The sequence below is a fragment of the Trachemys scripta genome, chromosome 2 (genome assembly GCF_013100865.1).
Source record: "Trachemys scripta elegans isolate TJP31775 chromosome 2, CAS_Tse_1.0, whole genome shotgun sequence".
NCBI lineage: Eukaryota > Metazoa > Chordata > Testudines > Emydidae > Trachemys > Trachemys scripta.
In genome coordinates, this window is record NC_048299.1 from 119673298 (window position 1) to 119814150 (window position 140853).

Sequence of the window (140853 nt, forward strand, 5' to 3'; positions counted from 1 at the left end):
TATATGACCTCCTGGGAGAGAATAAGCAAAGTGGAGCAGTGAGACCCTAGATGAGTGGCAAATGCAGATATGATCCTAAAAGAGTAATTAGTGCTAGGGCTCTGGGATGACTCCATCTGCCATGAAATGAAAAGGAAGTTTAAAGAAGAGGCCAGTAAGAAGTTCCATGAACTCATGCAAGCTGCCATTATGTGGTCTGAAGGAGAGAGAGATGACCACACACAATACCCAATTTGTACAGCTAATGGCAGTTAATGGATAGTGGGAGGTCTTGAAGCTGATGTAGGGTACATGGGCCAAATAATCCTAGGGCAGTGGGCTCCAACCTTTTTACGTACAAGACCACTTTTTGAATTTAAGTGCAACCCAGGATCTACCCTACTCCTTTCCTGAGGCCCCGCCCCACTCCATCCCCCCTCCCTCTGTCGCTCACTCTCCCCCATCCTCACTCACTTTCACCAGGCTGGGGCAGGAGGGGGGTGCGGGCTCTGGCTGGGGCCGAGGGGTTTGGAGTGAGGGAGGGGGTAGGGGTGCAGGAGGGGATGAGGGGTGCAAGCTCTGGGAGGGAGTTTGGGTGCAGGAAGGAGTGCGGGCTCTGGGAGGGAGTTTTTTGCAGGAAGTGGCTCCAGGCTGGGGCAGAGTTGGGGGGTAGGAGGGAGTATGAGGTTCTGGCTCTGGGAGGGGGCTCACTGCTGGGGGTTGGGGTTCCGCAAGCAGAGACTCCTGTCCCCCCACCCGAGGGGCGCAGGGGCATGCTGGCCGGTTCCAGGAGTGGTGTGGGGCTGAGGCAGGCAGGGAACCTGCCTTAGCCCTGCTGCAGTACCAGATTTTTAGTGGCCGAAAATCACGATCAACTGTCAGAAGCTCCAGGATCGACCAGTTGATCACAATCTACCGGTTGGTGACCACTGTCCTAGGGAAATGCATCTTTATCCTCAAAGACACAGCTCTAGAGAAGACTCTAATAGTGAATAGGGTACCGAGAATTCTAAGAATGAGTATTATAAAACAGCTGAAAGAATTACTACTGGTAGGAGAAGGAATGCAGGAGATGAACTGTCATGTGCAACCTAAGAAGGATGCTACACTGAAGCAGGCACTGGTCCACTGGTCCAAGCAGATAAACAGGGTCATATCCTGGGTCCCATTGGAGAAGTCGGCTATGTTAAAGTGGCAGAAAGATAGAAGATGGTTATAACTCCCTGGAGTGAGATTATTGACGGATGCTGCCAGATACCAGGAAACACTGTCGGGTACCGACTACTTGTAGAGACGACACCTGGAGCCAGACTCCCTAAGGGGCTCTTCATTGCAAATGTACTCACTAATGCTCCCAAAGGAAAAGTGCCACTAGGGCTGCTACACTCAAGTGTGAAGGCCGTAAAGGTGTGCCCTCAAACCAAAATTCCAGAGATAGAGTGACCTGAAGGAGGGTGGCACTGGAAGATGGGGATGAACTAAAGGTGGAAAAGGAAGCACAGTTTATCCCTTTGCTAGTGACACAGGGCAGAATGCTACCAGTTCCGGTCCAAATAGATATCCAAGTGTTAACCCCTACAAAGGTTGGCCATTTGTGGGCACCACTAGAGAAACATCAAGAGGTCTTCTCCAGGGCTGAGTGAGACTTTGGTTACACCACCACAGTGACAAACCAAATACTCACTGGAAATGCTGTCCCAATAAAGCAGAGGATCTCACTGCAAGTGTTACAAGAGGTAAAAAGACACATCAAGGACCTAATGGCTCAAAGTGTCCTTAAGGAAAGCCACAGCCTGCATTTATTATAATCAAAAAGGATGGTGGGGTGCAATTCTGCTGTGACTACAGGAAACTGAGTTGATTTTAAGGATGCCTACCCTCTACCCCGGGTGGAAGAATCACTGGATGTGTTAGGAAGTGTGAGATTGTTTTCAACTCTCAGTCTGATATCTGGTTACTGCCAGGTTGCGGTGGAAGACCAAGACCAGGTAAGCACAGCTGTAACAATTCCTTTTGGGCTATTTAAATGGACCCATGTGCCAATTGGCTTGTGCAATGTGCCCCTTACATTCGAGAAACTAATGTAGGAGGGTGTTGGACATCTTCCTGATAGACATCTTGCTGATATAACTGGATATAACTGGATAATGTTATTGTGCTTTCCAAAGATTTTCAGAGTCATATGGACTTCCAAGGACTTCACTTAACCTTGGAAATTTTCCACAGAGGTACTTGAAAGCTGCTTGTGTTTTCTCAATGGCCTTGACAAAGTTCTTCATCAGACCCAACGTGATGTGTAAGGGTGGTAACAAAATCTTCCTTGATTCCACAAGTGGTGGATGCTGAACACTTTTCCTCCCAGGCTCCAATGACTGTCGCAGTGGCCAGTCTTTCTTGATGTAGTGGGAATCTCTTGCACGACTATTCCATTCGCAGAGAAAACAGCAGTACTTTGTGTATCCAATCTGCAGACCAAGCAAGAGAGCAACAACCTTCAAATCGCCACAAAGCTGCCACTGATGTTGGTCATAGTTTATGCACCTCCAAAATTGTTTCATGTTGTCATAGGTTTCCTTCATATGGACTGCATGACCAACTGGAATTGATGGCAAAACATTGCCATTATGCAGTAAAACAGCTTTAAGACTCATCTTCGATGAATCAATGAACAGTCTCCACTCATCTGGATCGTGAACGATGTTGAGGGCTGCCATCACACCATTGATGTTGTTGCAGGCTACAAGATCACCTTCCATGAAGAAGAATGGGACAAGATCCTTTTGACGGTCACGGAACATGGAAACCCTAACATCACCTGCCAAGAGATTCCACTGCTGTAATCTGGAGCCCAACAGCTCTGCCTTACTCTTGGGTAGTTCCAAATCCCTGACAAGGTCATTCAGTTCACCTTGTTTTATGAGGTGTGGTTCAGAGGAGGAGCATGGGAGAAAATGTGGGTCCTGTGACATTGATAGTTCAGGACCAGAAGTTTCATCCTCTTCCTCTTCCTCGTCTGACTCAAGTAAGAATGATTCTGGTGCATCAGGAACCGGCAGTCCTTCTCCGTGGGTACTGAGCGTATAGCTGATGGAATGTTTGGATAATGCACAATCCACTTTTTCTTCTTTGACACACCTTTCCCAACTGGAGGCACCATGCAGAAGTAACAATTGCTGGTATGATCTGTTGACTCTCTCCAAATCATTGGGACTGCAAAAGGCATAGATTTCCTTTTCCTGTTCAATCACTGGCGAAGATTTGTTGCACAAGTGTTGCAGCATATGTGTGGGGCCCACCTCTTGTCCTGATCTCCAATTTTGCAGCCAAAATAAAGGTGATAGGCTTTCTTAACCATCGTGGTTATACTGCACTTTTGTGATGCAAAAGTCACTTCACCACAAACATAGCAGAAGTTATCTATACTGTTCACACAAGTACGAGGCATCTCTGCTCACTTTGGCTAAACAGAAATGTGTCCCTTTGCAAAATCAAACACTGACAAATAAGAGAGCACGACACTGTATGATTTCTAGAGCTGATATAGGGCAATTTGTTCAGCAGAGTGATGTAAGCTTTGTTATGATTGCATCATCCATGACTTCTAGGAATAACATGATGCAATTCATATCATGTATGACGTAATATCAGCTTCAGATTGCATCAGTCATTGTTTTGCCTAAAAAGCAAGAACTGTCCAAACCCAGTCATAGATTTATTCATAGATCCAGTCAAAGATGTATTTTAGTCATTTCTGGTTTAAATTGAGATCCCTCCCCTTTATAACTCACTTATCCTCCGCCATTCCCAAGTCAAGGGTCGTATATACTGACCCAACAGCATATCTTGAAAACTAGAGCCAATCAACAATTTTAAGCATCATTTTTGTTCTCAGTGACCCAGAATTAGTAAAGTTTGACTACATTTATTTCAGAAGCATTTTGGCTGTAGAGCAGTGTTATCTTTTGTTTTAGCTTGTGAATTTTCCCTATGCTAAGAGGTGATTTTATTCCTGTTTTGTAACTAGAAAGCGGAGTCAGAGGGGAATCCTCTGTGTTTTAAATCTTTTTATTTACCCTGTAAAGTTGCCTTCCATCCTGATTTTGCAGGTGTGATTCTTTTACTTTTTTTTTTTTTTTAAATAAAATTCTTCTTTTAAGAACCTGATTGATTTTCAGTGTCCTAAAAACCAAGGGGTTTGGTCTGTACTCACATTGTATATTATTCTCAAGCCTCCCCAGGAAAGGGGGCGAAGGGGCTTGGGGGAATATTTTGGGGAAACAGGGACTCCAAGTGGCCCTTTTTCCTGAATTTTTGTCTAAATCACTTGGTGGTCAGGGCCGCCCAGAGGATTCAGGGGACCTGGGGCAAAGCAATTTTGTGGGCCCCTTCCATAAAAAAAAGTTGCAATACTATAGAATACTGTATTCCCGTGGGGGCCCCTGTGGGACCCGGGGAAAATTGCTCCACTTGCTCCCCACCCCCCGGGCGGTCCTGGGAAAAATAAACATTTAAAAACCTTCCGCATCTCAGCACAAACCCAGTTTTGAGAAAATTTCTTTTCAAGTCACCTTTACAAGGTATCACTGGTTCTCAGTATCAGCTAGTGCTAAAAGGCACTAAAGCTCATTAAAAGGGTTGGACAAATATTTTCCGTCAAAACTTTTTTTGGATCGAAAACTAGGGGTTTTTAAAAAGCAGAAAAAATCTCGGACAATATCTGCTTTCCTTCAAAATTTGTTGTTTTTTTTTCTATTGAAAAGCTGAAATAAGTCTGCCAAAACCTGAACATGATTTGGGGTTTCAGAAGTGTGTGGCCAAATATTTGCTGCTTGCTGTATTTGATTGTTTAAAGAAACAATAAAAAAAATTCTGCTTAAAAAAAATCCAAAGCTTTTGAATTTTAATGGAGTTAGATGGCTTGCCTCCTTGATCTTTTCCAGCAAAAGCACACACAACAACAGACAAAGACTTTCCTCCCTCCCAGATTTAAAAGTATCTTGTCTCCTTATTGGTCCTGTTGGTCAGGTGTCAGCTAGGTTATGTGAGCTTCTTAACCCTTTACAGGTAAAAGAGGAATTAACCCTTAACTGTATGTTTATGACACACTCTAAAAGCTTATCAGATGTCACCGCTCAATCTGATGGGGGCCCTAGTAAGTCAAAGTCCTTCCAGCCCTTCTGGAAGGGTTGCCTCTTCGGTCAGAAGGACTTGTCTGCTTGCTGAATCAAAAGAAGGCCCTGAGTCAGTTTAAATGCAGACTTTTTATGCCAAACATACTTTCTTAGTCTGTTGGTCTCTGGAAAACCTAGTTTGAACCGGTTTATGCAAGCGTCCCCAGGCATGGTACCTCTCTGGAGGTCTTTACAACCTGAGTGATTCACCTTAAATCACCATCCACTGCTTTTAGTTCCTGGAGGAGCTGTGGTATCATTCCCCCTCACTCTCCTCCACTGCCCCAAGTTGCATACAGTTTCTGGCCCACAGTGATACCTAAACCATTCATAAGCTTAATACAGTATGTATCCCCAGAGATACTGCACAAGGTTGCATCATATGGCATAACAACCTAGTATGATATTAGTCTCTTTTGTAGCTGCATCATATTGTTGACACATTCTCTTTGTAATTCACTATAATCCCCAGATCCTTTCCAGCAGTACTATTGCCTAGCTAGTTATTCCCCATTTTGTAGTTATGCATTTGATTTTTCATTCCTAAGTGTAGTACTTTGCACTTGGTTTTTATTGAATTTCATCTGCTGATTTCAGATCAATCCTCCAATTTATCAAGGGCATTTCAAATTCTAATCCTGTCCTCCAAAGTGCTTTCAACCCCTCCCAGCCTGGTGTCATCTGCAAATTGCATAAGTGAACTTTCAATTCCATTATCCAATTGATTTATGAAAATATTGAATAGTACTGGACCCCTGTGAGACCCTGCTGGACACATTTCCCCAGTTTGAAAGTGTATCATTGATAACCATTCCTTGATTACTGTCCTTCAACCAGTTTTTCACCCACCTGCACATGACTGAGCCATAGAAGGCAGGCCAAGCACATACTTGGCTAAAATAATGTAGAAATATCTTGTGGTTAATCTGAAGAGCAGAAATACACTATTTTTCTTCTTTGACCAAGGAGTGACTCAGTTATAGGTCAGAAGGAGGAATGTGCTCATGCCATCCAGCAAAAGTAAGTTTCAGCCAGATATCTAGGCACTGGGACAGAGGCTGGGTGAGAAGCTGAGAGTTAAGGTAAGCAAGCTATATTTAGCAGGTGCCCCCTATGAGACTGAACTCAGGCCAGTGGGCCATTCAGGTTAGGCATAAGGAGCATACAAAAGCCTGTGCGGTTACAACTAAAGCTGGGTGATTTTTTTGCTCAATCAAAACAACATTTAAGAAAAAATGAGTAGAAAAATGTTGTTTCATTCAACTTTTGTTTTCCACTTAAATTAAAGTATTTAAAAATGGTTTTCATTGAGCTTTTCCTCTCTTGGGCTTTCCTTCTCCTTTCCTTCTTTTCCCTCTTGGGGTAGGGAGAAAAAAAGGTAAAGAGGGAGAGAAAGGAGGCAGGGTAGAGGGGTAACAACAAATTGAAAACCTTGGAGGCTTTTTTGGTTCTTGTTTCACCAAGAAGCAGAAAAACAAAAACAAACAAACAAATAAAAACCCTTCTAAACATTTCAAATGAAATGAGAATATTTTAGAATCCCTGACCCATCCTGCTCCTTGTCCCCTGACTACCCCCCGTTCTGTGCCAAGAAGTGACCCGCACGCAGACTGTTTGCGCTGCTTGGGAGAAACCCATATCAGCTAAAGGTGCAAGATTTGCAAGTCGTTTAAGTCTCGGACCAAAAGAGAAAGGGACATTAAGCTCCAGGCCATCCTGATGGAGTCGGCGCTGACCCCGACCCTGGCACGCCGCTCCAAACCGGTACCCGGCACCGCTCCCTATCCACGGGGCACGCCAAGAGGGCCAAGAAGATTCCCTCTTCGCAGTGGCACCGAGGGAAATCTGGGACAGAGGCTAGGCCCATGTTGGGCAGTCCTTGATCCCCAGCAGGCCCCAGGCCTCCAACTCAACTTGAGCGGAGTAGCCCGGCCCCTTCGGAACAGGCCTCTCCAAATGTCCAGATACCTTCCACGCCTGAAGCCCTCCAGGTGGCCTGGGACGTCATGTCCATGCCGATGCCCGGAGCGCCGCCGATGTCAGCCCCGCGCTGCAGAGGCAAGCCGCCGCTGGGGTATCCGCTGTCGCCTCCGGCCCAGTTCCGGTCTCAAGAATGTTCCCGACGCTCATCACCGCCTGGTAACTGCTCGGGACAGAGTCCAGGTGGATTGCCTTCAACGCTACCCAGACTGTCTGTCTGGGTTCCGGTCGGCCGGGACTCGTGGCACCGATCGTCCTCAAGGAGCGAATATTGATGGGACCACAGTGGGCGTCGCCGTCGGTCCTTGTCTCAGAGAGGGTACCACAGTCGGTCACGGCACGGTCATCGACACTGTTCCCGCTCGGACTCCCACTCCAAGTCTCCGCCAAGTCATCGCAGCCCCGGGCGTCGATCACCGTCTCGCCCTCGCGGGTCCACTCTTCGAGGCCGTTTGCGGAGCAGCTATTACCGTCAGTACCGGTCCTCCATGTTGAGATCGCGCTCCTGTGGCCATCATAGATCCCAGCACCGCTGCTCCTCCTGGTCCAGGGACAGCAGCAGATCTTACGCCAGCTCAGTCTCCATCCATAGCCGTCCTTCGATGGGCCAGGCCAGCCAACCTGGACAGCCGGCCCCACCGGTGCCACATCAGGTGCAGTGGCACCAAGTGTCGTGGTCAGTCGAATGATACCAGTGGGCACTGTGCCCTCCGGTGCAGCCCCCGGTAGGAGCTCGCTCGGTGCCCAGAACTTCGGAAGCACCATCGGCCTCCCTCTCCAGACTCCCGAGAAAGGAGTCGGTGGGACGTACGTCCTCGGCATCGTGCCTGGAGTCCAACCAGATGGTGGACTCTCCGGTGCCAGCTGACACCCAGAGCACCGCACCAGCCTCTTTGCCCCGGCCGGTGGAGGCGATTGCGGCCCCTCCCTCCTCCATCCCGCAGGAGGACTCTAGGGCCCACCAAGAACTCTTAAAGAGGGTGGCAGCAAGCCTACAACTCCAGGCAGAGGAGATGGAGGAGCCCTCAGACTCTCTATTTAACGTGTTGTCCCCATCGGCACGGGTAGGTGGCCTTGCCTCTCCATGAAGGGGTGGCTAAGATTTCAAATGCCCTATGGCAAACACCGGCCTCGTTGGCCCCCATCTCTAAAAAGACGGAACGCAAGAACTTTGTACTCACTAAGGGGCATGAGTACTTGTATACTCACCCGGCGCCCAACTCCTTGGTGGTCGAGTCGGTCAACCATAGGGAACAGCAGGATCAGCCAGCCCCAGCCCCAAAGAACAAAGACTCTCAGAGACTGGAGTCTTTCAGAAGGAAAATTTATTAATCTTCGAGCTTCCAGTTATGAATGGCGAACCTTCAGGCTCTCCTGGGCCGGAACGAATTCAATCTGTGGGGCTCCCTGCCTAAGTTTGAGGACTCCCTCCAGGAGCGCTCTAGGAAGGAGTTTAAGGCGCTAGTGGAGGAAGGGACAGCGGCCGCTAGGGCATCCCTGCAGGCAGCCTCCACGGTGTCCATGACATGGGCGTCATGGCTCCTGCTCTCTGGGCTGTCCAGCGAGGCGCAGTTTTCCATGCAGGATCTCCAGTTTGATGGAAAGCTGTTTGCGGAGGAAAGAGATACAAGGCTGCATGGCATGAAAGACTCCCGCATGACCCTCCAGACTCTGGGCCTCTATGTCCTGGATCCGGCAAAACCTAAATTCAAGCCACAGCAGACTCCTGCCCAGGCTGCCCTCCCAAAGTATGAGGCCACCCATAAGAAGCAGCGGGACTATAAGAGACGCTCTCAGAGGCAGTCTCAACCTGCCCCCCAGCCTGGGTCCTCCAAAGGCAAGCAGGTGGGGAAAAGGCGTTTTTGATGGGATGCTATGGGGCACCCCGCCAGTCCTCATCAGGGATCCATCCCCAATAAAGCTTCCCTTCTCCAACCGGTTGTGTGCTTTCCTCCCAGAATGGTCACAGCTAACCTCAGACCAATGGGTCTTCAACACCATTTCCCGGGGTTACACCCTCCAGTTTACTTCCTCTCTGCCCAACCACCTCCATCCCCCATTCCTCTTGGGGGACCCCTCTCACGAAGTTCTGCTCGAGCAGGAGGTGGGGCGGCTCCTAGGACTAGGAGCGATAGAGGCGGTGCCAGAGGAGTTCATGGGCAAGGGGTATTAGGAGGGGGGGAGGGATAGGGGGGAGGGATAGCTCAGTGGTTTGAGCATTGGCCTGCTAAACCCAGGGTTGTGAGTTCAATCCTTGAGGGGGCCACTTGGGGATCTGGGGCAAAATCAGTACTTGGTCCTGCTAGTGAAGGCAGGGGGCTGGACTCGATGACCTTTCAAGGTCCCTTCCAGTTCTAGGAGATGGGATATCTCCAAATTACTCCCGTTATTTCCTTATCCCACAGGCCAAAGGGGGGCTCAGGCCCATCCTGGACCTCCAAGGTCTGAACCAGTACATGGTGAAGCTCTCCCTGGCCTCCATCATCCCCTCCCTGGATCCCGGGGACTGGTACGCTGCCCTTGATCTACAGGAGGCATACTTCCACATTCACATATTTGAGGGGCACAGACGCTTCCTCCGTTTCGTGGTGGGACAGAATCATTACCAATTCACAGTCCTCCCGTCAGGTCTATCCACTGACCCCAGGGTGTTTACAAAATGCCTGCCGGTGGTAGCAGCCTACCTCGGATGGCAGGGGGTCCAGATATTCCCCTATCTGGACGATTGGCTTGTCAAGGGCACCTCAGTCACAAGGTTCCCGGTGACAGCAGCCAGGGTTTGCCTGCAACTCTTGGGTCACATGTCAGCATGCACGTACGTGGTCCGTCACACCACACTCAGGATGAGGTCCCTCCAGCTCTGGTTGGCCTTGAAGTTCTTCCAGGCCACGGACAGGATGGACAAAGTCTTCATCATGCCGGACTCTGTGATCACCTCCCTACAGTGGTGGTCCGCCCCAAACAACATGCTCCAAGGGGTCCCGTTCTGGGACAGGGCCCCGTCATTGGAGCTGGTGTCCGACGCGTCGGACCTGGGTTGGGGGGCCCATGTGGGGAACTTTCAGACCCAAGGTCTGTGGTCAGCTCAAGACCTGACCCTACATATAAATGTCAAGGAGCTCAGGGCGGTGCGGCTGGTGCGTATGGCCTTCCGCTCGCACCTGGAGAGCAAGGTAGTCAGGGTCCTCACGGACAACACAGCCTTGATGTTCTATATCAACAGGCAAGACAGGGCCCGATCCTCTGTCCTCTGCCGCGAAGCCCTCACGCTGTGGAACTTCTATATAGCCCACGACATCACCTGAAGGCCTTCCACCTACCGGGCGCCCAGAACAAGATAACTTGAGCAGGGACTTTTCCTCGCAACATGAGTGGTCCCTCCACCCGGAAGTGGCCCATCAGCTCTTCCAAAGGTGGGGAACTCCCCAGGTGGACCTATTCGTGACTTGGCAGAACTGGCGATGCCCCTGGTTCTGCTCCGGGGGGGCCTGGGGAGGGGCGCTATCTCTGAATGCCTTTCTCCTGTCCTGGTCAGGCCGGCTTCTCTACACCTTTCCCTAATCAGCAGGGTCCTGGAGAAGATAAAGTCCTCCTGATTGCCCCGGCGTGGCCCAGGCAGCATTGATACGGGACCCTGACGGGCCTGGCGGTAGCTCCACCCTGGCTGTTCCCGCTCCACCCAGACCTGCTCTCTCAGGACCAGGGCTGCCTCCTCCATCCCAGCCTAGCGGCTCTTCACCTCACAGTGTGGCTGCTCAGTGGTTAGGTGGAGAGGAAAGGACATGCTCGAACCAGGTTCAGCACATCCTCAAAAGTAGACGGCCCTCCACTCGCCGCGCTTATTTGGTGAAGTGGTCCCGGTTTTCTAGGTGGGCGGCAGACCAGGGTGTCTCCCCAGTGACAGTCCCAATCCAGCTTATCCTTGATTACCTCCTCCACCTGAGGACCCAGGGCCTGGCGCCCTCGTCGATCAGGGTGCACCCAACAGCCATATCGGCCTTCCATCCACTGGTGCAAGGGCACACAGTATTTTCCCATGCTATGATTGACCAGTTCCTTAAGGGTTTGGACCATCTTTTTCCGTATTCTAGACCCCCGGTCCCGCAGTGGGACCTAAACCTGGTATTGGCTCATCTCACAGGGTCTCTGTTTGAACCACTAGCCACGTGCTCCTGGTCTCACCTCTCCTGGAAGGTGGCCTTCCTGATTGCAATCACATTGGCCAGGCGAGTCTTGGAGCTCAGGGCCCTGGCCTCCATACATCGTCTTTCATAAGGACAAGGTCCAGCTCCGCCCACACCCTGCGTTCCTCCTGAAGGTGGTCTCCGCTTATCACATGGGTCAGGACATTTTTCTGCTGGTCCTCTGCCCCAAGCCTCACGCATCCAGTGAGGAGCGCCGTCTCCACACGCTTGATGTGCGGTGGGCTCTGGCTTTCTACCTCGAGCGGACTAAGCTGTTCAGAAAATCCTCACAACTATTGGTCGCCTTGGCTGAGCGCATGAGGGGCCAGCCGATTTCCACTTAGCAGCTTTCCAGTTGGATCATTTCATGCATCCGTTCCTGTTATGAATTGGCGGGTGTTCCTCCGCCACCCATTGTGAGGGCACACTCGACTCGGGCACAGGCCTTGTCGGCTGCCCTTGTGGCCCACGTCCCCATCCAGGACATTTGGATGGCTGCCACGTGGTCTTCGGTTCACACGTTAGCCTCGCACTATGCGATTATCCCCCAGACCAGGGATGACGCCGGGTTCAGCAGGGCTGTCCTCCAACAGATATAGCTTGGAATCACCTATTGTGGAATACACATGAGCAATCACTCGAAGAACACCACTTACGGAAAAGGTAACTGTCTTTTTGTCGGAGTTGTCTGGCAAGAAGGAACTGAGCGTGGGGGGGAGTGCGCAGCTCCCCTTATACCGCGCCAGGCAGGCACTACTCCAGGGGTCGCGGGGGTGCTCCCCCCCACAGGTACTGCTAGGGGGAAAGCTTCTGGCACTGGTGCACGTGGCAAGCACGCACACCTACTGTGGATCAGACATGAGCAACACATCTCGAAGAACACCACTTACGGAAAAGGTAACTGTCTTTTTGGTTGAACAGGAGCAGTTCCTGACTATGACCAATGATGATGTAAAACAGTGTTTATGGGATAAGAAAATGGACTCAGCAGAAAGTCTTGCTGCTTATGCTGATCAATATGAGCAGTCCCAGACCGTCACAGAGGCGGGGCAAATCGGAACAAAATGGGTGGAGGTAGCAAGAGAGGAACAACCCTGGTCGCAGTTTGGGTGGATACCAGAAGGACACCCCGAGACCACACTATGCCACCGGGGGCAGCCCAAGGACCCACCTACATTCCAAGGAAAACCCCAGACACATTATCATTCCACCACACTATTCTCCAGCAACCCACCTTGCCCCCGTGATCAGTCAGCTGGGCAATGTTTTAAATGTAACGAGTTGGGGCATGTAAAGTCTAACTGCCCCAAGAACCCCAACAGATTACAGTTTATTGCACCGGGGTCACACCAAAAGATCCTCGGGCCCACATGCCTCCCAGATACCTTCAGAGCGAAGGGAAACTGTGAGTGTGGGCAGGAAGAAGGTTATCGCGTGGAGGGACACTGGAGCACAGGTGTCAGCTATCCACCAATCGTTAGTGGACCCCAAATTCATCAACCCAGAGGCCCAAGTGATGATTCAACCCTTCAAGTCAAACTCTTTTGATTTGCCTACAGACAAGTTGCCTATCCAGTACAAGGGCTGGTAAGGAATGTGGACTTTTGCAGTATATGATGATTATCCCATTCCCATGCTGCTAGGGGAAGACTTAGCCAACCATGTGAAGCTAGCCAAGAGGGTGGGAATGGTCACCTGCAGCCAGGCTAAGCAAGCCTTCACACCTATCCCTGTCCCTGAGCTTTCTACAAGGGTCCCGTCTGTGTTACCAGCAACCCAGACTGAGGTGGTGGAACCGGACCCCATGCCAACATCTGCAACAGCAGTAGTGGATCCCGTTGCAGAGACCCAGTCAGAACCAGTCCCAGAACCGGAACTGGCGGACCAACCAACATCAAAACCATTGCCAGCACTGAATCCAGCGCTTGCAACCCTGTCTCCAACTCCAATGCCAAAGGGCACCACTGTGCCTGCATTGGCAGCAGCAGCTAAACCTACATGTAGTGAGGTGGTGTGGCTCCCCGCCGCCCCGGAGGGGGAAGAGCCCATCCAGAGGCCGGAGTGGGTGGAGCTAGGGAGCTCTGAGCCCGCCCCTCAGAGGGTCAGGCGGCGACCTGGAAGGATAAAAGCTCACCCTCACAGCTCAGTCAGGCCCCAGCCGCCAAAGAGACCAGACGTCTCCAGCCTAGCTCATGGGTGGGAAGACCCCGCGCCCAAGGCGGCCGCCAGGACTGGCCGGGCCCGGCCTGCGCCCGCTATCCAGAGGAGCCGCCGGGCCTGCCCTGCGCCCGCTATCTGGAGGAGCCGCCGGACCTGCCCTGCGCCCGCTATCTGGAGGAGCTGCCTGCTGATCAATCCCTGTCCTGATGAACCCATGATCCTGGATCCCCCAGAGACCGACACCAGGACCCAGGACCTGAGGGAGAGTGTGGAAGTAGCCCGGGGGCAGCCGACCCCAGTCTGGCTGCAGCACTGCCAGAGCCTATGTCAGTGTGTTGCGGCCAGAATCCCCACTGACAGCAGCGGGTCTTCTGCCACTGCTAGGGCCCCAGGCTGGGACGCAGTGGAGTGGGTGGCAGTCTCCCCCTCTCCCAGGCCTTTTGAGGCTTGGGCCTACTATTGTTGCTCAGCCCTGACTGAGGGCCTGAGCTTCTGGCTCAGCGTTTGTTGCCCCGCCCTGACCTAGGGCCTGGGCTTAATACTTTGTACTACTGTTACTCAGCCCTGACTGAGGGCCTGAGCCCCTGACGTAGCATTGTTGCCCCGCCCTGAGCCAGGGTCGGGCTTACTGTGTCTTCTAGGACCACAAAGGCTGCCGAGGGAGACCCTGCAGCCGGACGAAGTACCCAAGAACCAGTGTGTAGTGAGCCGGTGTGGCTCCCCACCGCCCCGGAGAGGGTCGAGCTCCGGCAAACCCGTGTACACATGGTACCAGAAGTGGGGAGTGATCCCTTGGCCCCTGTGAGAAGAGGCTTGAGGGGGAAAGACTCCCCAGGAGAACAATGGAGATGGAGCAACTGTTTAAGCTGCTGGCCAAGAGTCAAGAGCGATAGCAGGCCGCCCACGTACAGCAGCAGCAGGCCGCTGCCCAGCTCCAACATCAACAACAGCAGGCCGCCGCTCAACTCCAGCAGCAGCAGCAGCTCATTCAGCAGCTGGGAGACCGGCTGCAACAACTCGTGACAGCGCTGCCGCGCCCCATAGACCTGCGGGGCTGGGTCACCCCGCAGCGCCGTCCCGGTGCGACTAACCAAGATGGGTCCCGACAATGACCCCGAGGCGTTCTTAGTAACGTTCAAACGGGTGGCGCTGGTCACGGGGTGGCCCAGGACCAATGGGCCACCCTTTTGGCCCCCTACTTAACAGGGACTGCCCAGATGGCATACAGGGAGCTGGCTACGGAAGAGGCAAGGGATTATAGCCAGGTGAAGGCCGCAATCTTGGATGCCTTAGATGTCAGTCCCGAGACTTTTCAGTGGCGGTTCCGAAGCCAGACGTACCCCATGGGCACCAGACCCAGGCTGGCGGCCCAAGCTCTGAAGGAGGTGCGTAGGCAGTGGCTACAGCCGGAAACGAGGACGGCGGAGGAGTTTACGGAATAAGTCATCCTCGAACAGTTTGTGCACATCCTCCCAACGCGAGAACGGGCCTGGGTGCTCCGCCACCGGCCAGCAACATTAGCTGCGGCCGTCGCGCTGATGGAAGACTTCCTCGCGGCCGAAACGCCAGTGGGGCCCATCCTCCGAGCTCAAAACCCCGTGCTGGAACTCCCGAACACTGAAAGAAAAGGGGACGCCCCGACCGGACCGCAGAACCTGGCCCACAGGCAAGAGGCCCACCCAGGACCTCGGCTCAGATGCCCGAAACCTCCCCCTCGGCCCGGACTGTTCAACCCCATGCCGAGTGTCATGAGGGTTTCCCGGAGTCCGAGGGGAGCCCCCCAACGTGGCAGTCGCCCTGAACTCAGGTCCTGCTTCCGTTGTGGGAAGTCGGGACACTTGCAACGGGACTGCACGGAAATGGACTGCAGCTTCGGTCAGGTCTGTGCAGGGGACACCAGGGCCCGGCTACCACAGGCTCCCAAGATCACGGTCCCAGTAGTTGTCGGTGACCACCCCACCAAGGCCTTGATCGACTCCAGCTGCAGCCAGACACTGGTTCGCCAGGCGGACCCCCACTTGGGAATAATTCACCTGCAGTGCATCCATGGGGATGTCCGGCCTTACCCTAGTGCCTGGGTCCGGTTAACAGTGACTGGCGTAACCCAACGAATTGTTGTTGGCTTAGCCCCTCGACTTGCGTACTCGGTGATCCGGTCAACCCAGGCCTTGGAAGGACAGTCCCAGGGGGCCCTACCGGAAGAGGAGCACGGGACCCCAGAACCCGAGGCAGGAACTGGAGAAGCCGACAATCCCCTGCCGGGGCCTGCGGTCGAGCTCCTCCTCCATACCGATTTCTGCCGTGACTAGAGAGCTGACCCTACCCTTAGCGGGGCCTATGAACAGCTAGCGGCAGTCGATGGGACCATCATCGATCCCCAACGCGCAACCCAGTGGCCCCACTTCGAACTACGCTGGGACCATCTTTACCAGATCGTCCGTGACTCCCGAACTAAGGAGCCCCAAACCCAACTGCTGGTACCGCGGTGTCACCGGTGTGACGTGATGAAGCTGGCACGACATCCCGCTGCTGGGCATCTGGGCCAGGAGAAGACCCTCGCCCGGATTCTAACGCAGTTCTTCTGGCCTGGTGTTCACCAGGAGGTGAGGGACTATTGTAGCTCCTGCCCGGAGTGCCAGTTAGCCGCTCTGCAATGAGTACCCAAGGCACCCCTGGTCCTCATGCCTATAATAGAAACACCATTTGAACGAGTGGCCATGGACCTGGTGGCCCCCTCCCAAAAAGTGCGTCGGGGTTCCAGTATGTCCTGGTTATTGTGGACTATGCCATCCGTTTCCCAGAGGCCATTCCGTTGCGGAGCACCACCGCCCGGAGCATCGCTGGGGAACTGGTGAAGGTCTTCGCTCGGGTGGGCTTGCCCCAAGAAATCCTAACAGATCAAGGCACTAATTTCACCTCTCGATTGTTACAGCAGGTCTGCAAGCTCCTGGGGGTCAAACAGTTATGGACTCCCGTCTACCACCCGCAGACGGACGGGCTGGGGGAATGATTCAACCAGACCCTCAAGGAGATGCTGTGGAAGTTCCCCCTGGAGCAGCTACACCAGTGGGACCAGTTGCTCCCTCCCCTGCTGTTAGCCATCCACGAGGTACCCCAGTCCTTGACCAAGTTCTCCCCATTTGAACTGTTGAATGGGCGCCGTCCACGGGGCCTGTTGGACCTAATGCGAGAAACTTGGGAGCAGTCTCCCTCTCCAACCCAGGGCCTCCTGAAGTATGTCCTCCAGATGCAGGAGTACTTTGCTCAGGCTGGGGCCCTGGCTCGTGAAAACTTAAAGGCCGCCCAGAACAGGCAGGAACAGACTTATAACCAGGGGACGCAGGTGCGTGACTTTGAACCTGGGGATCGGGTCCTGCTCCTCCTGCCCTCGAGCGAATCGAAGCTACTGGCCCGTTGGCAGGGACCCTACGAGGTAGCTCGGAAGGTTGGGCCCGTCACCTACGAGATCCGCCAGCCCAACCGGCGCAAAAAGACTCAGCGGTACCATGTGAATTTGTTGAAACCGTGGCGGGAGCGGGAGGGCCTGCTGATTACTCCTTACCCGCCAGAGCCTGAGTTCGGTCCCCACGCATACCGGACTGAAGACCCTGCTGCTCCCCTGCTCGGCGACACTCTCACGGAGGAGCAGCACAAGCAGGCCAAATGTTTCCTGCAGGCTTTCCCGGGGAACTTTCACGGCCCTACCCGGGTACACGACCCTGGTCTATCACTCTGTCCAGACCGAGCCAGGGAAGGTAATCCAAGAAACGACCAGACCACTGCCGTACTGGATGTGCCAGGAGGTGGAGGAATTAGTACAGGCCATGCTGGCCTTGGGAGTCATCGAGCAGAGTGAGTGGCGTAGCCCGGTGGTCCTGGTACCAAGCCCAAAGGCACCCGACACTTTTGTATACACTTCCGACGGGTGAATGCCATCTCACGGTTCAACGCCTATCCGATGCCCCATGTGGACGAGTTGCTGGGTCGCCTAGGCGAGGCCCGGTTCATCACCACCCTCGACCTCAGTAAGGGGTATTGGCAGATCCCACTCGATGACCCCTCTAAGGAAAAGACGGCGTTCGCCACTCCTACAGGACTTTACCAGTTCACCAGGATGCCTTTTGGCCTCCATGGGGCCCCGGCGACGTTCCAGCGGCTAATGGATCGCCTTCTACGGCCCCATCAAGACTATGTGGCAGCCTACCTGGATGATGTCGTGATCTATAGCCGCCACTGGGAAGACCACCTGGAATGGGTGGCGGCGGTCCTGAGATCCCTGTGGCAGGCGGGACTGACAGCCAACACAAAAAAGTGCCGCAACGGATGGCAGGAGACCACGTACCTGGGATACACTATAGGGGGAGGACGAGTGGAGCCCCTCGTCAGAAAAGTGCAAGCCCTGGCAGCCTGCCCGACCCCCACCACGAAGCGCCAAGTCCGACAGTTCCTGGGGCTCGTCGGATACTATCGGTGGTTCATCCCCCAGTTTGCATCCATCACAGCACCCTTAACAGGATTGCTGACAAAGGACAGCCCCTGGCAGGTGCGGTGGTCCCCTGACTGTGAAGATGCCTTCCGGACACTCCAGATGTGCCTCTGCCAGGAGCCGGTCCTTTACAGCCCGGACTTCAACCGGGGGTTCATCCTCCAGACAGATGCCTCAGAGGTGGGGCTGGGAGCCGTCCTGTCCCAAGAAGTTGATGGAGAAGATCACCCGGTTCTATACCTTAGCCGGAAACTATTTCCCCGGGAGAAGAACTATGCCGTGGTTGAGAAAGAGGTACTTGCCATGAAGTGGGCCTGTGACGCCCTACGGTATTACCTCCTTGTGGCTCCGTTCACGCTACTCACGGACCATGCCCTCCTCCGATGGTTGATGAGGATGAAAAATAATAATGACCGTGTCATAACTATAAAGGGAAGGGTAATAGCTGTCCTGTGTACAGTACTATAAATCCCTCCTGGCCAGAGACTCCAAAATCCTTTTCCCTGTAAAGGGTTAAGAAGCTCAGGTAACCTGGCTGGCATCTGACCTAAAGGACCAATAAGAGGACAAGATACTTTCAAATCTTGGGGGGGAAGGCTTTTGTTTGTGTTCTTTGTTTGGGTGTGTGTTCGTTCTCGGGACTGAGAGGGACCAGACATCAATCCAGGTTCTCCACATCTTTCTAAGCAAGTCTCTCCTATTTCAAACTTGTAAGTAAATAGCCAGGCAAGGCGTGTTAGTTTTCCTTTGTTTTCTCAACTTGTAAATGTACCTTTTACTAGAGTGTTTATCTTTGTTTGCTGTACTTTGAACCTGAGACTAGAGGGGAGTCCTCTGAGCTCTTTAAGTTTGATTACCCTGTAAGGTTAATTTCCATACTGATTTTACAGAGATGATTTTTACCTTTTTCTTTAATTAAAAGCCTTCTTTTTAAGAACCTGATTGATTTTTCCTTGTTTTAAGATCCAAGGGTTTTGGATCTTGATTTACCAGGAGTTGGTGGGAGGAAGGAGGGGGGATGGTTAATTTCTCCCTGTTGTAGATCCCAGGGGGGTTGGAACTTGATTCACCAGGAGTTGGTGGGAGGAAGGAGGGGGAATGGTTAATTTCTCCTTGTTTTAAGATCCAAGGGGTTTGGATTTGTTTTCACCAAGGATTTGGTGAAGGTTTTTCAAGGCTTCCCAGGAAGGGAATCCATTGAAATGGTGGCAGCCGAACCAGAGCTAAGCTGGTAGTTAAGCTTAGAAGTTTTTCATGCAGGCCCCTACATTTGTACCCTAAAGTTCAAAGTGGGGATCCAGCCTTGACAGTTGATGAGGATGAAAAATAATAATGACCGTTTACTGCACTGGTATCTGGCCTTACAGCCCTATGCTTTCACCATCCAGCATAGGGCTGGCAAGGAGCATGCAAACACAGACTTCCTGTCCCGCCTAGAAGGGATGGAAGGGCTTGGCCCCGACGAGCGGGAGCCAGACTTGAGGGGGGGGTGTAGTGAGGTGGTGTGGCTCCCCGCCGCCCCAGAGGGGGAAGAGCCCATCCGGAGGCTACAGTGGGCGGAGCTAGGGAGCTCTGAGCCCACTCCTCAGAGGGTCAGGCGGCGTCCCGGAAGGATAAAAGCTCGCCCTCACAGCTCAGTCAGGCTCCAGCCGCCAGCGAGACCAGACATCTCCAGCCTAGCTCATGGCTGGGAAGACACCGCGGCCCAATGTGCCCGCCAGGACTGGCCGGACCTGCCCTGCGCCCACTATCCAGAGGAGCCGCCGGACCTGCCCTGCGCCCGTTATCCGGAGGAGCCGCCGGACCTGCCCTGCGCCCGCTATCCGAAGGAGCCGCCGGACCTGCCCTGCGCCTGCTATCCGGAGGAGCTGCCGGACCTGCTGATCAATCCCTGCCCTGACGAACCCATGATCCTGGATCCCCCAGAGACCGACACCAGGTCCCAGGTAGGCCCCGAGGGGGAGTGTGGAAGTAGCCCGGGGGCAGCCGACCCCAGTCTGGCTGCAGCACTGCCAGAGCCTATGTCAGTGTGTTGCGGCCAGGATCCCCACTGACAGCAACGGGTCTTCTGCCACTGCTAGGGCCCCGGCTGGGACGCAGTGGAGAGGGAGGGCCTGTGTCCCCCTGCCACCCAACCCGTGGGTGGCAGTCTCCCCCTCTCCAAGGCCTTTTGAGGCTTGGGCCTACTATTGTTGCTCAGCCCTGACTGAGGGCCTGAGCTCCTGACTCAGCGTTTGTTGCCCTGCCCTGACCTAGGGTCTGGGCTAAATACTCCTGCCTGTTGCTCAGCCCTGACTGAGGGCCTGAGCCCCTCACGTAGCTTTGGTGCCCCGCCCTGAGCCAGGGTCGGGCTTACTGTGTCTTCCAGGACCGCAAGGGCTGCCGAGGGAGACCCTGCAGCCGGACGAAGTACCCAAGCACCAGTGTGTAGTGAGCCAATGTGGCTTCCCACCGCTCCGGAGAGGGTCGAGCCCTGGCAAACCCGTGTACACTACACAAGAGGCTCAGCCGGAGCCTGAAATATAACCTGGTGCACCTGCGAAAAGCGGGTCACAGACAACGGAAATGACCCCATCGTCTACATTGCTGTCAGAGGGACCAAGTCCAAGTTCACTATCCAGTGGGGAACTTGATGTCTCCAGCATCAAGGGAACAGTTCCAGGCCAAGCAAGAAGCAGATGACAGTCTCCAGGGAGCTTGGATGGCAGCACAGAGCAATCCACTCATCTCTTCTAATCGATCCTGGTTTGTTATAGAAAGAGGACTTTTATACAAGGAAACTCTTTCTGGTGGGCACCAGGAGAACTGGCATCCTCAAAGACAGTTGGTAGTTCCAACTAAGTACTGGGTAAAGCTCTTAAGCTTAGCCCACGATCATCCTAGTGGCCATGCTGGGGTGAACAGAACCAAAGACTGTTTGGGGAAGTCCTTCCACTGGGAAGTAATGGACAAGGATGTTTCTACCTATGTGAGGTCTTGTGAGGTGTGCCAGAGTGTGGGAAAACCCCAAGACCAGGTCAGAGCCCCTCTCCAGCCACTCCCCATAACTGAGGTTCCATTTCATCGAATAGCTGTGGATATTCTGGGTCCTTTCCCAAAAAAGACACCCAGAGGAAAGGAATACATACTGACTTTCATGGATTTTGCCACCCAATGACCGGAAGCAGTAGCTCTAAGCAACACCAGAACTAAAAGTGTGCCAGGCATTAACAGACATTTTTGCCAGGGTAGGTTGGCCCTCTGACATCCTTACAGATTCGGGAACTAATTTCCTGGCAGGGACCATGAAAAGCCTGTGGGAAACACATGGGGTGAACCACTTGGTTGCCACCCCTTACCACCATCAAACAAATGTCCTGGTGGAGAAGTTTAATGGAACTTTGGGGGCCATGATACGTAAATTCATAAATGAGCATTCCAATGATTGGGACCTAGTGTTGCAGCAGTTGCTCTTTGTCTACAGGGCTGTACCACATCCCAGTTTGGGCTTTTCACCATTTGAACTTGTGTATGGCTGTGAGATTAAGGGGCCATTACAGTTAGTGAAGCAGCAATGGGAGGGGTTTACGCCTTCTCCAGGAACTAACATTCTAGACTTTGTAAACAACCTACAAAACACCCTCCGAAACTCTTTAGCCCTTGCTAGAGAAAACCTAAAAGATGCTCAGGAAGAACAAAAGGCCTGGTATGATAAACATGCCAGAGAGCATTCCTTCAAAATAGGGGACCAGGTCATGGTCTTGAAGGCGCTCCAGTCCCATAAGATGAAAGCATCATGGGAGGGGCCATTTACGGTCCAAGAGCACCCGGGAGCTGTTAACTATCTCATAGCATCCACCACCTCAAACCTAAAGCCTAAAGTGTACCATGTTAATTCTCTAAAGCCCTTTTATTCCAGAGAATTAAAGGTTTGTCAGTTTACGGCCCAGGGAGGAGATGACGCCAAGTGGCCTGAAGGTATCTACTATGGAGGAAAAAGTGATAGTGGCGTGGAGGAGGTGAACCTCTCCATGACCCTCAGACGTATGCAGCGACAGCAGATCAAGGAGCTGTGCACTAGCTTCATGCCGATATTCTCAGCCACCCCAGGATGGACCAAACGGGCATACCACTCCACTAACACAGGTAATGCTCACCCAATTAGAGCCCAACCTTACCGGGTGGCCCCTCAAGCCAAAACTGCTATAGAATGGGAGATCCAGGATATGCTACAGGTGGGTGTAATCTGCCCATCTAAAAGTGCATGGGCATCTCGTGGTTCTAGTTCCCAAACCAGATAGGGAAATACGCTTTTGCGTGGACTACCATAAGCTAAATGCTGTGACTCACCCAGACAACTATCCAATGTCACGCACATATGAGCTATTGACAAAACTGGGATGTGCCCAGTTCATCTCTACCTTAGACTTAACCAAGGGGTACTGGCAAGTACTGCTAGATGAATCTGCCAAGGAAAGGTCAGCCTTCATCACCCATGTAGGGCTGTATGAATTTAATGTGCTCCCTTTGGAGCTGCAAAATGCACCTGCCACCTTCCAGAAACTTGTAGATAGTCTCCTAGCGGGATTGGGAAAATCTGCAGTCGCCTATGTTCACAATGTGGCCATCTTTTCTGATTCATGGGCAGAACACTTGGAACATCTATGAAAAGTCTTGGAGCGCATAAGGGAGGCAGGACTAACTGTTACGGCTAAAAAGTGTCAAATAGGCCTAAACAGAGTGACTTACCTTGGACACCAGGTGGGTCAAGGAACTATCAACCCCCTACAGGCCAAAGTGAATGGTATCCAAAAGTGGCCTGTCCCAAAGACCAAGAAACAGGTCCAATCCTTCTCAGGCTTGGACGGACATTACAGGCGATTTGTACCGCACTACAGCCAAATTACCACTCCACTGACAGACCTAACCAAAAAGAAACAGCCAAATGCAGTTCAGTGGACTAAAGAGTATCAGAAGGCCTTTAACCAGCTTAAAGTGACACTCATGTCTTACCCTGTGCTAAGGGCCCCAGTAACCCAGATGCAGCCGAATGTGTTGTGGGAGCAGTTTTAATGCAGGAAGAACCAGATCAAGAATTCCATCCTATTATGTTTCTCAGCAAAAAAATGCCTGAGAGAGAAAGTCACTGGTCAATCACCAAAAAGGAATGTTACGCCATTATGTACGCTCTGGAAAAGCTACGCCCATAAGTTTGGGGACGGCATTTCCACCTGCAAACCGACTATGCTGCGCTGAAGTGGTTTCATACCGTCAAGGAAAATAACAAAAAACTTCTTCGGTGGAGTTTAGCTCTCCAAGATTTTGATTTTGAAATACAACACATTTCAGGGGCTTCTAACAAAGTGGCTGATACACTCTCCCGTGAAAGTTTCCCAGAATCAGCTGATTAAAATAGTCCTTGAAATGTGAAAAATAGTTAGTTTTTATATAATTAGTAGTATGTCTAGAGGTGCATGTGTCTTATTAACTCTGTTTTCTCCTAGAGCTCCAGGAAGAAATCACAGCCAGTGTGGAACAGGCTGTCCAGCACCGTCTATGATTTGGGGGGGCGTGTCATAAATATACACAGGGCAGCTGTACTGAATTGCCTTACCTGTAAGGGGTTAATCAGTTCAATTAACTTAGTTGGCAGCTGACCAGAAGAACCAATGGGGAAAGAAGATACTTTCAAATCGGGGGGCAGGGGGGGAGGTTTTGTTTGTGCTCTCTTTGTTTGTTCCTTCTCTGGACGGAGAGAGGGTCCAGGCAGAAAAAACATCTCCTGGAAACATACCTGAAATGAGCATCTAAGATTACAAAAATTGTAAGTAAGGCAAGGAAATGTGTTAGATTATCTTTTGTTTTAGCTTGTGAATTTTCCCTATGCTAAGAGGTGATTTTATTCCTGTTTTGTAACTAGAAAGCAGAGTCAGAGGGGAATCCTCTGTGTTTTAAATCTTTTTATTTACCTTGTAAAGTTACCTTCCATCCCGATTTTGCAGGTGTGATTCTTTTACGTTTTCTTTTTTTAAATGAAATTCTTCTTTTAAGAACCTGATTGATTTTCAGTGTCCTAAAAACCCAGGGGTTTGGTCTGTGTATTATTCTCAAGCCTCCCTAGGAAAGGGGGTGAAGGAGCTTGGGGGAATATTCTGGGGAAACAGGAACTTCAAGTGGCCCTTTTTCCTGAATTTTTGTCTAAATCACTTAGTGGTGGCAGCAATACCATCCAAGGACAAGGAAAGGATTTGTGCCTTGGGGAAGTTTTAACCTAAGCTGGTAGAAATAAGTTTAGGGGGTCTTTCATAAGGGTCCCCACATCTGTACCCCAGAGCTCAGAGTGGGGATGGAACCCTGACAACTCCCTCAGTTGCCTGCCTCCCCTGTGAATCTGGCTGACTTGGAGTGCTGGCCTCTCCCAACTGGCCATGGGGCTGTGTCAGTCTCAGGATCCTAACTCCTCTTCAGCCCTTCCCCTTTCTCCTGGTGTTAGGAGAGCACCAACCAAAAAACCCCACCAAGTTTCAGTAAGAGTCCAATAGCCCCCTGACATTCCCCCTTGCTAAAATTCTTCCCCCACTAGAATGTTCAGACCAGCACTTCCAGGTCCTATATTAACAATAACACTTAGAAGCATCATATTATATATGAAAAGCATTAACAATTAACAAAAGAACATTTATTTAATATTCTATTTTCACTTCTTTATATTGTACATTGTAAGATTAATTAAAACAATGCATAGAACCAATAACATAATCATCTCTAAGATTAACAGGTGGTACACACTGATTAATTCTCTTGTACCTTCTTAACGCTGGTGGTTCTATTCCCCTGTCCTGGGGTAACACCAGGTCAGTTTGAGGGATCTGACCATTTTCATCACGGTTTGGGTTTGCCACACCCTGTTCTCTTCAGTACTCAGTTTGTGGGATTAGAATCATACCCCATTGGTTTCAGTCTCTCCCAGGCATATGCCTCTGTGCATCCTATGGTCCCTGACTGGAGTAAAAATACAATGTTTTAGCTGGTCCCTATATACTGCTCTCTCAGGAACTCCTTGTCCAGGCCGAATAGTATACATTGGAAGCTCAGGATTGTTGTGAGCAACTACAATGTGTGGATTTGACTCCCACTTGTCCTGTATTTTATTACATCCCTGGTGTGTATGGTTATGAACTAGTACACAGTCACCAGGTCTGATGAGAGCCCCAATGAACTTGCGATCATAAGTCTTCTTCCTACTTTGGGCTGTGTCTAGAGCTGTAGAGCAACTTCACAGGCTGTCTTCAGCTTTTCATGGTAACCTTTGACCCAGTTGTCCAAATTGGTCACCATATCCTCCTCGTGGCCCTCTCTCTCCAGGATATCTAATGACAACCTGGGATCTCTCCCAAACATGAGATAAAAAGTGACATAACTCACAGATGAATGGACATGGCTGTTGTAGGCCAGCACCAACTCAGGGAGATGTTCCTGCCAGGCTCACTTCTTTTCAGGCAGGAGTGTCCTTAGCGTGTCATGCATTGTCCGATTAAATTTCTTGGACTGAAGATTGTCTTGCAGCTGATAGTGTTTTTCAGCTTTCGACTATACCATACAGTTTGCACAGCCTCTGACTCAAAATTCCACCCCTGTTCTGAGTGCAACTTTACTAGACAAGAAGAAGTGACTCACCTTGTGCAGTAACAATGGTTCTTCAAGATGTGTGTTCCTACGGGTGCACCACTGTAGTTTTGACAGTCCTTCTTGATGGGTAGGGGAACCACTCTTCCTGCCTGGGTACACAAGTTCAGAGCAGGCATTTTTACAGTTATAAAGCAAAATTTACATATTACCTTATAGCATGGAACACAGACATTACAAGAAAAATTAATGCATACAGCAACTTACAAGCATTTTATAGAGTCTAAACACGTTTTTACAAGTCTAACCCCTATCTTGGAACAATAACAACATACAGGTGAGCTGGTCTGATTTCCGGCTATGAGTTTGTCAGTGCTCAGCTGATGTATACAGCGTTGGCAAGTGCTAGCACATGGTTTACCGGTGTCACAGGATATCCTGCAGAAGAATCCACTTCAAAGATTCAATGGACTATAAAGAAAGGGGCAGAGAACCTTTCACCTAAGAGGACAAAGGCACCAGCACCTTTGGGCATCTGGAAGAGATCTTATGCACATTTAACATGCGCAATTTCAGCTTTATGCGGTCGGGGGCGGGAGGAAAAGTGTGGGCAATTCCACCAGTGTGAGACGCGAATCTGCTGTTCCCACTAAAATATTTTTGGGGTGGGACTTGACAGCAACAGCATGTCTTTAGGCCTGTGATAAGGTTCTCCCCTATAATAACCCTGGAGGGTTGGCAAAAAAAAAAAAAAAAAAAAAAAAGTTTAAATAGTGTGTATGCCCCGGAGTGAGTGGGAGAGAGTGGGAGACGCAAATCTGCTGTTCCCACTACAGTACTCAGTCCCCCTGTGCCTCTCATACTGTGCGCATCTCACCGCGCTGAGATTCTACTGTACCTGTACTGTTTAAAGATACAGTATGTATTTTTCGTATAACATGGCCCCCAAACACAAGCCACCTACTTCATCTGGTGCTCAACTGAAGAAACAGCGATCTGTTCAACAATGCTGGAGGAAAAACTGGCTGTGTTGGACTTATTGAGAGACAGTATGTCCATCACCAACGTGGCGCGTAAGTACGGCCGCAACAAATCTAGATTTGAGAGAGAGAAATTCGTCAAGCCATGGCATCAAGTGCTCCAGTAACTGCTAAGGTGACGAGCCAAGTGCGTGATAAGACTTTAGTGAAGACTGAAAAAGTATTAAACTTATGGCTGGAAGACATGAACCATAAACGTGTGCCTATCAATGGCAACATGTTGCGAGAAAAGGCTCTTAGCATCTATGCGCTGTTCAAATCTCCTGCCGAAGAGGGACAGCCTTCTGATAAGAAGAAATTCAAAGCCAGCCAAGGTTGGCTTAACAGTTTTAGAAACTGCTTCAACCTCAAAAACGTGCAGACTACTGGTGAAGCTGCATCTGCCAATGAGGAGGCAGCAAAAGCCTACCCCAAACAATTAAAGAAAATCATAGAGGAAAGGGGCTATCTTCCAGAACAAGTTTTTAATGCTGACGAGACTGGACTCTTCTGGAAAAAAATGCGCACCCGCACTGACGTTTCAAAATCAGAAAGACAAGCCCCTGGCTTCAAAGCAGCTAAAGACCGTGTGACTGTGTTGCTTTGTGGCAATGCGGCTGGGCATTTAATAAAGCCGGGCTTTCTCCACAGGGCTACAAATCCCCGTGCCCTAAAAGGCAAGAACAAAAATCTCCTGCCTGTGTTCTGGCAATCAAATAAAAAGGCTTGGGTGACAGCAGCATTATTTCTGGATTGGTTCCACAAGTGTTTCATTTTGGAGGTCAAGCAGTACCTTGAAGAGAAAGGACTTGACTTTAAAGTGTTGCAGATCGTAGACAATGCTTCTGGCCACCCTGTGGCACTCCGGTTTGCGCATAACCACGTTGAAGTCGTCTTTCTCCGCCCCCCCCCATACCACCTCTATTCTCCAACCTCTCGACCAAGGCGTCATTAGCTGTTTCAAGGCCACGTACACGAGGCTTAAATTCTCATGGATCCTTACTGCTATGGATGCTGATCCCAATGTTAATGTGATGGAGTGTTGGAAGTCCTTCAACATTGCTGATTGCATCACTTATATTAAACAGGCAATGGATGCAATCAAGCCTGAAACAGTCAATTCATGTTGGTGAAACCTATGGGAATACTGTGTGAATGATTTTAAGGGTTTCCCAACCATTGACAAAGAAGTGAAACTCATTGTTCAGGTGGCCAGGCAAGTGGGTGGTAATGGCTTCATCGACATCCTCAAGGAATTAATTGAGGGCCATAGAGAAACATTGACTAACAAAGAGTTAAAGGAACTGATAAAATCGTCTACAGAACACGAAGATGATGACAAACAGGAAGAGCCAGCAACTTGGAATCTTCATACATTTTCTGAAGTGTTCTAAGCAGCGAAACACTTGAATGATTTAATTTCTGAATATGCTCCTTCTATGGAGCGAAGCCTCAAAATCACACGTAGTATTACAGATGATTTGAGACCGTACCAAGAAATGTTTGAGGAGCTCAAGAGACAACAGCGACAGTTACCAGTCACCATGTTTTTAAAGAAAAAACAACCAGCAGCAGCAGAGCCTACATAATCAACTTCTCGAGCTGAACCAGAGCCAACCACTTCGTCTACGACTCGCTCTCCGTCACCCAAGCCTGGCCCATCGTCTCCTGGATCGACATCAAGCCCTGATGACTCAATGATAGTGGTGTCAGGGGAAGACTAATCATTGGAGTGTGTACAGTACAAGACTAGCAAGAATACCCAGAATGACTGGTGACTGTTCTGTACTGTACTGTTTTCATTTTTTATTCTTTCATTCTTCCGTCTCTCTGTTATGTTATTTAAAATATGTAAAATTATATTTTGCATATGTAGTCTTTATTATATACTTTACTGTACATTGCTGTATACAATACATAATACTGGACAGGGTTGTATACACAAAACTGTACTTTATGGGTGATTTTAAGGGATTTTCAAGGGTCATTTTGACTATACGCAATTTTCGCTTTACGTGCTGACTGCGGAACGTAACCCCAGCGTAAGATGCGACAGATCTGTAGCAGAAGCTTTTAGGGCACTGAGGTTAAAACACAAGTGGTGACACAACCTGTCACTGGTCTGAATTGCATCCCAGAATGTGTCAAACTGTTACATCTTCAATGACAAGATTCAACTTTTGAAGGATAACTATTCTTGGTAGCTCCCAAGTCCTCCCAGTCCCCAGATACATGCAGATGTCCCAACACAGCAGCATATTCTGCTCACAGCTGCTGCAACAGCTCTTAAAGAAGTACCATCGTAGCCTGGCTGCCTATGCCCTGGCCCTGATACTTCTGCCCACCTCCAGGCAAGTGCATGTTTAGGTGTAGCTCTCTGTCTGCATGGAGCCAGCCTGGTCAGCTGCTTACAAAGGCAGGCAAGTAGGTGTGCTCACCACAGTGGACAAGGCAAGACTGGGGTTTTAAAGAGTGTATCTGGGACCCCTGTGCATAGGTGACATGTCAGGGGGCATGCAAGGTCAAGTGCTGCCCCAGATTTCTGCTCGGCCTGCTGAGAGGGGTCTGTCCTCCTGCTGTACCTGCCCCCTGGCACATATGGCCCCTCTCCCTGGCAGCTGGGCCTGGGAGGGGAGCAGAAAGGGCAGGACTGAGCCGTTTTTCATGCTGACTGAGGGTGGCTGCTCAGGGGTGCTGCTCTGTGCAGTGTGGAGGCTGCCTGCCAGAACCCGGTTGGGAGGTGGAGGCAGCCCACCTCCTCCACTGTCCACCCGGGCCCGACTGTTGGGGGCCGAGCAAACCAGAGCTCCTCTCCCCCCACCCCCCCATCACATTTCTGGCTCGCTCAGACCCCATCTCCAGCAGCCAGGCCCAGGTGGGTAGCAGAGGGGCTGGGCCACCGCCATCTCCCCAGCTGGACTTGCTTTCAGGTAGCTGCTGCGCTGCACGGATGCAGTGACCTGGAGCAGCCACCCTCAGCTGGCGTGAGCAGCGGCTCCATCCTGCTCCCTGCCTGGGCCTGGCTGTCAGGGGGTGAAATGTGCCGGGGGGCTCTATCCTCTATCCAGCAGGAGGATAGAGCCCCCACTCCATAGGTAAATCTGGTGGGGTGTGGAGATCACAGTGGTCTCCGGGTTTGGGTGCAGGGTTGCTGGGGAAGGCGCCAGGAGCAGGCTCCTTGGCCTCTGCTCAGCTGGAAGTAGGGGCATTGCCTGTGCCCCATGTCTCCCCTGATGAGGTATCTGCGAACGCCGGAGAGACACTGGTGCTGTGAGACTCCGTGGCCAGGACTGGCCGCAGCTGGGCCCAGAGACACATGCTCCCTGCTCCTGTGGCCCCAGCTGTGGGGTGGTCTCATGGCCTCCCCTTTAAATTTTCCCCTCCCCCCCATCCCCAGTATCAGGGGGCACAAGTCGTCTATGCACCTGGCCAATGGAGTTCAAAAATTGGGCCTGGAGCAAACAATGTTGTGGGTACAGGAGCATCTGCTGGAGGACCGTTAGGGTCAACAAAGCTAATGCAGTGTTTAGACTTGTATTGTGTGGACAGAAGTAGGTTGACTTTCACTCTGCATCATTGGGGAGGTGGTATTATTATGTTGATTAAATGGGGTGTTTATGTTGATAGGAAACTAATTTAGGTGCGGACACATACAAAACTATGTCAAAAAATGTGGATTTAGGATGATCCAACTTTGTAGTGTGGGAGGCTGCATGTGAGCACAAAGAGTGGAAGAATCTATCTGCATAAACTCTGAGTTTGTGAGACCAATAACTAAACTTGATATCATTTTTGTAATAATTCGTCTGTAACATATCTTTTCAATGTTACATCCAACCAACTCCAAAATTTCAGGGAACATTTTAGGTATCAATGGCCAAAATTCTAACGATTTTTGGGGAAAATGGGGAGACACAGAAGCCCCCTATCTGTTTAGTTCAGCAACAACTACAAACATTTTTGCAATTGTTTATAGATCAAACAACTGATTGACAGGTCCCATTAATACCTTCCAGCATAAAACAATACCCTGCCCATCCTCCCTTCTCTCAGATAAATGATAATAGTGAGGGGGAAGGGTGGAAGACAGTGTGAACACACCCCTTTACATGGGGGAAAGGGAAAATGTGGGAAAGTGGGGACCCTGCTATGGGAGAGGGGGCACACAAAGCCCCTAGCTCAGGGGGCAAACCATCTGCCATGGCGTGGGAATGGGGGATCTTGGTGTAGGGGAAGGGAGGATGAACCTTTGGCAGGGGGAAACTGGAAGACCCTCATAGTGGGGAGGATGCACACAGAGCCCCTAATAGGAGCTGGAGATGGGAACGGGGGACAGACAGAGCTCCTGGCATCAAGTGAAGTGAGGGAATGGTGGAGACAGGAGGACACATATAATTGATGACATAGGGGAGTGAATGGGAGACTCTAGTACAGGAGCAGGGGGAAATGCTTGGATGCAGAGAAGCCCGGGTAAGGGGGCAATTAGAGAGCGATGCAAGGAGGCCTCCCACTACAGGTGACTGGGTACAGGAGCATTGTGAGAAAGCTGCATAGGAGGCTGCCTAGCTGTCATGAGTTAATGACCTGGGGCCTCCCCCGACTGGTGGTAACTAGACTTTTGATGTCAGGTCAATATAGCTGACTGGCCACTAGACAAGTCCCCTTTTGATCAGACTTTCCAGACAAAAACCAGGCACCTGGCAAGCCCAGCTGCACAGGGGGTGACTGATCGGGCGCCAGGGCCCAGGCACATAGCGGCCAGCGGGCAAATGCGTGGCGGGGACTGGGCTCGCAGGGAGGGGGCCCTGAAAAGTCTCTGCCCGCCCTGCAGACTTTGGTCTGGTCGCGCTGCCGCCAGAGCGGCAGCAGCGGGACCCAGCATGGCACTGTGCGAGGCCCCGCCGCTGCTCCGCGAGCTCGCTGGGCGACGGGGCGGGTGGAACGGGGCCCGTCAGCAGTAGTTGGGGGGTGGGATCGATGCTGGTGGGGGCGGGGCTGTCCTCCCAGCAGGAACCAGTTACCTTTCCTGGAGGCGTCTTGCGGGGAGAGGCAGGTCACGTGTTTCCGCTGTCTCTCGGAAGTCGCGACGCGCGAGGAGGGGCTGGGCGGTGCCGGGCGCCGAGGATGCCGGCGTTCTGTGGCCAGGGGCGGCTCGGGTGACCCCGGCGGCGGTTGCGCGGACGGTGGCGGCGGGGCCATGCTGAGTCGCAGCTCGTTCACCAGCCTGGTGGTGGGGGTGTTCGCGGTATACGTGGCGCACACGTGCTGGGTGATGTACGGGATCGTCTGTACGCGGCCCTGCCCCGCCCTGGGCCCGGCCAAGGAGGAGCGGGCGGGAGGCGCGGCAGGCTGCATCTGGCCCTACCTGGCCCGCCGGCCCAAGCTGCAGGTGAGACGCGGGCTGGGCTCTCCCTCACTTTCCCTTGCCCGAGGGGCTGGCTGCAGCTCCCCGGCCCTTCGCCTGCCCCCGGGTCGCCGCTTCGCTGGCCACAGATGGTTACCTTCTTGGTCGGCCGGTCTGCGGGCTCCGGCGGGGGTGAACGCGTTGGCTGTGAGCAGCTTAAGGGCTCTGCCGGCGTGTACTTGACGGGCACCAGCTCTGCAGCAGTTAACGGGGTCTGGCCGTACGTCTATCAGGCTAGAGTCTTTTTTGTTTGTAGTTTATAATCTGTGCTTCCAGCGTTGTTGTGGGGCGCGGGGGGGGAGAGAAATGAGACTAGGGGACATCGACGTGGTATAGAAAAGAATAAGGAGCAAGTGGAATATAAAATACCATGGAAAAGAGAGTGGCTCAGTAATGAGGCTAATATGTAAGAATCTAAGAATAAGGGAGATCTTGTGTTTTGAAGGAAAATGGGATTATGAAAGAGCAATTGAGGAATAAAATAATATGTAGTTGAAGAGAATGAGTGGGAATAAGGAAAGAAGAACAAATAAAGAAATAGAGTAGGTGACCCAGACAGGCACAATTTCATTAAACTAGAAGAACTTTATTCCTATATTTTGTATTTCCCAAACATCTTCCAGTATTGCCAAGGCTAGGAGAAAGAGAGCAAATATTCCAAGTACTTATACAGAATTATGTACCAAAAAGCATTTACACTTAAATAATAGTTGTAATAATAATGACAGGTTTCAGAGTAGCAGCCGTGTTAGTCTGTATCCGCAAAAAGAACAGGAGTACTTGTGGCACCTTAGAGACTAACAAATTTATTAGAGCATAAGCTTTCATGGACTACAGCCCACTTCTTCGGATGTAATAATAATAGTTGTGAAGTCAAGCCCCCAGAAGATAGTCATTAATTACATAATCATACACTTTGTTTTCTAGGACCTCTGTGTCATACACTAGACTGTATGGTCGGTACTCAGTGGCTTATCTATTCATATGTTGTGTTCAATATTCCCCTATTTAATGTGGTCTTAGGCCTTCATTATTACACACAGGTTAAACCTTGAACTGAATACGGAATTATTAATGTACTCATGGGCTTTTCTGTAATGATCTGAGCATACTGAGTGCTTCACAAACATTAATGAATTTAGCTTCAAAACATTCTAATGAGGTGGTGGCATAGTAGATTCCTCTTATTAGCAATCCCTTTGATTGCCAGCAAAAAATTGCCATTATTCTGTGGTTACTAATAAGTGGAAGACAGTTTGGCAGCCAGGAAAGAAAGCACTTCAATATGCCATCCCTGTCTGCATGCCTCCAAATGTGCCTATGGGCAGGGTAGCAGCAGAGTAGGAGGTTGCAGCCTAGATGGTGTGGCTTTTTTACCAGGCACTGGGGCCCACAGACATACCTCTACCTCTCTCCAGGAGTCCTGGCTGAACACATCCCAGCACTTCCTTCCTTGACTGCAGCACCCCAGCAGAACACAAGTGGATAGAGCCCTGCAAATCCACGGGTATCCATCCATTTCATATCTGCAAAAAGAACGAGGAGTACTTGTGGCACATTAGAGACTAACACATTTATTTGGGCATAAGCTTTCATGGGTTCATCGGATTCATGCAGTGGAAAATACAGTAGGAAGATATATATCTGTGGACCATTTCTGCAGATACCAGTACGGATGCAGATACAAATTTTGTATCCACGCAGGGCTCTGACGGTAAGAGCAGGCGGTTGCGGATCCTCCACCTGCCCTGGGCGGAGGGCTTGGGGGTCAGGGGTTGGGAGCTGCTTGGGCCCCATGCCCAGGGCAGGTGGAGGGTCCACTGTGGCTCCCCACAGCTGCCCATCCGGCTCTTACCGTGGCCGGGCTGTGGTTCTGAGCCGCCCCCCTCCCTGACCAGAGCCTGGTTGGGGAGAGCCACGCTGGCAGCTGTGGGGAGCCTGGGTCCCTCCACCTGCCCTGGGTGGGGGGCTGCTTGGATCACCCCCTCCCCCCAGGGTAGGTGGAGGGTCCGTCATGACTCTCTCTCTGACCAAGCTTGGAGCCTCAGTCCAGACCCCGGTATAGAGCCCTGCAAATCCACAGATATCTGCAGATAATTTCTGCGGATCATAGATCGGATGAGGATAATGTGCAGCTCCTGCATCTGGGCTGCAACCCCCCCCCCCTTTCCCACTAATGCCCTGCCCATAGCAGCCTGGCCTGCAGCCCCTTAGCTCATGTAGGCAGGTTTGTGGAGCTGCAGCCTTAGAAGGAAGCACTGGGACATGCCGAATGCTGACCCCTGGCTGTACATCTTAGTGCTTCCTTTCCCGGTTGCAGCCATACAAACCTGCCTGCATCTGGGATCTTTCTTCCAAACTGCATTCTTAATAAGTAGCATGCCTGGTGCCAGAATCCAAATCCCATTAGCCTTAAAGTCAGTGGGACAGGATTGGTTCCCAGGAAAACACTTCTGTCAATGGGAAGTTGTTAATGTCTAAGCAGAATGTACTCTCTCCATTGTGCTGATGCACAGAGACATTAGGGCCAAAATTGTCAGAAGTACAGTAGAACCCTGTTTAACCGAGTCTCTATTTCCAGCTCTCCATATTAACTGAACCACCAGCTATCTGCGTCTGATAGCAGCTGGGTCTCCTGCTATTAGCAAAAACAACAAGGAGTCTGGTGGCACCTTAAAGACTAACAGATTTATTTGGGCATAAGCTTTTGTGGGTAAAAACCTCACTTCTTTGGCTGCAAGTGAGGTTTTTACCCACGAAAGCTTATGCCCAAATAAATCTTAGTCTTTAAGGTGCCACCAGACTCCTTGTTGTTTTTGTAGATACAGACTAACACGGCTACCTGCTGATACTTGCTATTAGCAAGAGCCCTGTCGCCCGGGGCTGACAGCTGGAGCCCCACCGCCCATTCTCCGGTTTATCTGGATTTTGGTTATCTGATCTGGCCCAATTAGATTGGATAATTGGGGTTCCACTGTATCAACTAATTTGGAGTTCCTCATCTGAGACACCAAGATCTTGATTTTTCAGAGTAATTAACATTTGTACTTGATATGTTCAAAGTACCATTCCAGTTGACTTGTTTTGCAGTTGAGTGCTCAGCACTTCTGCAAATCTGTATGATTCAAGTTGGGCACTCAGAAATGAGGGGCACACAGTTAGCTAAATTTGGTTAAATAACTTGCCCTGTATTGCATAGACAGACGTCTAGAATCTAGCTGCCTCAGTCATGAGACCATACTTTGTCTGTTCATCTTTCAAGTTCTTTAACAAATAGATTCAGAGATGCCAAGGCCAGAAGGGACCATTGTGATGATCTATTCTGACGTGTATAGCATACTCCCTAGTACTTCCCTAAAATAATTCCCAGAGCATAGCTTTTAGAAAAACATCCAATTTTGATGTAAAAATTATCACTGATAGAGACTCTCTGATGATCTTTGGTAAATTGTTCCAATGGTTAGTTGCTCTCACTGTTAAAAATTTACACCTTATTTCTATTCTGAATTTGTCTAGCTTTCAGTGAAACAGAGGCTGTACAGATGATAACTTCATTCACTACAAAGCCCTCATTCATTCCTTGAGCGTGGTCCAACCTGTGTACAGAATGAGAAAAGGGTTCTGGGGAGTCAATGTGGCCTTGTGGCTAGAGCACTAGACTTGTACTCAGGGAACCTGTGTTCTCTTCCTTACTCTGCACTTGGCTTGTTGGGTGACCTTGGACAAGTCACTTCTCCTCTCTGTGGCTCAGTTTCCCCATCAGTAAAATGTGGATAATGTTACTGGCATCCTTTGTAAAGTGCTTTGAGAGATATCTCAAAAGTTAATATATTAGAGCAAGGTATTCTTCTTCTTCTATAGAAAAAGTAGCATGTGATTTAAGATTGTATCATAATGCATACATAAGCACAGGGGGACTGAATTAAAGATGCACAGGCAACATTAATTCTGGCATTTCTAAATTTTGGGTGTTTAAAAGGTTGCAACTTCGTTTTCGTTTTGTTGTTTCCCAATTTTTTAAAAAAGCAATCTAGAAAAATAAATCAGATGGAACCATGGAGCCCAGAAGGGTTGGAACCTTTAGATCTACAGCACAGGCCTCTAACAGTTGACTAATGGAGTAACTGTTAGCTGTAGTAGGCTCTATATTTCACCTATAGCAGCAGAGAGTGGTGCACAGCCTGATAATTCACCTGATTTAATGTGAAATGTCTTTCAATTTGGGGGAGAAGGCATCTTTCTGATCCTCCCAGAGGACTGCCCCATGGCCAGTGGTTTTCAAACTACGGGTCTCAACCCAGTACTGGGTAGTGAATGTAACGCACTGGGTCGCGGCAGCTCTGGTCACCACCGCCAACTGGGCCTTTAAAAGTCCCATCGGCGGTGCTGCCCGTCTAAGGCAGGCTAGTCCCTACCTTTTCCAACACCACGCTCCGCCCTGGAAGCGGTCAGCAGCAGTTCTGGCACCGAGGTAGGGGGGCAGTACTTGCGTGCGAGAGCCTCCACCTAGGAGCCGGACCTGCTGCTGGCAGTTTTCAGGGTGCAGCATGGTCCGCGGTGCCAGGACAGGCAGGAAGCCTGCCTTAGCACCACCACTGACCAGGAGTCGTCCAAGGGGCACCCAAATCCCCTTCCCCACCCCTGGGCCCCCCCCCCCCCCCAAACCCTGAGTTGTTAATGTTTTATTTTAGGGTCTGTATTCAATTTCTAGCCTCTCTTCCCCACAAATATTCTGTTGATATTCTTGTATTATTCCTGTAATGATCAGTGGTGGTCAAGTCATATGTATTTTTATTTGGAAATGTTTTATAATTTATTTTTCTCTGTGGATCATATGTCTTCTCTTCTTTATTTTCCTGTGATGATGATTATGCCACCTGATATGGGCAAACTTAGAACAGCTTTGTTAGGGATATGGAATGTGCCCTTGCTAGCATGGAACAAACAGTTCTTTGTCCATGCACTGACTGTTTTATCCTTTTTTATTTTAGTTAAGTGTATACACTACCACACGGTCAAACATTGGTGCTGAGAATAATATAGATCTGATTTTGAATGTGGAGGATTTTGATATTGAGTCCAGATTTGAAAGGTAAAGTATTATTATTATAAAGTTCTTTAGTGTTTCTTCAGAATGATTGTATCTAATAGATAATAGTTATGTGATGCATGTTAGTGCCAGTGAATTAAGGTAGATCTGCCATGCACCACAGTGTTTTCACGTTGAAATAGTGATTTGTTGTTATTAACTCTGCTTGGTGGATTTTCCACCATCAAAGTTAATGCAATATACAGCATATGGAAATTCAGGCTTTATTTAAAAGAAAATAATAGTGAATAAAAGTTTTAATGTTAAGTCTGTCAAAATGTCAGGCCTTATTGCAAATTTAGTCTAAAGTTGAGAATGAAGTGCTGTTTTACTTTTGATTGCTGTACTGGAAATACATGTACTTCAAACAATGTTGTATCAATGGCAGTTTGAAACTCATCTTGTTTTTGACTGTATACTAGTTTTTCATTTTCTAATTCTTTAATATTTTATAATCTCTTGACTTCTCCAATTCATTTAAAAATAAAGGGAAACAAAGAAGGGAAAATGTAGTTGTTAAGAAGAAATATAATCCACTCTGGCCCCACTGATGGGCTTCATGTATTTTTGCCTTTATTACAGTCCAGGAACCTTGAAGCTTAGTCGCCTGCTCTGGACCTAAAGTTTTACCAACTTTAATGTCCCTTTATTGTGCAGATTCAATGGTATATAATGTGCCAAATGTTTAAAGTACTTGGATAGTTTGGATTGTGCAGCCAGTATTTAAAACAACTGTTTTCAGCAACTTAAGTAAATATTTTACAAATGCTAATCAAGATGCCTTAAAGTATAGCTCTGCGCTGAATAGTGACTAAAATTGACATGGAAATCCAGGTTTGTCCTTCAATAACTTCTATAACATATCTGCTCAGTTTACATGTCAGGTGACTTTTTGCAACTTTGCCTAGAATCTGAAAGTCAAGCTATGTTTTTAGCTTGCACATCACCAACTCACTTTTCCATGTCTGTGTTAGTTCTACATTTCTAACAGAGTAATATAAACTAATTCTTTGTTGCTGAAGTAAACAGTTAAGACTCTGTATACTTATGAAGGAACGTCAATTGGACTAGGAAGATGTCCTTTTTATTTCAGAGTAGAATCATACTTTTATGACTTAAAATGTTATGAATTTTTTATATTTAATTTTTCTAGAACTATGTCAATATTCCACTTCAAATCATCAGTTTAAAGAGAAACTATTTCACTTTTTAATTAAAAAAAAAAAAAACTAAAAACACCCTGCCATTTTGCTTTTGGGTTGTCTATATCAGATTCTGCTGTGTTTTTCAATTTTTTTTTTCTTGTAACTCCACTAATTGGAAAGCCTAACCGCTGGTCATATTATGCTTCAGCTCAGATGGGTAGTAAATATGTTTCTTTTACTGTGATGTAATTTGGTTCTGTGATCCATGGAAGCGTTCAGTGAAGTGTTCAGTGCAGTGCTAGTCTCTGGTAGAATTAACAGAAATACAGTTGGGGCTATGTAATCCAAGATAAAGCAAGAATAGCTTTTCTGCATTTAAACACACTGATATTACTATTACTCTGAGTTGAAAGTTTCATTGTCTGACACTGACAAAGTTACAGAAATATTTAAAATTTGTCCTGGGGAATCTGAAGAAGTGAGATGGAATAGCTTAACAATACATTGAATTGTTTAGAACTTCAAATTAGTTCGTAATTTGCTGTCATGTTTTATAATGATTACGTTGTGTGGAACTTTAATCCATGCAACTTCAGTAGTAATTGGAAGTAATTTTAAACCAAAGCTTGTCAAAGAAAAGAAAAATTAAGCATTCACAGCTAGTACAAAATGAAAACATGCTGTTTCTTGCTACACTCTTTCCAGAGTTCTGTGTTTGTAATTTACCATGGCTGAAGAGGAATTTCATTGTCACTAAGTACTTGCCAAAGATAAGTTAGTGATTTATACTGAATACATTTTGCTGAAGATTTGTTTGTTACATGATGATGAAATTGATTTTTTTGGTTCACCCTTTCTAAATATTTTTTAAAGCAAGTTCTAATATAGCATTTAAAAGTAGCAAGAATTCTGTATTTATTATTGACTTCACTATACTATTTTATAATGTATTTTGTATTTTAGAACAGTCAATGTCTCTGTACCAAAGAAAACTCGAAATAATGGCACACTGTATGCATACATATTTCTTCACCATTCTGGCATTTTACCTTGGCACGATGGCAAACAGGTGCATATAGTAAGTCCTCTGACCACATACATGGTCCCTAAACCAGAAGAAGTTAATCTTATCACTGGAGAATCCACCACCCAGGTAGGCTTTTTTCCTTGGTGGTAAAAATGTATAAAAAGAGCAACTGAAAACATCTTTCTTATCATGTCAAGATAGACATAAAGTAGGTTTCTTAAACAGAAAAAAAAAAACCTTAATAAAATATCAAATGACTTTTTGAAATAGTAAGGGCAGGTGCGGGGTAACATGTAGGAACTAGAAAATATTATTTAGGTGTGTCAGAGAGGAGTGGGCGGAAGAAGGAGGGCTGATCAGAGCAGAAGGGACTCAAAAGGGAGAAGGATGGATGTAGTTGATGTCAGCAATACAGCTAACACCTTTGGATATTATTAATCAGCTTGACCTCTGCGGGCATGGGGAGTCACAAAAAGCAATTTGGGATTGTAAGACTTTGAAAATTGTAGTACAGTCTAAAAGCAAAGAAAATCTCGCTCACTCACACATCCTTACCTTTCAAGATAAAGTATTTTTTGAAAGTTTGACAGTGTTCAAATTATATAGGCTTATTCTTATCATTGGATTTTTTTTAATTTTGTAGTAAATGTAAGGGGTGATTGTGCAAATTTGACTGTGAATAAGGGGTCGCCAATGTGAAAAGTTTGAGAAACACTGCAGATGAGAGGTCTCAACTTGGTGGTTGCAAATAGTTTGGTGGTGATTGTAATCACCTTTCTTTTCTCTGTGAATGGGGACAGGGGAGTCCTGAAACTTTTTATTGTAACATGAGGTCACAGTATGGATAAGGTTAAGAACCACTGCTTTAGCAGAAGGAACTGGAACTGAGGAGCAGAACATTGCTGATCATCTTTTTGAATGTCAGTGCTCTGATTAGAAATGTGTGGGGACGGGAGAGATTGGGTCTGGGTGTTTCAGCTACAGTCAAGTAGTTCAAAGGCAGTTATTTTTGCCAGAAAGCAAGTAACAGTTGAATTTTCAAAGTAAGCTGTACAGCAACATTTAAAATATTTATTGTAAATTTAACAACATCTGTTTCTGTATATCGCATCTTATTTTGAGGGGGATACTGAAATTTGCATAGGCAAGTGAGTTTAATTTGCTGGCAAAGCCACACTATACTTTGTAGGAGATTCAAAAGTTTGACACTTAGCTTAATCCTGATTATATGATCAGTAAACATCAATTTGAATTTTAAAGTTTTGAATAGTTTGCAGGCTGGAAAGAGCCTTTTAATCTTAAATCAAACTGAACTGAAATGTTATAGAGGCACTTACAAGATCTGTAAGGAAGAGTCTCAGAAAGCTAGGTTTATTATTGTGCTTGCTTGCAGACCCATGAATGACTTGGTGTAAATCAGATTTGTGAGGTGTTGGAAATATCATTCTCTTTAATATGGAAGATGTGGAGTCTGGTACAGTGGGTGACATCACACAGAAAATAAAAAATACCTTCAGAAGTTGTGCGGATTAAGGCTGAATTCATCAAGTTAGAACTGGCTGGCCTGATTGTAGATGGTTTAGCAGTGAATATGTGTACAGGCTTACTTTAGGCAAGATACTCCCCATGTTGTTGTGAACCTTGCCAGCTACAACCAAGGAGAACATCACTGTAATTTTGAAAAATATTTTCAAATTTTACTGGTTAAATCCACAAAACAAGTTCTTACTGACACCTTTCAAGCTATTTGGACACATGCAGCATATGAGAGGGAGCCTGCCTTAGCCCCGGGCCCCTACTGCGCTGCCAACCTGACTTTTAATGGCCCGGTTGGCGGTGCTGACCGGAGCCGCCAGGGTCCCTTTTTGACCGAGCATTCCGGTCAAAAACCGGACACCTGGCAACCCTAGCCACTACCTCCATGGGCAGCTTCTCGGGCTTGGCTGTACTTCCCCCAGCCATACCCACTGGGGTTGGTACCAGGCTTACCAGCAGCTGTCCCTGATCGAACTAATGTGTGCAAGCAGCTCGCACACCTCTGGGCAAGAGATGCAGAGCGCTGCATGGAAGGGACTCCTGTCCGAGAGTGTGCGAGCCGCTTGCACACACTAGTGCAACCAGGGACAACTGCCGGGGGAGAGCGGAGCTTTGAGCAGTACAGCCATGCCCAGGGAGCTGCTGGCATGGGGTGCTGGTTCCTGGGAGCAATGACCTGTGATGCGGCTGCTTTCGCCGCCATGATTCCCAGTAGAGCTCTTCAGCTCCGTGATTTATCTCTGTGCAGAGCTCTACTCTTCGCCCCCTACCCCAAAGCCCTCCCCTGCCTGCCACTAGCGCCTCTTTGCCCCTTCACCCAAGGGTGGCCCCCTGTCGTTCACACTGGAGAGGCGTGAGCGGCAGGTGGGGAGGGACTTCAGGGAAGAGGCAGAGTGAGGGCAGTACCTGAGGGAAGAGGTGGAGTGGGGGTGGGAAGAGGAGCAGTGCAGGTGGAGCCACGGCCCAATCACCTTTCCGCAGCAGCACTGTAAAGGTGGCAGGCCAATGCGCCTCCAAAGGGAGGAGCGCAATATCCTGTTTGGGGAGGCTTAATCTCCTCTGGCCTATTGTACCTGCCACCCATGTTCGACAGCCTGAGTTATCCTTGTTCTTAAAGAAAAAGGACAGGCAGATTTTGTGGGCACAGTGTGTTTCATGATGGACTTAAAATGCACTTGTGATTCAAGTCCTTTTTGAAGAGGGATTCTTTGCAAAAACTAAAATATACTGTACTGAAACTTACAGCATGAAAGACAATCCTGGCCTTTATGTTAAAAAACGTATGCTTGGTGATGGTATGTTTGAACTTCTGGGTCAGGCCAGAAAGCAATACGTCTTTTAAGGATATATTGATTTTGGTGGAAATTTGTTTTGTCCTGTAGCAAAGCAAAATCCAGAACTTGATTCAGATGTTAGCGACTGGCCAAAGTGTAGACTCTTTCCAGCTCTATTAGTCTGCTGTTTATTTGCTTGAAAGCAGACCAAGAAGAAAACAAATCGTAGCAAGTATTCAACATCAAATAAAGAAAGCATTAATGGAGGAAAGACTGAGAGTCTTGCATAATGATCCAAAGCAAAACAAACGGAATGGCAACTGTATCTCTTTAATTTACTTGAGAGAATGAAAAAACAGCCGGACTATTGGTGGGGTTTTTGTTTTTTGTTTTTTTTGTTTTTTTTGACACCCAGTTCTGAAGTCTTAGTTGCTTGATAACAAGTGATCAGATTTTTTTTCTTTCCTAATGGAAGCTGAGATCTTTTTACAAATGTCACATGAAAGTGGTGTTGAGACAGCACAAACTCAGTGCAAGTAGTGTTATCCCCATGCTCCCACATCCTTATACAGAGCAAGCAGATGTCAGTGTTCTGGCTGTTTCAAAATAGGCATGGAGAGTAATCAGAAAATCAGTGTTTTTTTAATTAACTTTTTTCTGAACTGGCTTCAGATTTTTAAAAGTTTAAGTCTTGAACCAGAGAAGTATAATATTTCCTCTTTTCTAAGCGTATGTTTTTCAGTTTTAGTTTCAAATAGCAATGGGCATAGGATTCCTTCCAGCACAGTTAGAAAAATATTGCTATGATGTCTGGTCCAAGCTGTAATAGTGCTAATTTTCCACATGTTCATGTTTCTGGTGTAGCTAATTGTAATCCAGGGTTTAAGTGACTTATTGTTTATTTTTTCTAAAATTTGCATTTAATGTGTACAGCTTGTTTCCTTTTTATTTAAAAGCAAATTGAAGCAGAAAAGAAACAGACCAATGCCTTAGATGAACCTGTCTCACATTGGAGGTCAAGGTTAACTCTAAATGTTATGGTGGAAGATTTTATTTTTGATGGATCCTCTCTCCCTGCTGATGTTCACCGATACATGAAGATGTAAGTTTACAAAGATTTTATTTTGTTAGACTTAAAGCTATTCAGTTTATAGGGCTAATTTCTCCTTTTAAATAACCTCTTAGTGAAATATTAAAGTTGTACAGTTAAAATCACAGAACTCATTGTTGGGGAAAAGGGTATTTTAACATCAGACTTAAACTTCATCAATCACAATGAGCAATATTTAATAGTAGTAGCCCTTACACTATGACCCAAGATTGCACCACATCTTAATTGTGGCCTGCTTGTGCTTATGTATGATGATGTATTCTTTAACTGCATGATCACATCTGGTTTCCATAGAAACCCATCTCATTCAGTGCATAGATTAGACAATTGTGGTGGTTTCCAGGGGTACCCAGGACTGTGAGTCACTTTGTTACCCCCAACCTCCAACAAGAAAGAGTCTTGCGTATGGTGGTGGGGTGTTCCAAAGATGTCTTCTCAGTGAATGGAGACAGAGTGCTTTCCTCCCCATACTCTCTGTTATTCTGAAGTAATCTCTTGTTTTTATTCTATTCTGACTGTTGTAATGTTCCTTTTTTATCTCCAAGTGATTTTGATTGTTTGCATTTGTCTCGGATGGTTTTCTATTGAAAGTCTTGCGTTGGAGCAAGGCTAGACCATTGATCCTTGTATCACATCACCAGCTAAGCAGGACAGGAGGACTATGAACTCCCTCCTGTTTGAATGGGCCATTACAAAGGAACATCCCCTGGTCACTCACTTCTATTCGAAGTCCATAAAGCATACTTTTAACATAATTATACTATTCCTTATTTGTTACCCGTACGTACATATTGCAATGATTATGCATCTTTGCAAGTTATGAGCTTTCTGTAGCTTTCTTATATGCTGTTCTTCATGGATAAATATCCTGCAAGATATCTTTAGTGTACTGAGTGAGTCAAGTTTTAGGTCAGTTGTTTGCCACGAAGTTTCTGTGTCACAACAATACACAGGGCATGAGTCAGGAATGTTAGCATGTGATTGTATAGTTAAAATTGGATCATAATTCCTACAAAGGGTCAGAATTAAGGTTGCACAGAAACATTTGGCATTTAATGCCCTGAAAGCTTAACATTCTCAATGTAATTTTTTACTTATACAGCTCATTTAAAAAAAAAAAAATTTTTTTTTAAATAATAATAAAATGTCTCATATGGTAATTTTTTTATGCTTCGGCATTTTCACTGCCCTTCTCTGAACCTTTATGCTATATCTGTTTTGAGATGGGAAGATAATAAATGAGTGTTCCTTAAAAGTGCCGTTGATTTATGTTTGTAATATGCTGCTGGAGATATCCAGAGCTGAGAGCACTATATAACCTCTCTGCCTCAGCAAGAGTTAGTTTTGCTAGCAACAAGACTGGTCAGCTGCCTGCCACAGCAATCAATCTTCCTCACGAGCAAACTTCTCAAGGCTCTCCTAGCCCAGACCATCAGGTTGCCAGGTGTCCAGTTTTTGACCAGACTGTCCAGTCAGATGTATTGACCTGACCACAAAAGTCTGGTTACTATGCATGGGTGGGGTGGGAGCGTCATCAACCTGCACCAGCCCCTGCTCAGCTGGGGCCACCTCCTATCTGCATCTTGTGGCCAGGCAGGCAGCAGGCTCTGCATCAAGCTGCAGCTCATGTCCCAGCCCCAGAGCAGAGGGAGTCCATCTTAGGGGGAAGGGGGAGGGAGGTGGAGAGGATCGAGTGATGGGGGGGGGGAACGAGTAGGGAATAGGGCCTCGAGGGAAAAGGCAGGACAGGTATGGTATCTTTGGGGGAAGAGGCGGAGCAGAAGAAGGCAACTATGTCCTTGATCTTACAGATGCTTAAATCTAGATAAATTGCAAGTGCAGGATAGTTCTTCATAGGGGATCAGCAGCACCAATTCAATGTACTAGAGAGTCAAGATGGTCTTGGGGTTAGGTCAATAGATGGGGACTCCAGAGTTTTAGATTCTATTCAGAACTCTGCCTTTGGCTTCCTGTGTGACTTGGGGTACGTCACTTGGGCCTGGTTCTGTCGCCCATACTTTGAATAGTGCTCTATTCTGCAAGTACTCCCACTGTGTTCAGTGTAGCTGTATTTACTCTGGCAAAGTTTGGACACTCATGGGTGCACTTCTACAGTTCTACCGGCAATTGTAGAAGCTGTAGTCTTGACATGGCACTGGGTTTTTTACCACCATGTCATCTAGACCACCTCTGTTTAGATGACCTGGTAGTAAATAGGCCTGTGCCTTGTGTATGGTTTGTCTCCCACCATTACTTATGCCAGTGGAGCTGCCCCAGCGACTAATTATACATGCAGTTTTTCCTAGTGTTTACAAGGCATAGGGACTTCACTAATATTTGTGATTTATAGTGTAGTTGTAGCCGTGTTGGTCCCAGGATATTAGAGAGACAAGGTAGGCAATATCTTTTATTGTACCCACTTCTGTTGATGAAGGAGACATGGTTTTGAGCTACACAGAGCTCTTATTTTGACCTAAAGAAGAGCTCTGTGTAGCTCAAAACTTTCTCTTTCACCAACAGAGGTGGGTCCAATAAAAGATATTGCCTCATCCACCTTTTCTCTCTAATGTTTGAGGTATTCAAATTCTGTGGTGAGTGCTGTGAAAAACTCTTTAAGCTGCACTGGTTTCATAGACTAACTTATTTTTACAATCAAGTAAATTTTAAATATGGGTAATCCCCAGTCTCTCATTACTGGGATACAGTTTCTTGTCTTCACCAGACATTGTAATGTCTGCTCCCACTTCTGCATGCTGTAGATACCTCACTACCAACTTCAAATGATAGTTTTATCCATCTTTTGTTTCTTTCGTTCTCTATCCTTTATATTGCATGTGTATCTGGAACTCTTCACTTATCCTGTCCTTCTGTATTGTTAACCTTGAAGTTGAAACTGCAAAAAGTGAACTGAAAAGGATGAATTCTCATTTGCACCAAATATACTACTCTGATAGGGTAAAGAGGTCCAGTATGGAAATTTTCATGGCACACATTAAAGTTAAATATGTGTGAAACTATGTATAATTGATTCCAGACATTTATTTTTTTGTGCACTAATATGATTAGAAAAAGTTTTCTTTCTGGAGTAACGTAATCATAAAAATCCATGTTTGAACATCATAGGGTTCAGTTGGGGAAGACTGTGCATTACCTTCCAATATTATTTATTGATCAGCTAAGCAACAGAGTGAAAGATTTAATGGTGAGTAACAAAATGCCTTTTCACTAAATTTTGAGTTACAGTTTTACGGAAATCTCTAGTACTGCTGTAATTAAGGCTTTGTCCTTGTTTCCATTACAGCAGCCCACCTCACAGAAATTCAGTGGACACAGCTAATACGTTGCTAATCTAATCTTCAGATTAGATGTTGATTAAATGCCCCCAAAATTTGTTAATGCAGAATTAAGGGTGTTCTTTCAGAATGTGGAAATTGGCTAAACCAGAAAAACTCCAAGTTAAGATACACACTGATTGCCAGGCTGGCTGCATCTCCTGCTTTGAGCAGGGGGTTGGATTAGATGATCTCCTGAGGTCTCTTCCAGCCCTAATCTTCTAGGATTCTTGGTCTCTTTGAGCACCCTCAGTAGGTCTCAAGCCTGTAGCTGGTGCCTCTGATTTAGGGTGGAATTATATGGCCCTTCCATTCTCAGGCCAGGCCCTTGGTTGCAGTCACCTGGTACTAACCATGGTTACCTTAGTAGGTCTAACTTAGCCTCAGACCCTGTTGTTCTGTTTTATCCAGAAGCAGCGACAGTGGTAATCAGTGACCAAACCGCCTCCTTAGAGAAGATTTATTTAGAACAAAAGCATTTCAGGGAAAAACAGATCTGAAAACAACATAGACTAGACATCTGTCTATTTTGCCAGGTAACTAATTATATTCCAGGTGAGGATCCAGGCAGATCTGTAGACCTCAGAGACCTCTAGGGTCTGACTGGAATAGTCCATTCCCTTAACTCACAAACTGTTTCTCTCCTTTGCTTCAGTGAGAGTCCTCTTTTAAAAGCTGTTCAGTCTTTTTATTCTCCAAGTTCCTAGCCTGGCAAAACAATCTTGCTTCTTCCTTGGAGACCTTAAATCTGCTGGCTTTTCACATTCTTTCAAGTGTCCACAGGGCTGTTCTTATCAGGGGCCATTATCATTTTCCTGTTCTTTACACAGCTCCCTATTAAGTTACATCAGTGTGTTCATAGAGGAAAGTCTTAACACAGTAACTTCCTCTCATTAACCTGGTCATGTATGGTATTCATAAAATTATTACATCTCTGCATTCTTAGATTACATAGCAATTCCACAAATGCTGTAACTTTGTCCACTGTTCACATTTCTGGAAAAGCATGAGGCAACTCTGGGCAAGTTTAACTCTGCACTAACAAATTCTTGGGCATTTAATTTCTCTTTTTTTTTTTTTTTAATAACTTTTCATCATCTCATGTACCACAGCCCAGCCCTTCCATTCACTTTCTCTGACTCCTTGCAGTGATTACCTTGTACACAGAATGTGTTGCCCCTACATCATCTCTTTGTCCTCCCATTTCTGTGCCTGTTTTGCGCACCTGATTCTTCCTCCTCCCAACGTTGGCAGGGATCCCAAAGGTTGAAAAGCTGAGGAGCAAATGCAGGAACTAAAATGGAATCAGTGGGGAAGCTTTTAGAAGAGGGGACCAACATGATGGATGTGGATGATGATGGGGAGTCTTTGTCTCTGTCCCCCCCCAAAAAAAACAGCTTTTCAACTCTGATCCCTTCCTTCCCACCCTGCTATTCCCTGCACTGTTCTAATACACTCTCAGATAGCCCCTCACTGCTCCTACTCCCCAAATTTCCTCCAATTGCTCAGACCCCCACCACTGTCTCAACATCTCGTCCATGCTTTCTGTCATGTCCCTGGCTCCAACCCCCCGCATTACCCCTGCTGCTCTGAGCTACCACACACCAGCTCCACCTTCTTCATTGCCACTCCATGCCCCTGGTAAGCTTGGAGAGGCCCTGAGGAGGTAGGAAGGTAGCACTGGTGGAACTGTAAGGAATGCATTCATCAGCAGGAGGCAAGGAGGGGCAGGAGAGTGGAGATAGGTCCTTCCCAAATCTCTACGTGTCTAATGTTCGGGGAAGAGGCTCTATACATTCTTCTGCAGTATAGCACACTCAAGAGATATGAAGGGGCCCAGATGTTCTTAAATGAATGAGAACACCCCATGGAGATGAATACAGCCTGAAATGATAGTTCTGAGAGGTGTGAATTGCTTCATTAATCTCAGTGGGTTGTCATGTCTCCTCCACCGCGGGTGCTTAATATCACAACTAGCAGATGGGGTGGGGGAAGAGGCTCAGGATCCTCTGGATGATGGTTCACATGGGGAGTTAGGGAGAGGGTCACAGGACCTCCAGATCACAGCACAGACATGGGACATGGAGAAGGCCTCAGACTTGATTCCATACAGGGGCGGGGGACCCAGATCTACGCTTACATATGGGAATCCTTAGTTCGTGGGGGTAGGATTGCTGCTGCCCCATTCCCCTCTCTCCCCACTTTGTGAGACACATTCCTTCTCAACCATAGCCCAGAGAGATGGGGTTGTGTGTGGGAGTCATGTCCCTCTATCTGGCCAGGACCAGAGAAGTGGGAAATGGGCAGCAACTTCAAATGGTAGGGGAGAATGTGGGGGAGGGACCTTGTTAGCTTCAAATTGCCCATTCCTAACCCCATAGTTGACACTGAATTATTATACAGAAGACATCATAACCCAGTCACTGTGTTAGATTATTACCTCACTAAGGCAATAGTTTCAGGGCTTGTCTACACTACCGTGCGGGGTTGATCTAAGATACGCAACTTCAGCTATGTGAATAGCATAGCTGAAGTTGACATACTTAGATCTACTTACCATGGTGTCTTCACTGCGGTAAGTCAACAGCTGATGCTCTCCTGATGTTGACTCCGCTTGCGCTTCTCGTTCTAGTGGAGTACCGGGAGTCGACAGGAGAGCACTCGGCGGTTAGTTTATCCCATCTATACTAGACGCAATAAATGGATCCCCTCTGGATTGGTCGCTGCCCGCCAATCTGGCAGGTAGTGTAGACAAACCCTTAAGATCAGAGATCTGCCTGCTCCCAGGCAACAAGACAGACCCACATATGCATAAGGAAGTAAGATGGAGACCCTTCCAAAACAAACACAACATTGCATACCCAGTCGCCCCTCTTGAGGTGATGAGAGAATGAGTCATGTGGGAAATGTTAGTTATGTTGCTTAATGCATTTATCAGAGGTGCTTAGATGCTTCAGAATGAGGGTTGTATAAGAATCTCAATAGAACAAACTACACATTTAGTATATTAACACATGGTGTTTTAAATACTGCTTTATTGATTTTTTTTATGAAAATTAAACAACCCCTAAGTATTAGCTGTTGTTTCCATTTGCATTCCCATTTGTATGTATATTAACTTTGTTGTTAAGACTATTTTCTGTCCAAATGCAGATAATAAACCGTTCAACGACAGAGCTACCTCTTACAGTGTCATACGATAAAATATCTCTTGGAAAGCTCCGATTTTGGATCCACATGCAAGATGCAGTGTTCTCCCTGCAGCAGTTTGGTATGTTTACTTTTTCACAGCAGAAGGTCAGGTTCTTAACTTCTAATTTATAAACTATATATTGACTGCATTTACAGTACTGTAAAATGGTGTAGTTCTTTTGTCTTGTTTGACACACTATCAGAAAAATCTGTGGGTTTCTGCAATATACATCTTGAGTTTGTACATATAGTATGTTGTGGTTAAAATTAAGCAATAAAATCAGATGAGACTAATATTGCAAGGGAGCAGTGATCCTTCCACTAGTTGTTAGGGGCTTTTGCATGTGAAAGTCCGTAAGTGCTGCTTTTAAAAAAAAGTCACTATTTGGAGTATACTTTTAAAAAATGTTTTATCTTGAATTCCCGAAAAATAAAATCTTAAATAAAAATGGCACTTCATTATATTCACTTAGCTAAAAATAAAGTATACATAAAAGAAATGCCCTATTGCTAACAGACTGATAAACTATGGGAGGTAGTTCATGCTTCTATAGCCTACTTTAATTCAAATTACCTCAGTTCTCAAGTAGTTAACTTGATACACAGATCCTAATCTTAAGAAATACCTCCGTTCTCCAAATGACTTCATTTGGAGTTGCGTACCTAAGACCTGAATTTAAGCTGCTAGGGATGGATATCCAGAATGAGTAGAAATTTTAGAAATCAAACATTTAACCTCCAGATAGACTGGTCATTGGCAGGCCAATCATGTCTTCTCCATTCCCTTGACTCTGCCCTGTCTGTGGTGTATTTTGCTCACCAGTAATTTTTCTGCCTCACTACAGCAGTGCAGCCAACCAGCTTCAGGAACTGTACACTGCCTGCCATTCTACTCAGGATTTCTTTTGCAGAGTTTTCAAAATTGTGTCTTTGTTATAACATAAATTCAATAAAATATTTTCATTAAAAATAATACATGAGGTTTTTGTTTTAATGAATAACACTGATAAGAAACTTTCTGTGTTTTGTATCTTCAGACGGTCAGATTCAAAAGTCAGTACTGTAAATCTCTTTAAAGTAACACAATTTAGGCAGGTAAAAAAGAAAGGGAGAGCCATTCTGGACAAAGAAATAGAAAGTAAAGGGCAGCTGAGTAAATTAACCAGCTTCCCCAGGTTATCTCTTAAGTGAACATTCCAGTTGAGACAATTTTTTTATTAAAATAATTTGTGAAAAAAGCATCTAAACTTGCATGCTTTCTCAAAGAGTAGCTGTGCAAATTTGTACAGAGTCACAAAATTCCAGGCATGCTAAATCTATGCTTTTGTGAAAGGGAGCGTCAGAGAGTTAGATAATGTTTTCACCTCTCAGCTCTATTACACTATCTTCTAAAGGCGCTGCACAAAACTCGCATCTCTGGGAGAGGAAGAACTAAAGTACATTTAAGCTACCTTCTCACATTCCTGGTTCTGGGCTGCAATTGTGGTCCCCAGAGTCTCTTAAGTAGCCTGTCCCCAGCTGCATATGGGTGGAAGTTCCTCTTCATGCCTCCTATCCTGGGACTTGTGGCAGAGGCATAATAGGCAGCATAAATTGCCCTGTGCAAATCCTGCAGCAGGCAGGACTTTCCCAAGCCAGATCTGGGCTGTAAAGAGTCTTCTGCACTACAACAGCAGCATAAAAGGGCCAACAGTGAAGGAGTGAATTCTTCTCAAGGTTTTTTCTGTCTCTTAAAAATAATAGAAAAAGTATCCAAAACCAAAACCTGAATCAGTATCTGATGCATTCTTTATAGTTCAGAGATCTCAAGATAACAAAATTTAGGAGTTTGTTTTCACTGATGCCCAGTACTACTATTATGATCTTATATTTCAACTCCAATAGATTTGTTGAAACAGGACAAATATGTATGAAACATTTTAAAATCCCATACACCTATCTTGAGAGGATTTGATGGCTCTTTCCCATTTAATAACTAACTTTAATGGGTATAGAAGACACAGAAATTTCCCTGTACAATCGTCCCACAACATTCTGAGTTGCCTTATTTAAAAAGAAAATTTGCTCATTAAGAAAGGGCTCTCTAATACTGGGAACTTTAAATTCTGTTCAGTAAGAAAACCCCTTTCCTGAAAATATAGGATAAAGGAAAGGCATGGATTAAGGTCAGAAAGGAAAATTATGATCTAGGCTAATCTGTATAACACAAAGCATAGAATTTCATCAAGTAATTTCTGCATCTAGCTCAGTAATTAAGACTGGATGTAGTTTAATCTTTCTGAATACATCCAGTCTTAATTTAAAGACTGAATGATGGAGAATTTACCACAAACCTTGGTAATCTGTTGATTATCCTCACAGTTAAAAATGTGCATTTTATTTTCAGTTTGAACTTCGTTGACTTCAGCTTCTTGCCATTGGATCTCTGTCTTTTTCTGCTGGGTTAAAGAACCTTCTAGTATCAGTGTCTTGTCCCTGTGTTGGTATTTATATACTGTCATCTCTTAACCTTTTGAATAAACTAGATCAATTGACCTTCTTAAAATCTCTTTCTGTAAGCCCTGTTTCTCAGATTCTCGATCATTCTTGTGGCTTTCCTCTGAACTCTTTCCAGTTTTTCATCATCCCATTTAAAATGCTGATAGATGCAATAGTTTCACAAGAGCCATATGCTGGGATGATATCATGTCCCTCCTCAGTATTCCTGTTTGTCTGATTGTTAGCCCTTCTAGCTAGAGCTGGGAATATATGTTCAGTTGGTTATCCACCATCGTTTCTTAAGTCCTTTTCAGAGTCACTTTTGAGGATTATAGTCCACTATCTTGTAGGTATAACCTACATTGCTTATTCTTTGAGTGGTTGCAGATGGGTATTTCACTCAGGTGCATTTGTGCTGAGGGTATCAGAGTTGGAGACTTTCCCCACCATGGTACCTATTGGAACGGCGCGCCCACCCTGTGTTGCCTTTGGCCCCTTCTGAAACAATATAAGGGTGATGCTACCCTAATCCCCCTCAGTCCCTTCATACCGCCAGTATCCTTAGTCGGAGCTCCCCCTGTGCGAGTCTTCTCATGGCTTTTTTTCTCTGCATCACACTTGTCACTGGGACTTCTCTTGTAAAGAATTTTTAATCGTATCTGTAGTGTAGTATAGTTTGTAGCTAATTTAGTTTGTCCTTATAGTAATTTCTGGTGCTCAGCACTATAGGGCATGCAGCGTTGTCCAGGCCTTCAAACGTTGCTTGTTAGGTGGACTTTCTATTCCCAACAGTTGACTCCTACACTTACTGCGTGTAGGTGAAAGTCACATTAAGGAGAATGTATCATTTGTTGGGAGAACACAGATTGCAAGAGACCTTCACCTGAAGCAGCTTTTGTTGGAACAGGCTATGAGTTGCACTAGCGCCAAGACCCTCTTCCGCTAGCAGGACTGGCAGTCCTCAGCCAGCCACCTTCCGCATCAACGCTGGTAGACAGACCCCTGGACTCTGACTCTTCCCCACGAAGAGAAAGGGGTCGATATGTGTTCCCAGAAGAGACCTACAAAACAGATCAGGGATGTTCAAAATTGAGGAGAGAGTCGTCCTATCTTTATCAAAGATAGTTACTCAACATTCAAAAGATCCAGGGTACAGCCAAGCTATCAATTCACCTCAAGGCTGGAGATTCCCAGTACTGTACCACTGACTCAAGGCTCACCTGGTGGACAACCATTGAGTCTGGTACCTATGGTGTCACTGCTTTTTGGTATCAACAATCCCACAAGCCTATATGGTAGTAACAGACTTATTCTGCCTGTCTGTACCAGCCTCCCTGCTTACTCAGGAGGCGGGTGTACTATCAGCACTGCCAGCTGTTTCAGGCCCCTCAAATTCTACAGACTCAGGGTTGAGGCCGCTACTGTTGATGCCCTCGGTACCAGTGAAACCACAGGCACCTTCCTCGGTGTAGATGCCTGTGGGGCAGCACCTTTGTCCTTGGTGCCATCTCTGTCCTCTGTTTAGTCACCATTAATTTCAGTTAACACAGGTGCCCTTTGAAACCCCCAATTCTGTTGTGCTCTTTGGTACTGTCATGGAAGATTTTCTCATACTGACAACAGTCCCATCCCTGATACCAACTTTGCCCTTCTCTCATTGGACTGTGGATAAATTGGGCTATTCTGTGGTCCTGCCGGAGTGGCCACCAAGAGTGCCCAAGGACCTCTGTTACTCTAATATGGAGTCATCCAGTTGGTCTTTGCCTTGGCGAAAAGTCCCAAAGATCTTGCAATGGGCAGCAAAGGGAAAGTGTCTGCACCAAGAGCACAGCTGTTCTAACAGTAAGGGCAGATCCTTGGCATCCTCAATGTATTGAGCCCCTATGCCATACTCTCTCACACAGTGATCACCTTGGGACCTGTGGGGTACTCCCTGCTTGAAGAGGTCTAAATTTCTACTCCAGTCCAGAGAGCGAGTCCCTTGATCCTGAGATGGACCAGCCCCAAGAGTGGCCTCTGTTACAGATGCAAGAGGAGGTCTGTCCTCTTGAGACACCTCTTTTTGGGGCAGCCTTTGCCAAAGGAGCAACCTCTACCCCAAGTAATGCCAGCAGTCCCATCCTCTCCTTTCCCGGACAACTCTGTAATCCCAGATTCCTTGTCTTCCCTCCCAGAGGATTTTAAATCTTACCAGGACTTACTTTGGGCAGGTCTACACTAGGATTCTCCATCAGTGACAATTTATAATCAAGATTGGATGTTTTTCTAAAAGCTATGTTTTAGGAATTATTTTGGGGAAGTTCTGTGGCCTGTGTTATACAAGAGGTCAGACTAGATGAGCACAATGGTCCCTTCTGCCTTGGAATCTCTGAATATTCTTCAGGCAGCAATTCTGGGAAGGGTTGCCTTCCTGATTAATGACACCTTATTACAGTCAGCAAAAGCTTTGTGGCATATAGGTGTATAAAATGTTAGTTGCCAAGCTTCCCCTTTCCTTATTCATTTTGGAGCTGATTTTAAAGACTAGACAAACTCTTGTAGGACCAAATTTAGTGACTGGTCAAGATCAATATCTTATAAATTACTAGCTCAAAATGTTTTTAGGTAAAACGTACAAAAATTGATTTTTTGTCAGCAAAGCTAGCATCTGGTTTTTATTATTTATCAGTTTTTTATTATTTTTTATTATTATTATTAAAACTTGTGTCACTTAAAAAGGGTGTCCTTTATACTTGAATCTACTATACTAATATCTAGAACACTAATTTTTTGGTACTTTCACATTTTACCTACTCTTTCTTCCAGGCTTTTCAGAAAAGGATGCAGATGAAGTAAAAGGAATTTTTGTGGATACTAACCTATACTTTTTGGCTTTGACATTCTTTGTAGCAGCATTCCATGTAAGTGGATCACTTGCTGTTTTTAAACAGTATACACTTAAGTATAAGTAAATAATAAAAGTAAAGGTACTTTGAGAATTGACACTCTCATTTCTCTAAATACCAATAATTGTTTTTGGAAATGTGTGTGTGTGTGTGTGTGTGTATATATATATATATATATATAATATGCTATGCCAATTTTTCCTTCATAAATACAAATAGAAAATTCAATAGCAAAATGTCATGTTCTGCAAGGGAACATCTATGCAATATGTTTTTAAATTTAGGCCAGAAAAACTGATTTCTACTCCCAAATCCAATTTCAAAATTAGGGGTTAAACCCACCCTGTCCAGTCCTTCCCAGAAAGAGAATTTCTACATTTCCTTGTGTGTCTGGCTATCCTCTTACCTGGGCTGTTTGTGGATCACACTTCACCAGTGGATAATGAAAGGTTAATGACTTCAATGGACAGTGGAATTCTTATTTGCAAGCTGGCTGGCAGCCAGCACTGAAAATTGATCACCCATCCTCATAACAAAACAGCAACTTGATCTGCTGTTGAATATACATATTGGTTTAAAAATTAATGTAGACTGTAATTAGAAATCAGTGAAGGGTTAAAGATACAATTGATATTTGTCTGATTGTTAGAAATAAAAATTTTATCTCCTGGAAAGAATTATTAGTTTATAAATTATCAACTTTTCTATAAAATTCTTAATTGACATGTAAAAATATTTAACTCTTAAGTGAAATAATGTAGTGTCAATTTCTTTATTTAACCTGAGTTAAATTAAAACCTGAAAATCATTGCATATGAATGCTGACTCAGATTTTCTGCTCTGAGATTTTCTTTACTGTTTCATGGCTCAGCAACAAACCTTACAAATTCATAAAACTGTCATTAGGCCTTCACCAGGTGGTCATGCTTTCTTTCTTCCTCTGAAACACTGTTCTATCTCTCATGTGACTGTCTGAACTCATTCTCCAATAGTAAAATTCTTTCTGCACCTATCCATTTAACAGTATGGGCCAACTATTCTACTATTCCATTTTGATGTAGTGACCAGTCATCTGAGATCATTACCCTACCCATGAAGCACCTGCACCTTGTTGCTTCCAGCAAGATGCTTATTTCCAAGCAGATGACTTTAATTCTTAATGGAGCAAAACATTGAAGAAAAATATCTTTATTATTCATTTGCCCATATTCCTTCAGCAGCAGAAATGTGCAGTGAGGGTGCTCCTCATATTGCCTGTCCTCGTGGGACTGACCAGAGTCAACTCAGGCTATTGTTATACTTCCAGTCTTGGGGCAATGGCTCCGACAACATGCAGGTCTCCAGCAGCACTCTGGAAGAATCTCCACCTCACCTTCCCAAGCTTTTGGTGGCTAGTTTGTCCACTCTATATAACCTGGTATATAGATGGCCAAACTTCTGCATGGCATTTCAGGCTACCACACTGCTGCTATTCCTCCCTAAGCTACTCAGCAGCTGCTGAAGAAAGTGGCCTATCAGGGTTTGTCTGCACTGCAATGTAAGCCCAGAGTTAGTGGGACTCAAGTCAGTGAACCCTAGGTTAGAGAACCCAGGGTTTAAGCCATCTACATTGATTATCAACCCTAAGTAAAGAATTTTCTAACCTGGGTTTGAACCCAGGGCTCTGGCGTCCACACTGTATCATGCAGACCAGATTCCAACCAACCACATCCCAGACTTAATAGCGCCTTTGCAAAACATGGCCTCTGTAGCTCTTTGACTGTGATGCAGTCTGGGATCCACCCTGCACGTTACAGGAAGTTTGACCATCCTGCAAACATCTTGCCAAGCCATTGTTTTGTCTGTGTGCTCTCAGCAACCAGAGCCAGCAATATCAAGGAGGTGCCACTTGAAGAATTTCTCTTGCTGTTTCAAGAAATGGGCAGAAATTCTGTGAGACGGTGGACATTTCAGCAGCATTTTCTGACCAATCAAAGGTGCCTGAGAGAACTTCTGATGGAGCAGGAGGAGCAGGATACAGACATGGCAGACTTGAACTGGATGCTGCTGCTCATGAGTCTCGGGATAGCCATGGATACCCCCTACTGGCACTTCTAGAGCAGGGCCACAAGCTCAGATTGGTGAGTCCAAAACATTTTGCAGATCTGGGATGACCAGTAGTAGGTCCAGAACTTTCACATGAAGAAAGATACAGCCTCTCCTGACCCTCCCTAAAGACACGTGCATGAGGGTGGCCATGCCAGTCGGTTCCTATAACCCTCTGGAAGCTGGCTACCCCACACTGCTGTAGGTCCATTGCCAACTAGTCTGGGATTGGAAAGTAGACTGTGGGAACAGTGGGGATGTAGGCTTCTGAGGCATTCAGGTGTGTGTGGTTTTACCCTGAGGGGACAAGTATAAAAGATATTCTTGAAGTTGCTGGCTTTTAGAGAATGTATTTCCAAAATGCACGAGGGCCATTAATGGGACTAGTGCCTATAGTTTGCCCTCCTCAAAGGGCACATGAGTACGTAAACTGCAGTATTCCATTGTTAGTCAATGCCTCGTGGACCACAGAGGTCGATTTATGAATGTCAATGTAGATTACTTTGGGAAAATTCTTTTGAGTGCTTGCTCATGTTGATTCCATTCTAGGTGTGTGTGCGCCCACGTGCATGGTCGTCGGAGATTTTTGCCTTAGTGGTATCCGTAGGGCCAGCTCTGGCGCCCTCTGGAGTGCCGTGCTCATGCGGCACTATATCAGCCGCTGCCAGCCCCATGTCCTCTCAGTTCGTTCTTAGTGGTTAGTTGGAGCACCTTTTCTTGTCTAGCAAAGGCTAGCATTTTTTCCTCTTGCGAACTTTGTGATGTAGGGCCTTTTGTAAATAATTTGTGCATAGTGTTAACTACTTAATTAAGTGTAGTTGTTAGTAGTAGTTAGGGTCCCAGTGGGGACATCACCCCAGGCGGGGCATGCCCCGATCTCCCGAGTTAAAGCCCTGCTCAGATTGCAACAGGCCTATACCTATTAGCATCCCCTATAACAGCTGTCTTAAGTGCTTGGAGGAATCACATGTTAAGGATCGGTGCCGGATCTGTAAGAACTTTCATCCCCAAACTCAAAAGGAGCGGGATATTTGTCTCAGGGCCCTCCTGATGGAGTCCTCCCTTCGCCCAGCTTCCAAGCCATGCAGACAGTTCACACCGAGCGCTTCGGCCTCTGTGCGCAGCATTCCGCCGGCACCAGTCACCATTGCTGGTGCCAAAAAAGAAAGCAAAAAGACACAGCTCCCCGGCTCTGAATAAGAAGGCCCAAGAGTCATCGGCCAAGGGACCTGTGCCTGGCCGCCAGCTTACTCCGGAGCCATGTCGTCCTGCCTCCCTGGGTGGAGCCTCTAGCGCCCTCAACAGTCCGTCACCGACTTCTGGGAAAGGTATAGGTTCCATGCCCCTGCCAGCACCGTTGTCCTCCCAAGCACAGAGAGAGCACAGTCTCCACATACTCCCATGACAACTCTGGTGTCGCAGGACTCTGTTAAGGCTCCCCAAGAGAGCAAACCAGCCGCCAAGACCCCTCAAGGATTGGGGGAAAACTGATGGTCACTGGAGAGGGGGTGACGTTCCTCTCCACCGCGCCGAGGATCCCAGGACAGGTCTGAGACTCGTCAGTGGTTGCCCAGACTAGCGTCCAGATCCCCTCAGCATCACTCACCTGATACTCTCTATGCTATTCCCGGCACCGGTCATCCTCTTGTTTGTCGTCCTCTCGACGTCAGTCCCAATCACCGGCACAGTGTGTTCCCCATCTCGGCACCAGTCTTCCTAGCACCAACACTGGTCTTCCCGCATCTGGTCATCAGTAGCCATGACCAGTAAACAAACCCAGGTGTCAACGGCCCCTTCCTGGTCACTGGAAAGTGATTCCGCTGGCCCGGAGGGACAGTTCAGCCCATCGCACAGGCCCCACTGGTGGGATTGGGCACTGGAACCCACGCTGTCGGTGGTGGCACTGCAGTGGCAGCACGGCCAGTGGCCAGCGTAGTGGCCTCATTAGAGCACATGGGGCGTACCGGTCATGAGACTGCCCCCTTCACAGCGTTGTTTGGTCAGCGCATCGGAACACTCGTCGGTGGCACCGGGCTCAGTGCCGGGGGCGCATTCAGAGGTTGCAGTGGAAGAGCCTGTGCCCATCCCTAAGCCTCCCTCTCTGGCGGTAGTGAGGAGCAGAAGAGCCTCGATCTGGTGCATTCCACCTGCTGCGACCTGGTCCTGATGTGTTAACATGGACTTTTCTGTGTTTATCAAGTTCAATGCATAGAGTTTATTGGAGCGGTTCTTGACTCCACACAAGCCAGGGCCTTCCTCCTGGAAGCACGTTTTCAGGCTATGTTGGACCTGATCTCCCATGTAAGGAGCCATCTGCTCACCATGGCCCACACCTGCCTGCGACTGATTGGCCACATGGTTGCATGCACGTACGTGGTCAGCCATGCTTGACTTCATCTATGGCCTCTGCAAGCATGGCTGTCCTCAGTCTATATCTCCAGCAGGCACACCCTGGACCGAGTGGTCATGGTGCTGAACCACATCCTTTTGTCCCTGAATTGGTGGCTGGATCCCAAGTCAGTGCTGCAAGGAGTTCCCTTCGCAACCCCGTGCCCTTCGCTTACCCTGCTTTCAGATGCATCGGATCTGGGCTGTGGAGCCCTCCTGGGTGAGCTCAGCAGCCAGAGTTATTAGTTTCAACACAACTTAGCCCTTCTAAGGTGCTGGCCTTCTACATAAATAGAACGAAGCTGTCCCGTAAGTCAATGCCGTTGTTCGTTGCTGTTGCAGACAGGATGAAGGTGTGACGGGTTCCCCCCACGGTGCCACTTGGAATTGAGATACCACTGAGCCCACCTGTCCCATCAGCCGGGGTTCCCCTTACTCTGTGCTGCTGTAATAGTCTCTCAAGCCCCCTTCCAGCACACACACAGGTAGAGAGACACCCAGCTGCAGCTATATTCACACAGATGTTGAGATCAGCTCTGCATGGGAGAGCTCAGCTAAGGAATTGCCCAGCATTCAAGTGCACTCCCCCTCTGGAGAGTAAACCCAAAGTTGTATTGTCTTGCACTGCACAGAGAACTGTACAGCGTAAGCTAATTGAAATTCACCCTCTCCCTCAAAGCTTTCCCGTTCTTCCCCACACACGCACACGGCAGTTATTAATTTCACAAACTGGGTTTAAAACAAAAACAAGTTTATTAAGTACAAGAGGTAGATTGTAAGTCAGGGGTCGGCAACCTACGGCACACGTGCCAAACTCGGCACGCAAGCCGATTTTGAGTGGCACGCTGCTGCCTGCCCGGTGAGAGGGAAAGGAGGGGCAGGAAAGCACCACAATGGGGGAAGAAGTGGGGGAGGGGGGAAGCTTGGCTGCCGCAAGACCAAGCTTCTGTCTCCTGCCCCCGCGGGGGAGAGCGGTGTGGAGGAGGGGCACCAGCCCTCAGCCCCACCGCTCTCCACTGCGGGGTCAGGAGGCACAAGCTTGGTACTGCAGCACTCAAGCTTTCCCCCTCCCCTGCTTCTTCCCCCAGCGTGGTACTTTCCTGCCCCTCCTCCTCTCCTTTGCTGTGCCTTGCGAGGGGGAGGGGGACGAGTGGCAGCGTGTTCCCTGCTCCGTAGAGGAGGCAGAGAAGAGGTAGGGACGGGGGCTTGGGGAAGGGAGTGGAACAGGGCATATCCCTTCCATCCCCCTGCCCTGAGCCACTCAGGGCAGGGGGCTGGGAGCACACCCACAAGCCGAGCACCCAAGCCTTCTGCCCTGAACGCCCCCCAAACCCAGCCTTCTGCCCTGCACCCCCACCCCAGCCCTCTGCCCTGACCCCTGAATGCCCCACACCCCCACTGTCCTCTGCCCTGACTCCTGAACCACCCCCGCCTTCTGCTCTGAACCCCCCCACATCCCTACTGCCCTCTGCCCTGAACCCCCTACACCCCCAGCCTTCTGCCCTGCACCCCCACACACACCCAGCCTTCTGCCCTGAACCGCCCCACATTCCCCCACACACAGCCTTCTGCCCTGCACCCCCCACACACACCCAGCTCTCTGCCCTGACCCCTGAAAACTCCCCCAGGTCTGGGGTCCCAGGCTGGAAGCGGGCTGGCGGCGTAAGATCAGCATTTTAATTTAATTTTAAATGAAGCTTAAACATTTTGAAAACCTTGTTTACTTTACATACAACAATAGTTTAGTTATATAATATAGACTTAGAGAGAGAGACCTTTTAAACGTTAAAATGTATTACCGGCACGCAAAACCTTAAATTAAAGTGAATAAATGAAGACTTGGCACACGACTTCTGAAAGGTTGCCTACCCCTGTTTTAAGTGATTATAAGGGATAGCCAACAGATCAAAGCAGATTACCATAGTAAATAAACAACTCACAAACTGAGCTTAACACACTAGATAAGTAGGATTTAAATTAGCAAATTCTCACCCTGAGTGATAAACAGGCTGGCAGGGGCTTATGGCACAAGTTGCCAGGGCTTTCCCAGATTTTCATACATAGGCTAAAGATCCATCACTTCCCACAGTTCAATCTTTGTTCCTCAGGTGTTTCCAGGTGTGGTGGTGTAGGGAGAGTGGGTTGCCCCCATGATGTCATTTTTCCCCTCTTATATCTTCTCCCCACTTGCTGGAAAACTCATTTGCTGTGACCTGGGTCAAACAGTTCCCATTGTGTAGTGCTGTGTCTCAGAGGTTTCTGTGGTACACAGTTCCCGGGGTAACCCTTGTGCTTGCAAGCATTTCCACAAAAAGCCATTAGCATTGTTTGGCCTTTTTAGTGTCATACCTAAAAAGCTGCTTGTGGGTGTTTTCAACCTCACAACATGTTTCAGTAACACATACATAGCCAAACTTCATAACTTCACATACGACCATAGCACATACAATCCAATGAGATATTACTATCTAGCACAGGGGTAGGCAACCTATGGCACATGTGCCCAGGGTGGCATGCAAGCTGATTTTCAGTGGCACTCACACTGCCCGAGTCCTGGCCACCGGTCCAGGGGGCTCTGCATTTTAATTTAATTTTAAATGAACTTCTTAAACATTTTAAAAACCTTATTTGCTTTACATAGAACAATAGTTTAATTATATATTATAGACTTATAGAAAGAGACCTTCTCAAAACATTAAAATGTATTACCGGCATGCGAAACCTTAAATTAGAGTGAATAAATGAAGACTCAGCACCACTTCTGAAAGGTTGCTGACCCCTGATCTAGCAGATCAAGACTTTTAGAATGACACCTCATAAGGTATACTTTGTATAAGGTTGTGATGGGTTTGGACCCCCTCCCCTCCCCCCATCTGGGATGCCATCTGATGTGCTGGAGTCCCACTGGTTCCACCTATTCCACCAGCCTGGGTTTCCTCACCCTGTCCTAGCTGTACCAGGCCCTCAAGCCTTCTCTAGCACACACACAGGTAAGGCCTCACCCAGTGGCAGATACAGACTGAAATCACTCTGTGTGGGAAGATTCAGCTCGGGAATTTACTCAGCACTCATGTGCACACCTCCTTTTGAGTGTAAACCCAAAATAATAATGTCTTGTGCTGCATAGAGAGATCTGCACAGCACAAGCTCATAAAAATTTGCCCTCTCAATGTGGAGAGAGATGCTTCCTCCCACCCAGCCACTCCCATATGAATTGTACAAACTGGGATTTGTAATAAAAAATAAGTTTAACAACTACCAAATGTAAATGTTAAGTGATTATAAGGGATAGCAAATAAAACAAAACACACAAACTAAGCTTAATACACTCAAGAAACAGGTTACAAAATGTAATTTATCATCCTAAATGTTGTTGTAGGCAGGTTGCAGAGTTTCTGTAGCTTAGAGTTCCAGTTATTTCTCTTTACAGACTGGACTCAGCCCCTGCCATTCCCTTCAGGTGTTTTTAGCAATCTTCCTTCTTGGAGGGGGAGGCAATGGACAAGAGTCCTGATTGACTTCCCAGCCTTAAATAGAATTTACATAGAGCAGGAATCTTTTGTTTCCCAGTCTGAATGGAAAAACACTGAAACCCCAATATGGGGGTCTAGTACAAAGTGACCCTATCGTGTCAAAGCAGCAACCCTAGAAGCTTCTCAGGAAGGCGGGAGATTAGTATCTTCCAAGTCTTACTGTTTTTCCTAATGGCCCATTGATGCTGATTGCCTACTGAGTGGTGGGCATTCCCCCAAGCACGCACACAGTTATAAGTGTTACAATGTCAATATTCCTAACTTCAGCTACAGAAATGATACATCCATACTAATTGGATAAACACATTCAGTAGATCATAACATTTTCAGTGATATCTCACATACCCATATTGCATAAAAGAAATCTTAGTTATGCCATATTCATATCATAACATTTCTATGAAGAATATGGGGTGTAATGTCACAAAGGCCTATCCTAATTATATGACAGTGATGAATATTGGGGTGTCAGGTTGTCACAGTGGGTTGCCCAATGTCTGTCCAGAGAATATCGTCGTGGATCACAGCCTGCATCCACTACTGTTATGAGTTGGCAAAGGTGCCCCCACCGGTGATGGTGATGGCTCACATGACTAGGGCGCAGGCGTCATCAGCTGCCTTCCTGGCGCAGTACCATCCACACGTTTGCATCTCATTGTGCGCTTACCCAGCAAGCTCGGGATGACACTGGCTTTGGCAGAGCAGGGATGTAAGCTGCAAGACCGTGAACTCCAAGCCCGCCTCCATTGATACTGCTTGTGAGTCACCTAGAATGGAATCGACATGAGCAAGCACTCAAAGAAAAAACTGTTACCTACCTTTCGTAACTGTTGCTCATGTCCATTCCATTACCTGCCCTTCTGCCCCTCTGTCGGAGTTGTCTGCAAGAAGGAACTGAGAAGGTATAGGGCTGGCGGCACCTGATGTAACGCCACATGAGCGCGACACTCCAGAGGGTGCCACAGCTGGCCCTACCGCTAAGGCAAAAATCTCTGATGGCATACGTGGGCGCGTGCACCTAGAATGGAATGGACATGAGCACCACATCTCACAGAACAACAATTATGAAAGTTAGGTAACAGTTTTTTCATGATGCCTGTGTTTTTCATCAAGTGCGAGTCAAGATTTATTAACAAGCTGGGACACTATTTGCACCAAATGACATTGTCATAAATGGAGTTACTGTCTCCACAGTTATTTTGGGGGACCCCGTGTACCTCCTTTTTCTTTGGCTTATGAAACCACACGGATATGAGAGGCCCTGACAAATGAAAGTGTAATTACATTCTCAGCAGGTGTTGAATGTGCTTTTGGCAGATTGAAATCCCATTAGAGATGTCTACAGAACTGTTTGGATGCCAGTGTCATCAATGCTATCTGCATTACTTGTTTCTTGCTGTGCTCTTCACAATCTCTATGACGCCAGAGGTGAGCCCTCTCCCCCCCGAATGGAAGCATGGCAGTGATGGACTGCTGAATTGGTAGTCATCCAGAAAGTGCACCCGGGCAGCAAAAGTTAGGGAAGTCAATCAGTTTCTCCGCCCTCCAAGCAATATACTTAGGAATGACCTGACCGCTTATCAGATGAGAGCAGGAGGGTGATTCATAGTATGGTGTGATTGATTGATGAATGGATTGATGTATCTAATTGTGTATGAGGAATAGTATTTGTATATAAATTGCCAGTTGTCCCTGATCATGTGTTTCCATTTATCATCAGAAATACACATGGTATGATAAACTTCCTTGATAAAATAAAAAGCTTTATTTATAAACATTTTTTTAGAAAAGTACAAAATTAACCCATTGCCCTGCACGCTAGCTGCCACTACCACACCAAAACCTTAAAAAGCAAGATAAAACAAATGCCAACAGTGAAACATGTACAAGACAGAAACTCCCTAATGTTGCATGTCCCCAGCCTCTCCATTCTCCTTTCCCTTCTTTCCATGTTTGCTGCACACTTGGCACCGGGGGAGAGGGTGAGGGGGTCAATATGGAGCACTGCATGGGCACAGCTCTGCCCAGCTGCTCTTAGGGCCCATTGCATGGGCCACCCAGCCATGGAGTTGTCCAAGCTGTTCCAGGATGGCATCACAGGGTACTTTGGAGGGGACTCAGGCCCTGGTGCATGTGCAGCAGGAGCCAGTACTCTTGCAGCTATTCGTGATAGCAGCTGCTCAAATAGTTGTTTGTGTTGAGCTCTGTCATCCTCCATTCCTGTTCCAGGAACTGCGAAGCAAGTGCCTGCTCCTGCACTGAAGCTCTGTGCTCAAGCTGTGCAGCCAGGCTGAGCCTTTCCTCTAGCTATAAGTTCCTCTGTCTTTGGTACTGGAGCTGCTTGTTAGCCCTCTCTACAACTTCAACTAAAGTTTGTCACGGAACTGCTTCATCTTGGAACAGTCTGTACATTGACACAGGCTTCTGCTGCATTGTGGGCAAGCGGTGGAGGTACTGTAGCCTGTAGAGGTTGAGGACAAGACACAGAGAGTTATTGTCTCAAATAGCTCAGTGCAGGAGCACAGGAAAAGTCCTTGTGGAATTTCAAGGACATAAAATGATACTTTTCCAAACTGAACTTCAGTATATTGTGAGAGGGATGTGACAGACCACAGAAGGTTCTTGGACACAGTCAGGTTAATTGTAGTGACAGAAGTGCAGACATAAGGGTAAGGATAAAAAAAATCCCGACTGCTTTTCCACCTCCATCTCCCAAAAAGTGCAGAACAGCTTGGGTTCGGAGGGGGGGTGGGGGTGGAGAAGTTAGTTGACCATCCCAACAAGAGGTTTCTATATCATTTCAGCCATTCCATAACAGTTCTTTTTGGTGCCTAACTGGCAAAGGGAGATGTTATTCTAAGCTGCTAGTGGGAAACCAACAGTGTGTGCAATCAAAGTATTCATATGTATGGTGACTAAACAGCACATCTACGAGTGGAGTGGGCTAATCAAATACCAAGGTGGCCCTGGAAAATGCACGTGTCGCCAAAATGTGACTACCTAGCTGGAGTTCCTGCTACAAGGAAAGTTTACAGCTATCAGCACCCTGGATTCATTCAGGATTCATGAGGGAATCAATTGGATGCTGTGTTAGCTTCCACATGGCTTACCCCGTTATACTTGCATCCAAACACCCAGCACTCAACTACCATTCTCCTTACTCCCTCCTTCTGGCACATTTCTGGACAAAATTTCAAACCTCAGTCATGTTTGGGAAAAATTATTTTGTCACCTATGACTATATTTAATTGAAATGGACTAGATTTGTAACTAGAAAATGTTTCTACCTCTTCTCTCCCCAGTTCTGTTTCCTGGTGCCTCATTACAGTGAGTGGTTATAGAACAGTGTACTTCTGGGGATGGCAATATAAAGTTATAATTTTTATGAAACAGAAATCTCTAGCCAAAATGTGCCCCTTTCCAATAAAAATTCACTTTTAAAGGCTTTTTTTACTGTTTGCATTTCCTGGTCGCCATTTTGAACTCCACATGGTGTGAGGAGGGAGGGGGTGGAGGATGTTGAGGTGCTGGCATACAGTTGCCATTAGTGGATATATGCTGCTAGTCAGGGCTTGTAATACCATTTGCATTGGTTCATAGAGGGGAAATGTGTATATTAATAAATATTCAAATGGAGCCAGAAACTTACCAAGCTCTGGGATGGCTTTTGTCCCTTCCATTTCTGGTTCTGTGGCGAGCTGTTTCTCTGAGGGGGAGAGTGTCAGAAAGTACGATCCCAGGATATACTGCAGTTGCTCTTGCAGCAAAGCCTTCTCTGGGACCAGTGTCAGCAGCACCACTTTGCTGGTCTTATTTGGCACCTGCTGCTGGCTCCCATCAGTCGCCATGCTGTATTCTGGGGCCAGCAGCTTGCCATCCCAGCTGACCAGGTCATCGTGCATCACCGTTCTTCATTGTTTGCTAATATGCACAGTCATCCCCTGGTACTCTTACTAAAATCCACTGTTTTGCTGGCCTTGCGCCAGAGATTAACTGAAATCTGGCTGTGCTTCGGTGGCCACGAAGCAACATGCTTTGTGGAGGACTTTTTCTGGTCAGTCTCCATTCCAAATTGCAGAAGGTGGTGTGCTTGCAGCTCATCAGTCAATGAAAACTGCTGCACTACAACAAGGGAAGGATTCCTTCTGGTTCCCTGGAGTCAATTGGTGATTTATGGGATAGAGGAGACAAAGGAAGTTGGCCCATGTGACTGTGGGATACTCATTGTGGGTTCCAAGGACCTGAGTCTGGGGGAGAGAGAGGGCCTGCATCTGCACTGCAAAGCAATAGTGTTTAAACCCTCCACTCCTGCAGTGTCCTAGGATTGTAGGTCCAAGCCCAAGTCAGAGATTTGTGTGTAGATGGACGTGGAGTTTGTTCTCAAGCCTGAGTCTGAGCCTGGGCTTACATTGCAGTGTAGATATATCCACAATGACCTTGGCTTTGATCATTCAGATCATCTTAATTGTGGTGACAACAGATGACAACTGAAGTAAGAGGAAAGATGCTAGAATATTAGTGGCAGAAGAATTGGAACAAAACTGGTGTATTGCAGCATAAAGACTTCTCAGATTCTCATTCCGTAGTTACGTGGGGAGGTCAAGAAAAGGGTTTTTGCTTCCATAGCATCCACAAAGCCTTGATCATATTTATTCTGGATTGTGGACAGTTTCATAAATTCTAGCTTCAAGAATATTTGTTGGGAGGAAATTGTCAGTTTTGTCAAGGAAAATTGTTCAGATTCAGCCTAAACTTTCATCATCCATGGAAACAGTATTGTCATGGCAGGAGTCTCCAGCTAGCACAGTTAGTTACACTCAAATTGTTTATCTTAAAGTGATTGAACACTGTTCAGTGTTTAAAGAGATTCTTGTATTTTTGTTGTTTTTTTCCCAAAGTTATGGCAAACAGTGAGAGTTGGCTCTCTGCCTTAATCTCTTAACTAAAATATGTTCTTGGGGCCAAATTGCTCCTATAGGTATATTAAGTATTTTGGCTGAAATTCCTGAAAGAGGATTGCCTGCTTATTTTGACTGACAACCTCTGTTCAGACTGGTGTATACAGTGGAAAAATAAACAAGTTATGTTAAAAGAACAGGAGTCTTGTGGCACCTTAGAGACTAACAAATTTATTAGAGCATAAGCTTTCGTGGGCTACTGCCCACTTCTTCGGATGCATATAGAGTGGAACATATATTGAGGAGATATATGTACACACATACAGAGAGCATGAACAGGTGGGAGTTGTCTTACCAACTCTGAGAGGCCAATTAAGTAAGAGAAAAAAATTTTTTTGAAGTGATAATCAAGCTAGCCCAGTACAGACAGTTTGATAAGAAGTGTGAGAATACTTACAAGGGGAGATAGATTCAATGTTCGTAATGGCTCAGCCATTCCCAGTCCTTATTCAATCCTGAGTTGATTGTATCTAGTTTGAATATCAATTCCAGCTCAGCAGTCTCTCGTCGGAGTCTATTTTTGAAGTTTTTCTGTTGTAAGATAGCTACCCGCAGGTCTGTCATTGAATGGCCAGACAGGTTAAAGTGTTCTCCCACTGGTTTTTGAGTATTATGATTCCTGATGTCAGATTTGTGTCCATTAATTCTTTTGCGTAGAGACTGTCCGGTTTGGCCAATGTACATGGCAGAGGGGCATTGCTGGCACATGATGGTATATATCACATTGGTAGATGTGCAGGTGAACGAGCCCCTGATGGTATGGCTGATGTGATTAGGTCCTATGATGATGTCACTTGAATAGATATGTGGACAGATATGTGGCATCGGGTTTTGTTACAAGGATAGGTTCCTGGGTCAGTGTTTTTGTTCAGTGATGTGTGGTTGCTGGTGAGTAGCGCGGCAGCGCTGTGAATCCACAAGTGTAGCCAAGGCCTAAGGTGCCACAAGTACTCCTGTTCTTTTTGCGGATACAGACTAACACAGCTGCTACTCTGAAACCTGAAGCTATGTTAAGAAAGTACCTAGACACTTCATCGATTTATCCTTCAATGGGAAGTCAACCTATAATGTTTCTATCTGTTCTGTTCAGCAGAGCGATGAAAATACATTATATTGGGGTGATAAATAATATGTCTTCATTGAAGTTTCAGCCATTGCCTCTCTGAGGTTCTAGGTATTTGGGACATTTGGGGTGGAAAGAGGTATTTCAAATTGCTGAGAGCTAAGTAATTATCTCCAAAATTACTAAAAATATCTAGAGAAACAAGAAGTGGTAGGCTCTCTCTTCCTAATTATTTCTCTTTCTGCCAATTCAGGGATGTGACTCCCACTCTTCTAGTCACAAGGGTTCTTTTATATACTTCAGAGACATCACCACTAAATCCTAGCAAAATCATCAACCATCAAATCTCTTGCATTATTAAAGGACAACATAAAACCGAATACAAATGATAAATGATTACTTCTGTTACTGTCTCTTCTGAGTGCACCTCTTTGGAAAGTTTTTAACAAATATTATATTTTTTTGTAAGTTAAGACCAAAGTATTACTTTCCAAACTGAGTCCAGTCTTAGTATATCATAGATATACTAAAACTGTTTATAGATGAGCAAAATAATTTTAGGGGCAGGTAAGTCCAGTTTGGTTTATTAAAGATAATGGTTTATGAATGGTCAATGTAAGTAGTCTTAACTAAATCCTCTGAAATCAAAGAAAGTATTTAAATCATTTTTTAAAAAAGAAGCCATTTAAGGAGTTGTCTTAAGGCCAATTAGTGATTATTAAGAATCTTAAATCCAAATTAAATCCCATTATATTTTTGTTTACCAATATTCAGCCCGTTTCCTTTCCAAGAATACATGGTCTAATGAAGTGGTGATTAATAGGAGAAGCTGCTAATATGTTACAATAAAATTTCAAAATTTCAATATTCCAATAAAATCATTTCACAAGGTTTTTTAATCTTGGCAGTTCTCTAGCTATTTTCATATTGTACTGAAGTCTTAATGATGTCAACTGGGCTAGAAGGTTGCTTTTTGCTACTGTTGTGTGGCTGCTGTTTGCCTTTTTAGCTGTCTGTAGCAGTTTGCTCTCAAAGATAAACAGGATGAGTTGTGTTGAGTGCTGTTGAAGTTGAGTAGGTAGTAGACAAGAGTGTGCTGCTTCAGGATCACATCAGAGTTTTTGTACTCTTTTCCTTTCTACTTTCATGAATTCATAGGAAAACACACTTCTTTCAATCTTGTCTAGATTTAAAATTGGATGCTCTCATCCTTTCATTGGTTCAGTGCTGTTGGAGGTTAGTTATCTTGACATCTTTGTCTTGTGAATATGCGGTCTACTTAATAAATATGCAACACTTCTAATTGCCTTTGTTTTTTTTGTGGGAAAGTCTCTGATAATATTTGAAGAGTTTAAAGTCTCTTCCATTTTCTGAGAGAGTTCTTAATTTCATCAGGGTTCAACAGGAATTGAAATTCTGATTTCAAAAAATACATACTTTTATTTTCTGTATAAAACATCTTAGTTCTTAAAGTAGTCTTTTAAAATTAAATAAGTCTTAAAGTGTTCATACAGGAATAGTTATTCAAGATTGAGAAAGGACAACTTCTTTGAAGAGGTGATTCTTGTTCTTCTGAGTTGTATGAGGAGTTGCTCAAGATGCTAAATAATTTCTAGTTAATGTAAGGATTTCATACTTAAATTGCTGCTTCTATTAGTGATCAGTTTAGCAAAGTCATTAAATTCTATTTTGATACATAAAGCATTTTACCATTGGTTGTATGAAGGAAACTGCACAGATAGTGGATTACTTGGCCTGACTGCCACACCCATGCTGCAGCACACAATAATCCCAAATACACATTTTCCCTCACTGCAGCACACACTCCTCATCTGCCCCCTGCACAGGTCCACACAACTTTCCCAGCACAACACAATCAGCGCATATAATAACCACAAACATCACTCGGAAGCTGAAAATGTCTGTGTAAGTATGAAGTGATGGAAACAGCCACAAGCACGGTTTAGTGCTTTTTATTTAGAATAACACCTGGTTCAATCATTGGGATTTGTAGTCAAATATCATGCAGTTTTTTTAGCTCTCAGCCATTTTTTATTCTAGTGAAAAGCCATTACGACAACATGGGTTTTCAACTACTAGTTGGTGCTATAAAAACCCACTCAAGTGGTAATACCTGTCCTAATTTTTTTAATACTAAGTATTATTAATCCAGCCCATTAGTGCATTTGAAGTTTTAGCCTTGTCTTCATGAGGAAAGTATTTTTTTATCTGAGTTAGCCAACACATGGTAAAATGTTAGGCTTCATCTAAACTTAAAAGTTATTTCAACATAGCTGTGTCAGTCAGGAGTGTGAATATAATGTACTGACCAACATAGCCATGCTGGCCAAACCCCCAGTGTTGATTCAGCTATGTCAATGAAAGAGTGCTTCTGTTGATGTAGATAACATCATTCAAGGAGGTGGAGGTGTAATACTAATAGAAATAACTTCTTCTATGAGCTGAATCTACAGTAGAACCCACAGAAAGTTGTTGAGGCTGAAAAATTACCAAGATTCATAAAGGGATTGGACACTTACATGGCTAACAAGAATATCCGGAGTTATACTAGATAATGCTTAACAAATTTTGGAAGGTATATTCAATCTCATGATTCAGGAGATAAGTTGGGCTGTTATTATTATAATATTATTATTATAATTGCAGTTAACTCATGCAATTAACTCAAATTATCGAGATAAAAAAATCACAATTGCACTTTTAATTGCACTGTTAAACAACTGAAATTTATTAAATATTTTTGATTTTCTGTGTTTTCATATATATTGTATTCTGTGTTTTAAATCAATGTGTATATTTTTATTGCAAATATTTGTACTGTAAAAATAATAAAAGAAATAGTATTTTTCAATTCACCTCATACAAGTACTGTAGTGCAACTCACAAATGTAGATTTTTTTTTTTTTTTTTTTTTTGATATACTATAGAACCATAGAGCATCAGGATTGAAAGGGATCTCAGGAGGTCATCTAGTCCAACCCCCTGCTCAAAGCAGGACCAATCCCCAGACAGATTTTTGCCCCGATCCCTAAATGGCCCCCTCAAGGATTGAACTCACAATCCTGGGTTTGCAGGCCAATGCTCAAAGCACTGAGCTAACCCTCACCCTGTTACATATCTGCACTCAAAAACAAAACAATGTAAAACTTCAGAGCCTGCAAGTCCACTCAGTCCTACTTCTTGTTCAGCCAATCACTAAAACAAATAAGTTTTTTGTTTACATTTACAGGAGATAATGCTGCCAGCTTCTTATTTACAATGTCATCAGAAAGTGAGAACAGGCATTTGCATGACACTTTTGTAGCTGGCGTTGCAAGGCATTTAGGTGCCAGATATGCTAAACATTCGTATGCCCCTTCATGCTTTGGCCATCATTCCAGAGGACATGCTTCCATGCTGATGACGCTCATTAAAAAAATAACATGTTAATTAAATTTGTGACTGAACTCCTTGGGGGAGAATTGTACGTCCCCTCCTCTTTTACCCGCATTCTGTCATATATTTCATGTTTAGCAGTCTCGAATGATGACCCAGCACATGATGATGTTCATTTTAAGAACACTTCCACTGTAGGTTTTACAAAACTCAAAGAAGGTACCAATGTGAGATTTCTAAAGTTAGCTGCGGCACTCGACCCAAGATTTAAGAATCTGAAGTGCCTTCCGAAATCTGAGAGGGACAGGATGTGGAGCATGCTTTCAAAAGTCTTAAAAGAACAACATTCTGATGCAGAAATTACAGAATCTGAACCACCAAAAAAGAAAATCAACCTTCTGCTGGTGGCATCTGACTCAGATAATGAAAATGAACATGTCGGTCTGCACTGCTTTGGATTGTTATTGAGCAGAACCCATCATCAGCATGGATTCATGTCTCCTGGAATGGTGATTGAAGCATGAAGGGACATATAAATCTTTAGCACATCTGGCACGTAAATATCTTGCGATGCCAGCTACAACAGTGCCATGAGAAAGCCTGTTCTCACTTTTAGGTGACGTAAACAAGAAGCGTTATGAGCATTATCTCCTGCAAATGTAAACAAACTTGTAAGAGCGATTGGTTGAACAAGAGGTAAGACTGAGTGGACTTAGTTTTATTTTTGAATGCCTTTTTTTTACATAACTCTACATTTGTAAGTTCAACTTTCATGATAAAGAGATTGCACTACAGTACTTGTATTAGGTGAAATGAAAAATATTTCTTTTGTTTTTTTACAGTGCAAATACTTGTAATCAAAAATAAATGTAAAATGAGCACTGTACACTTTGTATTCTGTTTTGTAATTGAAATCAATATATTTGAAAATGTAGAAAACATCCAAAAATATTTAAATGGTATTCGATTATTGTTTAACAGTGCGATTAATTACAATTAATTTTTTTAATCGCTTGACAGCCCTAGAGATAAGACAATCTCTAACTAGTAGAGATCAGAATGAGATGGATTAGGAGAGCACATTATCCCACTTTTACAAAGTTTTTACATTTTCCTCTCAAGCAGCTGGTATTGGATACTGTCAGAGATGAGATACTGGAGTAGATTGGCTTCAGGGCTGATCCACTATGGCAGTTCCTGTGTTTGTAATGTAAGGCTTTGGAACTCTGCAAGATTCTCAGCCCTCTTTAGTTCTTGCAGTACTGAAGAATTCATGAGCTCTGCAAGTTTCTTAGCTCCGCACATGAGCTACTGTCCTGCAGAATTCACAAGATGCATGGAGTCCCTGGCTCCCTTTGTCTTCCTGTAAGATGAAGCTTTGTAGTTCTGTCAGTCCATGGATTCCCTACTTAGTTCTTCCTTGCAATGTTTTGTGGAACTTGGGTCTTAACAACAGGGTTCACATCTCTTAGCTTTTCCTTTCTGCATCTAGACTATCTCTCTTTTATTTAATGAAATCATCAACTTACATTAAGTATGTAGTTGTAAATGCATGTTTTTATTAACTCAATTGACGTGCCGGAATTAGTGCAGGTTTCAATCAAATTAATGGTGCGTATCTTCATATTTGCAGCTTCTTTTTGATTTCCTTGCATTCAAAAATGACATCAGCTTCTGGAAGAAAAAGAAAAGCATGACTGGAATGTCTACAAAAGCAGGTATGGCATATCTGAGGTAAAGAGGGTGTGTATTGATCTTGTTTTTACTCTTGTATATTAGAACACATATGAATATCTGGCATGCTTTAGGAGATGTGGCAAAATGAAAACAGTTTTTGTAGGATCGTCATTGGAAAGTGTGCTGTGATTTAATCAGTGTTCAGTTATTTAGCAGATTATATATAATCTCTGATTATGACTTTCTTCTAAAGAGGAAAATGTGTGACCACAAGAAAACTAAGACATTACTTCAAAAGCTTAATTGGGAAAACCTCCCTATTTTTTATATAATGTTATCAAATGATTGAGTATGGGTAATGTGGTTGGTTGTTAGGAATTAAAATTGTTGTATTTGAGAAATGTAAATTGTCATTTTGTTCTTATGCAAAAATCTTTTATTCTTGGTTACAACTGGAAGTGTCCTCTCACATGTGATCTTAAATCCTGCTGATCGTAAAGGCAAAAAAGAAGCTTGCAAGAAGTGGAAGATTGGACAAATGACCAGGGAGGAGTATAAAAATATTGCTCAGGCATGCAGGAGTGAAATCAGGAAGGCCAAATCACACTTGGAGTTGCAGCTAGCAAGAGATGTTAAGAGTAACAAGAAGGGTTTCTTCAGGTATGTTAGCAACAAGAAGAAAATGAAGGAAAGTGTGGGCCCCTTACTGAATGAGGGAGGCAACCTAGTGACCGAGGATGTGGAAAAAGCTAATGTACTCGATGATTTTTTTGCCTCTGTCTTCACGAACAAGGTCAGCTCCCAGATTGCTGCACTGGGCAGTACAGTATGGGGAGAAGGTGACCAGCCTTCTGTGGAGAAAGAAGTGGTTCGGGACTATTTAGAAAAACTGGACGTGCACAAGTCCATGGGGCCGGATGCGCTGCATCCGAGGGTGCTAAAGGAGTTGGCGGATGAGATTGCAGAGCCATTAGCCATTATTTTTGAAAACTCATGGCGATTGGAGGAGGTCCCGGATGACTGGAAAAAGGCTAATGTAGTGCCCATCTTTAAAAAAGGGAAGAAGGAGGATCCGGGGAACTACAGGCCAGTCAGCCTCACCTCAGTCCCTGGAAAAATCATGGAGCAGGTCCTCAAGGAATCAATTATGAAACATTTAGAGGAGAGGAAAGTGATCAGGAACCGTCAGCATGGATTCACGAAGGGGAAGTCGTGCCTGACTAACCTAATTGCCTTCTATGATGAGATAACTGGCTCTGTGGATGAGGGGAAAGCAGTGGATATGTTATTCCTTGACTTTAGCAAAGCTTTTGATACGGTCTCCCACAGTATTCTTGCCGCCAAGTTAAAGAAGTATGGGCTGGATGAATGGACTGTAAGGTGGATAGAAAGCTGGCTAGATCATCGGGCTCAATGGGTAGTGATCAATGGCTCCATGTCTAGTTGGCAGCCAGTTTCAAGCGGAGTGTCCCAAGGGTCGGTCCTGGGGCCGGTTTTGTTTAATATCTTTATTAATGATCTGGAGGATGGTGTGGACTGCACTCTCAGCAGGTTTGCAGATGACACTAAACTAGGAGGCGTGGTAGATACACTAGAGGGTACGGATCGGATACAGAGGGACCTAGACAAATTAGAGGATTGGGCCCAAAAAAACCTGATGAGGTTCAACAAGGACAAGTGCAGAGTCCTGCACTTAGGACAGAAGAATCCCATGCACTGCTACAGACTATGGACCGAATGGCTAGGTAGCAGTTCTGCAGAAAAGGACCTAGGGGTCACAGTGGACGAGAAGCTGGATATGAGTCAACAGTGTGCTCTTGTTGCCAAGAAGGCTAACGGCATTTTGGGCTGTATAAGTAGGGGCATTGCCAGCAGATCGAGGAACGTGATCGTTCCCCTTTATTTGACATTGGTGAGGCCTCATCTGGAATACTGTGTCCAGTTTTGGGCCCCACACTACAAGAAGGATGTGGAAAAATTGGAAAGAGTCCAACGGAGGGCAACAAAAATGATTAGAGGTCTGGAGCACATGACTTATGAGGAGAGGCTGAGGGAACTGGGATTGTTTAATCTCCAGAAGAGAAGAATGAGGGGGGATTTGATAGCAGCCTTCAACTACCTGAAGGGGGGTTCCAAAGAGGATGGAGCTCAGCTGTTCTCAGTGGTGGCAGATGACAGAACAAGGAGCCATGGTCTCAAGTTGCAGTGGGGGAGGTCCAGGTTGGATATTAGGAAACACTATTTCACTAGGAGGGTGGTGAAACACTGGAATGCGTTACCTAGGGAGGTGGTGGAGTCTCCTTCCTTGGAGGTTTTTAAGGCCCGGCTTGACAAAGCCCTGGCTGGGATGATTTAGTTGGGAATTGGTCCTGCTTTGAGCAGGGGGGTGGACTAGATGACCTCTTGAGGTCCCTTCCAACCCTGATATTCTATGATTCTATGTGCACATGGTTTACTGCACTCGATTTTCAGTGATACTACACATTTACAATGATGATCCAGTGAGTTTCAAGGATTAGAGTTCTAGGTTAACATGAGAATATTTGCTAGCTGCTACCCGCATAAGTGTGTAAAACCAAAGTAGAAGGATTCTGAGGGACACTGGATAGTTTTGATTTCTTGGTACTAAAGTAATGCCGTTTTCAAAGTGTCTTCTCGGTTCCAGCATCTCTATAGTTGGGCAGAATGGTTGGGAGTTTAAAGATGTACATTTTAAATACTACTTACAGTTACACTATTTGAAGGAAATTAGAATTGGAGGACATGAGAATTCTCTTGGAAAAATCTCTTTTCCCAAGAGAAAAGAAGGAATGTCTGTGCTGTGTTTAGCATTTAAATGGGACTGCACTTATTATTTGTCACTCAAATGTTTTTGAAAAACACTCATATCTGTTTGCTTAGCATTTTTTAGTGTCCAGTTCTTGCTCTTCCTTATGCCTTTTCCCTCTTCTCTAATATAAAAATAATTGGGCAGGAAATGGTGCTATATATAATTGCAAAGTTTAACAGAACCTGAGAAATTGCATACATGCAAAGTGTCTTATTTTAATCAAATACCATCAAATGTATTTTGTTCAAGGATTTCATGGCAGTTTTCACAGGCTAAACTTTGAAATTTTCATAGCTAGAAAGTTTTATTGTCTGAGGTTTTCTTCTTAACAAGAATCACTAACATATATTTAGTAATATCTTAAAGTACTGCTGATACGTTGTTGTATTGCTACCAATATTCCATTATAGAAATACTTTTTTTATTGCAAGTTTTTTGTTGATTCAAGAATATTTCACTCCTTATGCATTTTTTTTACTTTGCTTACTCTGAATCCCACTGATCAGGTTGTTGGTTCTCAGCAAATTCTTGCTATTCAAAATCATAATTCTATTGTGACATCACTTCCTAAAATCATCTATAGTCTCACAAGAAGCTTTATCTGGGGAAGCAGCTCATATAGCCTGTTGTCATTCTTCTTTCTATCTTAATCTTATAATAGTTTAACTGTAACATTCTTTCATCAGATATCACTTATTCCTTTAATATCTAAATTATATTAACTCACATTTCTATTTACTTATTCAGTGCTTTGGCGATGCTTCAGTACCGTGGTAATATTTCTTTTCCTTTTGGATGAACAAACCAGTTTATTGGTGCTAATTCCAGCAGGTGTTGGTGCAGTGATTGAGGTGAGTTCATAAAGCTCTGAAGTCTGCTTATGTGTTATAGGTTTATTGCTGACGCTGCTGCTATTTACATCTACAGTCCTATGGGGATGATGTTAAACTGTTCATTTTATATATATATATATATATATATATATATATATATATATATATATATATATATATATATATATATGTCTATGAGTATGTGTGTGTATTTATCCATCTATCTATATATAAAAATAGTCATTGTCAGTTTAAATTTTAAGTGAACTAATTTAGAACAATTCCAGTTTAGATAGAATACACTTTAAATAACTTCTGTTTAATGTGTTCTCTTCAAGGAACTGTAATCATAAAGGGTAAACAGTAAAACTGTCCATATATAAAGTGCTGTAAAGTACACAAAGTAAACAAATTGGAAAAAAAATATTTTTACCAACTTTGCAGTTCCTGTAATTTTGGAGTATTATTTCTAATTAGAAGCACAAGATTTCAAATGTGACTTTGATTTGGAATCCCTTAAGATTGCAAAAAACACACACACAGGTTAGGGTTCTAACAAACATTAACTAGGGAGCTCACGGTACAAGCATTTAATTGTTAAAGGTTTAACTTCATTATATGGATGTGTCTATGTTCTCCAAAATTACCGCATTTACTTTTGGAATTCTGAACTAACTTTCTGAGACTGTTCAAGGAAACCCAGTAATTAGTTTTAAAATGGGTCCTTTAAGAAATTTAGCATTGGGTCCTGACTGTCATTTGTTCTCACTAGAGCTGGTCAAAATTTTCTGACTGAACAGTTTCTGTCTGCGTTGATTTTGTTAAAACATTCAACAAACGAGGCACACTGTATACGGTGGGTGTGCCAGCCTGCCTGGCTGGCAAATAGAGATGAAGTTCAAGAGAGCCTGCCATGCAGGGAGCCAGGAATTCTAGGGACCATATTTCAAAATTTCTGTCCAGCAAAAATTTTAGTTTGACTTTTTACCCTATTCAGAACGAACAAAACTGTAAAAATTCAAATATGTTCACAGGATAAAAACTGTCTTGGCTAGCTCTAGTTCTGACTCAGGATCCCATTTTCTACTAATATTTGTGTAAATATTCAATTTAAAAAAAATTGATCAGTAAAAAAGTAGGACTGCCAGAACTGACTTTCAGATTTCCTGTTTAAAAATGTATGAAGAAAAACTAAACAAAAACTACAAACAAAATTCAGAAGGCATAAAAAGTTCGACTGTTTGAAGTATCATACTGTTAGGGCACTACTTACAAAGACCATAATTTATGACCCGTTTTTAAGTATTGTCCCATGCAGTCCAAACTGGGGAATGACTTTCACAATACGTATTTACAATCCTTAGCTGAGGTTTTTATTACCTTGAAAGCTACAGTAAAAAGGCGACGAGTGCCTCTGGGTTTATTTGTACTGTTCACTTAAATGCTGATACTTTTATTCACTGATCCAATGAATTCATTTAACTCATTGACTTTAGTGGGACTACTGAAGGAGTAAGATATTGTTCAAGTGATGGTTCCTATATGTCAGGGGTGGCCAAAGTGTGGCTCTTTCACAGTTAAAGTGCTGCTCGCATTCTCCACCTACCAGCCTGTGGGGAGGGAGGAGTGTGTGGCTGCTCCATCTACCAGCCTGTGGGGGAGAAGGGAGGTTGGTTTCTCCACCTACCAGCATGTGGCAGGGTGGTGAGGCTAGGGGCTTCTGCCAGAAACAACTGGTGCCTGCTGAGAGTGGGGGGCACAGTTTACAGGTTTGCTCCCCCAACAGCTTGAATCATGCCCCTCCAAGCACACATTCCCTGTTACCCTCAGCGGCCCCTCCCTCCAACTCCCAGGTGTTAGCTCCTTATGGAGAGGCAACAACAAAGAGCTGGGAGCTGCAGGGAGGGGCTGCTGCTTTAGTTCCGTGGGGAGAAGCAGCAGCAAAAGCAGCGGCTGTCTTGCAGCTCCCTGCTCTTTGTCGTTGTCTCTCCCCACGGCCGCAGCTCCAAGCTTGCCAACTCCAGCAACTGCCATGCAGGGAGGAGCCTGGTGGCACCATGTGACTGAGTAGGGCCAACTAACCCTGGGAAAAATCGGTGGGAGGGGAGGGTGACCCCATGTGCCCCCTCCACGTGTCACCTCTGGACATTCTGCCCAGTGGGGAGGGGTGTCCTGGGGCATGCCTGCCGGGGTTCAGGGCTTCAGATCTGCAGGGTGCACCTGCCGGGGCTTGGTGCTTCAGCAGGAGCAGGACTGAAGGTGTGAGTCCTGGCAGGTGCGCCCTGACTCTTGAACTTATGAAGATTGTCGTATGCATCTCGGATGGTCAGTAAGTTTGGCCACCCCTGCTATATGTATTCCAAACGTGGGTGTGCAGGCGTGCTATGGGTTGGAGCCAGAAAATTTCTGTAGCAGTGTCCGTTGACCCGCATGAGCAATGTCCGTAGCCACATGGTCAGGCAAAGTTATATGAGGCTGTGCGGAGCGACGCCCTCTGTTTCCTTGTACCATCACATGGTTGAAGTCAGAATCCCTCTTCCTCTGCGATGGTAGTTTTGGCTAACAAAGCCCTTTCTTTCATTTGTAGTAGCCTTCTTCTGTTTTTCTCTTTAGTTTGCTGTGCGTAGTTCTGAGTGTAGTGTAGTCAGTTTTCTGTGTCCTTCCCCAGGGACTATGCCCCATGTTCCAGGGTTCAAAAACTATGCATTATGCCCTCTCTCATTCTCAGTGAGTGACAAGCACCAATGCTGTCTCTACTGTCTTGGGGAGACTCATCTTGCTGCAAGATCTGTTGCTCCTTCCATCTGTAGATTCGGAAAGCGTGCCAACTTCACCTCCACAAATTTCTTATGAAGGATGCGCTCCGGCTGCATGCACAGTCCAACCCCAGAGGGGTGGAACCATCGGTGCAGCGTCCTTCACTGGTGGTGAGTGCTCCTCCTAGCACGTCCCATGTCCCAGGTCTGGCAGCGCCAGCGGTCTAGGATAAGCCCAAGATTGAGAGCCAGAAGCTCTTGCATGGGTATCGCAGCAGGTCTCCTTTGCAGGCTGTCTCCAAGCACAGCGCTTCCTCCCTGAACTGCCCCAGGTCGGTTGAGACATTGAGCGCAGACCCCGCCACACCACCAGCTAAGCTTCCTCTCTCTGAGGGTAAGGTGAAGAAGGAGAACTCGATGGCCCCACCACCCGCCATGCCAGTTACCTGCCTGGAACTCTCCCCAGGGTGCCACCACCTGTCCCACCTGCATTTCAGCATCCGTCGGTCCGTTCACTGCACACACCACCTCGCTCTTTGACTTCTCACAGGGACATTTCCCAGACCTTGGGACAATGTGAGCCCCTTCTCCAGTCAGCACATCTCTAACTGCCCTACCCTCATTCTTCACTGCTCACTTCGCATGAACCTCCCACTCCAGCAGAGGCACCGCTACTGCTCCAGGAGGGGTGCTTCAAGCCTATGCATCCCACCAGTACCGATGGCCTCACCATTCCCAAAGGCTTATACCACTCATACTCTTGCCTCCTGACAATCAGAAGCAGTATCAGTACCTACTACAGTGGGTGGCCATGGACCTGGGTGTACCCCTGGAGGAGGTTGCAGGATCAGCACCATCAATTGGTGGACACCCGGCAACCCCAAGGGCCATCTGGGTGGCACTGTCTGTTCACAATGCTATCCTGCAACCTGTGAGAGCGGTCTGGCACACGCCAGCTTCCTGTGTCCCCACACTGAAATGGACAGGACATTGGTACTTTGTTCCAGCTAAGGGGGCAGATTTCCTCTTTTCCCATCCCCCCCTTCCCCCCAAGTCATGCGGTGACTGAATGCGTCTGCCAGCACACCCATAAATTCACTCCTCCAGAGCGGGTGGGCAAGCACCTGGACTTTTGGGGCAGGAAGGTCTACTCCTGTGCAGCATTGCAATTTCGTATTGCCAACTACCAGGCTCTGCTGGCGAAGTATGATTTCCACAATTATGCCAAGCTCGTGGAGTTCCTGGACGACCTGCCACAGGACAAGCAACAATACTTCTATGCCCTTCTGGAAGAAGACTGCCGACAACTAAGGTGAGCCTCCAAGTGGCCATGGATGCTGCAGATACATCCTCTCACTCTTTAGCAACTGGGGTCATTATATGCCGAGACTTATGGCTACAGTCCTCCTTTTTCCCCTGAGAGGTCCAGAACACCATCCAGGACCTCCCCACTCTCATTCCATGTGCCATACCTGGGACACCTCTCACTGGGATCTTTTCACTACACAAGACAATCACAAGTTCCCTCTTTACTGCTCCCAGGGAGCCCAGGGGCTCAACTCTCAAGGCAATGCTCTCGTGCCCTGGCAGGGAGAACTTTGTTACACCTTTTCCCCCGTTCCTCTCCTTCCCCAGGTCCTCTGCAAGACCTGCCAGGGCCTGGCTACGGTCATAGAATCATAGAATATTAGGGTTGGAAGAGACCTCGAGGTCATCTAGTCCAATCCCCTGCTCAGAGCAGGACCAACACCAACTAAATCATCCCAGCCAGGGCTTTGTCAAGCCAGGCCTTGAAAACCTCTAAGGATGGAGATTCCACACCTCCCTAGGGAACCCATTCCAGTGCTTCACCATCCTCCTACTGAAATAGTGTTTCCTAATATCCAACCTAGACCTCCCCCACTGCAACTTGAGACCATTGCTGCTTGTTCTGTCATCTGCCACCACTGAAAACAGCCTACCTCCATCCTCTTTGGAACCCCCCTTCAGGTAGTTGAAGGCTGCTATCAAATCTCCCTTCACTCTTCTCTTCTGCAGACTAAAAAACCTCAGTTCCCTCAGCCTCAGTTGAACCTCATCATATTTCTTTTGGCCCAATCCTAGGTCACTAGGATTTGTCTAGGTCACTCTGGACCCTATGCCTACCCTCGAGCGTATCTACCTCTCCCCCCAGCTTAGTGTCCTCTGCGAACTTGCTGAGGGTGCAATTCATCCCATCATCCAGATCATTAATAAAGACGTTGAACAAAATCGGCCCCAGGACCGACCCCTGGGGCATCCACTTGATACCGGCTGCCAACTAGACATCGAGCCATTGATCGCTACCCGTTGAGCCTGACAATCTAGCTAGCTTTCTATCCACCTTATAGTCCGTTCATCCAATCCATACTATAACTTGCTGGCAAGAATACTGTGGGAGACTGTATCAAAAGCTTTGCTAAAGTCAAGTTATATCACATCCACCTCTTTCCCCATATCCACAGAGCCAGTTATCTCATCATAGAAGGCAGTCAGGTTGGTCAGGCATGACTTGCCATTGGTGAATCCATATTGACTGTTCCTGATCACCTTCCTCTCCTCCAAGTGCTTCAAAATGGATTCCTTGAGGACCTGCTCCATGATTTTGCCAGGGACTGAAGTGAGGCTGACCAGTCTGTAGTTCGCCAGGTTCTTCCCTTTTTTAAATATGGGCACTATATTTGCCTTTTTCTAATCGTCTGGGACCTCCCCGATCGCCACAAATTTTCAAAGATAATGGCTAATGGCTCTGGAATCACATCAGCCAACTCCCTCAGCACTCCTGGATGCATTAGATCTGGGCTCATGGACTCGTGCATGTCCAGCTAATACTGATAACCCCGTTCTGGTCCTGCCAGTTTTTGTTTCTGGACCTCCTCAGGCTCTCTGCCTGCCCCTCTCCTCTCCAGTTCCACATGGTTCTGGACCATCTCACTCACGACCAAGGCAGTCTGTCATACCAGTCCTGGCTCCCTTTGCCTCATGGCCTGGTTTTTGGTTTGGGCTCCTGTGTATACAATGCTTGTTTGCCGCTGGTGCAGCACATCCTTAAACGCAGTAGCTGGACCTCCATAAGAGCTTACTATGTGGCAAAATGGAAATCTTTCACATCTTGGGCTCAGCACCACCACCTCCCCCTTGAGGCCATCTCCATCCCTACCATCTTGGAAACTTCCTGGAACTTAAGACCTCAGTCGTTAACTTCAGCTCTGTCCGGGTGCACCTGACAGCGCTGAGAGCCTTCCTTACCCCTGTGGATGGCCGCTCAGTGTTTACCCACTCCACCACCGCCCGCTTCTTCAAGGGCCCGCTTAACAGCTTTCTGCCAGTGTGCAAGCCCATACCCCCCTGGGACCTCAATCTTGTCCTCTCCAACCTCACCATACTCCGTTCCAGCCTCTGGCCACATCCTCCCTCTTCCACTACTCCATGAAAGTCATCTTCCTTGTGCCTATCACTTCTGCTCGGCGGGTCAGCGAACAGGTGGCCATGATGGTCTACCTCCTCTCCCCCCTATCTCCTCAATACAGTTTTCCATAAAGACAAGGTTTCCTTGCGCCTCCACCTCAGATTCCTCCTGAAGGTAGACTCAGAGTTTCACCTCAACCTGTCGATTCACCTTCTGGTCTTCTGTCCTAAGTGTTGGCCCTGCACGCCACTCCTGCAAACAGGACCCCGCATTTCCTAGATGTCCACTGTGTGCTGGCGTTCTACCTTGACAGAACCCACACCATTCATGGCTCCCCACATCTCTTCGTGGCCACTGTAGACAGATCCATGGGCCAAGTCCTGCCCTTCCAATGCATCTCAAAGTGAGTCTCTGCATGCATCCACATAGGTATATGCTATCCAATACCCTGCCGCCCAGCACAATTACAGTGCACTCAATGTGGGCACAGGTAGCAACATCTGTCTCCCTGGCAGACTTCTCCTCGCATGACATCTGCTGAGTGGCAACATGGCATTCTGTTCATACCTTCACTACCTATTACGCAATCAACTAGGCGGAAGCAGACGCAGCTGTGGGCCATGCTGTCCTCCAGACTGCAATGCCTCTTGCATCCTCGCACCCGCCTCTGCGCTGATCACTGCTTGATCTTACCCACATGTGGAATACATATAGGGACCATCACTTGAAGAAAAGGCGATTACTTACCTGTAACTGAAGGTTCTTCAAAATGTGTTGTCCCTATTTGTATTCCAATACTTGCCCTCCGTCCCATCTGCTGCGTGCCACGCTGCTCAGCGTTAAGATGGTGACCGAGAGGGCGTCACCCCACACAGCCTCATGTAACCTCACCTGGACCACATGGCTACATACGTGTGGGTCGATGAATACTGCTACTGGAATCTTCTGGCGCATGGCGTCCTGCGCCCCCACAGTGGAATACAGATAGGGACCACACATCTCGAAGAACCTCCGGTTACAGGTAAGTAACCTCCTCTTCAAGTCTAAGAACTAGATTTTGATATCCTTAGTCATGATGAATAAGTTGTTCTTGATATATAAGCATTGTATTTTTGTAACTTAAACTACAGCTCTGGAAAGTGAAGAAAGCACTGAAAATGACAGTTATATGGAGAGGCATGAGGCCAACAATCCAGGTACAATACCTTTGCTCTTTCATAATGACTAGAGTTATGAGCTCTCTGCTCCCTCAGAGATTAGTGAACAGCTTACTTTAAAATAAAATTCAAATAAACAAAATATGAAGATGTATAATGTCTAGAAGTATACAAATGGGGGAGGGATAGCTCAGTGGTTTGTGCATTGGCCTGCTAAACCCAGGGTTGTGAGTTCAGTCCTTGAGGGGGCTGCTTAGGGATCTGGGGCAAAATCAGTACTTGGTCCTGCTAGTGAAGGCAGGGGGCTGGACTCGATGACCTTTCGGGGTCCCTTCCAGTTCTATGAGATAGGTATATCTCCATAATGCTGCTGTGTTCATCCATTTGTATAATATGATTCAATAAAAAAGTTGCAGAATTAGCTACAGAAAACCACAGATCAGTCTTCCATTATTACTGCTGGAGGATAGAAATGTTATTTGCTACTGAACTGAGAAGATTAAGACATCTTCTGCAAAACAGATAGTTCTTCGAGTGCCCAGTCCCTGTGTGTATTCCACTGTGGGGTGTAAATGCACTTCACATGCCTGAGACCAGAGAATTCTTGCAAGCAGTGTCAATTGGTCTGTCTGCACCCTTGCTCTCCTCATACACCATGGGTATATGGGGTGCTATGGACTAACCGCCTATCCAGTTCCTTTTTACCACTGCATGGCTTAGTTTGCAACTTCCAGTATCTAGAGCCCCTCTTTCTGTCTTCTTTGTCTTCAAATCTGTAAATATTTCAAAGTTTTATAGTTATTTTTACTGTAGTGTAGTGTTAGTAATTTTAAAGTATACTTAGTAACAGGTATAATCCCCACCTCAGTGAAGTGTTTAGCTTTCCCAGTATAGGATTTAGATTATCCCTAGGATACCAGATTTCAAAAATTGTCATGTCCCTGATCCTTCTCAGTCAGTGATGCTTCCACTAGGTGCAGTATCAGTCAGTCCTTTCCCACCTGGGCCTGCAGGCACAAGAACTCTGGCTTAAGAAGCAACTCAGGAAGAAAGCAATGAGGCCTCAGTTGGATCCTGCCCCCGTACATCTGCCTGAGTTATAGACGAGCGCACCTCCTAGCACAAGATCTGACACAGAAGGGGGAAACAGTAAAGTCAGGGACCCTTCACTGGGCTTCTACCATGAGAGTAAGCGCTGTTTTCATAAGCACAAGAGCAGGGCCCCACTGACAATGCAAACTCAATGTGTTATGTGAACAAGCCAGGAGGAGCACGCTCCCTAGCTTTGTCAGCAAGAATAAAGTTTTGGCAATTGTGCATCATGGAAAACCTCATTTATACAATTGCTTACTTGCCCAGGTGCTCAGAATCACTTAGCCAGTCACCTCAGCAGAAACTTCTCTCAGAATCATGAGCGATCTCTGAAGAGCGATGTGCTGAGATCCATTTTCAAGGAAGAGGCATTCTGACAGTGGACTTATTTTCAGTGAAAGACAACAAGAAATGCAGTCAGTTTTGCTCTCAAGTGGGTCTCTGTCTAAGGCTCATTAACTGATGCTTTCCATTTGAATTGGGGATCAGTCCTCATGTATGCCTTCTCTCTCCCCCCCCCCCCCCCCCCCAATACCACTCATCCCTCAGGTGATTCTCAGACTGAAGTTGGATCAGACTAACTTAATACTCATTGTGCCAGCTTGGCCAAAAGAGTGTTGCTCCTCTGACCTTTACAGTCTGTCTATTCTACCTCCCAAATTTCTTCCTCTCGTTCCTGCCTGCTGACACAACACCATGATCAGATATGGCATGTAGCTGTGAGCAATATGCACCTAACTGAGTGGATGCTACATGGTTAGATGACCCAGAAGAGCAAGCAGTGCAACAAGTTCTACTTACTAGCAGAAAACCTTCTACTAGGTTTTTCAGTTTGGTTGTTGGCAAGGGGAGTTCAGCCAACGTTAGCAAGACATTTTGGGTTACCAGTGACTTCTCAAGTCCTCAGGTCTATCGCTCAACTCACTGATGAGGGCCCACTTAACAATTTCAGCATTTCACCCTCCAATCTAAAGGGAGACATTATTTTCCATGTCTCCATGGTGGTTAGATTTCTAAAAGGTGCTGTCTTCCTCTTTCTGTCTGTTAAAGAATTGATTCCTTTGTGAGACCTCAGTACTATACTGGCTGCCCTCATGGGTTTTCCATTTGAGTCCCCAGCCAGTTGCGCGCGCTCTCTCCTTTCCCAAAAGACAGCTTTTCTTGTTGCCATAATTTCAGCAAGGAGAACTGGTGAGCGGCAGGTCTTAATGGCAGATCCTCCATATACTCAGTTTTTCAAAGGCAAGGTAACCTTAAAGTCATACCCTTAAGTTTTTGTCTACAGTGATATCACAGTTTATCTTAACCAAACAATATACCTACCTGTATTTTTTCCTAAGCCATACTCAAATGCTGATGAGCAGCATCTTCATTCCTTGGATGTGAGATGATCAAAGTTATTCTATCTGGAAAGGACTAAACTCTTTTGGGCATCGCTTTGACTTTTTTTATCTTATGCAGATCGGATGAAGGGTCAGGATGTTTCCACACAGACAATCTCCAGGTGGATTACTTCTGCATTACTACAGCATATGCGGTAGCACAGGCCACACCTCTACAGAGACTGGTGGCTTATTCTGTGAGGGCTCAAACGGCTTTTGTCATGTTTCTCAGTGACGTTTCTATATTGCATGTTTCTAGGGATGCTACCTGGTCTTCCATATATGCTTTTCGCAAGCATTACGCTATTACGACATCTAGATCAGATGGAAACTTTGTCCAGGAAGTTCTTCAGTCATTATTTAAGTAGACTCCGAGTCCCACCTCCATTGGTTACTGCTTGTGAGTCATCTATGGGGAGCATCTGTCTGCAACCACTCGAAGAAGAAAAAAGGTTATTTACCTGTACTGTAACTGTTCTTCGAGATGTGGGTGCAAACGTATATTCCACACCCCGCCTCCTGTTCCCTCTGCATTGGAGTTTTGAGAGAACTGAGGTGGTTGGGACAGCGCTGCCCTTACTAGCATAGGAGGGGGCATAAGGGCCAGAGGAAGCAAGAGCTGCCCCAACAGGTAATGCTAAGTGAAGTTCTCTGGCTTTGAGGCATTGGGCTCATGCACACCTGAGTGAAATACACATCTGCACCCACATCTCAAAGAATATCATCTACTGTACAGGGTAAGTAACCATTTTGTCTCCATCACTTAAATTTTGAGAATAGTTAGTTTTCATTCACAGATTAAAATGAGACTGATATTTCTAGTATCCAAAAACTTCCAAATGTTCCATTAACAAATATTTGAGTATGACAAAATCAATAAAAGGATGGGAGGAAAGGAAGAAACCTGGAAAACTCACCGGATGTGGGATTGTATTTTAAAAACCCACGTTTTTCACAGTTCTTTCACTTAGCAAGCCAGTCTTGCTTGCTATGGAGCTAGCAGTGGATATGTCCTGCTGGATAATGCCATTGGCTGGCGGGGAAAAAACATTTTGGTTTCACAAACAATATTGGTTGTATTGAATTTGACCAGCAGAGAATGTTTTACAATGTGGTCTTGCTCTTCTTTATGAAGTATAAAGACTTGAAAAGTGTGTTTTATCAAACCTTTTTTTCTTGCTTATGTTCTTCATTAACAGTATAAGAAATATTAACTCTGGTCTGGGCTTCCTTTGCATTTCTGGGGGACATTATTCATGGGTCTCTGTTAACTGAAGGTAGGTGGGAGTGGAGATGTTTAACTTGTAATTGATAATTCTTTTGTCCCAAATAATTATTGGGCATTAAAATAAGACCAGGGTGTGATGCTGCTTTAAGGACCTTTACCTGTTATTTAGGTTTTTAAGTGTAGTTTTGCTTTGATTTAATCAGTTTCTGTATAGGCTATTGTACAGTCAGTGGCTGAAGGGCTCAATTTTCTGTCTGCATCATGTTGAAGAGAGTGAGGGTTGTAGCTCTGAGTGCTGTGTGCTCTATTGAAGCATTTGTAGATTTGTATTAACTTTTATATTGTATAAAGAAAATTAGGAGTAAGTTTTTCATCTTTACAAGCTTAGCTTTAATCAGTGAAACTTGAGCCAACTGCAGTATACCCTTGGGCTCGACAGATCTCTTGAACCTTTGTAGCTTTCTTCTGTCAAGAATGGTATTGAAAAATGAGTTGTCTTATGATGGTTCATGTAGTATTTAGCAAAGAAATTCCAGAGCAAACTCCTCGCCTTGGGATAGTGCTTTATATTACATCTTTTTTTTTTTTTTTTCCCAGCTTCAAAAATCCTGTTGCTAGTTGTCATCTTCCTTGTATTAGATTGCAGTTAGACCTAATATCATTGGAGTTTCCTTTGAATTTTATGATAATCCTGACCTTTTTTTTCCTAACAAAGTACTGTATTTCCCCCGTCTTCTCTTTTATTTGTCTAAACCAATTATGATTTCTTCTCTCTATTAAATCTAATACAGTTTGGTGCATACAATGAATCTGAAAAGAGAACTGAGGAATATGATACCCAGGTAAGACACAATCCTGTAATATTGTTGACATGTTGGTTATTTAATCAAATATGTAGTGGGACTTATTCTCCAACAAGCAGATTGCACCTTTCAGCCTTCTGCTGGACAGCAAAAAGATAGTGTGGAGAATTAGATCAAATATTAACTTGAGTCTTCCTTACAAAAGCAGACAGAAACAAATACAATTATTGTGTTCAGTGTCCATGGAATTCATGTATTTTTTTAGGCTAGCAGGGGCGATAACAGCCTAGTCTGACCTCTTGCACAATGCAGACCATAGATTTCCACCCAGTAGTTCCTGCATCTATCCCAGTAGCTTGTGGTTGAACTAGAGTGTATTTCTTGATTTAAAGGTTATCAGTGATCAATTTTTTTTAATGTCCCTTCATTCTACAAAAACCTGTTTTGGTATGCCGTTTTAAAATAGCATTGGTGTAGGTGGTCTTGAGAGGTAAATCTTTATCATTATAATTTTGAGGTAAATCTTGAATTTTAAGTTGCTTCAGCATGTCACTGCACTTTATTGTGGCAAACCTGAAGAAATTATTTAAGTGGTATGCTCTAAGGCTAGGGATTTTTCCAGTCTGATGCACGCCAGTTGTCTTTTTGTTTTGGGGAAACATATCCTTTGGACAGATGAAGTCTGCCGTGGTTTATCTCCCCAGGGCTGGTAGCTCATGCATCAGATCTTTTTGTTACGGCAGTCCATAAGGATGAAATCTAAAGAGCCCTCAGCTGCTGACTTGGGCACTGCACATGGTCCCCACTGGTCTTTGTCAGCCTCCAAAGATTCCTCTTTAGGGCTTCAAAAGCTGACTTTGGCACTCTCCCTCTTAACTTTTTGAAAAGACTCTAGTATGGTAGCGAAAACAAATCCTTGGTAACTCGTGATATTTTGGGAGTGGTCTGGTGCTGAAAACTACAAAGGTGCCTTGGACTTCAATTACTTCCTTTGGTTCCCAGTCTCTGCCAAAGAGCTCACTGACTATGAAGTCGAAAAAGACTTTGGTCTCCAGTGCTGAGGCACTCTGTGTACTAATGTTGAGACCTTCAAATCTCATTCCAGTTCCAAAGTCTTAGTGCTGCCTTTACCTACCCTACTGCCAGGAGGTTTGGACATGCTAGTGCCAGTTACCCACACTTGTCTCCAATGCAGACTATTCCATCTTTTCTCTCCCCTGAAATGAAAGGAGAAGAGGAAACACAGTGAAACAGTATTAGCCTCTGTTACCTAGAAGTGTGATTCCACCTCTGACCAAAGCCATATTATATGTTTTCATAGTGGTAGCATTGCCTTGTTCTTTGAATAGGGGCACTGGGAGTCAGGAGACCTGGGTTCCAAGTCATTATAAAATTGCAAATAAATTTGGCTGAATATGTGAATATCTCATCATCAATTTTATTTAAGATATGCATGTAAAATGTTTAGCTGTCCTTAATTCTTACACTAAAGCTAGCCAATTCTTTTTGAACTAATCGAAGTTGTCATTAATTTGAACAGAGAATACACTGTTTTTATGCAAATGTGCATGTTAGACCATGACTGATTGTAAATTATATCTGAGTCTTCATCAGTTATGAAGACCTAGTCTGTCTGTTTTGAATGATATCATACTGTAAGATCCCTTGGAAGCATCAGAACCTACATCTCCTTCCAGTGATTGTCCATATGCACATTCCACTTCTGATATGCAAGCACTTGAGACTTTTGGCCAGCATTATCTGTACGGCATGCCTGCACCTTGAAGCTTCTCTGGTTCTCCAGCAAGGGCATGTAAGGGCAGTGTGTGTCAACTGCCATCAGTTCCTCTCAGCTGCTTCCTGACATCGATGAGACGGAGCATTTGTGGTCGGTAACACAGACCCTGCCCCACCCCACACAATCCAGCTTGTAATTGCTAGTTGTTCCTCGTTAGCCTTTTAGTTAACATAGATGATTTTCTGCCTGTTAACCAAAAAAACCTTACAATGACTGTAAGAACTGCCCTTCATGCGAAAGAACTATGCCCATCAATGAGTACTAGAAATGCCTCTGTTGTCTTGGAGAGTCATACATCCCAAGGAAGTGTTCCACTTGCAAATCTTTTATTTCAAGGATATGTGAGGTCAGAGAGGCAAGGCTTCAGGTATTCCTTCTGAATGAATCTGAGACCTGCCTTGGATCAGGCTGTCTAGACCTCTCTCTGTGAGATCCAGCACCAAAGAGCACAAACATTGGTTCGTTTTCATATGCATATGAGCATTTCATGGGAGAGAAGCAGCATTCTGATCAATCCCAGAGTACAAGGATCTCCAAGAGCAGATCACCCACCAGCGGTTGCTTGAGAAGATCCCCCTCTGCATCAAACTGTCAAGATGCCTCAACTCAATGAGGTTTCCACAGAAGGTCACTCAGTTTAAGACACTGACTCAGAGACTAGCCATCATGAGATATCTAGCACCAATTACATCACTGACTGCTTTGGACTTAACGGCAGCACTGCAAACCATGAGCACCACAACCTACCACTTTTACATTGGCACTCTCTGGACTGACAATTTCTGTCACCAGGTGGTCCAAGCACTCCACAACTGCAGCTAGCACTGACAGGATTCATGGCATTGAGAGGTCTAGAGCTTCTACAGGAGCTAGAGTCTCCACCTCGCTCCTGTTAGCAGGATTGTACCCATGGCACTATCCACGTCTGCACCGCCACTGATAACACCAAGGCCCTCTGCACACCACCTCTGGATCTACTTTTGTAGGGTCAGAGGAGATGGATCAGCAACACACCACCTCTCCTCCAGCCTCCACTCCGCTGTTGTGTGTGTCCTGCAGGAGTACATGGGGCTGCTCCAGAGACAGACATTGGGACTCAAACTGATCCCAACCCTCCTGGTTTCTGACACCATGGCTATGTAGAACTTACCAGATCAACATATGGTCATACTGGGGCTCCTGGGCCATCCTGAGAAGCTTGCAACTAGGCGGACAGACTTTTATGTCCCCAGGACATCCCATCCACAGATACAGTCCCCCTAGCTGCACCTTCTCTTTTACCACTGCAGCCCTCCCTAGTTCCAGAGTATAAACAGTGAGAAGACACTCCTCCACAAACAGGGTTCCAGCTGGTGATGGCTCTGTTATCTTCCTCTCCAAACAAGTTGTCTCCTCATTTGGGTCTCCAACCTGATGTTCTGAAGGTGTTCCAAGGCCTTTTAAAGAGGATAGGGGAGGCACTTTAAATGCCAGGACTCAACATGTGTGTGTTGATATCCTGCAGTCTACGGCTTCTGGGAGAGTGGCTTTATTCACAGGGTATATAATGGACTCATCCAGGTGCTGTGGTATATCCCTGCAGCAGTACCCACACCTCTCAAAAGGGGGACAGAAAATAACAAGTTCTACCCAAGGGTGCTGAATATTTTTATACGCATCCTGTTCTGTCATCTCTGGTAGTTACATTGGCTAATGAGAAAGCAAGATAAAACAGGGCGACAGCAAAGGAGGGAGAACCAAAAAGATTAGGTTCATTTGGCAGAAAATCTAATCAGCAAGCATGCAGTTCTGGCTTGCTAATTATCAAGCCCTAATGTTGAGGTAAGATTTTTTTTGTATCTTTGAGAAATTCACTGTTTTTCACAAATAACAGTCTGACTGATTTCCAGAAAGAGCTTGCTTCTCTGATCACAGCAGGGCAGTTAGTGGTAAAACCAATCTCCAGGCAGCTCTGGATACAGCTGATATCACTTCCCGCTCTATGGGAAGAGTTTCAAAGGGATCTCACAAAACTGGGTGACCGGGCAATAAAATGGCAGATGAAATTCAGTGTTGATTAAATGCAAAGTTATGCACATTGGAAAACATAATCCCAACTGAACATACAAAATGATGGGGTCTAAATTAGCTATTACCACTCAAGAAAGAGATCTTGGTGTCATCGTGTATAGTTTTATGAAACTGTGCTTAATGTGCAATGGCAGTCAAAAAAAACTTAATGTTAGGAACCATTAGGAAGGGGATAGATGGATTATAAGACATGAAATATCATAATGACACTATATAAATCCATGGTATGGTGTTAGCCAAGATGGTCAGGGACACTGAGTGTCCCTAAATCTCTGACAGCCAGAAACTGAGAATGGACAACAAGGGATGTATGACTCAATAATTGCTTTATTCTGTTAATTTCCTCTGAAGCATCTGGCACCGTTCTTATTGCCGCAGCCACAATTATGCATAGGTCATCGTGGCTGCAAGGGTCTGGATTTCCCAGAGAAGTTGAATACACTGTGGAGGATCTTCTGTTCGAAGGGGCTGAACTTCTTAGTGCCACAGCAGATGAGGCCTCAAGGGTGGAATTGCTGGGGGTGTACACTCTGGCCCCTAAAAGAAAGCATTACTGAAAGCAGAGATGCACCATAAAAGTCTGAGCTCACTATCCCATGTCTTCCACCAAAGATCTAGCAAGTCTCCAATGAAAAAAACGACACTTTCACAGGAGAAGGTCACAGGACCCAACCATCTTACACACATACACGTACGCACTGGTCACAAAAGCATCAGTTTTGACAGCCTGGTCAGAGGTGTATTCATTCCCCTAATTCTGAAGTCTACCCCTCTTTTGGGGAATTGTCTTTCTTCTTTGAGTGATTGCTCATGTGTATTCCACAATAGGTGTGTGTGCTCACCACGTGCACCGGTGCCGGAAGTTTTTCCGCTAGCAGTACCCGTAGGGGAGCGCCCTAGCCACCCCTGGAATGGTGCCTCCATGGCATGGTATAAGGGGTGCTGCGCACTCCCCCCACCCTCAGTTCCTTCTTGCCGCCAGTGAAGGTGCTTCAGAATGGCTCTGCTCTAGCTCGTCCCCAGAACTGCTTGTTCGTTCAGTGTATGGTACCTGTAGTTAGTTAAAAGCAACAGAGGGTCCTGTGGCACCTTTGAGACTAACAGAAGTATTGGGAGCATAAGCTTTCGTGGGTAAGAACCTCACTTCTTCAGTTAGTTAGTTAGTTGTTTAGTTAGTTTAAGTTAGCTAGAGCGCACGGGCCAGGGCATGCCCCGTGCCCCGGGTTTTAAGTCATGCGACACTTGTAGGCGATCTATGCTAGTGAGTGATCTGCATGCGGACTGTTTACGCTGTTTGGGGGAAACCCATCTCAGTGATTGCTGCAAGATTTGCAAGTCGTTTAAGCCTCGGACCAAGAGAGAAAGGGACATTAGGCTCCAAGCTATTCTGATGAAGTCGGTGCTGACCGCGGCTCCGGCACGCCGCTCCGAGTCGGCACTGGGCACCACGGTGTTGGTGCACGGCAACCCTTCAGTGCCATTGACTAGTTGGCACCACTCCCTGTCCATGGGGCATGCCAAGAAAGCTAGGAAGAAGCCTTCTTCGCCGCAGCACTGGAGTAAACCAGGGACAGAGGCTAAACTCATGTCGGCAGTCCTTGATCCCCTCCAGACTCTAGGCCTCCAACACAAGTTGAGCGGAGTAGCCCAGCCTATTCAGAGCAGGCCTCCCCAGATGTCCAGATGCCCTCCATACCAGAGGCCCTGCAGGCGGCCCGGGATGTTATGTCCATGCCGGTACCAGGAACACCACTAATGTTGGCCCCGCACTCCAGAGGCAAGCCACCGCTGGGATCTCCGCAGTCACCCCCAGCTCGGTACCGGTCTCGGGAACGTTCTCGATGCTGTTTGCCGCTCAGCGATCATTCAGGGCAAAGTCCACGTGTATCGCCCTCGAAGCCCACCAGGCTGGCTGACTGGGTTCTGTCTGACCGAGACTCTTGGCACCGCTCCGCCTCGAGAAGCAAGCACTGACTGGACCGAGGCAGACGACACCAGCGGGCCTCTTCTCGGAGGGGCTATCACAGCTGGTCACAGCACGAACGTCGACATCATTCCCATTCATCGTCCCGCTCCAGGACTCCGCCACAGCACTGCCTCTGCAGCCCCGGGCACCAATCGCCAGCATCTCGCCGTTGCGGGTCTGCCCACTGGAGCCGATCTCAGAGCAGCTGTTACCGACGGTACCAGTCCTCCACGTCGGGATCGCGGTCCTGTGGTCGGCATCGCTCCCGGCGCCGCCACTCCTCCTGGTCCAGGGACAGCAGCAGGTCGTATGTCAGCCCGGCCTCTTTTCGTAGTTGTCCATCGAACAGCCAGCTCCGCCGGTGCCACAGTAGGTGCAGTAGTGCCAGGCCCCGTGGCCGGCCCAATGGTACCAGTGAGCACTGTGTCCCCTGATGCAGCACCCGGCGGGGAATCGCTCAGTGGCCGGAGCCTCAGAAGGGCCATCGGCCTCCCTCTCCAGACCCCCGAGGAAGGAGTGGTGGGATGTACTTCCTTGGCATCATGCCCGGAGACCAACCAGGTGGTGGACCCTCTCGTGCCAGTGGAAATACAAAGTACCATGCTGGCCTCCTCACCCTCCCCAGATGAGGCGATTAAGGCCCCTCCTCCCTCCGTCCCACAGGAGGACTTTAGGGCCTATCAAGAACTCTTAAAAAGGGTGGCACCAAGCAGAGGAGATGGAGGAGCCCTCGGACTCCCTGTTTAATGTTCTGTCCTCCTCGGCACTGGGCAGCGTGGCCTTGCCTCTCCATGAGGGGGTGGCAAACTCAAGTATTTTGTACCCGCCGAGGGGCATGAATACTTATACACCCAACCTACTCCTAACTCCCTGGTGGTCAAGTCAGTCAAACACAGGGAGTGGCAGGGCCAGCCAGCCCCTACCCCAAAAAATAAAGATTCAAGGAGGCTGGACTCATTTGGAAGACAAATGTATTTGTCCTTGAGCTTCCAGTTATGGGTGGTGAACCACCAGGCTCTCCTGGGCCGGTATGAGTTCAATCTGTGGGGCTCCCTGCCCAAGTTCAAGGACTTCCTCCAGGCGTGCAACAGGAAGGAGTTCAAAGCGCTGGTGAAGGACGGTACAGTGGTTTCCAGGGCAACCCTGCAGGCAGCTTCGGATGCAGCGGACACGGCCACGTGGTCCATGGCCTCAGGTGTCCATGAGAAGGGCGTTGTGGCTCCTGCTCTCTGGGCTGTCCAGCAAGGCGCAGACCTCCCTGCAGGACCTCCCGTTTGATGGCAAAGCTGTTTGTGGAACTAATAGATACAAAGCTGCATGGCCTGAAAGACTCCCACACGACCCTGTAGACTCTGGGTCTCTATGTTCTGGCTCCGGCTAAACCTAAATTCAAGCCACAGCAGACTCCCGCTCAGGCCACCCATTCAAAATACGAGACTACTTATAAGAAGTCATGGGACTATAAGAGGCTGTCACAGAGACAGTCTCAGCCTACCCCCAGCCTGGGTCCTCCAGGGGCAAGCGGGGAAGAGGCAATTTTGACGGGATGCCTGGGTGCACCCTGCCAGTTCTCATCAGGGATCCACCCTCAATAAAGCTTCCCTTCTCCAATCAGTTGTATGCTTTCCTCCCGGAGTGGTCGTGGCTGACCTCGGATCGATGGGTCCTCAACACCATCTCCTGGGGATACACCTTCTAGTTTACTTCCCACCCCTCGCCCCCATCCCTCCTGGGGGACCCCTCAATCTGCAGGACGCGTACTTCCACATTTATATACTCGAGGGGCACAGACGCTTCCTCCGTTTCATGGTGGGGCAGGAACACTACCAATTTACGATCCTCCCATTTGGCCTGTCCACTGCCCCCAGGGTATTCACGAAATGTATGTCGGTGGTGGCGGCCTACCTCAAGTGCCGGGGGGTCTAGATCTTCCCCTATCTGGATGACTGGTTGGTCAAGGGCAGCTCCTGGTCACAGGTGTGGGATCACGTGGCACTCTTTCTGTCCACGTGCACCACTTTGGGCCTGTTGGTAAACAACACCAAGTCCACATTAGTCCCGGTACAATGCATAGAGTTTATCGGGGCGGTCCTGGACGCCTCATTGGCCAGAGCCTCCCTCCCACCGGACAGGTTCGAGACCCTGAGGGGGCTTATCGACACGGTCACAAGGTTTCCGGTGACAACAGCCAGAGTGTACCTCCACCTCTTGGGTCATATATCGGCATGCACGTATGTGGTCCGTCACGCCAGACTCAGGATGAGGCCCCTGCAGCTCTGGTTAGCCTCTGAGTTCTCCCAGGCCAGGGACGGGATGGACAAAGACCTCACGGTGCCCGAGCCAGTGATCACCTCCCTACGGTGGTGGTCCTCCCTGAGCAATATGCTCCAAGGGGTCCCGTTCAGGGGCAGGGCCCCATCGCTGGAGCTAGTATCCGATGTGTCGGACCTGGCATGGGGGGCCCATGTGGGGAATGTTCAGACCCAAGGTCTGTAGTCAGCTGACCATCCACATAAACGTCAAGGAGCTCAGAGTGGTATGGCTGGCATTCATGGCTTTCCGCTCGCACCTGAAGGACCAGGTGGTCAGGGTCCTCATGGACAACACGGCCTCAGTGTTCTACATCAACAGGCAAGGCAGGGCCCGATCCTCTGCCGCGAATCCCTCAGCCTGTGGGACTGCTGTATAGCCCACGACATCTGCCTGTAGGCCTTCCATCTGCCGGGCACCTGGAACAGATTGCTTGAGCAGGGACTTCTCCTCTCAGTACGAGTGGCCTGACCACCTAGAGGTGGTGCACAGACTTTTCCAAGTGTGGGGAACTCCCCAGGTGGACCTGTTTGTGACTCGACAGAACCATCGCTGTCCCCGGTTCTGGCAAAGTGGTCTCGGTTTTCCAGATGAGCGGACAAGCGGGGCGTTTCCCCGGTGGCCGCCCTGATCCAGCTTATTCTGGATTACCTCCTTCATCTTAGAGCCCAGGATCTGGTGCCCTCATCAGTCAAGGTGCACTTGGCAGCCATATCGGCTTTCCATCCACCGGTGCAGGGCCACACGGTATTCTCCCATGGTATGACTGGCCAATTCCTTAAGGGGTTGGATCGTCTCTTCCCATATGTTAGGCCCCTAGTCCCACCGTGGGACCTAAACCTGGTGTTGGCTCGTCTCACGGGGCCCCCGTTTGAACCGCTAGCCATGTGCTCCTGGTCACACCTCTCGTGGAAGTTGGCCTTCCTGGTTGCGATCACATCGGCTAGGCGGGTCTCGGAACTCAGGGCCTTGACCACCAAGCCCCCGTACACGGTGTTTCATAAAGATAAGGTCCAGCTCCACTTACACCCTTCGTTCCTCCCGAAGGTGGTCGCTGTGTACCACATGAGTCAGGACATTTTTCTGCTGGTCCTCTGCCCCAAGCTCCATGCCTCCAGGGAGGAGCGCCACCTCCACATGCTGGATGTGAGACGGGCTCTGGTTTTTTACCTGGAGCGGACTAAGCTGTTCAGAAAGTCCTCGCAACTGTTCATCGCCTTGGCCGAGCGTATGAAAGGTCAGCTAATCTCCATTCAGCGATTCTCCAACTGGATCAACCCATGCATCTGTACCTGTTATGACCTGGTCGTAATCCCTCCGCCACCAATTGTGAAGGCACACTCAACTAGGGGGCAGGCCTCGTTGGCTGCCTTTTTGGCCCATGTCCCCCTTCAGGACATAGAGCTGCCATGTGGTCTTCAGTTCACACATTCACCTCACATTATGCAGTTGTCTCTCAGACCAGGGAGCACGCTGGGTTCAGCAGGGCCGTTCTCCATCCCAAGAGTTTCTAAACTCCTTCCCACCTCCAGCAGATATAGCTTGGAATCACCTATTGTGGAATACACATAAGCAATCACTCGAAGAAGAAAAGACAGTTACTTTTCCGTAACTGATGTTCTTCGAGATGTGTTGCTCATGTCTATTCCACATCCCGTCCTCCTTCCCCTCTCTGAGTTGTCTGGCAAGAAAGAACTGAGGGTGGCGGGGAGCGCGCAGCACCCCTTATACCATGCCATGGAGGTGCCACTCCAGGGGTCGCTGCGGTGCTCTCCTCTGAGTACTGCTAGGGGAAAAGCTTGGGGGGCTCACCTCAGGGAGCACCATACCCAAGGCCTGTGGAGCGCATCCCAACTAGCTCTGCACATCAATGTTCGGGAGCTCATGGCAATACGCCTAGCCTGTCAGGCATTTCTCGGTCTCCTTCATGGCCGCTGCGTGTTAGTCCTCACAGACAACACCATGGCCATGTTCTATATTAACAAGCAAGGAGGAGCCCGGTTGTCTCCCCTATGCCAAGAGGCCATTCGCCTGTGGGAGTTCTGCATTGCCCACTCGATACATCTCATGGCATTGTTCCTCCCTGGAGTCCAGAACACTCTGGCGGACCATCTCAGCAGATCCTTCCAGACACACAAGTGGTCGATTCGCCCGGACATCATCTATTCCATCTTCCAGAGGTGGGGATTTCCCCAGGTTGACCTATTCCCCTCATACTCAAGTATCTCCTGTCCCTGAGACAGCAGGGCTTGGCGATATCGTCAGTCAGAGTTCACCTGGCCGCTATATCGGCGTTCCACCCAGGAGAACACGCTTCCTCGGTCTTCTCTAACCCGATGGTTGTCAGATTCCTCAAGGGCTTAGACCGGCTATACCCACAGCAGCTCCAACCCGTTCCGGCGTGGGATCTTAACCTGGTTCTCTCCAAGCTCACAGGGCCCCCGTTCGAGCCATTGGCTACCTGCTCACTCCTTCACCTATCTTGGAAGACAGTCTTCCTCGTAGCCATCACTTCAGCAAGACGTGTTTCTGAACTCAGGGCGCTCACGCCTGAACCTCCGTATACAATCTTCCATAAAGACAAAGTGCAGCTTCGCCCCCACTCTGCCTTTCTTCCCAAGGTGGTATCAGCTTTTCATGTGAACCAGGATATATTCCTCCCGGTCTTTCATCCTAAGCCACACTCCACGCGTCAAGACCAGCATATGCACTCCTTGAATGTGCGCAGGGCCCTTGCTTTCTATATTGAACGTACGAAACCATTCCGAAAGACGACGCAACTTTTTGTTGCAGTAGCCGACCGGATGAAGGGCCTACTGGTCTCCTCCCAACGTCTCTCCTCTTGGATCACGTCCTGCATTCGTGCTTGTTACGACCTGGCTGGTGTCCCGACTCCGCGCCTCACCGCTCACTCCACGAGGGCCCAAGCCTCCTCGACTGCCTTCCTGGCTCAAGTTCCGATCCAGGATATTTGTACAGCTGCAGTTTGGTCATCAGTCCACACCTTCGCCGCTCACTACGCGCTTGTACAGCAATCCAGAGACGATGCGGCATTCGGATCAGCGGTTTTGCACACGGCAATGTCTCACTCCGACCCCACCGCCTAGGTAAGGCTTGCTAGTCACCTAATTGGAATCGATATGAACAAGCACTCGAAGAAGAAAAGACGGTTACTCACCTTTGTAACTGTTGTTCTTCGAGATGTGTTGCTCATATCCATTCCAAACCCACTCCCCTTCCCCACTGTCGGAGTAGCCGGCAAGAAGGAACTGAGGGGGCGCTGGGTCGGCTGTGGTATATATTCAGCGCCATGAAGGCGCCACTCCAGGGGGCTCCACAGCCGACCCACCAGGTGTTGCTAGGGTAGAAAACTTCTCCGATCGTGCACACGGCACGCACACACACCTAATTGGAATGGATATGAGCAACACATCTCGAAGAACAACAGTTACAAAGGTGAGTAACCGTCTTTTCTTATTGTGACATAGTGAAAAGAGATCTGCCTGCTGTGTTAAAGGTTCATTCTGCTACAGCCCAAGCAGCCTCAATAACTTCCCTGAATGCCTCTATTTTAGACATTTAAGGTGGCCACCTAGAGTTCTATCCACATATTTACCACGCACTAGTCACTTAGGGAGGCATCTCACCCGTGTCTCTTCTCCTAGACTCCAAGTTCCTACCTACAGTGTCATGGTCCAATGCTTGGGAGTTATCGTTAGACAATTTCCCAAAGCAGAATGGGAAGTTAATTACCTATACAGTAAAGTGGAGTGCTTTGAGATGTGTTGGTCATATGCACGATCCCTAGCCTACCCTCCATGCCCTCTAACTGCTGTTGAGGGAACTGATAGTGATATTGCATTCTGTCCTTATATGCTGTTGCGGTGGTGCACAAGGAGAATCAGGGTGCATGTGCACCATAGAAATACTGCTGGCCGGGGAGCATACGCACAGTACAAATACTGCTGGCCAAAAGTGTCTGGTCTTGCACGCATGAGGTGCATGTACACCAAAAGTGGAATGTGGACAATGCATCTCAAACTCCAGTTACTATATAGGTAAGTAACTTCCCAATTCAGAGTGTTCTGTGCCTCAGCAATGCACTTCAGACAAAGTGGACTCCTGTGTGTAGTGAATTGCACAAATGCCTTTAGACTTTGCACGCACGTGGTGAGACTGGGGTTTTCTGAAACATTATATTATATTGGAAACCAGTATTTTCTTCAGTTGTCTAATGTGACTTGCCTGGCTGATCTCAGTTAATGCTTGTGTTTGCTTACTGGCAGGTGTTTCAGCTTGATGTCATTCCTCTGTTCTTTTGACATCCTAGGGAAGTGAGATTTTCTTTCTGCTTCTAACTTTGATAATTTATAGTTAAGCTTATTACTTGACTTTCAGTCAACCTAAGGTTGCTCAAACTCTTGAAACAGTATTTCTTAGGCTCTCTTTCAGGTGCCGTATTCCTGCATTCTATGAGATTACCTCATTCTCTGACTTACCTTGGCCAAGGTTTGTCCCAGAGATTTTTTTCTAGTTGGCATATTGTTTCTGTATCAAGTCTTCCATTGAAGATAGTTGTCCAGATCACTTCTTTCCAGTATGTAGCATAGAGTTGAGATTTGTATCTTGCTTCTAGCTCAGAAATCCACGCTTCTTGCATCCTGGACAAGTTCTAAAGATTTTTGATTTATTCCCTAACATTTGTGCAGGAGATGAATTGGTGCACTTGTTGGTGTTATAGTTCTTTCTCTAAGAGAAGGCGTTTCTTTGGTGTCAATGACACTTTTGGTTTAAAAAAAAAAACCTACAAAAAGTCACGTAAGTGACTTTAACTGGTGGTACCTAATGTCCTCTTCATGTTTATTCTTCACAGGTATTCTGATGAGGGTATTTGGTGAACTAACCCTTTTTCAAGGCTCATCTTCGGCATTTGAAGCTCCTGTTACAGATACTGCAACTACACAGTGTCTTTGGGAACCATATTGTATTAAGTTTATGAATGTTTTATTTTATCATTGTATGCAACTCCATGTGGGGAGGGTTACCACAGCTCCGCCAAGAACTAAAAACAATAGGGAGTGATTACTACAGTCCCTGAGAATTGTCATCAAATCCAGAGAAGTACGAAACTACATGGTGGTTTACATATACTGGTTCAGACTGCATTTTCCAGATACTAGGAAAAGGGCTTTTGGTATATTCAGGCTGAGTTTGGGGATGCTGTCTTGCTTTTGATTCAATGGACAGGATTTCACCAATCCTTGCCGAAAGTTTGGAAGACTGTCTAATTAAGGCCCCAAGAGATTGATTAATGAGTCCTGGTATATGGAGTGAGCGTATCAGGACTTTTAAAAATGTGTTCTCCGTGTACTTTTTATGTCCTTAAAATAAATGTACTCTGCTGAGAAGGAGTTGTGTGATCACTGATAAAAACAGTGTCATAGCCATGCACAGAGGCTGGCCGTTAGGTAGACTGGCTTGCTGGGGATATCACAGTATATAATGGGGCTCCTGAGACTTAAAAACCCAAATCAGGAGGAGGAGATGCAGGTCTCAGCTCGAGAGGTGACAACTGTGAACCTAAAACCTTAAGTGGGACAACAGAGTGGAAAATATAGGTGCAGTTATTGCTAGTGCTGCTGTTCCTGAGCCTCCCATGTTTCTGTATCAGCGTAGATTGTAGAATATTGACTCAGCAGACCTTGATGTTAATCATAAGGAAAGACCATAGGCTCAATTCAGTGGCGAAGGCTCGGCCAGGTTTATTGTCAACAGAGCAGGTTATCAGTGCCCCGGCTCGCTGGTTACAGGTACATTAACATGTATATGCCAGTGACAAGTTATCAACTCAATAAATATAACATTTTCCCTAGGCCAATACAAATATACTCCTCCTATTACTCCTCTTTTTTACGTTGATCAAAACAAGTTATGTATTGCATTCCAGATGTTATTAGTTACCATTCTTATGCCTTGTACCTGATAGATCAAACAAAACATCCTCATCCATTATCCTGTCATTCCCTCCTTTTCTTATGTCGGGTCTGTGTGTTCCTGTATCATCTTCTCAGGAATGCGCTTACTCGTTTAGCTGATGCCTAGTTCTGTTATTCTATCAAGGTCTGCTTTGGTTCAGTCTCCTTTGATTCATGCCTAGGGCTCCAGCAAGGCCTACAGTAGTTACTCTGATATTGTACCAGCTCCTTTCCAGGATTCTTTTCTGATTACTGAATACAACACATTTTCCGCCTTCTCAACATTTAGACTACATTTCAATAGTCTTGTTAGATGGGGCATCATAATGGATGTATGGATTCATGAGATAGATTAACTGTGGCTGGGTCTCTAGAACCAGTTCTACCAAGTTGTCTGTTGTAATGCTAGAGAGTCTCAGACAATCGCAGTCATTCAGTGTGTTACCTTTCTCAATTGCATGTAGAAGGGAATGGCTACAGAGTGTAACAGATGTTTATTGTAGTTTTGGTCAATCCTAATTCAGACTGGAAATTAAGACACATTTTTAACATTGAGGGAAGTTAACAACTGGAACAATTTACCAATGGTAGTAGCGGATTCTCTGTTACTGGCAGTTTTTAAATTGAGATTGGATGGTTCTCTAAAACATATGGTCTAGTTCAAATGGGTATTAATTCAGGGAAGTCCTATGGCTTGTGTAATCCTGGAGGTCCGACTAGAAGATCACAATGGTCCCTTCTGGTGTTGTGTATGAATCTAATCTGTGAATCAGTTTGAGTCACATACCCTTCCTGAACAAGTCTTTGGGACTTGCTTGCTGTCAGAATTTTAGATAACTTAAGACCTTGATTCTGAAGTTTTTTAGCATCCACCTTATTTCCAAAGAGAAAACACTCACTAGTACATGCAGGAAAACTTGCTAAATCTGTTTAACACTGCTAGGTTATTCATATAGTAATACAGACAGATGATTGCACTCCTGTGCAAATTTTGTTTCTTAATATGTACGGGAAATAGACTATATTTTTTCCTCCAAACTCTTTTCCCAGTATGTAACCAGGGTTGTTTTATCCTTGGAACCAATGGTCATTTGACAAGCCTTGCCTAGGACTCTGTGTCTACATTGCATCTGGGAGCAAGCCACCCAGCCCATGTCTACAGACTTATCCTGGTGGGGCTCATGCTAGTGCTCTAAAAATAGCTGTGTTAGATGTTGCTGTGTTAAGATCAGCGTGGTCTCTCAACCCACCCCACTGCCCCAGGCTTGAGATCCCAAGTTGCAACTGAGCCCCAAGAACAAAGCAACATCTATACCAGGGGTCTCAAAGTCGCCCGGCAGAGTCAGCCATGGAGGCAGCATCATTAGTTGCCAGGCAGAGTCAGCCATAAAGGCACCGTCACTTTTTTCCACAATGAATATAAACAAGTCGAAATACTGAACACAACTATCTGATGCACACCTTGCTGCAATCCTGAAGGTTTCAATTCCTCAGTCACTGAAGCCAAACATCAGCAAACTGACAGAACTAAAGCGTTACCAGGTGTCTGGTAAACACTAAAAACTCTCTGGCAGGCGAAGAATTCTATAAAGCTGTATAACAGTTTTATTCTTTCTAAGAAATTTGAAATCAAAAATACAATATAAATGTTTTCTTTTTTGAACACCATCTTCAGTGGCATTATTGGTCCGCTGGGAGGATTTGAGGACTGGCACTGGCCCTAAGGTAAATTGAGTTTGAGGCCCCTGATCTATGTGGCTATTTTCAGCTCACTAGCACAAGCGTTGTCAGCACAAGTCTCTCAACCCAGGCTGAGAGACTCACTCCCAGATTCAGAGTAGACATACCATTGATTTCTGGATGGAGGTCACCGCCTTAATCTGAAGGTAGTCTTCTCCCAAAACAGATGGGCAGGTGGTTTTGCTTTCTTAAGCTGGTGCTTTATATTTGATTACTGGAACTGTATGAATGTATTCTGAAGCATCTTGTGCATGTGTGGTCTGACATCTCAACTTAATGATAATGCAAAGGACCATATTCTTTCATTTGTCTTGCTTGTCATGCAAACTGCATTGTCCTCTTTTTGAGAAACATGTAAACTGGCTGTTTGCCTCCTTTTTTAGTGATGTATTTTGCGAAGTCACCAGCAATTCTCTTGGATCTGAAACTGTTTTAGAGAACTTTTGTTCCTTTCTAATTTGAAAAAATTGACTTCATTCAAGCATTTTAGTCTAAGATTAGGAATTCAATTAAGATGGTATTTCTTTACAGAAAGTAAAAGTATTTATCTGTATTTCTGCTTCTTTGAAAATATTAGATTCCTTTTCACCAGCTACTTTTCTCTTCAAATTTGGTAGGTAAAAATATGTAATTACCAATTTTAACTTTCCAGTGGGGAAATAAATAAGTGCCCAGTCAAATTATAGTTTTAAGACTAAAAGCTTGACTGAAGTCTTCATATATGGCAAAAAATATATTGTTGTGAAACTTTGCTTCCTACTAATTAAGGGACTTTAGTTCTAGAGTTACTAAGGCATTGGCAATTGATCTATACATGAAATACACTGACTGATATATAGCAAAGGGCCAAAAACTTTTAGAGTTAGGAGAATTCCTATCTGTCTTGTAATAGGAGCACAATCTAAAAGTGGGAATCTGGTGAAAATGTTACTTCTTGAAAAGCAGGTTTGGAAGTAAGTAAGTAACCTTCTGAAGATATACATCTCAGTGGATTACCCTTTATTCTCATCCTCTCAGACTTTGAGACAGTAAAATTTCTGATTTTTAACTGTTCTGTTAATTGGAATGTGTTTGGGGGCTTTTCACTTGCTGGCATGACAAGGGCTGACCATGGTACATTGAGATGGCACCTTAGGCACTCTGTAAATGGCTGCCTGGGACTCGCTGTCTGTCTTCCTCACCCTGTGTCTCCTTCCACCCACCCCCATGTGCCTAATGGTCTGAAACTAAAAACTAAAGGAGTTCACACCTTGTCTTGCATTGGGAACACACTCAAGTGAGAGAATCAACTGAGATGTAGATCTTTAGCATTCAGGAAATACAGGTATGTAACTTAATTTGCATGCAAATAAAGAACCTACAGATATTGTGGATTCAACTAATTCCCATGAAAAATCTCTCTAAAACATACTGATATACTAACTCTAACTGAAAAAAGCTGTCATCTTGTTATCAACAGGCTATGAAATATTTGTCCTATTTACTGTATCCACTGTGTATTGGAGGTGCAGCTTATTCACTTCTGAATGTGAAATATAAAAGGTAGGGTGCTACAAATTGTTATAAAATATGTAATTAAAGATTAATCACCCTTTTAAAAATTGTAATTACCCTTTTTGGTGTTAATTGATGTGAGATAATGGGATTGCAGAAGTCTTTTGTCCTAAGGGGCATTTGATCAGTCAGGTAGGTAGTGATTGGAAATTGGTGGCTGACAACCTCTTTGAAGTCTTAGTTTTATTCTTAGGGATATTCACATTACAGCCATCTTCTCTGTTCTGGGGTCTGTGATATTGGGTGCAAGTGTACTACCTCATTCTCAGTACACAAAAAGTTAACTTCCACTTCATTCCTTACTGATAGGAAAGGCCATAAGAAGAGCTGCTGGAGAGGCCAGGAGAATGTGTCAGTAGGAAGTCAGGGGTCCACACTTATGTGCTGAGTTCTGGATGAACCCCAGTTTACAGAAACTTTTTGCTATGTTTGCTTTTGTTAACTCATTCTGACTTTTTCCTGCTGCTTATTACTTTTTATTTCTGCTGAGTTTGCCCACTAACTTACAAGCACCCGTAATCACCTCAATGGACAGGTCAAGGATTGAATGGATATGGAGACTGAACTACCTTTATCTCCAGAGGCTGGCCATTCCCTAAATTATGTTGGATTGAATGTTGAAGACTGAAATTTTACCTTGGTTGTCTAGGGAAGCTTGTCATAACGGTCTGAGCAGTTCCTTTTCTGTAGATAAAGAACTTCTGTCTCTACTGCTTTCACTATGGTATTTTTCACAAGCATTAAATCCATGTTTTTAAAAAGGAAAATATTGAGGTGGGTATGTAAGAATGCAAAAATGGAGAATGCAAGTCCGTGCACTCATATTGCTTTCCAATTAAATCATCCAGGAGTCATTTAAAAATATTTCAAAAGATCTTCCTCATGCCCAAACTTGTTCTGAGTGCTCCAGCCTATGCTGCCAGCCTCAACCCACTACAGTTTATAGAAATATTAGTAACTGGTTAATTAGAAAAACTTGTGAATTAGCCACTTATATTTGACTGGATGTTAAAAATGAGACATATTTTAGAAAAAGCAACTTCATTTCCCAATTTGAATATTAAGCCCTGTCTACATGAGAAATTTGCACTGCAGTAACAACATAGATATAATCTTAATGGAGCAAATTCTAACATAGAGACATATTGCACCAACGTCAAGTGAGTCTTACTCTAATACAATAGAGTAATTTTATCACATTAAGTTGCACCAGTATAAACCCCATGTAGTAACTATGCAGATTAGAGACATCTGCACTGATGTATCTACAATGTAGAATGCGCCTACAGGAAAGATAGTTTTGTGATTTTAAGGCACCGGACTGGGACTCAGAAGACATGAGCTCAGTTAGTTTTCTGTCGTAATCTGCTTATATCACCTTGAGCAAGTCACTTAATCTCTGCCTCAATTCCCCACCTGTAAAGTTGGGAATAATATGTCCTTTGTCTCCTCTATTTAGATTGGAACAAAGAGTTCTGTGGCACCTTATAGACTAACAGATGTATTGGAGCATAAGCTTTCGTGGGTGAAAACCCACTTCGTCACCCACGAAAGCTTATGCTCCAATACATCTGTTAGTCTATAAGGTGCCACAGGACTCTTAGTCTGGATCTGTAAAAAGCAACAAACATAGCTACCCCTCTGATCTATTTAGATTGTAAGCTTCTTAGTGTTTGGGACTTTCTGTTAATATGTGTTTGTACAACACCTAGCACAGAGGAGCTCCTATCTCAGTTGGGAAAATAAAGAAAAAATATATAGGCTTCTAAGAACAATTTTTTGGATCTCCTTAATTACCGGAAGATTATTTAAATCATTATTAAATGTTGAAAAATGACAATGTTTGCCATTTCTTAGAACAATAAATTACAAAAGACATAACTCATCAAAACTACATCAGCAAGGAAGTGCCATAGAACAATTAACCATAGTTTAATAATGGTGTAACTTAATTTGTAGGCTATTGCAAATTCTGTTAATCATTTTGTGACTACTCACTAAGGCCAAAACTTCCCTGTAAATATATTTCTGCTAACATAGTGGAACATAATGTAATCTGTACAATGACGCTGTGTTCTCTTACATTAAGCTCAAAATTCATATTGACCTTTTTACTGCTCTATTACACTGCAAACTCAAGTCTTGATTTGCTTTCCATCACCTGTAGCATTACTTATTTCTAGCTTTATGTACTCACTCCATTGGACATCTGTTTTTGTTAGCTTACATTTTTCCCAGTTGAATCTCATTTTATTCACTTCTCATGTTTCCAGTATCTCTACTGTAAAATCCTATATTCCTTCTATCTTCATTAATATTTGCAATTTTGTATAATCTGCAAACTAATAATCCCTATGTGTCTCCTGGTCCTTCCCCCATGAATATACCGTCACCCGGTCCTTTACTGAGTTTTCATTGTACAATAGCATTCCTTTCAAAGCCAATTTGAATCAATGAGTTTTTCAAAATCCTGAAAAGTTATTCACTCATTGATACAGCTCCCTACTTGTGCTGGGACATTTCATGTCACAGTAAAACACTTCACAATACAGCAAAATACCCCCTCTGAAATCTTATCAAATTAAAGAGGTTAATGAGATGTGAAGGAAGGGTCATTTTTGTTTTTAAAAGTTTTTAACTTCATTCTCTTCCATGTTAAACATTTTCTAGGAGATGATGATCTCTGAGAGTTGTCAGTTTAGTGTTGCATTTTGGTTGCGGGGAGGAAAAGGAAAAATAATTACACTGTCTCTTATTTTTAGCTGGTATTCTTGGTTGATTAACAGCTTTGTTAATGGTAAGTATCTATGTATTTTCATCTCATAATATACGTATATTTATTTATTTAGTTTTATATTAAAGCCAGGAATTTCAAAAATAGCCTAAAATTGGTCTGGCTTCAGTAGGTGGTGTTGAGTGCTTAACATTTGAAAAAAAAACAAAAACAGATCACTTATTTAGGTGCCTAAGTGTAGATGTAGTAGCCTGAGTTTGTTCCTATTTTTTTAAATGCTGGCCTAGATTTCTTTTCTTTTTTTTTTTTTTTCTTTTTTTCTTTAATTTTACAGGTGACATTTCAAAATAAAATTTGGACATCTCAGATTTTGTAACTGTGTGATATGGGGTTGTCATGATTTGGCTGTGCATCCCAAAACAATAGCAGTCAAATAGAGGAGCAAACAGGGAGGAAAAAAAGACCTTAAAATAGTGGTATAATAGAACATAGTCCATTAGAGCAGGGGTTCTCAAACTTCATTGCACTGCGACCCACTTCTGACTGCAAAAATTACTACATGACCCAGTGTCCTGTATTACTCTAGATTCTAGAATCTAGAATCAGAGCCAGTGTTAAGGGGTGGTAAGCAGGGCAATTACCACATTCCACAGGGGGCCAAGCGAAGCTAAGTTGCTTGTGTGTTGGCTTCAGTCCCGCCCTTGGCAGCAGAGAATCTTAACACCAGCCCTGGCGACCCTATTAAAAAACTTGCGACCCACTTGGTGTCGTGACCCAGAGTTTGAGGACCGCTACATTAAAATAAACCACAGAGTGAGGATGGTTACACGTGTATCTTGCACTTGTGCACCTCCCTTTAGGATACGTTCACACTGCAGCTAGAAGCGTGCTTCCCAGCTAGGGTAGACAGATGCACACTAGCTGTGCTTGAGCTAGTGCTATTTTTAGCGCGTTGGCTCGAACAGAGCTAATATATATCTGTCTACCCAAGCTGGGAAGCACACTCCCAGCTTCAGTGTAAATGCTTCAGTGTTAATGCTAAGGAGACTTGTGTACATGAAAAGGGAAAACAGATGTCTATCAAACAGAAAGTGTATTCATTTGAATGGAATACTTACTTGCTCTTTGTGGTATATACCTTAAAATATGTTCATATTGTATCTTCAGGGGTATATGCTTTTGGATTCCTATTTATGTTGCCCCAGCTGTTTGTGAATTATAAGGTATGTCTAAATGTTTATAATGGGATATTTTTGGCTTTCAGTATCTATAACTTATTCTCATTTTTGTTACAAATTATGTTTACATTTCTTGTAGATGAAATCAGTTGCACATTTACCATGGAAGGCATTCACATATAAAGTAAGTAAAGCTGTAATTTCAAAAACTTGTGCTACCAAGACAGCAATTGTTTTTTACTTGAGAAGGGGACAATAATGTGTAGCTTAAATGTGAATTTTTAGTATTAAACTACCAGTTTAACCCAGCACAAATTTAATTTTTTTTGTAATTTTTTCTATTTGCTAAGAAAGTTATGACTCCTTCACTTTTTTTATTGTGGCTTTCCTATAATGTAAATTATTTTAGCTTCCTAGTTTTGATGGAGTTGACTGGTTTTGCCTGGCTGCAATCTTTCGTATTAGTAAAATACTTACTATTTTATTGAATATATGCATTTTAATAGAATTCCATTGATTTGCTAAATATGTTGCAAACTGAAAGACAGTTCTGGGAAAAAGTCAAGACCTCATGTACTCTACAATACCAAGGAGTTCCCCACGTTGCAGCAATACTGTGTTCCAAAATCTCTGTTCACATTATTAAACAGTGTAAATTAAGCTATTTTGTTTTTGTAAACCAGCAGAAAGCCTAAAATGGTAGCCTTACTCCTGGGGGAATTCTGCACCACTTCACAATGCAGAATTTTGCAGAAATTAATGTGTGCAGAGAATTTCCTTTCTCCCACAGAAATAGGCTGCAGAGCTGGTGACTGCCACAAGGGGCTGCTGGACCCAGCAGAGCCCAGCTTGAACATAGAAGACACTGCCAGGGGGATGGAGCGGGAGCTAGAGGGTTCCCAGCAGCAGCAGTTCCCTGCCTGCCCTGTGGGAAGGAGTCATGGAATCATAGAATATCAGGGTTGGAAGAGACCTCAGGAAGTCATCTAATCCAACCCCCTGCTCAAAGCAGGACCAATTCCCAACTAAATCATACCAGCCAGGGCTTTGTCAAACCCTTAAAAACCTCTAAGGAAGGAGATTCCATCACCTCCCTAGGTAACCCATTCCAGTGCTTCACCACCCTCCTAGTGAAAAAGTTTTTCCTAATAATCAACCTAAACCGGCCTGTAGAGGAGTGGACTCACCCCTGCGGTGCCTCCTGCTGGTGATTCCCAGGAATTAGCTTGTTCCAGTTCCGGAGCACCCTCTGCAGGCCAGTGATCTGCCTGTCCTCTGGCCCCCATGTCCTTCCCTGGACCCCGGTGCCCTTGTACCTGGGGTGCTGCCCCTTAGCAGTAACCCTTCAGTCTTAGGGTCTCCCCTCTCTGGGGATCCCCCACCCACTATTCCCACCTCGCCTCAAAATAAGGCTACTGCCAGCCATCGTCTAGCTCCACGCCCTGGGGCAGACTGCAGTATCAGCCTACTCATCACTGGCAAGGTTGGGTTTGGACCTGCTGCCGTGGCCTACCCCGGGCTGCCCTCTGCAACCCCCAGTACCTTTTAGCCCAATGCTAGGCCATAGCCTGGGGCTTTCCTAGGCTGGAGCACCCCAGCGCCTCTGCCTTTCCGCAGCCCTGCTCCACTCAGGTACCCTGTTTAAACTCCCTGCAGCCATGCCCATCTCCCTCTACATGCAGAGAGAGATTTCTTCTGGGCCTCTAGCTCACAGCCTTTTATAGGGACCAGGTGGGCCTGATTGGGGTATGGCCCAGCTGCAGCTGCTTCCCCAATCAGCCAAGGCTTGCTGCTTTCCTAGCAGCAGCCCTCTCCAAGACTGCTTTTACCCCTGCAGCCCTCTTTCAGGGCTGATTTCAAGCCCTCCAGGGCAGGAGCGGGTGTCCACCCCGCTACATTCCCCCACTGCAACTTGAGACCATTACTCCTTGTTCTCTCATCTGATACCACTGAGAGCAGTCTAGATCCATCCTCTTTGGAACCCCTTTTCAGGTAGTTGAAAGCAGCTATCAAATCCCCCCTCATTCTTCTGCAGACTAAACAAGCCCAGTTCCCTCAGCCTCTCCTCATAAGTCATGTGCTCCAGCCCCCTAATAATTTTTGTTGCCCTTCGCTGGACTCTTTCCAATTTTTCCACATCCTTCTTGTAGTGTGGGGCCCAAAACTGGACACAGTACTCCAGATGAGGCCTCACCAATGTCGAATAGAAGGGAATGATCACGTCCCTCGATCTGCTGGCAATGCCCCTACTTATACAGCCCAAAATGCTGTTAGTCTTCTTGGCAACAAGGGCACACTGTTGACTCATATCCAGCTTCTCGTCCACTATAACCCCTAGGTCTTTTTCTGCAGAACTGCTTCCTAGCCATTCGGTCCCTAGTCTGTAACAGTGAATGGGATTCTTCCGTCCTAAGTGCACTTGTCCTTGTTGAACCTCATCAGGTTTCTTTTGGCCCAATCCTCTAATTTGTCTAGGTAACCTATCCTCCAGCGTATCTACCACTCCTCCTGCCCTCCAGCGTATCTGCAAACTTGCTGAGAGTGCAGTCCACGCTATCCTCCAGATCATTAATGAAGATATTGAACAAAACCGGCCCCAGGACCGACCCTTGGAGCACTCCGCTTGAAACCGGCTGCCAACTAGACATGGAGTCATTGATCACTACCAGTTGAGCCCAACAATCTAGCCAGCTTTCTATCCATCTTATAGTCCATTCATCCAGCCCAAATTTCTTTAACTTGCTGGCAAGAACACTGTGGGAGACCATATCCAAAAGCTTTGCTAAAGTCAAGGAATAACACGTCCACTGCTTTCCCCTCATCCACAGACCCAGTTATCTCCTCATAGAAGGCAATTAGGTTGGTCAGGCATGACTTGCTCTTGGTGAGACGGCAGCACGCAGTAAGCTCCACACAGCCTGATGCTGGGTCCCAGGCTTGTTTCTCCCTCTGGTTCCCTGGGCTCTGAGGGGGGTGCCCTGTGGCTGGCCACTAGGGAGGAAGGGGTGTGGGTGTCTGGGCAAGGGTGGGGCTGTAGCTCAGCACTGGGTTGGGAGGGGTGCAGGTGTCTGGGCGGGTGGGGGGGGGGAAAAGAGGGTGTGGGTATCTGGGCCAGGGAGGCTCTGAGCGGGAGGGACTTTGGGTGTTTGACACCTCCTCCCCCCTCCGGCTGGGCTCTGGAGTGGGGGAGGGGACAGAGAAACAGGAACTGGGTTGTCGTCAGAGTTTCTTTAATTCTCTACTCCTGGGGGGATTTTTTTGTGTGTGTGTGTGTGTGTCTGTATTGTTACATATATACTTGCTGACAGGTATTTTGGAATAAATTACCAAAATAATAGAGACTGGCATGATAATGTAGAGTTATTTTGACAAATAAAATTTGCAGAATTTTAAAATATCGTGTGCAGAATTTTTATTTTTTTTTTTTTTGGCGCAGAATTGGCACTTTTTCAATATTGATAACGATAGCAAAAACATCCAACAAGTGTGTTTATCCCATCATAGGTTGCCTCCCACACTTACCTAGATGGAAACCTAATGTAAAAATGAATAAGACAGAGGCATCTTTACTAATTATTTATTTTCCTACTTAATCATTAAAACAACCATTTTAATCTAAATGAATCTGCCACGGAGTTTAGGATGCAGAATCAAAATGCAAATCTTAATAATGTTAACAGACACATGCACACAAAGAATTCAAACAAGACAGCAAAAATGTTATAAACATCAAGCACTCTTCTTGAGAAGATGGATTTTTTTGCTGCATTATGTCAGATCATGGGGAAAGAATTACCTAGGCCATATAAAGAATAAAATTAGACTTGCAGTATTGTATTATCTTCTGTAATTTTCAATAAAATTCTCTACATTTCTGATAGATAACATGATCTCCTGAATAAACAAAATCAGATATAAGTGCAGGAAGGACTCAGAGTCCAGATCTATTGTAGCATAGTAAATCACACTGTCCTTTTGAGCAAAACATAAATCTGTCTAGAGAGTCCCTTCTTGTCCTATTGAGAATGTATAGACTAGGGGTGGGCAAACTTTTTGGCCTGAGGGCCACATCTGGATGTAGAAATTGTATGGTGGGCCATGAATGCTCACGAAATTGGATATTGGCCGGGGGGGGGCTCCAGCTTGGGAGGTGGGGCTGGGAATGCAGGATTTGAGGTGCAAGAGGGTGCTCCGGGCTAGAACTGAGGGGTTTGGAGGTGTGGAGGGGGATCAGGGCTGGGGCAGGGGGTTGGGGAGCTGGGCGGAAGGGGTCTCAGAGGTGCAGGCTCTGGGCGGTGCTTACCTCAAGCAGCTCCCGGAAGCAGCGGCATGTCCACTCTCTGGCTCCTATACAAGGAGGCATGGCACCAGCCAGGCAGCTCTGCGCACTGCCGATCCACAGGCGCTGCCCCCGTAGCTCCCAGAAACAGCAGCAATTCTCCCTCCGGCTCCTACATGGAGGCATGGTGCCAGCCAGGTGGCTCTGCGCACTGCCCCATCTGTAGACGCTGCCCCTGCAGCTCCTGTTGGCTGCAGTTCCCGGCCAATGGGAGCTGCTTGGGGTGGGAGCAGCGCCAGAGCGGGGCAAACCCCTACCCCTCTCCCCTGCGGAAGTTTGAGGGCCAGATTAAAAGTTCTGATGGGCTGGACCTGATCCACAGGCCGTAGTTTGCCCACCCCGGTATAGACCATGCCTTTACCACACACTTTATTTTTTCTTTCTATTCATGGTGAAATGTGTGTGCTTTGGGATGCTGTGGTAGGTGTGTGCAGTCTGAATGTGTGCTTGTTTCCTCAGTGAGGATGAAGTCTCATTCTGTCTGTGAGCACATTATGTCCTCACAGATAATTCTTCCTAGTGCTTAAGTAATTTCCCAAACATCTGATCATAGTCTTAGTCATAACGGGGAGTTGGTTGGTGACATGTATAGAACATAGAGGTAGATATTAGAGTTTAAATGCAGAATATCTTTGGATATTTTGACCCACAGATTGGATTGTTGTCTTGCATAGTAGTGATGTATTTTTGCTAGTTCTTTGAGACAAACAAGGAAACCAGCAGAATTTCACCCACTTTGGTTTCTTTAGGGTGTGTACTTTGAATTTCTTATACCCACTTGCGCGGTACATAGTAGACGATTTTGCCTGACCAGTTCTTTTGTATTATAACTGCGATGATATGAGAAATTTGGGGTTTGTTTCCAAAAACTGAGAATAAACTTTATATATTCTAGCTACTTGTCGTAACTGGTCATTTTATCGATATTAGAGCCTTATGATTGGAGCTCTGAAGGTGCACATATCCATGTGCTATGAAGGTTGTCTGTGACCATAGTACAGTTTTTAAAACCAATATAAAAAAAACTGCAAAACTATTTACATATGTCATACCTGTCAGTCCTCTATAGCAAAGGTTTCCTGCTTCCACAGTAAATGTCTTTTCCAGTTGCTTACAACTCTCTCAAACATTCACTTATGGGCTTAAACATTTTCAGGCTTGGTTTTGCCTTGAGGGGGAATTTTATTTGGAATGAATCAGCAAAAACATTTTGGCTCTTAAACAAAAGCAGCAAAAAGCAATCACCAAAGAAAATTTTTTGCCATTAACCATTTAAAAAAAACCTATATATATATATATATATATATATATATATATATATATATATATATATATATATATATATATATATTTATTTTTTTTTTTTTTTGAGAAGCTAATACCTAAATGGGAGGAAGCAGACAGTTTAAATGTGGCAGAGAGATAATGGTTTTGATGGACAAACTTTTTTTTGGCAGACCAAGGAAAATACATTTTGGTTTAAGAGTTTAATAAAGATTTTTAAATTACATGTTGTTCATGTGTAATTTAAGGATTAATGGGTAACTGGTTCTCCACAAAGTGAAAGTGATCAATGAGGTATTCATGAATCCTCACATTTTCAACCGAATCAGGAATGTGGCATCATTGTAAACCTGTGGGGTTTTTTTAAGTTATGATAAAAAATAAAATATTTAGACGATGAACAGGGCCGGCTCCAGCGTTTTTGCCGCCCCAAGTGGCCCCTCTAAAGGGATCAAGATACAATAGTTTGCCACCTCAAATGGAGTTACACACACTGTTCACAAAACTGAATTAGTTTTGATTAAAGAATAAAATAAGTTTATTTAATTACAAAGAGAGAGGTTTTAAGTGAGTACAAGTAATGAGGCATCAAAGTCAGAAATGGTTACAAGAAAAACAAAGATAAAATGCTTCCTAAACCTAACAAACTAGACTGGTGACATTGCCAATACAGGCAGGCAGACCTTAAGTTAGCACCTCACTGCCAAATGCAGATACTGGTGCAGGCAGATCCATTTTTTGTCTTTAACCTGGCTGTAACTTCTCCGGTTCAAAGTTCTGGCTGTTTTTTGAGGTTTGCCTATTAGTTCTTAAATAGTGCACTGTGTTCTCAGACCTGGGTAGTAGCCCAAGTCCTGGTGTGATATTTGAAACTGACAATAGAGTTAATGTGCTACCAACTGAACTATACTTGATACCTTTGCTGAAAATATTTCTTATATTTATAGGCATTCAACACCTTCATTGATGATATCTTTGCTTTTATCATCACTATGCCAACATCGCATAGGCTGGCATGTTTTAGGGATGATGTGGTATTCCTCGTCTACCTTTACCAAAGATGGTATGTTTTCCCTCCATCCCTACTCTTCTTTTTATCCATTTTCACTGTTGTTTGTCAACTGTAGATCCATGCAGCTATGTCAACAGTAATTAGTCCGATACAAGAGACAAAAATAGTTTAGGGCTGACTTAAGACTTCTCTCTTAGTATGTTAATGTACAGTGTAATGTGTTTTGGAATCTGATAGTCCCAAGCTATACTCTTATCAATCATATAGGGTCTCTTAGGAGTGAGTTACTCATGCTTTGAGAATTAAACATAAATAGCTCATGAGTCTGATTACTCACCCTTATTTGGTGAGGGAGGAACCTACACCATCAGTTCTAACAAAATCTAAGCTTGCTTTCTTAAAACTTAAAACTAACATTCCAAAAGTGAACTAATAGCATAATCTTCCTGAGTCTGCAGACAGCTCCAATACTTCTGCTATTTAGTTTGCCATGCAGCAGAGTGATATTAATAAGATTCCTAATTTTCACTGCTGCTGCTATGCAGAACTCTGTGGCAGCAGGGTAGTTGTCAATAATTCATGTCAGTTTCTTGTTGTTGGATGGGAATATTAAGAACAGAAGCAGATTTTGGAGTTATTCACTGGGAAATAGGACGGAAAAGGAGACAGAGAGGGAAAGACATTTAAACTAGCAACAGAGATGTCCCATTCTGTTGACAGCCTTTTGTAGTATGCAGGGGAGAGGAGACTCAAGGCTAAAGGTGAGTAGAGCTTCAGATTTGCAAGGCGAAGACTGATCTGAAAGATGAATCATAGGGCTGGAAGGGACCTCGAAAGGTCTAGTCCAGTTCCCTGCACTCACAGCAGGACTAAGTATTATCTAAACTATGAAGTCTCCAGGTAGGGTCTAGAGACAGCACAAAGCAGCTGGTGACGGTTATTGGCCTTCTCAGCAAGGCACTTCCAAGTGCTAGTTGGTGGAAGTTCTCCCTTCATGACTACCTTTTCTTTCTAGCTTTGAATAACTAGTGGGTTTTAGTCCTCCAGCTAGTAGGTATCTGGTATGTTTTTCAAGTCCTGTATTATGTAAACAAAGTTAAATTTAAAATAGAAAATTAAACTCTATTTAATGTTTTAAGTAAATATTATATGGTGGTTCTTTTAAAGTTTTAGCTTTATTTAAACTGATTTAGGAGTACTAAAACAGGTTAAGGAAAGTGATATTTAAAACAGTCCAGCTTCTTCTGATTGATGAATAAGGAATCAGTTTTTGGCAGATTAAACAGTGGGGTACACTGTCTTTTACCACGAATCATTGCATCATGTAACTAATGTGTGTTATTTTATCTGCAAGGCTATATCCTGTGGATAAGAGCAGAGTGAATGAATATGGAGAGTCTTATGAAGAAAAGCTGAAAAGAAAACCCCACAGAGAATAGTTAACAGTAGAAGACTATTTCTGGACTGCTGCTGGCTATGTGTATTATTTGATCTTAATGAAGAAAAAAAGATTGGATTATTTAATAAGAGTATTTTTTAAAGCTTTGACAGAACTCCATGGACAATACATCTTCTGCGTTGCCAAAATCTATTTTTGATGGTTCTTTGATGTTTCAAGATCCCTTTTATGTCTTTATGAAGAAGTCTGCCAATGTTTCTGCCAGATGTCACTTAAACAATAGTTAAACATATTTAAACTTCTCTTACATGAAAATTTAAACGAATATTAATTTGTCTTTATTGTTATGATGAACATTTTAGTGTGTGTTTTGAGATAGCCCAATTAACTGGTCATGTGGTACCTTTATTTGGTAAAGGGCTACTAGGCCATGAAGAGTACAGGTAGGCTGTGATTGTTATAGCAGAATAGAGCATCACTGCTGAACCAGGGGTTGTTAGAATTTAAAGGTATAACTTCTGGAATATACACTTTAAACTGCATCACACAACACCATTCTAGGTTGACACCGGACATGGAAGGGCTCAAATTGATGGGGGGTTAAAATCTCATGGCTGACCTAAGTTGTATGGAACTTCGAAATAAGAGTCCTCTGGCTTAAAATAGTCTTCCTGGAAGGAAGGGGAAAGTAACCCAAACAGTTAAACTTCTTAAAATATTGTCACGCTTTTAGACCATGATATGACTTTAAATCTTAATTTATTTTTAAATGGCAGAGATTTTTATTGTAAAAAGCTAGTGAGCATGTGGAGCAACTGTCAGTGACTATTTTTAGTACATATATAAAGTTGCATAAACCTTTCCTGCATTGCTAGCCAGGGTCCCTTGATTCCCCATTAAAATGGGTATTTATATGACTGACACAAAGCATTTTGATGTACTAGGAAAATACCTCTCTGAATCAGTCTTGCAGCCTTACATGTTTGCATGATAGACCCCATTGTGAACTATTGTGCCAACTCTCATATGCTTTCACAGGCAAAAGTTTCCTAGTCCTCTTGATTTGTATTTTAAATTAGGTAAAGAAAACATACAGCATTCAGCTAATTGGAAGGGGATTGCTTGAACTGATACTTGCTCAGAATATTATTTATAGAAAAAGCATAAGTAAAACAACCTTCAAAATGCGCCCATAAGTTAATTTTATTTCCAGTAGCAACAATGTTTAAAGGGTGAAGTGTCACTCTAGCTTCCTATCATGTTATCAGTTTGGATATTGTATTTATCACTGAAATTCAGCACTTCTTGCAAATTGTTAGAATATGCTAAAATAAAGTATATTCAAATAGTAGAACAGTATGCATTTAGAACCCCCATTATGCAGTTTTATGAAATAACAACTTGCATTTAGTGAGCTCTATAGTTAAATAACCTGCATTGAGTAACACTGAAAATACATGTTGCTTTCCTCGCATTAATAAACAAAACATTTGATTCCCAGAACCAGCATTAGCAGCTAAAGCCTAGTTTAATTAAATGCTTTGTTTTAAAGTTGAATTGATTAACTTCTAGAGATTTTATGTGGAAAAAACCAACACTGCTGACCAAAGCTACGTCTTTCTTTTAATTTACTGCGTATTTTTGGTGGGCTGTCAGAACAGTTTTTTGGGGTTTTTTTGTTTGTTTTTTTTACTTCAATATGCCACTAAATCAAAATGTAAATAGTTCAAGTGAAGAAAATGTTGCTGTAATTTTGTCATAAATAGAAAACAATGGTTTGTTTTATACAGTAGGCTTTGTCAAATCCCAGTGTTGCAGTGGTTTGAAAGCACAAAGGCTGTCGTCCTGTAAAGACGAGGCATGTGCCTAATTTGACACACTGAGTAGTCCTACTGGATCTTAACTTCACTTACACTGAGGTCCCTTTACACCATTCTGATAGTGTAAAGCTGTCATAAAATGGATATTAGTTTAATGCCCACTTTAAGGCCACTTTACAATTCAGTAGTTCCAAGGGCCTGATTCTCATTTCTACTAAAATCCTTTTACACTGCTATAGCAATGTAAAGTTACACATGTGCATAAGATTTTGTAGGATTGGGATTGAAGTTGAGACAACCAAGATTTTTCTCATGTTGCCAGCTGCAGCTCTGCATTTTTATGCAGACTGCTCTAGGATTCCTATTTCATAGTAGTAAACATCTAGTTTTGTATGTTGAAAATAACTTGTCCTGATATTTAGTAACTTTATACATTGGTCCTTTTTGTGCCATTTTAAAATGAATTTGAGTCATTAATTTTTCTGAAGTGGCCTCTGAAAGTCTAATTACTGCATTCAGGTAATTTACATTTATATTCAACATTCCTTTTTTGTGGGTAATTGTTTGAAAATCACTCTTACATCTTTATGTACTGTTAGTTTATTACCCTTCATAACTTTCCATGTCTTCTGGTGATATAAAAGATGAATAATTTCCCATACAACAATGGTAATGCTGAATGGAAGGTTAGAACATTTGATGTTGTAATAAAGCAACCAGGCTTTTTCAGGCTTCGAATCAGTGATTTGTTTCCTGCATTCCATTTGCAAATAAAACATGTGTGGGATGAACAGTTTGAGTTTTGATCTATTATTAGAAAGACTTAGTTACTGCATTTGTTACATAACTTAATGACGGATGAAACAGGAACTGACATTTCTTTTTTAAAAGCTTTTTTTCAGTGCAATAAAATAGTCTTACAAAATGATGAAGTGGTGTTCCATTGAATACTGCATGTTTTGAGCTATCGTCCTCTTGGTTTGAAATAGATTTAAAATTTGTCAATCTTTTCCTCCTGAATTTTTCAAACATAAATGGAAAGAGCTTCAATGCCTTTCAGAGGAGAATATTATTGAAGTGCAAGATATTATATTTTAAAATGCAGGATTATAGATGTACATTGTATTCATGATAATACATGTGTTCTTCTGGCACACTCACACACAAGATGAGCTAAGTAACCACCATTTTAGTATAGATTGTATATGACAAATCCTATGGTCTCTGTTGGATTTTAAGGGCTACATTTAGAACTTCCATAATTAAATCCCAAGCATTATTTTAAAAAATGCACAAATAAAACATTTGAGTTAAGTAGGCTGTCTTGTGCAACTTGAGACAAGCTCACCACATCTTAAATCTCCCTTAGTAATGCTCTCTCATTTGCACGGTGGCAAGAAATTGAACTATATAATGTCACAAACTATTAATAAAGGATTATCAGAATTAAGAATAGACAGTGGGATTTTAAAAGTTGCTTAAAATATTTGAAAATATCAGCCAGCATGTTCAAGGTGGACCTGCAAGGAGTTATTCCTGATTTCTTTTTTCTGCTGCATTGATGTTATTGTTATCCTACCTTCCCACACCTAAAACTCTGCAAGGGTGCCCTACTCTCTACCCACCCACCCACCCCAAAAAAAGAAAAATTCCAGGGATGCACCAGGTTCTGGGGCCAAACAAACTCAAGCTGCAGAAGCAAATTAAAACACAGCCTCAGCAGGGACAAACTGCTTCCTACCATTTTTACTCTGGAAATTCCCTTGTGCTGATTGGCTGTTTGGTCCATCTGTTCCCATCCCCTTCCTCAGTTTCTTCACCTCACCATCATTCTACTTGCTCTTCAAGCTGTCCTGTTTCCTCTCCCTTTAACTATTCACCACATCTCCTTCCTTTTGTCTTTTGTTTCGCTAATTGCCCATAACAAAACTATACCCAAAGAATGTTATAAGAACTCAATCTTGGAACTAGCATATTAGCAAATCATCACTTTGTTCACTCGCCCTGTAGGTTGTATCCTTTTCCTACTTCCTTTGTCTTGTCATAAAAACTGTCATATTGGATCAGACCACTCTTTCATCTATCCTGTTTGTGACAGAGGCCAGCAACAGATGCTTTAGAGAAAGGTGCAAAAAATCCTACAGTAAGCAGATGTGGGATAATTTTTCCACTATGAAGGTCTCAGCCTAATAGTTAGAGATGCCGTGAAGTATAAAGCTTTTTCTATCCCTTCCAAATTTTTTGTTAGCAATAGCTATTAGAACTCTGGATATGTTATACATATAAATGCCCAGTATCCTGACTCTTGCTAGCATTTGATCTTAATATCCCCCTGCAATAAGTTCCAAAACCTAACTATGCATTTTGTTGAAAGTATTTTAGTTGGTTTTGAATTTCTCACCTTTTAATTTCTTTGAATGCCCCCTTTGGCTTTATATTCTGAGAAAAAACAAGTATTATAGAAGGAACTGGTAGAAAAACCTGTAAATTGAGGTTGCCTGACCCTTTCCATTATAAGACCCTGTTTTCAGTTGCTTAAACTTGGCCAAAATGTAACTATTTGGACTGAAATTTTCCATGTCTGCCTTAAACTGATTTTTTTTTGGGGGGGGGGGGGGGGGGGGAGTTGCAGTTAACAGTTAAACTATTTTAGAAGGAGATGAGGAGAAAATATGTTGAATCCTTACAACTGTTTGTAAGACCAAAGCAGACTGCGAAGAGTTACAAAGGGATCTCCCAAAACTGGATGACGGGGCAATAAAACGGCAGATGAAATTCAATGTTGATAAATGCAAAGTAATGCACATTGGCAAACATAATCCCATCTCTGTATATAAAATGATGGGGTCTAAATTAGCTGTTACTACTCAAGAAAGAGATCTTGGAGTCACTGTGGATAATTCTCTGAAAACACCCACTCAATGTGCAGTGACAGTCAAAAAAGCTAACAGAATGTTGGGAATCATTAGAAAAGGGATAGATAAGACAAAAAATATTATATTGCCTCTATATAAATCCATGGTATGCCCACATCTTGACTACTGTGTGCAGATGTGGTCATCCCATCTCAAAAAAGATATATTGGAATTGGAAAAGGTACACAGAGAAGGGTAACAAAAATTATTAGGCGTATGGAACAGCTTCACCATATGAGGAGAGATTAATAAGACTGGGACTTTTCAGTTTGGAAAAGAGACGACTAAGGGGGCGATATGGTTGAAGTCTATAAAATCATGACTGGTGTGGAGAAAGTAAATATGGAAGTGTTATTTACTCCTCAAAACACAAGAATTAGGAGTCACCAAATGACACTAATAGGCAGCAGGTTTAAAACAAACAAAAGAAAGTATTTCTTCACACAACACAGTCAACATGTGGAACTCTTTGCTAGAGGATGTTGTGAAGGCCAAGACTATAACAAGGTTCAAAAAAAAAAAAAACCTAGATAAGTTTATGGAGAATAGGTCTATCGATGGCTATTAGCCAGGATAGGCAGGGATGAGGTCCCTACCCTCTGTTTGCCAGAAGCTGGGAATGGGTGACAGGGGATGCATCATTTGATGACTGTTCAGTTCATTCCCTCTGATGCACCTCGCATTGGCCACTGTTGGAAAACAGGATACTGGGCTAGACAGACCTTTGGTCTGACCCAGTATGACCATTTTTAGATATGTTTAATTGAAAACCTCTTCCAACTCCATGCATGAAGCTGGAGGGAGACTACTAGTGGAGTTCCTCAAAGATTGGGACCGGTCATATTTAACATTTTAATGAATGATTTTGGCACACAATGTGGGAGTGTGCTAGTAAAATTTGTGGCTGGCACAAAGTTGGGAGGTATTGCTAATACAGAGGAGGATTGGAATATGACACACGAAGATCTGGATGAACTTGAAAACAAGAGTAATAGAAATGGGATGAAATTTAATAGTACAAAATGCAAGGTCATTAATTTTTGCTATAAGATGGGGACATATCACTTAGAAGCTACAATCAATTGTGATGTGGCCATGAAAAAAGCTAATGCAATCCTAGGATGCTTCAGTCAAGGTATATCCAGCAGAGATAGGGAAGTGTTATTCCTATTAAACAAGGCACTAGTAGGCCCTCATCTGGAATACTGTGTGCAAATCATCGAATCATAGAAGATTAGGGTTGGAAGAGATCTCAGGAGGTCATCTAGTCCAATCTCAAGGCAGGACCAATCTGGTCTCCCGTGTTTAAGAAAGATGAATTCAAACTGGAACAGGTGCAGAGAAGGGCTACTAGGGGTATGTCTACACTACGAAATTAGTTTGAATTTATAGAAGCCGGTTTTATTGAAATCGGTTGTATACAGCCGATTGTGTGTGTCCCCACATAAAATGCTCTAGGTGCTCTAGTCGGCGGACCGCGTCCACAGTACGAGGCTAGCGTCGACTTCCGGAGCATTGCACTATGGGTAGCTATCCCACAGCTATCCCACAGTTCCCGCAGTCTCCGCCGCCCCTTGGAATTCTGGGTTGAGATCCCAATGCCCGGATGATGCAAAACAGTGTCGTGGGCGGTTCTAGGTACATGTCGTCAGGCCCTTCCCCCCCCCCGTCACAGCAACGGCAGACAATAGATTCGTGCCTTTTTACCTGGGTTACCTGTGCAGACAACATACCACGGCAAGCATGGAGCCCGCTGAGCTCACCGTCACCATATGTCCTCTGGGTGCCGGCAGACGTGGGACTGCATTGCTACACAGCAGCAGCTGCTAACTGCCTTTTGGCGGTAGACGGTGCAGTAGACTGGTAGCCTTCATCGGCGATCTGGGTGCTGGCAGCCGTGGGGCTGTATTGCACCAGCCCCTTGCCTTTTGGCAGTAGATGGTGTATTACGACTGTTAACCGTCCTATTACAAGTTGGGTCATCGCACATTAGCAGAGTCTTCCCCGAGCAGCAGATCGTGCAATAGGCCTGAAGACCATCGTCATACACTAACTGCCAAGTGCCCAGTATTTGCTGCAAAGCACCCAGAAAGATGCCGAGGGCTATCAGTCACGCTGCACAGTCGTCTTAAGATGTAAAAAATAGATTTGCTCTGTATTCATTTGCTTCCCCCTCCCTCCGTCAAATCAACGGCCTGCTAAACCCATGGTTTTCAGTTTAATCTTTGGGGGGACCATTCTGTGTGACAGTTGTTTGTGTTTCTCCCTGATGCACAGCCACCGTTCTTGATTTTAATTCCCTGTACCTGTACGCCATGTCGTCACTCGGCCCGCCCTCCCTCCTTCCCCTAGTCCGTCAGATACTACTTTCGCGCCTTTTCTTTGAATTCTGGGTTGAGATCCCAATGCCCGGATGATGCAAAACAGTGTCGCGGGCGGTTCTGGGTACATGTCGTCAGGCCCCTCCCCCCTTGTCACAGCAACGGCAGACAATAGATTCGCGCCTTTTTACCTGGGTTACCTGTGCAGACAACATACCACGGCAAGCATGGAGCCCGCTCAGCTCAGCTGAGCTCACCGTCACCATATGTCCTCTGGGTGCCGGCAGACGTGGGACTGCATTGCTACACAGCAGCAGCTGCTAACTGCCTTTTGGCGGTAGACGGTGTAGCATGAGTGATAGCCGTGGAGCTGGCAGCCGTAGGGCTGCATTGCACCAGCCCCTTGCCCTTTGGTAGGCGATGGTATATTATGATTGGTACCCATCGTCGTCGTACTGGAGTGGCTGTCAATCATGGCCACCTGGGCAGACATGCTACTGTTTCGATGATGATGGCTACCAATCGTAGTATACTATTTTCTGCCAATTGCCCAGTATTGTCTGTTAAGCACCCAGAAGAGGCCGAGGGCGATGCTGGGTGCTGGCGGACGTGGGGCTGGCAGACGTGGGGCTGCATTGCTACACAGCAGCAGCCCCTTGCCTTTTGGTAGACGATGGTATATTATGATTGGTATCCGTCATCATCATACTGGAGAGGCTATCACTCATGCTGCACCGTCGGCTGCCAGCTTAAGATGTAAAAAATAGATTTGTTCTGTATTCATTTGCTTCCCCTTCCTCCGTGAAATCAACGGCCTGCTAAGCCCAGGGTTTTCAGTTTAATCTTTGGGGGGACCATTCTGTGTGACAGTTGTTTGTGTTTCTCCCTGATGCACAGCCACCTTTCTTGATTTTAATTCCCTGTTCCTGTACCTGTACGCCATGTCGTCACTCGGCCCTCCCGCCCTTTCTCCTTCTCCTGGTCCATCAGATACTAGTTTCGCGCCTTTTTTCTGACCAGGCGCCATAGCTAGCACTGGGATCATGGAGCCCGCTCAGATCACTGCGGCAATTATGAGCACTATGAACACCACGCGCATTGTCCTGGAGTATATGCAGAGCCAGGACATGCCAAGGCAAAACCCAGACCACCTGAGGAGGCGATTGCAGCGCGGCGAAGAGAGTGATGAGGAAATTGACATGGACATAGACCTCTCACAAGGCACAGGCCCCAGCAATGTGGAAATCATGGTGTCACTGGGGCAGGTTCATGCCGTGGAACGCCGATTCTGGGCCCGGGAAACAAGCACAGACTGGTGGGACCGCATCGTGCTGCAGGTATGGGACGATTCCCAGTGGCTGCGAAACTTTCGCATGCGTAAGGGCACTTTCATGGAACTTTGTGACTTGCTTTCCCCTGCCCTGAAACGCCAGGATACCAAGATGAGAGCGGCCCTCACAGTTGAGAAGCGAGTGGCGATAGCCCTGTGGAAGCTTGCAACGCCAGACAGCTACCGGTCAGTCGGGAATCAATTTGGAGTGGGCAAATCTACGGTGGGGGCTGCTGTGATCCAATTTGCCAGGGCAATGAAAGACCTGGTGATATCAAGGGTAGTGACTCTGGGCAACGTGCAGTCAATAGTGGATGGTTTTGCTGAAATGGGATTCCCAAACTGTGGCGGGGCCATAGACGGAACCCATATCCCTATCTTGTCACCGGAGCACCAAGCCACCGACTACGTAAACCGCAAGGGGTACTTTTCAATGCTGCTGCAAGCCCTGGTGGATCACAAGGGACGTTTCACCAACATCAACGTGGGATGGCCGGGAAAGGTACATGATGCTCGCATCTTCAGGAACTCTGCTCTGTTTCGAAAGCTGGAGGAAGGGACTTTCTTCCCGGACCAGAAAGTAACCGTTGGGGATGTTGAAATGCCTATCGTGATCCTTGGGGACCCAGCCTACCCCTTAATGCCATGGCTCATGAAGCCGTATACAGGCAGCCTGGACAGGAGTCAGGACCTGTTCAACTACAGGCTGAGCAAGTGCCGAATGGTGGTGGAATGTGCATTTGGACGTTTAAAAGCGCGCTGGCGCAGCTTACTGACTCGCTCAGACCTCAGCGAAAAGAATATCCCCATTGTTATTGCTGCTTGCTGTGCGCTCCACAATATCTGTGAGAGTAAGGGGGAGACATTTATGGCGGGGTGGGAGGTTGAGGCAACTCGCCTGGCCACTGATTACGCGCAGCCAGACACCAGGGCGGTTAGAGGAGCACAGCAGGGCGCGGTGCGCATCAGAGAAGCTTTGAAAACGAGTTTTGTGACTGGCCAGGCTACTGTGTGAAACTTCTGTTTGTTTCTCCTTGATGAACCCTCCAAACCCCCGCCCCCGACCCGGTTCACTCTACTTCCCTGTAAACCAACCACCCCACTCCACCCTCCCCTCCCCAATTCGAGCACCGCTTGCAGAGGCAATAAAGTCATTGTTTTTTCACATTCATGCATTCTTTATTAGTTCCTCACAGAAGTAGGGGGATAATTGCCAAGGTAGCCTGGGATGGGTGGGGGAGGAGGGATGGAAAAGGACACACTGCATTTTAAAACTTTAACTCTTATTGAAGGCCAGCCTTCTGATGCTTGGGCGATCATCTGGGGTGGAGTGACTGGGTGGACGGAGGCCCCCCCACCGTGTTCTTGGGTTCTTGGTGAGGAGGCTATGGAACTTGGGGAGGAGGGCTGTTGGTTACACAGGGGCTGTAGCGGCGGTCTCTGCTCCTGCTGCCTTTCCTGCAGCTCAACCGTACGCTCGAGCATATCAGTTTGATGCTCCAGCAGACGGAGCATTGACTCTTGCCGTCTGTCTGCAAGCTGACGCCACCTATCGTCTTCAGCCCGCCACTTGCTCTTTTCATCCCGCCATTCAGCCCGCCACCTCTCCTCTCGTTCATATTGTGCTTTTCTCATGTCCGACATTGACTGCCTCCACGCATTCTGCTGTGCTCTATCAGCGTGGGAGGACATCTGCAGCTCCGTGAACATATCGTCCCTCGTCCTACATTTTCTCTTTCTAATGTTCACTAGCCTCTGCGAAGGAGAAACATTTGCAGCTGGTGGAGGAGAAGGGAGAGGTGGTTAAAAAAGACACATTTTAGAGAACAATGGGTACACTCTTTCATTACAAGGTCGCATATTTTGGCTTGCAGGCAGCATGGTAGGCCACAGTGTTTTGGCTTTTTTAACCTTCTTAACATGCGGGAAAGGTTGCAAACAGCAGCGCATTTCCCATATCAAGGATGAATTGGGTTGTCCCATTAAAATGGGTTTTCAATGTAAAAGGAGGGGCTGCGGTTTCCCGGTTAACATGCGGCACAAACACAAGTAAACCACCCCCCACACACACACACACACGATTCTCTGGGATGATCACTTCACCTCTCCCCTCCACCGCGTGGTTAACAGCGGGGAACATTTCTGTTCAGAAGAGCAGGAACGGGCGCCTCTGAATGTCCCCTTAATAAAATCACCCCATTTCAACCAGGTGACCGTGAATGATATCACTCTCCTGAGGATAACAAAGAGAGATAAGGAATGGATATTGTCTGCATGCCAGCAAACACCGGGACCATACGCTGCCATGCTTTGTTATGCAATGATTCCAGACTACGTGCTACTGGCCTGGCGTGGTAAAGTGTCCTACCATGGCGGACGGGATAAGGCAGCCCTCCCCAGAAACCTTTTGCAAACGCTTTGGGAGTACATAAAGGAGAGCTTTCTGGAGATGTCCCTGGAGGATTTCCGCTCCATCCCCATACACGTTAACAGACTTTTCCAGTAGATGTACTGGCCGCGATTGCCAGGGCAAATTAATCATTAAACACGCTTGCTTTTAAACCATGTGTAATGTTTACAAATATTTACAAAGGTACACTCACCAGAGATCTCCTGTGTGCCCTGAGGGTCTTGGGTGAGTTCGGGGGTTACTGGTTCCAGGTCCAGGGTCACAAACATATCCTGGCTGTTGGGGAAACCGGTTTCTCCACTTCCTTGCTGCTGTGAGCTACCTACAGTACCTCCATCCTCATCTTCCTCGTTCCCCGAACCGTCTTCCCTGTGTGTTTCTCCAGTGAGAGAGTCATAGCACACGGTTGGGGTAGTGGTGGCTGCACCCCCTAGGATCGCATGCAGCTCCGCGTAGTAGCGGCAAGTTTGTGGCTCTGCCCCAGACCTTCCATTTGCTTCTCTGATTTTGTGGTAGGCTTGCCGTAGCTCCTTAATTTTCACGCGGCACTGCTGTGTGTCCCTGTTATGGCCTCGGTCCTTCATGGCCTTGGAGATCTTTTCTAATACTTTGCCATTTCTTTTACTGCTACGGAGTTCAGCTATCACTGCTTCATCTCCCCATATGGCGAGCAGATCCCGTACCTCCTGTTCGGTCCATGCTGGAGCTCTTTTGCGATCCTGGGACTCCATCACGGTTACCTGTGCTGATGAGCTCTGCGTGGTCACCTGTGCTCTCCAGGCTGAGCAAACAGGAAATGAAATTCAAACATTTGCGGGTCTTTTCCTGTCTACCTGGTCAGTGCATCTGAGTTGAGAGTGCTGTCCAGAGCGGTCACAATGAAGCACTGTGGGATAGCTCCCGGAGGCCAATAACGTCGAATTCCGTCCACACTACCCCAATTCCGACCCTCAAAGGCCGGTTTTATCGCTAATCCCCTCCTCGGAGGTGGTGTAAAGAAACCGGTTTAAAGGACCCTTTAAGTCGAAAGAAAGGGCTTCGTCGTGTGGACGTGTTCAGGCTTAATTCGATTTAACGCTGCTAAAGTCGACCTAAACCCGTAGTGTAGACCAGGCCTAGGATGATCAGAGGAACAGAGAACCTACCTTATGAGAGGAGACTTAAGGAGCATAGCTTGTTTAACCTAACAAAATGAAGGCTGGAAGGAGATATGATTGCTCTCTCTCAATACATCAGAGGGATAAATACCAGGGAGAGAGAGGAGTTAAAAAATTAAGTTAAGGGCCAATATTGGCAGAAGAACAAATGGATATAAACTAGCCATCAATAAGTTTATACTTGACCTTAGACAAAGATTTCTAATCATCAGAGGAGTGAAGTTCTGGAACCGCTTTCCAAGGGGACTAGTAGGGGCAAAAAACCTAACTTGTTTTAAGAGTGAGCTTGATAAATTTATGGAGGGGATGGTATGATGAGATTGCCTACAGTGGTATATGGCTCATCCACAACTGCTATTGGAAAATATCTCCAGTGGCTAGAAATAGGACACTAGATGGGGAGAGGCTCTGAGTTACTACAGAGAATACTTTCCCAGATGTCTGGCTGGTGGGTCTTGCCCAAATGCTCAGGTCTAACTGATTGCCATATTTGGGGTCAGGAAGGAATTTTCCCCCCAGGTCAGATTGGCAGAGACCCTGGGGGATTTTCACCTTTCTCTGCTGCATGGGGCATGGGTCAAAGAGCCAAGGAGGTGGGACAGGAGCACTGAGATTGGATAAAGAGCCCAGGGAAGGAAATTGTGACTGGGGACACAATTGCTGGTTTGAACTAGTGTAAATGGTGGAGTGTCTGTAACTTGAAGTCTTTAAATCAAGCTTTGAGGACTTCTGTAACTCAGCCAGAGGTTATGGGTCTATTTCAAGAGTGGGCGGGTCAGATTCTGTAGCCTGCAATGTGCAGGAGGTCAGATTAGATCATGAAGTCCCTTCTGCATTTAAAAGTCTGAGTCTATATTTTGGAATAGGAAATTTGGCAACAGGATCATCCCAGTCTGAGGGATGGACCTTTTGTCATCGGTCAAAATCTGTGCAAATTTTGCCAAGTTAAAGGCCTGTATGCATTGAGCATGCTCCATACCCTCACAGCTCCTATGTGCTGATTGGATTGTGCAAACACCATTCCCATAGAGTGACTGAACATGGTCCATCCTGGGCTGCTGAGGCTGAACCAGATTTTCCCTGTTTTTTCTCCTCGTGGAGGGTCACTGTGGTACAAGGCACTAGAAGAGAGAACAGGAAGAGTCTTTCCTGTGTTCTCAGTGCTCTGTCTGCTTGTGCTCACCCAGCATGAAGGTAAAGAAAAGAGAGCAGCAGATGTGAGCACAGGGGAAAAAAGGACAAAGAGTCTATAACTACTAGAATATACCTCCAGAACCTGATGCTGTCAGCAAATATATCTGAAATCCACTAGCGAAGTATGTCTCATCCACAAAGCTGTGATAACCTATTGCTGCTACTAGTTACTCTGATAGCTCAAGGGGTAGAGGTCTATGTTGCAGATCTAAAAAGTCTGGTTCTGTTGATGATCCATGTCAATATGCTGCCACAAAATGAAATTTCTGTTTGCTTTTTCAAAAACTTTGGCGGGGGTGAGAGGGAGCGTTAAGTATAACTTTCTACATTAAAAGAATGTTAAGGTAACAAACTGAAGTATTCAAAAGTTAGGAACTTTGCCTGTGCAATCTTAATTCAGCCCCCTTGTGTATGTATTAAGTCTAATTAAGACATGATCACATACAGTTTTTTCCACAAGACCCTGCATTGTTCAGTGCACAAATGGACAGTGCTCAGGGAATAAATCGGGATCGTGTAGAGGAGACTTGTCTGTAGGATCCATTCTTTAGTTGTTGCAGAAGTTTGAAGGTGTGTAGTGAATGAAGCAAGGGATAGGAAGAGAAACGACAGTCTCATGCCTTGTCCTTGCCTCGGTCCTTTCTTTTTTCCTATCCCTGGCTACATCCCAGTTCTGTTCTCCTCACAGAACCAATCCCAGTCTCAACTCCTCAGGTTTCTCATTCCGGTCTCCATGCCTGGCCATTCCCAAATCTTCCCCTTCCCCCTCAGTTCCCAGTCTCCAGTATCTTTGACTAGCCACTCCCAGTTCCCCACCCCCCAGACCCTCATCAAATCTGAGTTTCTGTCAAACTTTGCCATCCCCACTGCCTCATTTCCTGTCCCCAGTCACAATTTCCTTCCCTGGGCTCTTTATCCAATCTCAGTGCTCCTGTCCCACCTCCTTGGATCTTTGACCCAGTCCCCCCACCAACTCATTTTAGCCCATGAAAGCTTATGCCTCAGTCTCCCTCCACCTATGGGACCCCAATACCTCTCCATTTCTTTCCACAGATCCCAGTCCTGGTATCTTTGCCCATCTAGTCCCAGTGTCCCCCCGCCCCCCTTCCCACCTCCAGTCCCAGTCTACTTGCCCAGCCAATCTGTCTCCACATCCACCCTAACTCAGTCTTCCCTCTTCAGTCCCAGTTTCTGCCCCCCCAACCCCCAGGGGCTTCTTGTCCTAACGTTCTACTCCCATCTTTCCCTCCCTCCCCCCCCCCATCAGGCTCTTATCCCCTCTGCATTTAGATCAAGCAGATTTCTCCATCATGCTGTCTAGGTTTAGCAGGAGGTGAAAGACCAAAGGAGAGACAGGCTCCCTGCTCTAAATTCAGGTGACCAGACCAGGCACAGTCCACAGCAGCCCATATTGTTGCCTGCAGCAAATAAACTGCACTCTGCACACAACTCTTCCAACAGCTTTCTGGTGTGCTTAATGTGCTTCTCTGCTCATCCTGCCTTTTCTGCTCTTCTTTTCCTTTACCTGAAATATACAAACCGAATCCAACAAACAGTGAGTGGGAAGAAGGTTATCGCGTGGAGGGACACCGGAGCACAGGTGTCAGCTATCCACCAATCCTTAGTGGACCCCAAATTCATCAACCCAGAGGCCCAAGTGACAATTCAACCCTTCATCTCAAACTCTTTAAACTTGCCTACAGCCAAGTTGCCTGTCCAGTACAAGGGCTGGCCAGGAATGTGGACTTTTGCAATCTATGATGATTATCCCATTCCCATGCTGTTGAGGGAAGACTTGGCCAACTATGTGAAGCTAGCCAAGAGGGTGGGAATGGTCATCTGCAGCCAGGCTAAGCAAACCTTCACACCTATCCCTGTTCCAAAGCCTTCTACCAGGGCCCCGTCTGTGATACCAGAGACCAAAACTAAGGTGGTGGAACCGGACCCCCTGCCAATGACTGCAACAGCAATAGTGAATCCAGTCCCAGAGACCCAACCAGAACCAGCCCCAAAACCAGAATGGGCAGAGCCACCAGCACCAGAACCATTGCCAGCACTGAATCCAGCGTTTCCAACCCTGTCTACAACTCCAACGCCAGAGAGCACCACCAACCCTGCACTGGCAGCAGCAGCTAAACCTGCACAAGAGGCTCAGCAGGAACTTGAAACACCCTATAGTGCACCAGTGGAGAGCGGTTCACAATTGTCGGAGAAAAACAGAGTTCTCACTCTCAGCAAATCAGATACTTTTTTTATCTCTAGCAATTGCGTAGCGGGAGAGAGCTAAACAGGTCTCTCTCTAGGTAAACAATTACAGCAAGCATTTATACCTTTGTTACATACAATAATGAGCAACAGCTGCATTTTGTTTATACATAGGTCATCCTGATATCTTATTTTTCTCACCTATAGTTAGACTATAGTCTACATTCCATACTTATTTAACACAAGGTCACAACAACTTCTCACACAATTCTTTCCCACTTGCCTCACACAATCCTCGCCTCTACAAATCTCGCGTTATTAGGGTTACAGCTAGCCTGACTCTTGCTAACAGAGGGGACTGTTTGACTATGAAATCCCCTTCAAATCCCTGTCAGTTCTTTCTCTACTTCCACACAGTCAACAGACACAGCCCCATCACCTACATCGCTTCCAGAGGGACCAAGTCCAAGTCCACAATCCATTGAGGAACTGAGGTCTCCAGCATCAAGGGAACAGTTCCAGGCCAAGCAGGAAGCAGATGACAGTCTCCAGGGAGCTTGGATGGCAGCACGGAGCAACCCACTCAGCTCTTCTAATCGATCCTGGTTTGTTGTAGAAAGAGGATTTTTATACAAGGAAACTCTTTCTGGTGGGCATCAGGAAGACTGGCATCCTCAAAGACAGTTGGTAGTTCCAGCTAAATACCAGGTAAAGCTCTTGAGCTTAGCTCATGATCATCCTAGTGGTCATGCTGGGGTGAACAGGACCAAAGACTGTTTGGGGAAGTCCTTCCACTGGGAGGGAATGGGCAAGGATGTTTCTACCTATGAGGTGTGAGGTGTGCCAAAGAGTGGGAAAACCCCAAGACAAGGTCAAAGCCTCTCTCCAGCCACTCCCCATAATTGAAGTTCCATTTCAGCGAGTAGCTGTGCATATTCTGGGTCCTTTCCCAAAAAAGACCCCAGAGGAAAGGAATACATACTGACTTTCATGAATTTTGCCACCCAATGGCCGGAAGCAGTAGCTCTAAGCAACACCAGTGCTAAAAGTGTGTGCCAGGCACTAACAGACATTTTTGCCAGGGTAGGTTGGCCCTCTGACATCCTTACAGATTCGGTAACTAATTTCCTGGCAGGGACCATGAAAAGCCTGTGGGAAGCTCGGGGGGTGAACCACTTGGTTGCCATCCCTTACCACCATCAAACAAATGTCTTGGTGGAGAAGTTTAATGGAAGTTTTTTTTATTTAGTTAGTTAGTTAGTTTGGGGGCCATGATATGTAAATTCATAAATGAGCAATCCAATGACTGGGACCTAGTGTTGCAGCAGTTGCTTTTTGCCTACAGGGCTGTACCACATCCCAGTTTGGGCTTTTCACCATTTGAACTTCTGTATGGCCACGAGGTTATGGGGCTATTACAGTTGGTGAAGCAGCAATGGGAGGGGTTTACGCCTTCTCCGGGAACTAATATTCTGGACTTTGTAAACAACCTACAAAACACCCTCCGAGACTCTTTAGCCCTTGCTAAAGAAAACCTAAAAGATGCTCAAAAAGAGCAAAAGGCCTGGTATGATTGTAAGCAGAGTCAGGATGAGCTCTACCCTGACATCTGGTGGTGAATTATGGGGAGTGTGGAAAAGAACTCCAGGGGCTGATCTTGTTTGCATAGGCACACCCACTCGCCTGGCAGGAAACAACAGCAACTCAAAGTGGTTACTTTGGCTGGTGTGGGATCCCCAGTTTCTCTGTTATTGGGGCAGGAAGAATAAAGTTTTGTTACCCTGATTCTGTGAATCAAGGCCAGTGGACCTGGTGTATGACAGAAGGACTGAGTGGGTCATTCACCATTACCTAAGTAGCATTTGCTTGTCAAGGGGCATGGGTTACAAAACCCAGTGAATTGAGAGAGGTTGGGGGCAGGTCTTGGTACCTGGTGGTGTGGGTCTGAAACACCAATTGCACCTCCTCCTCTCTCCACTGTTGAATGTCAGAGCTAACTTTGATTCCCTTAGGAGTCTAGTTACAGACTGCTGAGCTGAATTCACTCTGGGCCAATAGTGCACCTGCACTGGGGCTCCCCTACTACTAGCTGAAATCACTAAGAGCTGAAATCACTAAGAGCTGAAGCTATTTAAGAGCTGAGATCACTGAGGCTGTGTTAACTAGTGGGGGAGCCTGAAGCTATATTGCTAAGCTAACTTAGCTTAGCGGGGCGAGCGGAGCGGCTGGAGGAGCAGCTAGCAGAGCAGAGCCTTGTGGGAGCGGCCCAAGGGACGGCTGGAGCGGAGCGGAGCAGTGCGGCTCACAGGTCGGTAAGCGGAGCGGAACGGCCTGGCTCACAGGTCGGTGAGCGGAGCGGAGCAGTGCGGCTCACAGGTCGGTGAGCGGAGCGGAGCGGCCTGGCTCACAGGTCGGTGAGCGGAGCGGCGCGGCTCACAGGTCGGTGAGCGGAGCGGAGCAGCTGCCAGAGCAGTTCGTGGGATGGCAGGAGTGGGACTGCGGGTGGAGTGGAGCAGTTCGTGGTAAGGCTGCGGTGGAACCCCACGGAGAAGCAGCCGGTTGGCCTCGGATCACGTAAGGTGCCCCTTAACACCCTGCTCACACACCCCCCCTTTTGAACTCTGGGGCTGCACTGATCAGGGACAGAGACTTTGGGGGGTTGTCGGACTTTTGGGACTGTTGTGATTCTTGGGTTGCTGGTTCCAAGAGACTTTGGGATCGGTGGACTTTTGGGACTTTGGTGATTCTTGGGTCGCTGGTTTCAAGAACCAACGGGAGAGGACACGGCCCAATTTGCTGGGGTGGGTCTTCGCTCATGGTTTGGTCTATGAACTCTAGTTGTGGTGTTTTCCCAATTTAATGCTATGTCGTTTACCTCATGTTATTAAACATTTTCTGCTACACCGAGGCTCTGTGCTTGCGAGAGGGGAAATATTGCCTCTTCGAGGCGCCTAGGGGTTTGTGTAAGATTTTCCCAGGTCACTGGGTGGGGGCTCGAGCTGGTTCTGTGTCACGCTGTTGGGAAGGGACCCCCTATGTACTGAACCCAGCCCTTGCTGCTATCAACTTGGCCTGGCAGAAGGGTTACATGATAAACATGCCAGAAAGCGTTCCTTCAAAGTAGGGGACCAGGTCATGGTCTTAAAGGCACTCTGGGCCCATAAGATGGAAGCATCGTGGGAGGGGGCCATTTACGGTCCAAGAGTGCCTGGGAGCTGTTAACTATCTCATAGCATCCCCCACTCAAACCTAAAGTCTAAAGTGTACCGTGTTAATTCTCTAAAGCTCTTTTATTCCAGAGAATTAAAGGTTTGTCAGTTTACAGCCCAGGGAGGAGATGACACTGAGTGGCCTGAAGGTGTCTACTATGAAGGAAAAAGTGATGGTGGCGTGGAAGAGGTGAACCTCTCAATGACCCTCAGACGTATGCAGCGACAGCAGATGAAGGAGCTATGCATTAGCTTCGCGCCAATGTTCTCAGCCACCCCAAGACGGACCGAACAGGCATACCACATGTAATGCTCACCCAATTAGAGCCCAACCTTACCGGGTGGCTCCTCAAGCCAAAACTGCTGTAGAATGGAAGATCCAGAACATGCTACAGATGGGGGTACTCCACCCCTCTAAAAGTGCATGGGCATCTGCAGTGGTTCTAGTTCCCAAACCAGATGGGGAAATATGCTTTTGCGTGGATTACTGTAAGCTAAATATTGTGACTCGCCCAGATAACTATCCAATGCCATGCACAGATGAGCTATTGGAGACACTGGGACGTGCCCAGTTCATCTCTACCTTAGACTTAACCAATGCGTACTGGCAAGTACTGCTAGATGAATCCACCAAGGAAAGGTCAGTCTTCATCACCTATGTAGGGCTATATGAATTTAATATGCTCCCTTTGGGGCAGCAAAATGCACCTGCCATCTTCCAGAAACTGTAGATAGTCTCCTAGCGGCATTGGGAAACTCTGCAGTCGCTTACTTTGACAATGTGGCCATATTTTCTAATTCATGGGCAGAACACCTGGAGCATCTTTGAAAAGTCTTCGAGCACATAAGGGAGGCAGAACTAACTGTTAAGGCTAAAAAGTGTCAAATAGGCCTAAAGAGAGTGACTTATCTTGGACACCAGGTGGGTCAAGGAACTATCAACCCCCTACAGGCCAAAGTAAATGCTATTCAAAAGTGACCTGTCCCAAAGTAAAAAAAACAGGTCCAATCCTTCTTAGGCTTGGCCAGATATTACAGGCAATTTGTACCGCACTACAGCCAAATCGCGGCCCCACTTACAGACCTAACCAGAAAGAACCAGCCAAATGCAGTTCAGTGAACTGAAGAGTGTCAAAAGGCCTTTAACCAGCTTAAAACAACACTCATGTCTGACCTTGTGCTAAGGGCCCCAGACTTTGACAAACCTTTCCTAATAACCCAGATGCATCCGAGAGTGGTGTGGGAGCAGTTTTAATGCAGAAAGGATCAGATCAAGAATTCCATCCTGTCGTGTTTCTCAGCAAAAAACTGTCTGAGAGGGAAAGTCACTGGTCAATCACCAAAAAGGAATGTTACGCCATTGTGTACGCTCTGGAAAAGCTACGCCCATATGTTTGGGGACGGCATTTCCACCTGCAAACCAACCATTCTGCGCTAAAGTGGCTGCATACCGTCAAGGAAAAAAACAAAAACCATCTTTGGTGAAGTTTATCTCTCCAAGATTTTGATTTAAAATACAACACATTTCGGGAACTTCCAACAAAGTGGCTGATGCACTCTCCCGTGAAAGTTTCCGAGAATCAACTGGTTAAAATCGTCCTTAAAATGTGAAAAATATTGTTAGTTTTTATATAATCAGTAGTATGTCTAGAGGTGCATGTGTCTTATTAATTCTGTTTTCTCTTAGAGCTCCAGGAAGAATCAACTGGTTAAAATCGTCCTTAAAATGTGAAAAATATTGTTAGTTTTTATATAATCAGTAGTATGTCTAGAGGTGCATGTGTTTTATTAATTCTGTTTTCTCCTAGAGCTCCAGGAAGAAATCACAGCCAGCGTGGAACAGGCTGTCCAGCACCGTCTGTGATTTGGGGGGCGTGTCATAAACATAAAGATAAGGGTAGCATAAAATCCCTCCTGGGCAGCTGTACTGAATCGCTTTACCTGTAAGGGGTTAAGAAGCTCAAATAACCTAGTTGGCACCTGACCAGAAGGACCAATGAGGAAAGAAGATAATTTCAAATCTGGGAGGGGAAGGTTTTGTTTGTGGCTCTCTTTGTTTGTTCCCTCTCTGGACGGAGGGCGAGACCAAGCAGGAACAACATCTCCTGAAAATATACCTGGAATAATTCATCTAAAATTACAGAAATTGTAAGTAGGCAAGGAAATGCATTAGGTTATCTTTTGTTTTAGCTTGTGAATTTTCCCTATGCTAACGAGGTAGTTTTAGTCCTGTTTTTGTAACTGTGAAGCTGAGTCCAGAGGGAAGTCCTCTGTGTTTTAAATCTTTTTATTTACCCTGTAAAGTTACCTTCCATCCTGATTTTGAAGGTGTGATTCTTTTACTTTTTCTTCATAAATAAAGTTCTTCTTTTAAGAACCTGATTAATTTTCAGTGTCCTAAAAACAAAGGGTTGGTCTGTGCTCACATTGCTAACCAATTGGTTGGTAAATTATTCTCAAGCCTCCCCAGGAAAGGGGGTGAAGAGGCTTGAGGGGATATTTTCGGGGGATAGGGATTCCAAGTGACCCGTCCCTGAATTTTTGGGTAAATCACTTGGTAATAGCAGCAATACCGTCCAAGGACAAGGAAAGGAATTTGTGCCTTGGGGAAGTTTTAAACCTAAGCTTGAAAATATAGACTTAGGGGGTCTTTCATGCGCGTCCCCACATCTGTACCCCAGAGTTCAGAGTGGGGAGGGAACCTTGACAGCACTTGTGAGCACTTAAAATAAAATATAACTTACTTAAGAAAGAATGGAGAGTTAACTAAAAACAAGAGAGGGTAATGGAAACAAATGCTTAGAATACAAAACAAAATATAAAACACGAACCAGGGCCTACACTTCTTAATATTTACCTTTCCTAGCTAATAAAGTAGGTTTCACCCTCAAAGCTTAGTCTGTTCCAGAGCTAGCTGGCTTCACAATAACCAGGATCTATTCTTTAATCACAACACCTCATGTCTCAAGATGTTTCCTCAGTAAAAGGGTACAGAGTGCTTGTGCTCAACTTCGATTATACTGAAACAGTCTTTTGTATTCATTCATAGGCACGGTGATTGTCTGTTGTAATGTTCCTATTTTTACTCCAAATGGTTTCAATTGTTTGCTGTTATCTTGGATTTTCTGTTGAAAGTCTTGGGATGAAGCAAGTTTAGACCAGTGATCTCCAAAGTGGGGTGCGCGCACCCCAGGGGGTGCGCAAGAGGATCCTTGGGGTGCGCGGCAGGAGGAGCGCTTTTATTCTTTTTTTTTTTTTTTTTTTTTGC

At 45.7% G+C, this 140853-nt stretch overlaps 1 protein-coding gene and 1 pseudogene across 2 annotated transcripts; both read left to right on the forward strand.

Moving 5' to 3' along the window:
- The first annotated feature begins 14675 nt into the window (after positions 1-14675).
- On the forward strand, positions 14676-15804 carry LOC117872739 (annotated as a pseudogene).
- A 15840-nt stretch (positions 15805-31644) lies between these two features.
- On the forward strand, positions 31645-121637 carry CLPTM1L (CLPTM1 like). Of its 2 annotated transcripts, XM_034761481.1 has the most exons (17): positions 31646-31973; positions 36980-37080; positions 39186-39375; positions 43016-43161; positions 46294-46372; positions 49656-49773; positions 54978-55072; positions 74114-74198; positions 77735-77838; positions 85134-85199; positions 89654-89704; positions 106984-107066; positions 109841-109875; positions 110980-111035; positions 111130-111174; positions 117561-117676; positions 118980-121637. In XM_034761481.1, exons 1-17 carry the CDS (start codon positions 31782-31784, stop codon positions 119062-119064), a joined length of 1647 nt encoding a protein of 548 aa, XP_034617372.1. In that variant the 5' UTR covers positions 31646-31781; the 3' UTR covers positions 119065-121637. The 2 variants fall into 2 exon arrangements, with proteins under 2 accessions (XP_034617373.1, XP_034617372.1); XM_034761482.1 differs by lacking the exon at positions 85134-85199 and having other exon boundaries at positions 31645-31973.
- The last annotated feature ends 19216 nt before the right edge of the window (positions 121638-140853 follow it).

Bases quoted from the DNA above. Each gene is read 5' to 3' on its own strand.
- CLPTM1L (XM_034761481.1), top strand. From the start codon at position 31,782: ATGCTGAGTCGCAGCTCGTTCACCAGCCTGGTGGTGGGGGTGTTCGCG. The intron at 31,974-36,979 runs GTGAGACGCGGG...TTTTTATTTTAG, and splicing joins CCCGCCGGCCCAAGCTGCAG to TTAAGTGTATACACTACCAC. The intron at 74,199-77,734 runs GTATGGCATATC...TTACTTATTCAG, and splicing joins TGGAATGTCTACAAAAGCAG to TGCTTTGGCGATGCTTCAGT.